Source organism: Pipistrellus hanaki, assembly GCF_964339955.1.
Source record: "Pipistrellus hanaki genome assembly, chromosome: 11".
NCBI classification, from domain to species: Eukaryota; Metazoa; Chordata; class Mammalia; order Chiroptera; family Vespertilionidae; genus Pipistrellus; species Pipistrellus hanaki.
In genome coordinates this window covers 14,311,476-14,455,091 of record NC_140513.1, presented here as the reverse complement: position 1 = coordinate 14,455,091, position 143,616 = coordinate 14,311,476, and the positions used below count along the sequence as shown (strand labels likewise).

General features: G+C 45.5%; 4 protein-coding genes and 1 pseudogene across 9 annotated transcripts in view; 3 read left to right on the top strand and 2 right to left on the bottom strand.

Annotated features, from left to right (window-relative positions):
• Nucleotides 1-6,490: 6,490 nt before the first annotated feature.
• On the top strand, nt 6,491-6,986 carry LOC311629753 (large ribosomal subunit protein uL24-like; annotated as a pseudogene). Its single transcript has one exon. The product of its transcript is annotated as a large ribosomal subunit protein uL24-like (transcript).
• Nucleotides 6,987-18,002: 11,016 nt separating this feature from the next.
• On the bottom strand, nt 18,003-37,311 carry PTGS1 (prostaglandin-endoperoxide synthase 1). 2 transcript variants are annotated; one of them, XM_084899225.1, is made up of 11 exons: nt 37,204-37,271; nt 37,035-37,112; nt 30,741-30,857; nt 30,189-30,329; nt 29,842-29,985; nt 27,750-27,931; nt 27,553-27,636; nt 25,669-25,915; nt 22,997-23,283; nt 20,406-20,553; nt 18,003-19,089 (listed from the first exon to the last, which is right to left on the bottom strand). In XM_084899225.1, exons 1-11 carry the CDS (start codon nt 37,247-37,249, stop codon nt 18,734-18,736), a joined length of 1,830 nt encoding a protein of 609 aa, XP_084755351.1. In that variant the 5' UTR covers nt 37,250-37,271; the 3' UTR covers nt 18,003-18,733. The 2 variants fall into 2 exon arrangements, with proteins under 2 accessions (XP_084755351.1, XP_084755352.1); XM_084899226.1 differs by lacking the exon at nt 30,741-30,857 and having other exon boundaries at nt 37,204-37,311.
• Nucleotides 37,312-70,391: 33,080 nt separating this feature from the next.
• MRRF (mitochondrial ribosome recycling factor) lies at nt 70,392-110,289 on the bottom strand. Of its 2 annotated transcripts, none has more exons than XM_084899265.1 (7): nt 110,169-110,289; nt 105,841-106,049; nt 103,444-103,599; nt 98,952-99,070; nt 92,494-92,585; nt 78,062-78,221; nt 70,392-70,887 (listed from the first exon to the last, which is right to left on the bottom strand). In XM_084899265.1, the coding sequence occupies exons 2-7, from the start codon at nt 106,022-106,024 to the stop codon at nt 70,810-70,812; spliced, it is 789 nt and encodes a 262-aa protein (XP_084755391.1). In that variant the 5' UTR covers nt 106,025-106,049; nt 110,169-110,289; the 3' UTR covers nt 70,392-70,809. The 2 variants fall into 2 exon arrangements, with proteins under 2 accessions (XP_084755391.1, XP_084755392.1); XM_084899266.1 differs by having other exon boundaries at nt 105,841-105,963; nt 110,169-110,238.
• On the top strand, nt 110,271-131,303 carry RBM18 (RNA binding motif protein 18). Of its 2 annotated transcripts, none has more exons than XM_084899270.1 (6): nt 110,271-110,404; nt 112,988-113,116; nt 121,206-121,332; nt 124,295-124,381; nt 126,020-126,105; nt 129,360-131,303. In XM_084899270.1, the coding sequence occupies exons 2-6, from the start codon at nt 113,004-113,006 to the stop codon at nt 129,517-129,519; spliced, it is 573 nt and encodes a 190-aa protein (XP_084755396.1). In that variant the 5' UTR covers nt 110,271-110,404; nt 112,988-113,003; the 3' UTR covers nt 129,520-131,303. The 2 variants fall into 2 exon arrangements, with proteins under 2 accessions (XP_084755396.1, XP_084755397.1); XM_084899271.1 differs by lacking the exon at nt 110,271-110,404 and adding an exon at nt 110,601-110,718.
• Nucleotides 131,304-142,301: 10,998 nt separating this feature from the next.
• LHX6 (LIM homeobox 6) overlaps nt 142,302-143,616 on the top strand; it is a 23,474-nt gene continuing 22,159 nt past the window's right edge. For both annotated transcript variants that reach the window (XM_084899243.1, XM_084899242.1), the window contains exon 1: nt 142,302-142,551. In XM_084899243.1, coding sequence (XP_084755369.1) covers nt 142,468-142,551 — 84 coding nt within the window. In that variant the 5' untranslated portion in view covers nt 142,302-142,467. The remainder of the gene's footprint in view (nt 142,552-143,616) is intronic.

The window sequence follows — 143,616 nt, the reverse complement described above, 5'->3', positions numbered from 1 at the left end:
CTCATGTTGTGGTGACCCCCAGCAATAAAACTATTTTCATTGCTACTTCATAACTGTAATTTTGCTACTGTTATGAATCATATGTAAATATCTGTGTTTTCCAATGGTCTTGGGAAATCCTGCTAGCGGTTCTCAACTTGCGGATCAAGACCCACAAGTTGAGAACCGCTGTACTAAATGAAGAGGGACTTTGTGCTGGCTTACGCAGTGTCTTCCTAAAATTCATACTCACCAGAACCTTAGAATGTCCCCTTACTTGCCAATAGGGTCTGTATACAAATAATCAAGTTAAGCTGAGGCCATACTGGATTTAAATGGGTTCTAATCCAATAACTGTAAATCTTAAAAGAAAAGGGAAATTTGGACACATACTTGGAGAGGAGAATGCCACATGAAGACAGACACAGAAGGAAGACAGAGGAAAGACAGCCATGTGAAGAAAGAGGAAGAGATTGAAGTGATGTATCTATAAGCCAAGATCAGGAACAGAATCATTCATATTTTTACTCTCAGTATTAGGTACCCAGTGAGTATTTAATACAATGGTATTGTATAACCATGAGAGCATAAATCCCCAGTGACTGGGAGTGTTTTAGAAATATGTTCATTTATAATATAGTTTTTTGCTGAGTGTTAATGAAAATTGTGGCTGACAGGGTGATCATAAACACCGTGTGCTAAGTCAACAGGCATCTTATTTACCTGATCCACTTAACTGTTTGTTTCTTTTTGTGTAAGTGTTTGATTACAAGGGTAGTAGAGAGATGCACCTCAACCTGAAATATCTAAATAAGTGTTTATAGAGAACTAGGTGTGGGGGGGGGGGGGGGGAAATGCATCACTGAGGTCCACCTGGTATTCTGTTTTGAAAGGAAATCCACTCTGATGAATTTCCAATCTGATGCAGGTTAAACTTTTTTATTATTCAACCTTTTGGGGATTATGGAAGAGAAGGTAGAATCATGGACCACTTAAAGGAATCCTAGAGCAATAAATTGAAACTTGTGGAATTGAAAATTCTAGGATTTTCTGTATCCATTGGTGTATGCAGGATCATGGAGATAGTCAGCCAAACCATCAGTGTCTCCATGTTCATTCTCCTGGGACTCTCCTCTGACTGGAGGACCAAAAGCTACAATTTGCCCTTTTCTTCATCATGTACACTGTCATCGTGGTAGGGAACTTGCTCATCATCCTGGCCATCAGCTCCAGACACCCTTGTATTTTTCCTTTAGCATCTTATCTTCATTGACGTTTGCTACACAACCATCATTCCCAAGATGCTGATGAACTTTCTGTCAAAGTAAAGGTCCTATGCTGAGTGTATGATTCAGATGTATTTTTCTTGGCTTTTGCACACACAGAATGAACCTCTTGGCAGCCATGGCCTTTTACCACTAGGTAGCCATCTGTGACCCTTCCACTACATGACCACCATGAACCACTGCTGTTGTGTCCTACTGGTGGCCTTTACCTTCATTCCTTCTTACTAGTTCTAATAAATTGTCTTCTCTTTTGGGACTCCAGTGTTACCTACCGATTCCTCTATCATATCATATCAGTTGTCTGCTGAAATTGTCCTTCTCCTCCACATTTGGCAATGTAATTGTAATTAACATAGAAGGATTGATAATCTTGGTGACCCTCTTTCTATGCATTATCATCTCTTACCTAGGATCCTCATTGATGTTCTAAAGATCCCCTCAGCTGCTAAGAATCATAAAGCTTTCTCCAAAATGGAACTCCCACCTCACCATGGTGACTCTTTTATGGAAGCACTATATGCATTTAGTTCCTACCTCTGTTCAGCTTCACTGACAAGGACCAGGTGGCAACAGTTAGCTACACAGTTTTGTCCTCCATGCTAAACCCTTTATCTACAGCCTGAGAAACAAAGGCATGAAGCAGGGTCTGATGAAGCTGATGGGCAAGAGGAAATCCTAGCAGCATCTCATAAAGCATTGGTTGGCAAACTCATTAGTCAACAGAGCCAAATATCAACAGTACAATGATTGAAATTTCTTTTGAGAGCCAAATTTTTTAAACTTAAACTTCTTCTAATGCCACTTCTTCAACATAGACTTGCCCAGGCTGTGGTATTTTGTGGAATAGCTACACTCACACGGCCAAAGAGCTGCATGGGGCTCTCAAGCCGCAGTTTGCCAACCATGGTCCTAGGGAAAGCCTGGGACGACTCCTATAAGCCTTCATTTCTACTGTTTCTTGGTGTGTGTATCTCGAGCTACTGGAGGTTAGCATGCCTAAGCCAAGTCTTCACAGAAAATCATATGATGACAAGACCATACTATTATACCTGATCTTATGTACAGGGTGAAGCAAAAGTAGGTTCATAGTTGTGAGTATGGGAAACACAGATTTATCCTGTATTACTATATATTAACTGTTGTATTATTTTATACAAACAACTGTAAACCTATTTTTGCCCCACCCTGCATTTATAATATATAATAATAACTATATAAATATACAACATAGGGTGTCCCCAAAAACATATATACTAGTAAACTTTAACAACTGATAGTTCAATTTTGAAAAGGAAATGTATTTCAATAAACATACATTTTAAAATGCCTTTAAATTATTAGAAGTATGTATATTCATTTTTGGGACATATATTGTATATTTCTATCGTATACATATACCCACCAGTCAAGGCCACCGTATTAGGGCCCCCTGAGTGGCCCAATGTCTTTGCACCATTCTTCTTTCCCCGCTCCCACTCTCTTTTCCTATTCGTTCCTTCCAAGAAGAGTGAAAACTAATATTTTTCATTAATTTTTCTTGACCAAATTTCTTCTTTTTCAATAAATATGAGTTCCAAATATCCTTACATATTTTAAGAAACAGCAGCAATCAAGTTGTTCAATTTTCAGCAGTTTCAATGTCTCTGAAATGACATGTGTGTCTGTGTGTGAAAGTGCCTATTATAGTCTCTAGCAACCATAATCACAGAGGCATAGCTAAATAGTCACTAGAAGAAATAAAATAGAATACTAAAAAATTATCAACTTATCCAAAAAGAGGCTGGAAAGAACAAGAACAAAAAATCAGATTGGACAAATAGAAAACAAACACCAAAGTGGAATGGTAGCATTAAACTTCAAACTATCAGTAATTATATTAAATGTAATTATTCTAACTGCCTCCTTAGCAGAAATTTAAAAAAGATTGTCAGCCAGATTATTTGTAAAGGATTAAATGCTTTTTACAAAAAAATATGCTTTAAACATAAAGATAGAGGAAGGCACAGGGATGGTAGCCAATGAAATATGCAGTTCTTCTCTGCTTCATCATGGAACACTGCTGGTCTACAGGTGAACATTTGAGAAGCACTGGTGAGGAACATACTGGAACCCGGGAGGTAGTTACAGACTCTGTGATCTGAGGTTAAGATTTTATTATACTTTGGTCCTGAAGCATATTTGGAAGGTGCCATCTCAGCTCATCTTGAAGCGATGTCTAATGACATTCTTTTCTAGGCACAAGTCTCGCTAAGTCCATCTGCTTAAAAAGTATTTACTTATGCTTAATATGTTAAATATTTTGTTTATTATTTCATTTAATTTCTACCAGAACCCTGCAAGATCGATGCTAATATTATTCTCATTTTATATGAGGACTCTGAGACATGGTTAAATTCAATAGCTTGCTACAAACACACAGTTAGTGTAATTATGGAGTTGGGATTTGAAATATCTGTCCGGCCCAAAACTTTGCCCTCGATATGTTGATTGCCAACTCAAAATGAAACTCATCTATGTGTAATTAACAATAAACACCAGGTGTAGTTGAAGCCCCAAACAGAGAATGATATTGATACTTAGTGTTTATAAAGTTTAACTAAAGGAAAACATTATTCAGGGGATATTGCCCAAAGGACATGCAGAGCCCACCCATGCTTTCTCAAACCTGGAAATCCCACCTATATTAGCCCAGGTCACTGGAGACCTGAGCACCTAGGCAGCAGTATTTTTGTCTATAAATTGTTGTTTATGTGAATTTTTATGCACCAAAAATTGCCAAAAGCCTATATTGAAGTTGGTTAAAAGAAATCCCAGGCAATATGTCTGTTCTTAGGACACAGATGTTAATTTTTCACCTAAGTCACCCATTTGTTTTTTCTTTGTTCACTGTGAATTCGGTGACTGACCAACTCAGATTTGGAGCCACAACAAGGGCCAGTATAGTCTGCATTTTCACAGTCATTTCTGGCTCAATGCTCTGTCCCCATTCTGTTTATTCTCTCTTTTATTTTTTGTCCAACATAATTTTCAGTTTATTTTATCTTGTATTTTGTATTTTATTTCAAGCTTTCTTAAACTCTCCAGAAATAAGACTTAGTTAAATATAAGTAATCAGAGAAGGAAATCCATCAAAATTTAGAAACAATGGTTATCCCTGTGGAGTGTAAGAATATGATTTTTAATTTTTGCTTCTTCATAAAGGGTCCCAGCTCTCTGACCATAGACATTGTTTCTTTTATAAAGATATATTTTTATTATAAAATATAAAATTCTATCTAATGTTATTTGTTTGGAATATTGGTAAAAGTGGAAGTTGAAGGTGAAGACAGAGACATTTGCAAGGAGGGGGACTTTGGAAATTAACTTCATGTGTCTGCTTGGCTGGGCCATAGTGCCCAGATATTTGGTTGAAAATTGTTCTGGATGTGTCTGTGAATGTCTTTTTTGGGTGAGATTAACATTTAAATCAGTGAACTTCTTTTTCTTTATTGATTAAGGTATTATGTATGTGTCCTTATCCCTTCTTTGCCCTCCTACCCCCCAATGCCCCACTCATGCCCTCCCCCCCCCCCCCCCCAGTGCCTGTGTCCATTGGCTAGGCTTATATGCATACATACAAGTCCTTTGGTTGATTTCTTCCCCTTACCCCCACCCTCCTCTACCTTACCTCTGAGGTTTGACGGTCTGATCAATGCTTATCTATCTCTGGATCTGTCTTTGTTCATCAGATTATGTTGTTCATTATATTTCACAAATGAGTGAGATCATGTGATATTTATCTTTCTCTGACTGACTTATTTCTCTTAGCATAATGCTCTCCAGGTTCATCCATACTGTGGCAAATGGTAGGAGTTCCTTCCTTTTTATAGCAGCATAGTATTCCATTGTGTAGATGTACCACAGGTTTTTATTCTACTTATCTGCTGTTGGGCACTTAGGCTGTTTCCAAAACTTAGCTATTATAAATTGTGCTGCTATGAACATAGGGTGTTTTTTTTTCAACAATTGGTGCTAGAACAATTGAATATCAATATGATTTTAAAGAAAAGAAAGACCAATCCTTAACTCACTTCATTTTTAAAAAATTAATTCAAAATGGATCATAGACTTACATTTAAGAGCTAAAGCTATGAAACTTCTAGAAGAAAATATAGAGAAGGTGTTTGTAATCTTGGACTAGGCAAATATTTCTTTTTAACAAGAAATAAAAAGCACAAATCATAATAGAAAAAATGATAAATTCAGCTTTATCAATATTTAAAACTTCTGCTATTTGAAAGATACTATTTAGAAAATGCAAAGACAGCTACAGACTGGGAGAATATGGTTGCAAAAATTCATATCTGCTAATGACTAATATCCAAAAAGATAAAGAACTCTCAAAATTAATAATAAGACAAACAGCCCAATTAAATAATGGGCAAAAGATCTGAACAGACAAAAGTCATACAGATGGCAAGTAAGCATATGAAAAGATGTTCAACATCACTAGTCATTAGAGAAATTCAGATTAAAACCACAATGAGGTACCACTCCACACCCACTAAAATACCAAGTGTTAGTGAGGGGAGTGTCTGGAAATCTTACCAATTTCAAAATGGAATAACCACTTTCCATTTTGGCAGTTGTTTAAAATGCTTTGACAGTTTCTTAAAACATTAAACCATACATAGAGCAATCTCACTCCTAGGTATTTATTCAAGAGAAATAAAAATATATGTTTACATGAAGAACTAGGGCCCAATGGTGATAGCTTTATTTATAGTAGCCAAAAAACTGGAGACAGTCTAGCAACTGATGAATGGATGAGCTAATTGTGATATATCCATACATGGAATATTACTCAGTAATTAAAAGGAATGAACTACTGATATGTGCAACAACTTAGATGATTCTCAAAAGCAGTATGCAAAGTGAAAGAAGCCAAACAAAATAACACAAGAAGGCAAAATAATATATGATTCTGTTTATGTGACATTCAGGAATAGGAAACAGGAAATCAGAATTATTTCCTATTTTGGAAAAAGGTAGTGACTACAAAGGGGCAGGAGAGAAATTTTCAGGGTTATAGAATGGTCTATAGCTTGAGTGTGATTGTTGCATAGCAGTATACATTTGTCAAAAGCCATTGAATGGATATTAAACATGGGCCAGTCTTATTGTACATAAATTATACTTTAAGAAATAAAATACTGGTCTCTTCCCTCTTGTGGCCATCATAGGAGCACCAGTGGTCAAAATGAAATTCAATCCCTTTGTGACTTCTGACCGGAGCAAGAACCGTAAAAGGCATTTCAATGCACCTTCCCACATTTGAAGGAAGATTATGTTGTCTCCTCTTTCCAAAGAGCTGAGACAGAAGTACAGTGTTCGGTCCATGCCCATCCGAAAGGATAATGAAGTTCAGGTTGTTCGAGGACATTACAAAGGGCAGAAAACTGGCAAAGAAGTCCAGGTTTACAAGAAGAAATACGTCATCTACATTGAATGAGTGCAACAGGAGAAAGCTATTAGTACAACTGTTCATGTGGGCATTCCCCCAGCAAGGTGGTTATCACTAGACTAAAGCTGAACAAAGACCGCAAAAAGATCCTTGAATGTAAAGCCAAATCTCGCCAAGTAGGAAAGGAGAAGGGAAAATACAAGGAAGAAACAATTGAGAAGATGCAGGAATAAAGTAATCTTATATACAACTTTCATTAAAAACTTAAAATGGAAAGAAAAAAAAAGAAAGAAAATACTTTGTAGAAAACAAAGATAGTTATATTTTAGACTTTGAGATAGGGAAATGGTTTTATAAAATAAGATATAAATGTATTGACAAGAAAATATTAATAAAGGTGGTTCAGCATTAAAGCCATAATCTGCAATGGACTATAGGGTTCCACATGAACTGGCCCTCTGGCCTCATGTCCTGCCTCTTTCTGCTCATTCAGTTTTGTGTTCTTTAAACACCAGACACACTTTGCCTCAGAGCTTTCACCAATCCCATCCTATACTCATCCACTGGCTTCAATAGAAAGGAAGTCACTAGAGATGACCATTCAAGACCCACCCTCCAACTTGGTGCTTCAATTCCAGACCAGACCCATGATGACCCTGAGCCTCTCATTGGGAAGTGTGGGGAGGGGTGTTAGTCTGAGAAAGGATATGTGTTTCTGCAGTACTTGGGGTTTGTGACAGGCAAAGGCTATGGTTCCAATTAAGAGGCTGATCCACAGAGACCATGCTTAATTCCTGATCACCGCTCACTAATTAGGAGAAGGTAAACTTTTAACTAGAGATGTTACTTAATTAAACCACAGAGAACTTTCCTGAGTGGCTCATTAGTGCTAAAGCAGTGTAGCCAGAAAGTTCTCAAATGGTGTTTCCCTGGGGCCTTGTTAACAAGATCAGAGAATAGACCAGGCCCCACTGAGGCAGCTCCACGAACAATGAAACTTTTCTTAAAGTATTACACATTCAAAGCCTTCTGGCTTCCTCGAGGGGTTTAATCACCAACACCATTATCAAAATCATCTTCCCAGTCTGTGTCCTGCCTGACTCCCCAGCCTCATTGCTCATCCTGACATCATTCTTCCATTCCCAGAATAATGAAAAGTTTTCATCTCTTATACTGCCACTATTTAATTGCCTGGAGTGCTAATTTGGGAGTGATTCAAAGACCAATTCTAGTGAGAATTGTTGCTCTGTGATGGATTAGCAATGTTTGCCATGGATTGCGGAATGGGAGAGATTGTAGCATGCCAGCTAAGGGTTCATGCTCTCTCCCAAATCCCAACCCATGTGTGTTCCCCACACATTTAACACTTCTCCACACCCCCGTGTTTTCCTATGTGACTGTAATATCTTTACCTCTTCGCTACTTAATTAATGCCTCGCAGTCATCCTTAAAGCCTGACTTCTCCTCTATAGATTTCTCTTAGCATTTTCCTTATCTTGAGTCCCAGTGAGATTAACAACTCTCTCCATTGGGCTTTACCATCAGCTTGTTGTGGCAAGTATTGCATGAGTCTGGCAATTTGGGTGGCATGTAAGAATAACTTCTTGAGAGAAATTCTTGCCACAAAAGAGACTGGTAGTGATGTTCTGTGGGCAAAGAAAAACAGAATTAATAGAGACATTTTCAGGGGGATAGAAAGACAAAAATAGAATCTATAAGAATGGCCAAAAATTGAGAGGCCCTCCTCCTTAGAGATACCGATGAGGGCTCAGCTGCATAATAGCCCTGGGTGTTGCAAGCAGAGTGAGTAATCAGTGAAGAGAAAAGCATAATCACATATACTGAGCAGTTCTGCACTAACAGGAAACATGAAAGGAAAAGGGAAATTATCCCAGGTGGAAGCACAAAATGCAGGAAGAAATGACATGTACTGATGGGTAAATCAAAATGAATATTGCCCATTTAAATTACTAGCAAGGATGTCTTGTGAGATTTAAAATACATGTTGAATTAAACACATTAAAACTATAGCTCACAAGGCAAAAGGGGGAGGAAATGGAATTGAAGTGTTCTTGGGTTCTTGCATTTTCCAGGTTATGGTTTTTAAAAAATAACCTAATATAATATAAACTGGACATCAATAAGTAAAGCATGTATGTATAATGTGCACTAAAAGAGTAGTTTAAAATCTGTAAATAACAAACTATTGGAAGGTCAAAAATTGAACACTAAAAAATAACTACTCCAAAAGAAGACAAGGAAAGAGAAAACAACAGCAGGACACATAGGAAATATGTAACAAGATAATAGAATTCTGATTCCAGTAGTGGCAAATCAGCTTGTCCCAGACTGACCCTTCTATATTAATAATTGTAAATTATTGGGAAGGAAACATGGAGGGAAAATATTTGTTTGAAGGCTTTGAACAGTAAGCAAAAGCAGGTAGAAAATGGAGATAAATTACCTTACAAGCAGGGACAACACTGAGTGGGATTCCTATTGTATTAGCTTTTCTCCTGGGGATGCACTACAGATTGCATAAAGCAGAGGGGCTAACACTCAAGCAAAAAGCCAGTAAGTCAGTATCAAAAATGATAAAAGAGGAATATCTGTACATGTCCTCCAGACATTAAAAGCATAATGAATGAATAGTATGAACAACTTTATGCTGATAAATTCAACAGTCTATGAACAAATTCCTTGAAAGTCACAAGTGATAAAGACAAACTCAAAATGAAAAGGAAAATCTAAATAATTTAATGTCTCTTTTAAAAATTAAATTCATAATTTAAAACCTTTCCCAAGCAAAACCTCCAAGCCTAGATGGCTTCATTGATAAGTTCTATCAAACATTTAAAGATGATTTAATACCAACCTGACATAAACTCTTCCTGAGAATAAAGTCTATAAAGTTTAGAAAAACATGGGATAATATCTTCTTTCACTTTGCAGTAAGCAAAATATCCTGGATAAGGAAAACTAAACAAACACTAACCATAAAGGGGGAATGATAAATTGGATTTTATCAAGATATTTCAAATTATGTTCTTTAAAATTACATTTTATAAAATGAAAGAGCAAACCACCGATGAGTAGAAAATATTTTCAATATCTATGATTTATAATGATAACAACAAGACAAACAACCTAATTTGTTTGGCAAAAAATTTGGACCCATCATAAAAGGAGATATGCATTAACATATGAGATTAACATCAATCATCGTGAGGAAAATGAAAGTTAAAACTGCAGTGTGATTGTACTTAATTCCCACCAGGAGAATGGCTAAAATTAAAAAAAATAATTTAAAAAAAAACTTATAATAATCAAATGTTGTCGAAGACGAAGGACAACCAAAATTCTCATACCTTGCTGATGGGAGTGCAATATGGTATAACCACTTAGGAGAACTCGTTAGCAGTTTCTTGTAAAGTTAAGTATACACTTACAATATGATCCAGATATTCTACTGCAAATATTTATCTAAGAGAAATGAAGACATATATCCTGAAATGATTTGTAGCAAATGTTCATAATAGTTGTATTCATAATAGCCAAAACTAGAAATAATCCAAATGTCCATCAGCAAATAAAAGGATAAACAAATGTCTGTATATTTACAGAATAAAAAGCTACCCAGATTAAAAAGGAACAAACTATTGATAAACACAAAACCATGGGTAATCTTACAAGACATTACATTGAGCAGAGGAAACCAGAAATAAAATGCACAAATTATATGACGCCATTCACATGCAGTTTGAGGATAAGATTTTGACAATATATACAAATACTGAATCATTATGTTGTACACCTGAAACCAATATAATGTACATCAAATTATATCTCAATTTTTTTAAATGGACATACATAAATAAGTGAAGAGGGTGGAGGAACAAGCTAATCTATGGTGTTAGAAGTCAGAATAGTAATTACAGGTGATTCTCTATTCCTGCTCTTCCTCTAGCAAGGTTATGCCCACAGGTACTCCTATACTTGACGAACTTTCACACTCACTGCTTAACATCACTTCAGTGTAGAGATGCCCTACTTTCTCAGCAATTAGAACTTTCCAGACCAGCTAATGCATATGATACAACTGCCATTCTAAATGACACATACAGTTCAGCTATATTTATAAATCAGGGTATGGAAAAGTATTGCATTGGAGACACTTAATTGGGAAACTTATATCCATAGTTTTCCAAGCCAGCAGAGAACTCATCTCTGATCTCTTGTCTGGCTGCATGAGAAGGATGGTCAGATTTAGACCAAGGAGAAGAAGGTTCCTCAACAATGATGATGCATGGTCACCCAGAAATGCCACAAAGCCAGATTATTCAATAAACCCACAGATACATTGTCTGACAGTCACTGAGCCTTTCAAAGGCTTTTGGAATTATTTGAGACTTGGAAGAAATAATGTATTGTCTGAAATACTAAAATAAAATGATAAAATTGAAATGATAAATGTTTAGTGAAATGTCTACAAAATACAATGTGTTAACTAGTCTACTAATACCCACCTTGACATATATGTAAATTATATGAAGTGGAGCATGAGGGTGCATTTTAATATGTTTGGTATGATGTAGGATGAGCTATCTAAATAACAGATTTTCCTTAACCGGATGTTGGCCAGAAAATCATTTGCCTTGATTACAAGCCATATTGTAACTTTTCTGGTACATCTAATAATGCCTCTTTCTTTTTGTGGACAAGGAGATCGCTTCTTTCATTTCTGAACCACAAAAAAGTCAGTTTATGTGGTCCTTGGAACCAGGAACCTGAGCTGTTAAAGAGAAACCCCTGAGTGACCACTGGACAAGAACTGGGCAGCTGGCACTTGTCAGAGCCTTTCCCTGCATGAGCCCCTGAGCCTGAAGCATAAAAAGGAACAAACTACTGATAAACATGGGTAATCTTACATTTGGAGTCACTCCATTTCTTCTTATTCTGCTGCCCTGCATGCTATCCCAAGATCTGTGGCAGCAACCAACAGTGTCTTGGGTCACTCTACCTTGGATTTTGCCATCAAGCTATTTCCCTCCCCCCAGCATCCCAGATCCAGGAAAATTCCTAGAGCATAAGTCATTTGAATATGTGCCAACTGCAGTTTTTGTGACTGTTGACCTTCAAAATGTAAAGAACATGAGTTTAGGGGGCACCATGACCCAAGCCGTGGTATGGATAGGAAAGATTGCTTAGCACAGGTTGGACACAGCACTTGACTGTGGGTTCTGACATTTACAAGTTTTATGACCTCACAGAAATCTCTTCTTTCTGAGCTTCCAACATCTCATCTACAAAATCCAAGAAGAATTCCAATTTATTTAAAAAGTATGGCAGACCCCTACTCCACCCTATAGGGTAAGTGGGAGGAGGTGGAAACTAGGCTCTGTCCTGAGTCCCTCTCATTAAGAAAAGAACTGAGAACAAAGACAAGAGCAGGCCCTCGGATGTCCCTGTGGTGGCAATGGGGGAGCTTGGGGTTGGAGCTTCACTGATGTGGCTAGAGGGGAGCCAGAGAAGGGAAGTCAGAAGCAGATGGGGAGATAATGGGAACAGCTTTTCAGACTTCAGGGAACCACTTCTCACTGAACATCATCGTGGTCTGCAGATCTGAGGAAAGACAGCAAGCCTGGAAAAAGTGAGTCATGGAAGAGGAAAGAAAGCATCACACACCTAAAGAGGAAAAGAATGACCAAAAGACAGCACATTACAGTGCAGAAGTCTCCACTTGAAGTTCCTTACAGATTCATATGGAAGTTTATTAACATCAGCAATGTCCACCACATCATCATACCCTCCACCCTCCATTCCCCCATCCCTGCTGGGATTCATTCTGCTTCTGGAGGTCTTTGTGTGGGGCACATGGTGGAAGTTGGCCACATGTTGGACTTTCTCTGCTCTCTCTTACCACTTCATGTAGCGGTAAGACTCTGGACAAGTCACCTAATTTTTCAGCACCTCCACTTTCTCCGTGAAAAAAACCTACTCATAGGGCTGTTCATACAAGTTCATGAAATAGGCAGATAAAGTACAGCCCATAGAGTAGGCCCTTAGTAAACATATCTCTCCTTTCCCGTATTTAATGGTGAGGTCACATATGTGAACTCATTTTCTTTCTTTTCTTTTTTTTAATATATATATTTCATTGATTTTTTTTACAGAGAGGAAGGGAGAGAGATAGAGAGTCAGAAACATTGATCAGCCGCCTCCTGCACACCTCCCACTGGAGATGTGCCCTCAACCAAGGTATTATACATACCCTTGACCGGAATCAAACCTGGGATCCTTGAGTCTGCAGACCAACACTCTATACACTGAGCCAAATAGGTTTCGGCTGAACTCATTTTCTTTCCATCAGATCAGAGAGCACGAGAAGACACAGCAGGGAATACTGAATGGAGAACAGGAACCATTTCCCATAATAAACGGGTATATAAGATGACACTTTAAATAGAGCCCTTGTTATAAGGGTTAAAACCTGCCAAATAGGCTGATTTATTCATAACTAGGGGCCCAGTGCAAGAATTTGTGCACCTTGAAAGGAACTGTGGGCCACGAGGCTGTAGTAGGCCCATCCTCCATGCACCCACCTGGCCCCTCCCACTGCAGCCCCAGTCCACTGTCTGCCAGCAGCCTCGCTCCTGGTGCTGCTGCTCCCACGTGCAATAGAGCCGACCCCACTTGCACCTGCTGACAGTGCAGAGTGCTTGAGGTCAGTGCTAGCAGCTAGTGCGAGTAGCAGCTGCTGCCCCAATTGCCCCTTAGGAGCAGAGGGAGGTGGAGATGCCCTCAGGGGCAATCAGGACCAGCAGCAGTTGCTCCTACTTGCTGATGGTGCTGAGTGATTAGGGCCAGCACCAGTGCAAGTGGAAGTTCCAGTGCCAGCAGCAGATGCGAGCACTGGGCAGGACCAGGGTACATGGAAGCAAAGAATTTTTAGTAACTACCAGAGGCTTGCCCCAATAACAGCAACCAGCACCCTGCCTTGGTCTGGTGCCCCCGCTCACCTGCTCCACCATTCTGCCACGGCCAACACCCTCCACGTTCTGCACATGCCCCCTGGTGATCAGCACACGTCATAGCGACCGGTTGTTCAGTTCTGGTTGTTCCACCATTTGGTCTATTTGCATATTAGCCTTTTATTATATAGGATAGTTAAACAATGGGGGGTAAACTGCAGATGCCCATTGACTAGATAAGTCACTTATGGTGTACATAAAATATTTACTCAGCAATGAAGACAAACTACTCATACACACAGCAATATGTTGAGCAAAAGAAGTCAGACACATAATAGGATGTACTGTGTCTCTATTCAAATGAAATTCAAAACCAGGCAAGACTAATCGACCATGATAGCAGTTTGGATAATGATTATATTTTGGAGGTTTTTGACAGGGAAGAGATAGAATAAAAGCCTTCTGGAGTGCTAGAAATGTTCTATGCCTTGATTTTTTTGGTGGTTACTTGAGTTTATACTTATGTAAAAATACATGCACATTGTTGTATTTTATCCTCCAAGGACATTCACAGGTTTATGACCTCATAGAAATATCTTTTTTCTGAGCTTCCCTGCCACAGAAGTCTGTATAGTGTCCTGCCACATAGTCCTGAAACTCAAAGTACCACATCTAAAGTTGTACATATGGTTCAAAAGTTCTTTCAGCAAAAGTATAGAGATTGAGAACAAAAAAATTATTCAGACCTAGGTTAGGAGGAGATCAAACATGATTAAAGGGGTAAGATACTGAGAATGTTTTGCTGTAATTCCCTTAATATTGCCCTATAAAGCCATCTTTGATGTTTTAATATTCCTTACTGTCATTCATATAAATTTTAGTTTACAGTCCATTTTTATAGAAAAGCATGAGTAAGGAGAAAAGTGGGTTGTAAGAATGCCTAACATTTTGACACCGTTTTTCCTCAAACATTGTTAGCAAAGTGGTCTGTGCATCTGCAGAGTGGACTACAGTCCTGGTATCACTGCTATTCTGTACTTCCACAATTTAACTTCTCAAGTTTCTTTGCTTACAATTATTTTGAGCTGTTGCTAGGTTAACTGTGATACCACTGTAGTGGTATTCTTTGTGGTTCTAGGGCACAGGCCCATAGAAGCAAAACAGAACTGAAAACCCAGATCTGCTGAATTAGACCACCCATGTTTTCCAGCCCCCATGAACATCCTTCCCACATGCAGAGAGTTTCCCCAAGGTGCAAGCCAGAAAACTCACTTCCCCACTCTCTTGGAGCTGGACTGTAGGCATGTGAGTTAGGCTCTGCCAATCAAATGCAAAATATAAATGACTTCAATTCCAAGTAGGTAAAAACAGGGAAGCAGGCATCACCCAGAACCATTTTCTAGCCAGGGTGGCTATAGAAGCAGCCAGCTTTCAGGGACAGCAAGAGCAGGGTTTGGGCAACAGAGGTGCCATCTGAGATGCCTGCAAGTGGTGGCAGCAGCAGAGGTGTCTTCCCTGGAGCAGTAGCTGCTGTTCCTAGGCACAAAGTCTCTGAGCCTAATCCTCTGGTCCTGCCAGTGTTTCCAGGAGCTACGCAACATCTACACTAATAAAAGAGTAACATGCTAATTGATCATAACTTCATGACGCCTACCAGCCAATCAGGAGTGATTATGCAAATTAACCCAACAAAGATAGTGGGTTAATTTGCATATGCAGGCACTGAGTGGCCAGGGGCAGGGTGGGGTGGGATGCCTGCGTTGTGCCATGGCAACAATGCAGGCATTCCATGCCACCCCAGCCACTCCAGGCTTCTGGGCAGTGTGAGAAGGCAAAAAGGTGGCTCCAGCCAGAGCGAAGGTGGTGCCAGCAGCCAGGGTAAGGAAGGCCCATTCTTGCATGAATTTTCATGCGTCGGGCCTCTAGTCCTAAAATAATTTCCTTATTGCTTAAATGGGTCAGGGGATATTCTGTTATTTGTGCTACAGGCCTTGAATGAGGCACGACGTACTGTGTCAGCCAACCTTCTCCAGAGAAACAGAACCAATAGGATGTGTGTGTGTGTGTGTGTGTGTGTGTGTGTGTGCATATGCATATATGACTTTATTTTTAGGATTGGCTCACTTGATCGTCAGGGTTGGCAAGTCTGAAATCCATAGGGCATGTCGGCAGGCTGAACGCTCAGGTAGGAGTTGGTGCTGTAGTCTTGAAGCAGAATTTCTTTTCTGAAGCCTTCAGTTTTTTGTTCTTTGGGGTTTTTCAACTTCTTAGATAAGGCTGACCCATGTTATAAATGATAATCTCCTTTTCTTAAAGTCAACTGATTATAGATGTTAACCATGCATGTCTGCAAAAAACATTCATAGCCACAACTAGATTAAGTTTTGATTAAATAACTGTAGCCCAGCCAAGATGAAGCAATGCTAATTAATCATTACACCACCAAATTTATATTCCAGGAATGGGCATTGATGTTACAAACATTAAAATCTTTCACTCTGAAGAAGCCTTCCTGGTGCATTTGACCTAAGTTTCCACTTGCAAAAAATTCATACACAGTTGTCCATATAAAATGAAGTCCATTTAATCTAGGCAGCTGCATTTAGGAAAAGACTGTTGCTGAAATCCATCCCATCCTCCCATTCCCCAGCCTTTCTGCTGCTGCCTTCTCAGCTGGACCTCGGCCACAGCCTCCTCACTGTTCTAATGGCCTCTAGTGCTTCCTGATCTACTGTGTCATCCATTTTTCTAAAACACTGGTCTGATTGTGTCTCCGCTGATGAAAATTCCACCCAGAGCCATCATAGTTCTCTGTCACCTATACCCCGGGTATGGCTATCCAAGTCGGCAGCCATTAAGGTTTGGTTGCAAGCAACAGACTCCAACTCTGATCCACCTCAGTGAAAGAGGGATTCAAAGAGCAGCCTGGAGGATGGAAGAAAAAGCTGAAGTCTTGAGGTCAGGAATCCAGGCTTCTCTGGTGATCTTGGGAACAGGAACAAATAGACAGGCTTTTCTGACAGGGGACGAGTCTGAGTCTGTCATCTTAATCCCCATGCAACTCCCTCCACTGAAGGCCAGTGTAGCAGGAGAGAGTATTCGATTGGCCAGGACTGATTCATAGGCCCACCCTTTGGGAGTCACCAAGACTGAAAGGAACAAGAGGGGTGGGTTCTCAGGCAAAGTGGGGGTATTAGCAGAAGAGGGGAAATAGATACAGGCAAGTAAGATGAGACACAAGCACTTCATGCCCACTTTCCAGCACCTTATGGATCCTTCCAGAGCAAGGAAGGACTGCATTCTCTGCATTAACAGGTCCAGGGGAAGGGAGGTATTTCCAGCCAACAAAAGAGAAACAAAGGCTTTCTGGATCATAGGCAGGAAGCCCAGTCCCAGGGACCCTCAGCTTGGATTCCATTCCTCCTATTATTTCTGGGTCATTGTTCTCCTCCAGGATCTCTAAAGCCCAAAGTACAGAGCATGGAGGACCTTTCTCAACCTTTTACTTTATGTTTCTGACTTCTCCTCTCTGCTGGCTAAGAGGGTCTATGTGGCTTTGAAAATGGTATATGTGCTCAGGGGCCAAGCAGTGGAGGGCAGAGCAGAGTGAGTTCAAAGGGAAATCATATTTATTTCTCATTTGCTCTACCCCCTTGGCATGTGAGCTCCATGCCAGCAGAAGCCTTGTCTGTCATCATCACTCAGTAGCCTGTGACAATAACTGGCATGCAGTAAGCAGTTAAGAAAATAAATATTTGTGGTCAAACAAATAGCACCAAGTAATTGGAAGGCTGCACCCCACCTTCTGCCTTTAACCCTGAGCCAGACAGGTGAGATTAAGCCTGGAACTGAGTCAAACCAGGAAGCAAGGAGAAGCTGGATGGCTGTCTCAACCTGGCTCTGGCCCCTGTGGGGGCATGTCACGTGACCACCCTGAGTCCCAGTTTCCTCAGTTTTGAAATGGATAGGATTTTTATTATATCATCTCCTTCTTGAGGATTAAGTATGTACAATTGTAAGCACTCTCCTCCTCAGCTGTCCTTCATCTCTTTTGTACACTCTGTAAGGGAGGAGACTGTTTTCATCAGATGGTGGGAGCTGGGGAATTGAGTGTTTTAGGAGAACAGCCTGGAGGAGGTGATGCCTAACTCATGGAGTAAATAAAGCATAGGATGGTGAGAGTTCCAGGCAGTGATGTGCCCCAGCAATCCCAGGGGAAAGTCCCATGCTGCAACTTCGAGCACATCTGGCGAGTGGCTAGGAGAAAGGTCATTTCAGTGTTGCCTCTGTTTTGGGGGATGGGATCAAAAGAGATGCATAACAGGCAATTGGAAAAAGAATTTTATTCACTTCATGAGGAACAGCTGCCATGAGTCAAGACCCAGATGAATACAGAGCTCTGGTGGCTTCTGACCAGTGGCCTGGAAAAAGCTCACCTGTTCTTTCTAAATCCTCAGACCAGAGTCTAAATTGGAGTCTCCAAAAAAGAACTTACCTCTTTGCCCCCTCTATACAGGCACAGATTCAGGCAATGCATTCTTGTTAGACATTTTATTCTCCTGCTCTATGGATATCTCCCTGAACAGGAAAATAAACATTCTAGACATGGAGACCAAGATTGATCTGACATACCAACCAGTATTTTGGATCAGCAACCAGATCAACAACATTTTGAATCACCAATCAGAAGTCTAGAATGCAAAATAAGAACCCTCTAACTTTCTGAATTATTTCATCAGGAACTCCAAATTTTAGAATGCCTATATTCCATATCAACCATAAATCTGGCATTCAAGGTTGTCAACCAGGAACACAGTTTTCAGGCATGCCAATGAGAACCACTTCTAACATTCTGGATGGTTAACCAGGAATTCAGTATTCTAGAATGACAAGACCACAACATTCCACATAACAGGTGAAAGACACAGAATTCTACATTTCAACTCAGATTTTCTCGATGCCAATCTAGAAACCCAATGTTTAAGATTATTCACCTTGGCCTCAGCACTCTGGAAGGCAAGCAAAAAGCCCTATCCTCCAGAACACTGCTGCCCTCAGAGCTCTGTGGATGGCCGCTCCACATCAGGCTCATTATCCTGAAGAGGGTCGGGTATGTGGAAAGAAACATAGGGACAAGTCTTGGTGTTAAGGCAAACCAGCTTCTTCAGTGTGGCCGTCTTAACAATGTTGAAGCCCATCTCACCACCAAATGTGCTTGACTTCCAGTACTCAGGAGAACAGATGGCATTCCCCAAGAGGCCCTTGAGGGAAAAGGGAGCCCCAATTTCTATCATACTCTCCCCAAAGATAGAGTTTGGATGGCACTTCTCAAGAAGCAGTCCCGGGTATAACTCCAAGGCATCAATGTCTCCATATAGCTCCTCCAATTCAGCTGCCATCTCCTTTTCTCCTACAAGGGGAAGAAGCTGCATTCAGAATCACTGTACCACCCATTGAGATTAATCTGGGGATGAAACCTTCTAGGTCCACCTTTCTCTGGGGAAAATAAGGGAGTTCAGAAAAACAGCTTGAGCAATTGAGCACATGCCCTAAAATCTGGCATTCTAGGTTGTCGAACAGGAACCCAGTTTTCGGGCATGTCAATGAGAACCAGTTCTAACATTCTGGATGGTTAACCAGAAACTCAGTATTCTAGAATGACAAATGGCTGACTGGCCCTTCTCCAGGACTGCGTCTAGGGAAGGAATTTGCTACTGACAGAGTCATGGTTCTACCACCAAACAGCACGTGACCTTGAGCAACTCATCCCACTTTTCTGTGCCCCAATTACCTGATCATTACAATAGGGAGAAGCTACCCATTTTGTTTCCTTCACAGGCAGGTTATAAGGCCTTATCCAGGTCTAAGAGCCTGAATTCTACTGGAGTTCAGAGACATAATGTAACTAGTCCAACCTCACACAAAGATTGAGCAATAGAGCTATTTCTGCCTCTATGGACTGTCACAGGAGATAGACATTGAACTTTCCTACCTGTTTCCTCAAATCCACCCTCCCATACGGCACTACTACACAGCTACAGGTAGGTCATGTTACACTTTTGTCAAAGCTCTTCAGTGGCTTCCCATTGTCTGTGACAAAGGTTTCTAAACTTGGCTGCTCAACAGCTGGGGATCAGCAATAACAATACACACACACACACACACACACACACACACACACACACAGTCTTGGGCACCATCCAGGCCTCCTGAATCAGAATCTCTGGAATAGACATCTAGAGTTCAGTATTTTTAATCAATTTTATAAGTGATCCTTAGGTAGTTAGTCCATAAATGGGTATTTAAAATCAACTAGACAGAATAAAACCCAAAATCTGTAGCACAAAATTCAAGATTCTGTACAATTTGACACAACCTCCTATCACTACCTCTATCCTACTCCCACATAAGCTCCTTGTCCATCCACAACTACAACTATTATCCATAGTAGACTTGTTTTTTATGACCTCTGTGCTTTTGTACTCTCTGTTCCTTTACCTAGAATGCTGTTCCCTCTATTCTTTACCCAGAATATTCCTTTTATCCTTCAAACCCAGCTCAAAAGCTACCTTCTATCCTCTAGAAGGGTATTTGCCATCCCAAACCCCTGTAATCCCAGTCACAGTCCTGGCCACATGTATTGGCCCACTCTGCTTCTCTATGTCTCCCACATTTCAGGGCAAGTTCACTGAGGGCATGGACTGTTTCCAGGAAGCAGCTTCTCACCTGTGAACTCCTGGAAAGAGGTGTAGGGCTTCATGCCAAACCTCTTGCGGTACTCATTGAAAGGCTGCAGCCTCAGCTCTCGAGATTCCTTGATGACTTCCACGGCCACGTGCAGGATGTGGTGGTCTATGTTCCTACCCCCACCAATCTGCCAAGAGAGAGATATAGCCATGGTCTGAGAGCCTGGCCACATTGCCCTGGAAAAGAACTTCAGGTCGGAGTCCTTCCTGAACTGGGAAAGAGAGTATGGCTCAACCTAGCCCTCACTGTGCCAGCAGCCTGATGCTAGGTCTGCCACTGCCATGCTTTCTCGGGAACCCTCTGGGAGTCTACAATAGGGATTAGCTACCCATCTTCCCCATCTCGAACTGTGGAATGAGCCAGGAGGACCACTGTCACTCACACCATTCCCTAACCACTTCAGTTTAGGTGGGAAATCCCAACATCCTATTAAGGAAGGTTCCGTTTGGATAGAACAAGTATAATTGAATGGGAATGAGGAAGCACATATTTGGGTGAAATCATACAAGTTGGAGCAAAGCTAGCAGAGACTGGTGGCGATCTCAGCTTGACCATTTACAAACTGTGGGGCTGTTGTGGTTGAATTGTGTGGCGCTTCTCCCTCCCCCCCCCCCAAAAAAAAAAAAGATATGTCGACATCCTAAACCCCAGTATTGATGAATGTGACTTTATTTGAAAATATATGTAATTAGAGGTCATACTCTAGTGGGGTGAGCTCTAATCCAACATCTGATGTCCTGATAAAAAGAAAAACCAGAGACACAGGGAGAACACCATGATGAAATGATGCTTCTACAAACCAAAGAATACCAAGAATTGCTGGAAACTGCCAGGAGCAGAGAGAAAGGCATTAAATAGGTTCTCCCTTGGGATGTTCAGAGAGAGCATGGCTCAGCCAACACCTTGATTTTGGACTTCTAGCCTCCTGAACTAGTAAAGAATAAATTTCTGCTGTTTAAAGCCACCTAGTTTGTGGTCCTTTTGCAGCTACAGGAAACTAACACAGGAACCTTGGGCAAGTTACTGAAACCAAGTCTCAGTTTCCTCCTATGCAAAAATGGGGAAGGTAAGAGCATCCACCTGATATGGTTGTGAAATAAGCCAGATAAAGTATGCAAAGCAGTTATCACAGTGTTGGTCACATGCTGACCCCTAGATGGTAGCCATGTGTGGTAATTATCAGGGGAAGCCTGTTTTATCACTTCTCACACTCTCTTTAATATCCTGGGAGTCAACACACTTCCATTGCCCTTCTGCCTTGTTCCAGAAAACAACAGGGCTATCACATGCGTTATCATGGTCATGCCTTAAAGTTTCTTCAGAAACCATGCAGCCACACACAAAAGCTACTGTCTCTGAAGAGAGGCCACAAAGCAGCCAGCAGCTGCCCATTGATGGCAGCATATGCAAATTTCAGTCTAATTGCCAGGAGGAAACCTAAATCCATATGGTGCCACAACTTCATGATAGGGCTTAGGGACAAGGATTAGAGACAAACAGGAGATGAGGGGAGCTATGAAGGACCTTGGAGCTTCCAAGCGTGGGCACAAGGAGATTGAGGAGGAGGTTGGTTAGGTAATCAGGGCAAAGGGCTGTATTCATTTACTAGAGAAGCCACAACAAAGTTCCACCAACTGGGTAGCCTAAACAACAGAAACTTATTCCCTCACAATTCTGGAGGCTACAAATCCAAGATCAAGGTGTCAGCAGGGTTGGTTTCATTCTGAGGCTCATAGATGGCCATCTTCTCTCTATGTCTTCCCTCTGTGCATGTCTATATCCTAATCTCTTCTTATCAGAACACCAGTCAGACCAGGGCCCAGCCAATGACCCCAATTTAACCTTAATTTCCCCTTTAAAGACCCTATCTCCAAATACAGTCACTGGGGATTAGGATAGAGATATTGGGGGGTAGGACTTTTAACATGTAAATTGGTGGTGAGGACATTCAACCCACAACAGGGACCTATAATGTAATAAGGACCTAGTAGGTGCAGGCCATACTCTGAATGTCCTCCTGGTCCTCAAATTGCCATACCCTCTGACCTCGAGGCCTTTCCCATGCTGTCCCCTCCATCTGGAATGCAATCATCCCTGCCCTTCCCTTGGCAATCCCTGTTCAGCCAATCTCTGCTCAGACAAGACTTCCTCGTCCACAGTCCCCAGGGCTGGCTCAGAAGCCCCTCTCTAAGGTCCCAACACACTGTGGGCTTTGAAAGTTTTGTGGACTGTGGTTTCTAACATCTCTTCTTTTAAAATTCATATCAGAGAAGCATTGGTACAGGGTCTAACATGCAATACTGCACAAATGATGTTTTCCGTCATACGACTACTGTTCCTTTCTAAATATGAGCACCAAAAGGACAAGGACCCAAGAACCACACTGGTCTTAGTCACCACTGTGTCCCCAACACTGGGGCAATGCCTGGCATTGCCAAATGGACAAAAGGACAAGAGAATGAATGAAGGCATGCTGTCCCCATTCTGCAGAAAAGAAAACTGGAATTTGGATCCAGGTCTGCTGGATCCCAGAGCCCACCCACCCTCACCAAGGCTCTTCCAAAGCTTACCCGGCCAGCGCTCTGGCGAGAGAAGGAGTCCACCAGGGCCTCCACCCCATAGTTCACCAGCATGGAGGTGTTGAACAGGAACTGCTCGTAGCTGTAGTCCTGGGAGCCCACCACGAAGGAGTCGGGCATGAGCGGGTGCCAGTGGTAGAGATGGTTGAACTCCAAGGCGATGCGATTCTGGTACTGGAACTGGGAGCTGAACAGCAGCTCTGGGTCGAACTTGAGCTTCAGGAAGTAGCCGCTCAGCTGCTGCACGTACTCCTCGATGACGATCTTGATGGTCTCCCCTGGGAGCAGAGTCAGCAGAGCACAGGATGTAGCCCCGCTTGGGAAGCAGCAGGCCAGTTCATAAACAGGGCTAGCTTTGCGCTTCTTTATTGCTGTTGTTGTTTTTGCTTTATTTGGCTACAGACACTTGTCTTTTGGGGAGGGGGGTGTGAAAATGGAACTTTCTGTCTCGGGTAGCTCCTACATTCCAATGGGAGGTTATGACCCAGCTAACCAGGACATGCAAAAAAAGTGTTAGAGCCCGGTTCTGTGAGCCCTGGGTGACCACCCTCCCACAGCCCATTAAAAGAAGTTGAAGCCCAGCTGTGGTGGCTCAGTGGATTGAGCATCGTCCCGGGGACCAAGTGGTCCTGGGTTCGATTCCCAGTCAGGACACATGCCCAGGTTAAAGGCTTGATCCCTAGTAGGGGCCATGCAGGAGGCAGCCAACCAGTGATTCTCTCTCATTATTGATGTTTCTGCCTCTCCCTTTCTCTTTGAAATCAATAAAAATAAAAAAATAAAAAGAAGTTGGAGAGGCCATAAAAGATTGGAAGTGGAGGCTCTTGGAGTGAAAGGAGGGGAGAGGTGGTTTGGAAGAAACCCCCCTAAAAGCAGCTGCTGCAGCAAGAGATGACACTGAAGACAGAAAGTGAATCTAGTCCCAAATATATTTCTTACATGTTCTTATATATCAGAATTCTTATGCATAGATTTTCCTCTGCTCCCTCAGAAACCAGCTACAAAGCAGAGCCAGGGAAGAAACAAATTGAACATCCCATAACAAAATGAAAAGTGGTCACCTAGATATTAAAAGAAACAGGTATTTTGCCCAATCAGCCATTAGACAAATGGGCTTTTAGCAAATTGATCCGGATCCACTGGATTTGCAGTCAGCTGGCCTGGGTCCAAATTCTGGCCTCCTTCTAGCCACTTGTGCTTGGGCCCAGTTACCTAATCTCTCTGAACTTTCCTTGTCTTCACAGACTTTCCTTGTCTGTGAAATGGGTATTATAATAATATCAGTACAATAATGGTCATAGGGTTGTTGGAAGGAGTAGGGAATAAAAGCATCTAAGCTGCTTGGCACAGGGCCTGGCATCACAGAGTGTCATTACACAAAGGCCCACCCAAGTGTAGGTGTGAGGGGAAAATGCCCTCCCCATAATCACATTCACAAAAGACCAGACTAAGTCTTGCATCCCCTCCCCACTCAGGAACGAGCTAACCCTGTGCAGTGGTGGAAATAGCATACACCTTGGTGGCAGCCAGACCTGACTCAAGTCTTCTGCCTAGTGTTGTTGGAGAATCCACTTGACCTCTCTGAATCTTAATTTTCACAAGAAAAGTAATCATATATGGTGCATAGGCAGTTGGTGAGTGTTAAATGAAGCACTGGATATACAGCTTCATCACCTGTGGTCACAGCTTTTTTTTTTTTTTCTTTAACAGAGAGGAAGGGAGAGGGATAGAGAGCTAGAAACGTCGATGAGAGAGAAACATCGACCAGCTGCCTCCTGCATACCCCCCACCGGGGATGTGCCCGCAACCAATGTACATGCCCTTGACCGGAATCGAACCCAGGACCTTTCAGTCCGCAGACCGACACTCTACCACTGAGCCAAACCGGTTTCGGCCTGTGGTCACAGCTTTATCACCAGTGAGATGCTGGGCAGCCTCCAGCCACAGACTTGCCCTCTCTGGTCAAGGTTTCTGCAAAGCTGTAATTCAGAGCCAGCCCTTCTTCTTCTTTCGTCTGTATCTATTCCTGTTGCCCAGCTCTTCCAGGCTCCAGTGAATCAGGAACTCTAATGGGACCAGCCCTCCCCAGGGGTGCCCAGAGGTGGGGAAAGGGGCTTACGGGTAACTCAGAGTAAATAAGAACTGGATGGGGTGTCAGAGGCCAAACTCCCAGGCAGGAAGCCATCTGACATTTTAGGCTGCAGACTCATCCCCTTAGGAGACACAAAAATATCCTGTCCCTGAGTCATCTAGAAGCTACCAAACTCCAGGGAGGCAGACACACGCAGGAAAGGAAACAGGATTTCTGAAGGTCAGAGAGCTGGGGTTTGTCCCACACATGCTAGGGACGTCATTCTGTGTGGTACACTGGGAAACTGAGACTTGGGATGGGTAATGAAATTGGCTGCGAGTCACCCAGTTAATATCAACCATCACAGACATTTTTTTGAAGTCCTACTACATGTTGAGTACTTTCTCATTCATCATCTAAACAAGTCCTTACTTGAATCATCATTATCCCCAATGTCCACATTTGGAAACTGAGGCTCACAAAGGGGAATGGGCCTGCCCCAAGTCTCATAGGTGTCCCCCAGCCCGCCACCCCCTGTTTCTCAGAATGGAGGGCATGACCTTCCAGGACGGGGCTGGTTCGGGGTCCTCACCTATAAGGATGAGGCGGGCCGTCTGGAAGAGCTGCTCATCTCCCCAGGTGGGGTGCTCAGCCTTCAGCAGGTCACACACGCGGTTGTGTTCGCGCAGCCAGATCGTGGCATAAAGCATGAGCCCGGGAAGCAGTCCAAACACCTCCTGGCCCACAGCCATCTGGCTCTTGGGCGGAATGCCCTTTGGGTAGTGCATCAACACAGGCGCCTCTTCCACTGATGGTGGGTACATCTCTCCGTCCAGCATCTGCAGGATGGGGCCACCTGGCAACCTGGGGACGGGGCAGGGCGCCTGCACCTACCACATCTGACTCCCTCCCACTCCTGCTTACAGCTGCGTATCACACAGGGTACCTTCCCGCTCTCCCTAACCAAGACTTGTTGATTCCACTGCCTAAATCTCTCTTAAAACAGATCCCTTTCTCCCTGTCCCCATTACCAACACCAGCTTCTAACCCACCCTGACTCCTCACAATGGCTCCTTACTCTTCCTCCTGCCCCCACGCAGCCCATTCTCAGCATTGTAGCCTGAGCAGTCCTTAAAAACCTACATCTCGTATCACACCTTGGCTTAAACACCTTCCAAGTTCTCTCTGCTCTTGGGAAAACATCAGAAATCCTTAACACAGCCCCGCAGACGTCTCCACCCCCAACCCCATCATTCAGGTGTCCAGGAGCACCTTCCTCATTCCACTCCCTTCAAGTCACTTAGGCTGCTTCCCTCCCACCACCACCCCCTACGCCTTGGCACATGCTACCCAGGAAGGCCCTCTCCCTTCTTAACCTCCCGAACTCCTCTCAAACTTCATGCAACTCTTGGTTTATGTGTCATTCCCTGGGAAGACTTCTCTCTGGTGGCAGTTATCACAGTGTAATGGGTTATATGGCAGTTTCTTCGTTCAGAGGACCTACTATGTGCCGAAGACTGTTTTTAGCCCTAAAGATTCAGCTCTGGACCTTTTATTTGGGTTTTCATTTGTTTAGACATTCATGCATAGCTGTGGAGCACTAGAAGTGTGGCTGATGTGAATGTGAATTGTTTGTTTTACTTAATTTCTATTTAAATTTTGAAACAGATACTATAGCTATTGGGAAATGGTTTAAGTGCACTTAAAACAACTGGAGAAAATGAGCCTACTGTAAATGTCAACACTGAATTTTATGAAATCTAAATACAGATCAGATATCCCCAATGAAAATTTGCCAGCCAAATTAAGATGTGCTGTAAGTATAAAATATAGATCAGATTTCTGAGATCTAGCATTAAAAAAAGAATGTGAGATATTTTGTGAATAACTTTGGTTCTGATTACATGTTGAAATAATAACATTCTGGATATATATGGGTTAGGTGAAATGTATTATCAAGATCAATTTCATGTTTCTCTTTACCTCTTTTAAGGTGGCCACTAGAAAAGTTTTAATGACATCTGTGGTTCACATCATATTTCTATTGGACAGTGCTAAAACTTTCCAGACAAAATGACTTTGTGGAACAAGAATCCTAGTGTTATGTCTGTGGCCTCTGATTGGCTTTGAGCTCCCAGAGGGCAGGGCCCCAAATTATCGTGGTCACTGCTCCCTAACCTGTGCCAGGCACTCATAGTGCCCAATTAATATGGTGGGAAAAGTAAATGAGCAAAGGTAAACTGGAAACGCCCATCTCCTATTGAGCCCTAAAATCTATCTCCCAGGAAACATGAGGGGCCATTTCTGTTCCTTGTCTGCATCTCGGGCCTGGCACCTTCTCTGGGGTCTATTGTCTCTCCTCCTCTCTCACACCTCCAACTCCTGAAGCTGGCCCTCTCAGAACACAACAGCCTCTGCCAGGGAAGACCTTGGTGGAAGGCCCTTCCCAAAGCTCCATGCCCATGTCCATAGCTACCTGGTACTTGAGTTTCCCATCCTTAAAGAGCCGCAGCTGATACTGACGGTCCAAACTGTCCCCATAAATGTGGCCAAGATCTACCTGAGGACAGAGAGAGGGTCCAATCAGATCGTCAGATGGTCCTTTCCCACCAGTGACAACAGCACATGCCAAATTAGGCCCAGAGAAGCCCTGAGCCCCTCCTAGGTACTTACCCCATGGCCCAAGGCCTTGGTGAAGCCAGGACCCATCTTGCCAGCAGTTTTGAAGAACTGGTGGGTGAAGTGTTGTGCGAAGAAGGCAAACATGAGGTTGGCACCTTGGGGGTCAGGTATGAACTTCTTCCTGAGCAGGAAGCGACGGCTCAGGAGCTGGGGATCTGGCAGCTGCTGCTTCCCTGGTTGGGGAGGGAAAAGAGCAGTCACTGCCACCTCCCTGCATCCGCCTCCCTGCATCTCCTCCAGGGCCTCGGACACCAGACCAAGTTGGTCCATGCAGGAAGCCCAGAGCGGCCCAAGGACCACCTCACTCCCACCAGATGGCCCCTTGCACTTTCTCTACCAAAAGACCCTGGAAGTATATCTGGGTGAAGTGGTAGGATATCTGGAATTTGCTTTCAAATACTCCATAAAAAATAAGGCAAAAGAAGATAGATGAAATAAGATTGTGCATAAGCCTTAAAACTGGAAGGTAGATGCCTAGATCATTTTCCTTTCCTCTCAACTTTTGTGTATGTTTGCAACTTTGAAAAACTTAACCAAAAAGAAAGAAGAAACAAAAGAAAAAAGAGAAAGAAAAAAAAAGAAAGAACTTGGACTCCCCAGCCCTGTGTATGAAACTGGCCGAAACCTTCACAAACCGTGTGAACACAGATAAGTCATGTCATCCCCCTGAGCTTCAACTTCCTCATCTCTAAAATAGGACAAATGAAACCTTTCTTATACAGCGGGTTGGAGAAGTGCATGAAGTAATGTAAGCATGACAGAGAACTGGTGAGATGAGATCTTTTAAATAACGGGTCCGTGAACATTTTCTGTAAAAGTCAAGATAGTCAATACGTGAGGCTTTGCCAACATACGGTCTCTGTCTCATCTGCTCAGCTTCACTATTGTGTGACTTCGTAATGAGTGTGACTGTGTTCCAGTAAAGCTTTATTTACAAAACGGAGAGTGGGCCGGGTTTGGCCTGCAGACTGGAGTTTGCCAACCTATTTTAAGCAATGCCAGTCTTTCTATGTCTAGGGTAAAGACAACAGTCACCTTGAAGCAGGTGTCTGTCATTGTGAGAATAAGTGTTAAGAGACCTTCCATAATCATGTCAGTGTCAGATGAGTCAGTACCCATTGCATTTGCAGAAAAGAATAATTAAACATTTGTGTTTTGGTAAAGGCATCCTTTCATGTCACCTCATGTGAAGCCCAGGGTTGACAGTTAAAGATCAGAAGACTAATTCTTCTGAATGGAAATGGCTGACTGGTTTCCTCTGGCAGGAAAGGGTAGATAGTACCCCAAAGGGAAGTCCCCAAAAGGGAACTTGGACAGGTCCCAGCAAAGTATTGGCAGGCTCCAGAAGTTCTGCTAGACCCAGCTATTCTGGCAGAATGGTTGTGCTTTGGGAAGAGTAGCTACATATGAGTGTAAACCATCAGCACAGTGCTCTTGAGGCCCAAGTAAGGACACCTTTATGTTTGCCTGTGTGAACCAGGGAAGCACACAGCCCTGGGCCTGCACTCAACCCAGAATCAAGGCTCCACAGCGACACCATGTGGTGGGAACTGAAGTGATGGCAGTGGCAGACCGATGCCTCTGGTCCTCTCTGCCTTTGAAGCTGAAATGATGGCTCTGAGCTGGGTGAACTCTCAGCTGTTTGGATAGTCAAGAAAGACGCCTGCCTGTGAGATTGAGTGGGGGTTGGGCAACTAAGGAAAGACTATCTGACCTTATATGTAAACTGCACTAATGGAGCATGTAAAGCTATTTACATTGGTGAAGAACCAACTAAAAAGCACATTGCTTCCCTCCTACATTTTAACTTTAAGTCACTCCCATTCCAGCAGGATCCCACCCATTATAGACAAGGTTCAGGTAAAGAGGCAACCTGGAAACATGGAAACACTAGTCTGACTTTGCCACTGACTCTCTGGTGACCTCAGGCAAGACCCTCTACCACCCTTCCCTGTCATGGGCCCTGCTTCTCAATATGTCATATGCCTTGCCTTGGTCCAGCTATCTTTACAATTGCTTTTTCCCAGAGAGGAGAACTGAGCATCTCCTGTGATCCCCAGCCCCCTAGCCCCACCTCCATTACCTTTGGTCCCCATGGGTGTGGGGCAGTCTTGGGGCACGGAGGGCAAAACACGAGTGTAATAGGTCAAGTTGAAGAAGGCCTCCCAGCTGATGTAGTCGTATGCTACGTTGTAGGTGGGGGGGCTGGGAATAAGGTTGGAACGCGCTGTAAAGGGCAAAGATGATGGTGACAAGGGAGTTCCCACCCCCAGGCATACCCCCCCCCCCCCCACCTTCCCAGCTTTCTCTTAGGTTGGACTTGTTTTATCTGGCATCTCAGAGTCTCCCCACCCAGTGCCCTTATCAGATGCCAAGAGTTCTGGCAGGATTTCTTGCTCCTCCAGATTAGGGGACTTGTCCCCCACCCACCTGTGAGTACCACGCGCATGAGCATGTCACGGATGAAGGTGGCATTGACAATCTCCCAGATCCAGCGCCCGTGTGTCAGCAGGAAGTGGATGAAAGAGGGGCTGGGCCGCAGTGAATTCCGGAGCCAGGTCCACAGATCAGCTGCGAGGGCAGTGGGAGCCATTCAGTCCTGCCCTCCAGGTGGGACCAGAAGTAGCCAGTGTGGGAGATGGGGACTGGGAACTGGGAGCCAGGGCCAGGATGGGACAGGGCAGAACATCAGGGGTGGGGGTAAGGATGGGAGTGATGATACATGACAAAGCCATAACCAGGTAGGAGGACTGGACAGGGCCAGGGCCAGGGAGTGAGGGTGGGGCTGGGCAATGAGGACTGGCCACAGAGCCCATGCCAGAGAGTGAAGACTGAGGTCAGGTAGAGACAGAGATCAAAGCCAGGTAAGGAAAGAGACGGGCTATGGCCAGAGGTGAAGGAAGGAAGTGGAGTCTCAGGATGAGCCTAGGGAAGCAGGAGGGGCCCAAGATAGAAGGAGTTGGGGCTGGAGGCCCAGCTCACGGATGGTGCAGTTGGGGCCAGAATAGCCCGTGCGGGTGCAGTCACACTGGTAGCGGTCAAGGCCAAAGCGGACACAGATGCCCTGGTGCTGGCATGGATAGTAGCAACAGGGGTTCACTGTGGGTGAGAAACAGAGATCAGAGACCACCCTTGGGTGACCTCTCATTGGGGACAGAGCATGGACTCAAGTGACAGTTCTGTCCTAATTCACTGGACTTCAATATTCTCCTAAGGACCTTCTTTGTCCCACAGCTATGAGAGAAAAACAAAACAAAAAACAAAAACAAAAAAAAATAGCCCTGCTGCTCTAGGCCCTACTCTGATCTCCAGTGTGTCCCCATCAGGGTCCCCAGCGGAAGTCCCCCCTCCCTTTCTGCTGCCACCAATGGGGGAGGGGGAGCAGTGGAAGAGTACAGGCCCCAGGCTGTAGCATCAAAGGCTAGGAAACAACTGATAAGACCCTGAAGCCACAGGCCTCTAGAACATTCACTTCCTGCCAAGTCAGTGCCCAGCCCTAAGGGCAGGGTTTGCAGCATTGAGGGAAGGGGCAAGGATGGGGGTCTCAAACCAGCCCCCAACCTCTGGGCACCTGGACACTAGGAAGATGAGATCACCCATCAGCCGCCTAATTTGCAGGAGGGAAGGAAGAACAGGGATTCTAATGTCCACTTGCAGATGGGGAAACTGAGGCCAGATAAAGGGAAACCCAGGAGGGTCACCCAGCAAGTCATACCAAGCCAACTGCCCATCCCTTTATTTCCAGCCCACCTCACAGACTCAGTGATAAAGTCCAAGGAGAGAGGTTTCCCAGAACCCTGAAGAGAGTATGGGTTTGAGGGGAGTCTCAGCTGTCTCAGCTCCCATTCCTGACTGGGGGGTGGCCACAGCGCAGAGAGAGGAGGTGGGTCTGCCCTCTAGGATCTTTAGATAGGTCAGGAACCAAGGGAACAGGAGACAGGAGGCTGGAAAAAATCTACTGAGAGTGTAGGTAGCACTCTGGCATCAGCCCCCGCCTCCTGGAGAAATCCCCACCAGGAAGCCCCTCCTTGAGCACAGCCCCCTGGCTCAACCTTCACTACCTCCGTGATTCTACAAGAGCAAAGTCAGAGCTCCTTAGAGCTCGCTCAGCGCTCATTCACTGCAGAGCAAGGGAAACTGAGGCTCAGTGAGAGGTAGAGAGGGCCTCCCACAGACCCAGGGTCCTGCTATAGGGGCTCCTTCCCTGCCTCCCGCAGGAAACGCCAGGCTCCCCTCTGCAAACATGTAGTACTTCCTTCTCTGGGCCCAGAGCCAATGTTATGGGGAACTTCTCTTCTTTATGAAACTGATTATAGAGGGTCAAGAGGGAATGCTGGGAAGTGATCTCAGGGTGCTGTGATCAGAGGGCATAACCCTGGGCAAGCCATGACCCCTTCTCACTTCACAGCATGAGGCCTGGGCAGCAGGGTCTTCCTCGCCCCCACCTCAGAGAGGGGCCCCCAGCACCCCCACCAACCCCTTTCATCACACACACTCAGCAAGAAGCAAATCATAAAAATCATGCAAATAATTTTGCTTAAACCCTGGCAACTCCCCACAACCCCCACAATAGCATCTTTGTGACCCCTGCAGGGGTGAGGAAGGAGGGGCCAATGGAAAGGAAAGGAGCTGAACAAAAGGCCTTATCAGGCTGACACAGGCGGGCTGGCAGCCGGCAGGACCCAGGGCAAGGAGCTGGCAGGACCTAGTCTCCCCCTCCCACAACCACAGGCCCAGAAATGCCAAGGAGGTTTGGGGACCTGGAACTCTCCTCATTGACCCCTTCCACTCAGAGCACTGCTCACCTGCCGAATTCACCTGCCCCGGAGCGCCACTGCCCAGCTCCCAACCTGGACACACAGGCCCTCACACCACCCCACAGCCCAGTCTCCCATCCCTCCCACAGCAGGATCTCAAGAGGTCCTTCCAGCTCATTCTATGGGGTCCTGTCCCTTAGTCCCAAAGTCAAAAGCCCTTCTTCCTTTATTAGCCTGTTGCTGCTCCCGAAAATTCCCTCCAAGTCTACCTGACCCTCCCGACTGAGCCCACACCTTGCCCCCAGCAGTCAGCCTCCCCTCAATATCCACACAGAATTCCTCCCGCTGTCCCTCAGCCCAGGCTCCAAGTCATCCTGCTTTTCTCCACCATAAGCCCACACTCTCCCCCGACTTTCTCCTCCAGGCAACCAAGTCCTGGAGAGATCCAGCCACCCATGGGATCCAGATGTGCTGGCCAGAGCTCAGCCAATGTTTGTGGAATTAATAAAATGAAGCTAAGACACAGGCCACCTCAAGTTCGGCCAAAGAGACCTCTCATCTCCCCAGCCCTGGGCCGCTGGCTCAGAATCTAGCTTGAAAACTTCCTGCATAGCCCGAGTCCTGCCCCGGCAGGAGCAGAAATGCCTCTCCTGCCAGGAGAGGCCGCGTGCGGAACCCGCGCTCCTCCCCCCAAGGCTGGCTGTCCAACTTTCCCTCCCTGCCTCCTCCTCCTCCGCAGACTTTCCACAAACACCAGCTGCCCCAGGGTAGGAAAAGTTCTCCCCAGCAAGGACGGCGGCTGCTGTTGGGGCTCAGGGTGGGCAGACAGGAGAGTGGGAGCTGCTTTCCCAGGGGCGAGCCTGGCCACTACTAGGGAAGCCAGGGCCCCAGCTGACCTCTACCAGCCTTGCGTAGTCACCACTCAGGTTTCTCTGCCCAGCACTCCCTGGGAGGGGTCTGGGAGACCGCTCCATGGCACAGATGAGGAATGCCAGGCTCTGGAGGCAGGAGCTTGCCCAAGCCCCACTGCCTCAAGGTCACAGAGCCAAGACTCGAACCCCTTTCTCTCCCCTCCTTCCTCCTCCTACAGGTTTCCAGGCCTGGATTTGGGGAAGGGAGGGGCAGGGAGGGTCACTTTGATCCCTAGGCTGGGAATGATCTCAGGGGAGGTAAAGGTCACCCTTTCTTTGAGGTGGACCTGAAAATCCTAAATGAATGAAATCAGAACCCCTGCGAGCTCACCATTCCCTGCCGCAACCAGAGCTAAAGGAGGCCTTCCGTCAGTATAACTTAAATCCCACATGCTTTCACGCCAGCTCCGTTCCGGGCTCAGTGGAGCACACCTTGTAAAATAAACCACCAAGAAAGAGAACTGGGGAGATGCAGGCACCGAGTCTTGGGTTTCCACACCCAGCACAGGGCCAGGCACCAAGTAGGCGCTGGGAAAAGATGTGCCAGACTGTAGATGTTCTTTGCTGGCTCTGTGTCCTTAGTGAAGTCCCTTCCATCCTCTGGACCTCTTTTTTCTGTGTATCCCACGGAGGGGATGTAACAGAGCAGCTCTGAAGAGACCTCCCTTTCCATCCCCCCTTCTTCTCTGGTCTGGGTGGAGACAGCCCTCTCCATTGATGTGATTCCCTCCTCTCTCTGGCCCGGTCCCAGCAGCAGACAACCTTGCAACTTGCCCTCGCTGAGTCTTCAAGCCATCCTAGGGGTGGGCTTGGTCAGCAGGCCCATTCAGCACGCATTCCCTCAGACAAGGGCTGTCCAGGAGAGCCTGGATTCAGAACCTTCTGAGGATTCAGGCATGGAAGTGTCCCCTAGCCCAGGAATCAGAGCTCTGAGCTCAGCAGGGAACACCAAGTCCTCCAGGATGCAGAGGCGCCAGGCAGCAAGAGGCTGGAATGAAATCCCCTAAGAATAATATTTAGAGAAACTCCAGGGGCTTGGCAGCCACAAGGGGGAAAAAGTACCTACTAGCCAGACCCGGGCTCCAGCCCCTACAAGGTGGCAGCCAGAGGCAGGCATCACCACACCAGGCCCCACAGCTGCTCCCAGAGCTGGAGGAGGGCAGCTGGAGAGGAAGTCTCATGCCGGCCCACAGACGTGGCTGGTGCTGCAGATAGCAGCGCCTGCGTGAGTAGCAGGGAGGCCTTGGAACAGGCTGGGTTCCCACCCCATCTGTCAGGGTTAGCTGACCTCAGGGCCCTCTGCCTGACACCAAGGCCAAGCCCTATTCCTAGCCCAGGAGAGAGCGCTAAGCCAAGTCCAGGAGCTGGAGGCAATGAACTTGAGCATTAAGGATGCCCTGGCACAGCCTGGCACAACAGCTTGGTGTTCCCCGCTGTGTCCGGTCCTCTGTGCTGGACCCCACCTGCTACCACACAAGGGGCAGAAGCAGCATTCTCCATTACACCTGCCCCCAGGTCCATCTGCAGCCCACGTCTTGTGGGCCTTTTGCTGCCCCTCTGGGGCCAAACACAGGCTTTGGATCTCCGTGCCAGATGGCCAGGCACCTAGGATCTCAATTCACTCATAGACTTGGAAGTACAGCCCAAACCTCTGCTCCTGCACCCAGCACGTCATTCATTCTCTCCTTGACCCTTGCAGCAGCCTCCTTGATGGTTCCCCGCTTCCAGTCTCACCCCCCAACTCATCCATCCGACCTACTCCCCCAGTTAGGATGCCCAAGGCTTGGTGCACAAAGGCCTCTGGCAGCCAGGCTTTCCACTGCCCACTCTGCTGCCATCTGCCTCCCCCCATTCAGACGTGTGGCTCGGCTCCTGCACAGCCACCAGAGAGACTCTCACAGTTTCACAGTAAAATCTCACAGTATTCCCCCCATAGCCCCCTCCTCAAGGCCCAGGTCACCCATTTCGGCCCCCAAGAAGCCTCCCTCAGCTCCTCACACTTGAGAGGTGACTGCTCCCTCCCCGGGCCCCGTGGGTGGGTGCAGTCTGTTGGCATTTCTGCCTCCCCCACCAGGCAGAGAGCTACTCCCTGCTCTGTCTCAGGCTCCAGCCAAAGACCAGCAGAAAGCTAACCTTCAGGAATATTTGTGGAATGAAAACAAAACAAAACAAAAAAATCTGTTTGAACATATAATGATATAAAGATAAGTAGAAAAGGCAAAAATAAAACGGCACCCACCATGGCTCACCGGACCTCAATGAATAGGCAAAGCCAGGCAGACCAGCCTGGTTACCCCGGGGTGCTGCCTGGGGCTGAAGGGGCCCTGGGCTGATCCAGGAGCCGAAAGACTGGGCACCGGGCAGCCTGGTCACCCATCTCTGCTTCCGGGGTCTCAGACAAAGGAGCCACCGCCCTGGGCCTCAGAGCCCCTCCTCAGACTGGGGCTGTCACATCTCCAGGGCCATTGTGAGCACCCACTGCCTGGCTCTGCCAACTATAAAGAGCTGGCCACGTGGCCCTTCCTCCTGTTCTCCCCACAGACTAGCCAAACTCTTTCCTGGACCCCACTCCATCCTCTGCCTGGCTTCCCCAAATGCCTCCCACTCAAACCCTCTCCTCCAGGAAACCTGGTCTGGTTCCCAGTCCACATAAATAATTTTTCTCTCTCCTCTGAGCATCAGAGCAGAAAGCTCAGGCCCAGCTCCCATCCTGTGTTACCCCCATTTTATAAATGGGAAGTGGAGACCCAGAGAGGGACAGATCTCATACTGGGGGAGTGGAGGAAACGATGCCCACACCTTGCACATGTGTGAACACACACACGTGCGCACACACGTGCCCAGAAGCAGTGAGTGGGGGAGGGGAAGGAGAGGGAGGAGCTGCATTCCTTCACCTGGAACCTAGCGCATGGGGTGTAGGGTTTTCGGGGATCTGACTTTCCTCATCCTCTTTGGGTTGATGAAAAGAGGGAAAGGTTGAGGTAAGGACCTGTGGAAAGACCCTCCAAAGAGCCTAGAAGTCAAACCCGGAGCCCAGGAGTGCTGTGAGCTTGAGGGAGTAGCGGCGCCTCTCTGAGGGACCTCATGCGAGAGGATCTAACCCTCCCGGAGGAACCCAGCTCAGTAAATGTATTTCCAACTCCCTCTTCCCAGAAGGAGTGGTGTGTCCAGGTCCTCACGGGGCTCGCAATCCGGATGGGTCCCCAGCAAGTTAGAGGCTGGAGAAAGGGAACTAGCCAGCCGGCTTGCCTCTCCCCAGGCAGTTGCGCTGCTTCCTGCGCGCAGCTCACACACTCCGCAGGAAACAGCCGTTTTGATGGGCAGCTGGGGGCCCAGAACACACAGGTGAGGGGCTGGAGGAGAGCCAGTCCTCCCCAAGCCGGCGCGATTCCTCCCTTCCCCCCACCCCCGAACGAACCCTATAGCGCCCCCACCCCAAACCTGCCCAGACCATACTCCCCGGGGGTCTTCAGAGAGCCCCATCCCATCAACAGACTAAGCCCCCTCCCCTCCCTCCTCCAGGCGCCACGAGCAGAAAGGGGAAGCTGGACCAGCTGGAGCGGAGAGGAGGAAGAGGGAACAGGGACTTGGGGGGCGGGGATGCCTACCAGGCGAGGGCTCCCCCCAGGCGGGGCCCGCGGGCAGCAGCAGCAGGAGCAGTGGGAACCAGAAGGAAAGACTCCATCCTGCAGGGAGAGAGACGGGGAGGGCTGAGCTTGGCATTCAAGGCTCCAGCAGGAGGCACAGAGGGTTCCCGGGCACCGAGGCGGGACTCACGGCTCATGGTGCAGCGGGAGAGATACAGACTGCCGGAACCTCCCATGCCTCAATTCCGCGGGAGCTCTGGCCGCCGGCCCGCCCCTCCCTACCCATTCCCTTGGCTCCACCCCTCCAGACGCCTGTCACCTCGGCCACCACCCACTTACTTCCTCTGCTCCGACCCCAGCCAGGACATTTTATTAATTATCCCGTGATTGCCACCAAGTGGACTTTTCACCTGATGCGCTTGTGCTTTTCAGAGCCCGGGGGTGTCAGAGTTGTGTCCATTTGGTAGCTAGGAAACCGAGGCCCAGCGCCCATGTGCGATGTGGAGGTCACGCAAGGCTGAGGGGCAGAGCTGAATAGCCGAGGCTAGAAGCTGCAGGTCTGACCCAAACACCTGCTGCCCAGAGGAGAAAGGGGGCTGGAAAGGAGGCCTCCTCACACAGATCCCACAAGAAAGTCTGGGCTCTGCCCTCTGAGGCCACATGCTCTGCCAGTGCCTCCGCCACCAGAAATGAAGGGCACAGGCTCCAGGTTTGGGAGACCTGAGTTTGCTGGCTGTTACCCTAGACAGGTACTTACTCTCAATCTCTGGTCCTCAGCATTCTCCTCTTTAAAATGGGGATAATAAGAACCATCCCAGAGGGTTGTTGTAAGATTCAATAGGATGATGCGTGCACACACACACACACACACACACACACTCTTGAGTGTATTATCCAAGCACATAGTATGTGTTCAATTATCAGGAGGCATAGTTTTCAAAGATCTAACTCATATTCTAGGGCTGGCAAGGGCCGATGCTCAGTTTCCCATCTGCCTGCCAACTTTACAGAATCCCAGCACCCAGCTCTCCTGGTCACCGGAAACGTAACAGGGGTCAGGGACCACCGAGGTCACTCTGAGTCTCCTGTCAGGTTTTCTTCCCGTGTCTTCCCAGCACATCCAGCCGTGCTGTGGGCCTTGCAATGGGGAAGGCCTGGTAGGAGGGCTCAGAGGCCCTGTGCTGGCTCCCAGCATCCTTAGCTGTGGGGTGGGAGCCGTAACAGGTGGGGAAGTGAGAGCTGCTGGGAAGCCCTGTCTCCATCCCCACCAGAGCTGCTCCCATGCTCCACTGAGACACAAGCCTGCAGCCCTGGGGAGACAGAGCAAGCCGGGGCAGAGCGGGGAAGGAGCGGGCCAGCTGGAGGGCCCTGGGTACTGGGACAGGCTGCAGGCTTCCCTCCAACGTCAGATCCAGAGTCCCTGATAACAACCCACACGGGAGGGAGGGGGAGGGGAGGAAGGGGGTATAAGGGATGGATTATCCAGCCCTCTCATCTGTGTGTTCTGGGTCCCCACTGCCCAACACCACCGCTATTTCCTGTGGGGGCCTCTTTCGGAGGAAGCAGCGCAACTGCCTGGGGAAAGAGGCAAGTGGGCTGGCTAGTTCCCTCTTCCCTCTTAGGTTGAGGACTCTGAAGCCCAGCTACCCAAAGAGGGAACTTTCTGGAAAGGAGAGAAGAGCATGACTGAGGCCTCCTCTTTCACTCCCAGATCCTTCCTTCCTTCGGGCCCTGGGCCCAGCAATTGCCATGCCTATACCTCCTGCCGACTCCTTAGTGCCAAGTCACCCGCAAACACGTGTGTGGCCCTGGCACTGGGAGAAAGAGACTTAGACTTCGAATCAGGAGAATATCCGTTCTCAAGCCTCAGCTCTTCCATGATTTGACCCTGGACAAGCCTCCAGGCCTCTGGTTCCCCATTTGAACAAAAGAAAGATTAAATCAGATGATGTCTGAGAACAGATCAAGCCCTCACTGTGGCCAGGCTGTGTGACCAGCCCAGGAGGCAGCGAAGGGGAGGCCAGAGAGAGGCGCAAGCAGGAGGCCAGTGCGGCCCTCCAGGGACAGGTCAGACCCAGAGGGTGGAGGGGGAGAGAGGACGTCGAGGGAAATGGTGGCAGAGAATTACTGGGACTGGGTGACCAATGGGCCCTGGGGCTTCAGGGCAGGAGAGGTCTGGAGGTGGACACCTGGGTCTCTGGCCTGGTCCTGGTGATAACCCCAGGAAAGGGCCCAGGGAAGGGCCGGGGGCGGGGGGGGGGGGGGGGGAGAGGAGAGACAGGCTGGGGTTTGTGGGGTTCGCATGTGGACCTGTATTCAGTCCATCTCGGCAGCTGGATCCGGGGAGAGGTCTGGGCCAGCCCTTGTCTCAGCCCTGGGGAAGGGCACAGCACAGGGTCTCCTGTCCTTGCCCCTCCACTCCAAAGGCTATACCCTCAACATCCGGGGAGTTTTCCTAAGCTGCAGGAGGGTGAACTTCCACTCCACTCCCGTGTCCCCAGGAAACCTCCTCTGCCAGGGCCCCCCCTTTTTCTGGGCTGTCCCTGCTCCAAGCAGGTGGCACACTGGATCACATCTCCTCCTCTTTATCTCATGAAGCTACAAGCTTCTCGGTCACTGTTGTATCCCCAGGGCCAAGCACAAGCTGTGGCACATAGAAGACGTGCGGCAAGTGTTGGTTGAGTAGAGGAGTGAGTGGGTGTGTCTATGGGAGATTGAGTATATGGGAAAACATAGACCTCCTCTGAGTGAGTGAGGGTCCAGGGCCAGTCTCATCAAGGTGACCCCCAGCCCAGACATCCGCTGTGACCACCACCAGCAGTATCAGTGTCCTGCCTCAGTTTCCCTGTCTTCCCCAGCTGGGTCCACTGACCAGCACCCCCAGCACTCACAGTTCTCTAGACCTTGAAGCCCTCCCCCAGCAAGGATAACAAGGATACCCCCCTTTCCCTCTTCCCTAGACCCATTGGTGACACGAAGTCAAGTGTCTCCCTCCGCAAACTCCCACCCCAGCTTCACTGTTTCCCATGCCCTCCTGGCAACCCCACCAGAGGCTCTCGGGTGAGCCTGAATCTACTGGCCCTGGAGAGGTCTCCCCCCTCCTGGGTCCCACCCACTGTTTGGAAATCCAGAGCTGACTCTTACCTGAATCACTCAGGGACCGGCCCCACCCGGCCCCACCTCTGGAGGCAGCTTCACAGGCAGGCAAGAAACTGCCTGGAATCAGCCCAACATCTTCAGCTCCCAGCCCTCCCATTCCTGATCAGCTCTCAGTGTGACCCTAGGCAACCAGCTGCCCCTTGGGCGTCTCAGTTTCCCCATCTATAAATGGAGTGAATGCCATTCTTGCAAGAGTTCCTGCGAGGATGAAAAAGGTGGTCTATGGGAGCACACCCGGGCTCCAGGAGGAGCTCAATGCTCATTTTTTCAGCTGCTCTCCCTCCTTCCCTACCTGAGCAGAAAGGTTTTGTGCAACATTCTCTTCCTTCTCCTCGTCACCTGCTCAGTGCCAGCCTAGGGTTGGGCATGGGTGGTAAGAACAGTCATTGCTACTATTTCTTGAGCGCCTACTATGTGCCAGGTAGCATGCTGTGTATTTCATATGCAGTATCACATGAAATTACTCAGCAACCCTGTAGAATATTTTCACCTCCAATTTACAGAGAAAGAACCTGAGGTCCAGAGAGCTGCAGGGACTGGCCCAAGGTGGCACCACTAATCCCTGTGTTCTGAATACTAGGTACCAGGTACCTGAGTCCCAGCACAGCCAGCCAGCTTTTGGAGGAGACAGAAATGCACCTTTCGGGCGGTTGGTCAGCTGGGTGTGAGGAGTGGGGGTCCAAATAAACAACATAGCTCAGCTGAGAAGCTAAGAACTGAGAGTTACAAAATATTTTTACATCCCTCTCTCACTGAAATCCTCGCAGCAGCTCCAAGAGGAAGGTACCGTTATCCCCATTATTTAAAAAAAAAAAAAAAAAAAAAAAGCCGAAACCGGTTTGGCTCAATGGATAGAGCGTCGGCTTGGGGACTGAAAGGTCCTGGGTTCGATTCCGGTCAAGGGCATGTACCTTGGTTGCGGGCACATCCTCAGCAGGGGGTGTGCAAGAGGCAGCTGATCGATGACTCTCTCTCATCGATGTTTCTAGCTCTCTATCTCTCTCCCTTCCTCTCTGTACAAAATCAATAAAATATATTTAAAAAAAAAAAAAAAAAAGGAAAGTGGGGCTCAAAAATTTCCCTAGATGATGCCTGTGATGAGGAAGAAGGGGAGGAGTCATCAGACCCATGGCTGTGTGGTGGGCATTGTGTGAAGAGGTTTGGTGCATCATGGCCTCTGTAACTCCAGGCCTTCCTGTCCTCGTTATTGCAAACAGGAAAGCTGACTTGCTAAAGGCCACAGGCTAATAGGAGAGAGATGGGATCTGAGTCCTGGTGTGTTTGATATCAGCCTCTACAAGCTTAACTCCCTGTTACCCTCCATCCCTGGCTCTGGATCCCAAACCCTGAATGTTTCAAACAAACACCCAAGTCCTGGTGGAGGCTGGCCAAGAGGCAGATAAACAAGCAGGAGAGTGGTGAGTGGAGAGTCCCCAAGCTCATCTGGGGAGTTTCCACTGCAGGGTCCCCTGTCCTACAGACCTCACCGCTAGGCAGCTGGCGCCATCTGATCAACACAGGATGGCCGCATGCTCACGCCATTGGCTTCCTCCCCAGCCCTCCCCCACCCGCAGCCTAATCTGAAGAGCATCAGTCATCAGCTCTGGGAACTGGGAGACCAACCGCCTGTGACGGATTAACCAGAGGAGCCTGGGAAAGAGCCATTGTCTTGCTAAGGGACAGTGGTTGCTGTAGAGGTTGCTGGGGCTGTAACAGGTTAGTCCCCACGTCCCCCTCCTCCTCCACCACAGCTGAAGAAAGAGGAGCTGTTTCCCTCCTACCTCTTCTCAGAAACATCAGGAGCTCCCACTGCCTGGCCTTCAAGACTCATCATTCACCGATCAGCAGGAGGTCACAGAAGGAGCCCTGTATGGAGATCCAGAAGGCCTGGTTTCTAGTAACGTGACTCCCTGAGCTCATTCTGACTTTGGGCAAGTGGCTCACCCTCTTGAACCTCGGTTTCCCTGCTTGTGAATAAGCCTTAGCTGTGTGAGGAGATCGGGAGCAGAGGCTGACTCTGGCAGAACTGGATTTGGAGCCTGGCTTCAGTATTCTAACTGGATGAGTTGGAGCCAGCCATATGTCACCCCTGAGCCTCCATCCCTTGTCCAAAAACAAGGGCAGTAATAGTGTCTATTTCCTGGGAGCAGTGTTAGGATAAAATCACTTAGCTCAATTCCTGGCACGTGGAAGGCACTCAATAAATGAGCAGTATTGGTGGAATTATTGTTATTACATACTAGTTACATAATTAATCGAATTCTGTCAATGTGGTCCGAAATGGGAGAGGGAGGGTGCTTGTACTAGATATGTAAAAAGAATTTAAGAGAGAATGGTTGCAGGCAAGTGCTAGCCTACAGTACCAGGAATGCATCTCGCCACACATAACGAAGTCACAGACATGGAAACAAACTAAAGGGTAGAGCGATTCTTCTTCAATGACAAGTCTGAGGTGAGCAGCCCAGGCCGCTGCAGCTGCCCGGGAATGCATCAGGAGCCCGTGCTCTCTCTATCCCTCTGTTCCATACCCTCAGAGGAGACCCTCTGGCATCCCCTTCACCAGAACTGTGTCATGTGACCTTGTTTGGCTGCAGAGGGGCTTGGGAAATCGAGTTTTTGGATGTGGCAGGAAGGCACAGGCAGTTGGAAATGGAGACTGAGCCAGACTCTGGAGTCTCCTGTGTGGGCTGTGGTTTCTGATGTGTGGTTTCTCTGGAGAATCCAGGAGCAGGTATGCGCTGCAGACTCCAGAGGTGGGCAGACCTTCTTTGTCCCAGGATGGGGCCTGAGAATTGCAGGACCACAGCGGGTCAGAGCCAGGAGCTCCTCAGGAGAAGGTCCAACCCACCTGCCTTGGTGACAGACTGGGAGACTCAGAGCAAGGCAGGGACTTGTCCAAACAGGCCAGGTAGCTTTCCTATGTCGCAAGGCCTCCTGTAAAATGACCAACCTCAGGATAAGTCACATCAGACACAGCCGTGCCCCAGTGCCAGGAGACATCTCATCCTTTGAAAATTCACACCCAGCGAACTGCACATGTAATGGGCAATAATTCGAGCTTCTAGAGAACTCTTCGGTTCTCAAGCATGAGCTTTAAAAGTCCATTTTCTTGAGCCTTTCAAATAGAGCTGGGCTGACTCATCGTTCCCCTGGAATGTGAGCTCCCGCGTTAACGCCTCATTAATATCTTACCATCACTAATATCTTACCGCCAGTACCGTTTACAAAAACATTCTCTTGTGTTATCATCTCTTTTGATTCTCATGACGATCTTTTGACGTGGGTATCTTTAGCCCCTGAATAAGTCAGGATTATTTCTATTACAAGTGACAGATACCTGTTTCGAACTGATTTTGGCAAAAGAAGGGGAAATGTTGGCTCCCAAGCTGAAAATTTAGAAAAAGGAATGGCTGCATCCAGCTCTCTCTCTCTCTCTCTCTCTCTCTCTCTTCCCCTACATATACATATATATATATATTCCTCCTTCACTCCCTCTCTCTTTCATCTTTTTGTTCCCCCTCTAGTTGGCTTCACTCTCTGGGGTGCTCCCCACGGACTCTGCCCTCCTGTCCCAATCCCAAATGAAAGGAAAATGCCCCTTTTTCTGGACACTTCCGATTGCTCTGGCTCAGCTCATGTGCCTCCCTGAGCCAAATGCCTGATTCTGACTGGCCAGTCCTAGATTGTGTGCCCACGTGAACTGAAAGTGGGAGAGGGACGTTCCCCCCAAAGAGAACTGGGTGCTATTATCAAAAGAAGAGGGAAGGGGTGAGGGACAGCCAGAAGCAATTGCCTCTCCCTGTGACGGACAAGGAAGCCAGGCTCAGCAAGGGGAGGTGGCTTTTGCCTGCAGCCTCTAGGCTGGTAGGAAGGGGGCTGTCTAGCCTTTGGCCAGGAGCCTGGATGGAGAGAAGGGCCACGTGGGAGCGTGGGAGCGAGCTCTCCTGCCTATCTGGAGCCCAGCAGGCATCAGAACCTCCCCAGAGGGAGGGAGGAGGGTTTGGAGGGATGCTGGACTCCTAGCTGCTTCTCCTCTGCACTCCTGCCTGGTATTGCCTCGAGCAGGAAACGATGTTCAGACTTGTTGAACAACCAAAGCATGCCAGATACTGCTGGGGACTAGACAGGCATACTGTCTCCAGCCGTGCTTTTCAGAGATGGATGGAAGCTGAGACTCGGAACGGTAAAGCCACTTGCCCAAGCCATGCAGTCTGGACTGGCAGGGCTGGCTCGGCCGGCAGGGAGGACTCCAGCACCGGTGCTGTTTCCCTGAAAGATTTCTCCATGGAGCACTATTGACATTTCGTGTAGGGTTGCCCCACACAGGGCAGGAAGTTTAGCTGGCTACGAGTACACTCAGTTCTGGCAACAGCCAAGAAACTGCCCATGCGTTTCCAAACCCCACCCCTGCAGGAAGCCACCTCTGCCTCTAGACAGGGCCCACCACAGCATGCTGACCAAGTCTGGTCCCTTTCAGCAGACCCAGGACATGACACACAGAAAGCTTACTAAGTGTTTGAGCAATGAATGGAAGGAGGGAAGGAAGGGGGAGGGTGAGAGGGAAGGAAGGTAGGAACTGAAGTCAAACAGGATTAGGTACAAACCTTAGCACTACCATTTACTGGCTTTATGGTATTGAACAAATTGCTTAACACATCTGTGTCTCAATTTCCTTGTCTAGAAAATGGGGACAGTATTAGTAACATCTTTAGAGGGTTGTTAAGAGGATTAAATGGGTTAATTCTTGTGAAATGCTTAGGACACTGACTGATATTTCAAGAGCATTGTTTGTTAAATAAGTGAGCCAATGAATGAATGACTTCACACACACACACACACACACACACACACACACACACAATCAGTTTTCTGTTTACAAAAACTTCCATATTAGTTATCTTCCTTGACTGTCCTCCTTACCCTGTAAGAGTGAGTTATGCACACTTTACACTAGAAGAAATTCACTCAAGAGGTGAGGTCACTTGGCTAAGGTCTTCTGGTTGTTCAACTGCAGCCCCAGAATTCTGTCTTCTCTGTGTTTTCCTTCCTCTACAAATGCAGATTCTTAAGCCAGGAATGAATGAGTGAGAGGAGAAGCTGCAGGGGTTCCTATATCTCAGAGTGCCTGGACAGGGAGGGGCTGTCCAGTCTTCATTCTGCCCAACCTGGGCTCTCATGGGGCTGCCCAGTGCTGTGGTGAGGCCCAGCCATGTGGCCAGGACCACAGGACCACAAGAAAGAACTGGGTGGTGAGTGAAGACTGGTGAGCTGTCTGCCCACAGTCTCCCACTCTTTGTGGAGAGGAACATTATATCTGTGGTCACCCCAGAGCCCCCAAACCTGTACTCCTCCCCGAAGCCACCCTCAGGACAGGAATTGGTGTCTCCTTAGGGCACCTAGCACCCAGCACACAGGAGTGACTGCCCTGCTCTGTGATTCCTTTCAATTCCACTCCATCCATCCTACAAAGATGTGTGATGCATCTTGGCCAACCTCTAGATGGGATGCTTAAGACATGTGCTCTCAGACAAGAGGAACAGAGACAGAGGATGGGGAAGGAAGGAGCACTGGGCGTGCACACGTGAGCATATATACACATGTAATGAGATTCTGGTATTCCCCTCCTCCCATGCCAAAATGCAGATCACAGCTAGAGTGAGCTTCCACACCACAGATGTGTAGTATAAGAAGATAGAGAAACACTGAACTAGATCATTTATATCCCAAACCCAGACTCCTAGTGCTGCCTGGATATCAGGCTTGAACATCTCCCCTCATCAGGTCTCTCCCTATTGGCATCTCACTCCACCTTTTTTTTTCTTTCCTGGAGGCATAATCTAAATTATGCTGGATCTGGACTCCTCCTTACACCTGTCTACTTGGAATCTTTAAACTTTTCTTATACAGGCCAACCCAGCCTAATTCAACTCAACTCAATCCACCCTAATTACCCTAAATTTCACTCACCTCAACCCCGCTCGACTTCTTTCCACTCAATCCACCCAAATAAATCAAACTCCACTCCACTCAACCCAACCTAACCCAACTTGGCTTAACTCTACTAAATTCATGGCAAGCAAGTCCATTCAGCTCCACCCAAATCCAGCTCCATTCTATTCAACCAAACCCACCCCAACATGAAATAACACAGATCTATTCCACTCCACCCAAACCAAATCAACACTTAACCTAACTCAACTAACCCCATGCCTGCCTGGCTCAGCTCTCCTTTTATATCTCCTCCTTCCTTCCAACACTAAATACCTGCCTCTCAACCCTCCCCCCACTACCAGATTCCCTATTATTCCTTAAATAGTGAGACCTGGAGTTAATGCCTGATCTAAAGAAAGATGAGGACTGACATCCCTTGATGTGGAGTTGGGGGGATGAGAAGAGATAAACCAAAGAACTTATATGCATAGTCCATGGACACAGGCAATAAGATAGTGAAGACCTTGGGCAGGGGGGTGGGGGGTGGAGGGTGGTGAATGGGAATATCTGTAATACTATCAACAATATATATATATATTTAAGCAAGGAGGACATTTTTCCTTGGGTTTCCCATATCCTTGCTCTCTTTAATCTCATCCCCCTGCAGGCAATAACCTTCATTCCTCTCTGATGCCCCAGCATTTACCCCTTCGCTTTAATGAAACCCCAAGGCCATGAAGCCTCAGAGATGCCACGCCTACGTGGGTTCTCATATCTGTACACACTACCCCAGGGAGGCGAGGTCTGCAGGACATTTAGGTTAGGGGCAAAGAGGGTACTAGAAGGTATGTAATGGGCAGAAGGATCACTGTGCAGACAAAAGCAAGATCTGGCTTGACCCAGGCCCACCCTTAGGGAACAGAACACTTCCTGGCTATTTTTCTACTCCGTTACGGCTCTGCCCTATTTCTACCTTTATCTCTGTCTGATCTGTGACTCTCTGTCTCTGCCGTTGTCTCTGTCTCAATCTGGGGGGGTGGGGGGGTGCCCTGTCTCTCCATCTCTGGGACTCTCTCTTCCTCTTTCACTGTCTTGGTGTTGCTATCTCCCTCTTGCTGACTGCGTTCCTCTCCATCTTCATCTCTATTTCTGACACAATGTGCTTCATGGTCCACGTTCTGGCTGGGAGTTATCGCTCCTGAACGATAGGCTCCATCCTTCATCCCCTAAACCTCTTCCTGACCAAGAGAGCAATAGCCACCCAGGCCACCTGAGCCCAGGAGCGAAAACTGCTGCCCCCATGGATATCAGAACACACATGGAGCTGGAAGGGAATTCAGGCCAATCTTCTCACTTTACGGATGGGGAAACAGAGTTAGTGGAGAGAGAAGGGGGCCGCCTGAGGTGGAGACCCTTGGCAGGAAGGACTGGCTGGGAGGGATGTGGAAGAACCACCCCCAAAGGTCACCTCCATGATCCAGGGAGGTCTGCCTTGCACACCATCACAGAGCAGTGCCCCCCATTAAAATGAATTTCTGGGGGTCAGGGAAGCAGACAAGAAGCATCCTGGATGTCCCTTTGGTGAGGCTGTTTCACCTCTCACCCTGACCCTCCTCACCTCCTGGAGTCAGGACCCAGTGTGTGGTGAAACATGAATCTGAGAGCCAGGGGGAACCCCACCTGGTCCAGGGAGGGAGGAAGCCAGAGTTGGAATCCTGAAACAGAGCCAGCTGCCAAGGGGTGGAGCTGGCGGTTCAGACAGATGGGCCTCAGGCTCCCTGCCCAGCCAGGCACAGCCCCCAAGTCTCTCCTGGTCTTGGTTAGGCTGAACCCTGATGGCCAGGGTGGGGCGAGGACTACATTCCTCCCTGGATCCACCCACCACCAGCCTGCAGGTTTATCTGGGCTCCAGCAGAAACCAGTGCCCCCAAGGGACTGGGCCAGAGCAAGGCCAGGGGAACAGCCCTTCTCCAGCCAGAAGTGAGGGCCCAGCTCTCTCCGAAGCCCAGGACTCCCTGCCAGTCTAACTGGGCTGAAGATGCCTCTCTCAGCAGCTCAGGTTCCTGGGAAGACACTGGCCTGGGTTTCTCTCAGAACTCCAGGATGTCTGAAAATAGAAAAGGAGAAGAGGCTGAGGTGGGGGGCAGAGGAGAAGCTGGGAGGGGGAGGGGTGAAGAAGGAACTAGATTCTAGACACATGGACAGGGGCCACCAGGGTGTCTTGACCTGACCTCCAGTACCTCACGCCACTTTTCTTAGCCCCCTGCTTCCTGCCTCTCTGCAGAAGAGGCTCACGCCTCCATTGAACAGACCAGTAGACTGCAGCCCAGAGAGAGAAGGAGTTTGCGCAAGGACTCAAGGCAGAGAAACAAGCTGAATTCGGGGTCCCTGGTCTTTGATGGGGTCCTTCCCCAGCAGGCTCTCGGGTAGAGTGCTTTTGAGCCTGCCCCATGTGCCCAAAAGGCCAAATTCTCACCCCACAACACGGGAGTGCCCTGTTCCTCAGAACCAATAGCTCAGCCAGTGTCCCAGCTCCCTCTTACTGCTGCTCCCCATTAACCTCTGCTCCTCCTTCTCCTTTCCTCAGAACCTCTCTCCCCACCCCTACCCTGGGCCTAACAGAGTGGGGGGTAGACAAGGAGGGGGATCTGAGCCCCTGCATTCACCCCTCTCAGCCCCTGACTGGCCTCAGGGCACAGGTGGCTTCCTCTAACGGATGGCGATGGCCCCTCCTAGGTGGGCCGGCTGCAGTCGCCTTCATGACAGTCGCCTTCATGACTGCTTCAAGGGGCTAGGTTCTGCCTCTGCCCTTCCAGCTGTAAGCCCATGTGACTGTGCCCCTGAGAGCTCTTCCTTTGGCCAACGTATATCTATCCTTCCCACTACTAAACCATAAATGTCCGTGTAAGAGCTTTCACTGAGTTCAGAGAGTCTTTCCAGCAAATTACTGAAGCTGGGGGCCATTTTGGGCACCTCCTGAACTTTCCGTTGGTGCCAGGAGTGAGAGCAGTTTCACGGGCAGACTGTGCCCTCTAGCCTTGTCATTGGCCTAACTTACAGCAGCTTCTTCCCTGATCATTCACTTAGTCCTCACAATAGCCCCAGGTTGCCTGGCCTAGGTCACACAGTTGGGCAAGCCACAGAGGTGCAATTTGGAAGCATGTATTCACGCACTGGAGTCTACTGTAACCACTGCGCATACTGTCCACCTGGGGGAGGCAGAGAGGTGGGGCTGGTGGCTTTGCAGGGAGCATTTCCAAGAGGGGTTTCCTTGTAAAGAGGCTGAGCTTTGTCCTGAGGTCAATGAGGATCCATTGATGGTTTCAGCAGAGTAGCATGCACAGCTGAGGGTTTGAGCAAAGTCCCTCTGGACTGCAGACAGGCCCGAGTGGGGAGAAGACCAAATGTGAGGCTACTTCAGCCGAGCAGGTGAGGATGGTGGCAGCTGGACCTGAGCCATGGTCTTGGGGACAGAGAGTTTTGGACATGCTCCAGGTCTGCCTAAAAGGTAGTCTTGACAGGACTTAGGGAAGATTGGATTTAGGGCATAAAGGAGAGCAGTAGGAGATAATGGTAACACCCAGACTTCCAGATTAGACAGAATACTAAGACAGGGAAAACAGAAGGGATAACCGATTTGGGATGGACTCCATCATTAATGACCCTGGAGTTCCACAGGGGTCCATGGCCCAGGACAGGGCCACCGCCGCGCCCCAGGCACAGAACAGTGCTGCTACCCTGTTTCCCCGAAAATAAGACAGTGTCTTATATTAATTTTTGCTCCCAAAGATGCGCTAGGTCTTATTTTCAGGGGATGTCTTATCTTTCCATGCGCTAGGTCTTATTTTCGGGGGAACACGGGTAGTTCCAGAACAGCGGCGGCATCGTCAACTACCTCATAGTGGCCACCAGGTGACAGCACAGGCCGCCTTTTTCAGGAAGGCTGGCTGGAGGGGAAAGAAGGCTCTCAGTTGGTGCTGCAGACCCACTAGGGAAGTCTCAGCCAGGGGCCTGTGACTGAGTTCCTGCAGCTACAGCGTCGAAAGAGCCCTGATCTAGGAGGCAGGCGTCCTGGGCTCTAAGTATTGCCTGTGACCAGGAGCCAGCTCTTGCCCCTCTCTCAGGCTCAGGTTTCTCCCCTGTAAAAAGAAGGAGCCTTGCCTGGGAGCCAGAAGCTGACAGGGGAACTTTAACCCCTTCTCTGGCTTTTCACCCCTATAGCCATGGCTTTCACACATATTTATGGAAGCATCATCTGTTTTTATTATTATTAACTTCAGAGAGAGGCATCGATGTGAGAGAGAAACATCCATTGGTAGCCTGCTGCATACGCACTGGGATGGAACCCAAGCATGGGCATGTGCCCTGACCAGGAATCGAACCCACCACTGTTAGGGATGAGGCTCCAACCAACCAAGCCATACCAGCCAGGGCGAGGTCACATCTTTTTTTACAAACAAAATCCTGTGTCCCCTACCTCCACCTCATACATAAAACAGACAAAATGTATATGAATCTGCTCTAGTCTTGGGGGTTGGGGCCCTTCCGAGACGACACAAAGGATAAAGGCCAGATTCCTCACCCTTTATCCTAGGCCCTTCACTCTCTGCCTCTCCAGTGCCATCGCCACCCTCCAAACTACCCCCCCTTCCCATCCGTACCACACTCCCCTGCTTCTCTGTCTCTGCCTGTGCTGGACTTTCCCTTGGGGAGGCCCTTCCCTCCCACTCCTGATTCAATCCTCCTCATCCCTTAATGTCAGGTCTTTTGTCACCTCCCCCCAAGAAGCCTTCTCCAGAGCCCCGGATGGAGAGAGTCATCCTCCCCGGCATGGCCCCACACCTCAGTCACCAGCCCCTGCTGGGGTCGGGCACTTCCTCTGGCTCTGCACACCTCACGTTCCTCATGTGCCCCCCACTCTCTCCCTCCTGCTCCTGAGCGTCTCCAGTGGGGCCAGGCTGACTGCCCGTAGCTGAGTGTGTCCAGGCCTCACCCAGCCACACTGGCAGATGGTTCACCTTTCCTGGGCCTCGGCTTCCCCGCTGTGGAATGGGGGCTGCTGTTATCTAACCAGCACTGTGTGTAGGGTCGGGACTCGCTACCTACATTGTGGGGCCCAAGGACAACGTGCCATCCCTTGTTGCAAATTATTTTTAAATTACAAAGCAATAACAGAGCACTGAGCCAGGCGTAGGCTGCAGGCCCATGGAGCCACCTGTGTAGTTCGTGCACACACGAGGGGTCTGAAATCCAGCTAGCCTGCACCCATGTGTGGGGCTTTGTCCGGTGTTTGAATAGGTGATGCTCCAAACCTGTGGTCCCACGTGGCTAAGTGGTATAAGCTGCCTGAGGTGCAGCACGTAAACAAAACTTGATCAGGTGCCTGTAACTGAGTTGATTCGAAACCCAGGAGAACGTTGTAAACATCTTGACCACGCCCTTACTTTGCAGCTGGCTATAAAGACTCGGCTTGTAGGCCATAGTGCTGTCTCTCCATCAAAGAGTGCGTCTCACCTCGACTCAGCTTTTATTCTCTTGTCTGTCTTTTCTCAATCCTTCGCCGCCCCCTCTCAGGTTCACCTAGGGCCGTGCTGGCGCGGCACAGTCCACCAAGAAGATAGTCACCTTTCTCTTTTCTCAAGGGCACTTTCTGCCGGTCAGCTGGGCCCAGTGACTGCATTCGTCCAGTAGGGAGCGCTTTTTCCTAAGTCACAAGAAGGTGCTGGAGGGGCCAGCAGCCACCCTGCCCGTGTTCTCTGAGACTCCCTGGCCCTGGCATGGGAACTGTGCTCCCAGACTGCTTGTTGAATGAGGAAAGGGAGCCAGAACCTGGACATAAGAAATTGGAGAGCAGGGAACAGAGCAAAAGCCTAGAGCACACTGGGCCTGTTAATGCTGGTAAATGAGGGACTAAAATGAACGCCGAAGACCAGGCATCTGGGAAATGGCATTGGGGGATTACGGGACTAAAAGAGACTGAGAAATCAAGTCCAGGGTTTTCAAACAATGCTCTTCAAAGCTGTAGGGTCCTGCAGAGATGGGTTGGGACAACACTAGGGGACATGGGAAAAGCCAGGCACTCCGGAATCGGCGTGTCCCCCCTTCACTCTAATCTGTCTCCTATACTGGGCCTCTCACGTAAGCTTATGTTTGAAGAAAGGTTCTGCTGGCTTAGGAAGAGGGGAAATGCCCCCAGCCACACAGTACGAGCTGGGGAGACGAAGAGGGATCGGGGATGTGAGGCCAGAGTCAGCCTGCAGCTCCTAGATGAGAACCTGAGCCAATAAAACGCAGGGCAGATGAGTAAGCCTCAGAAACTGGAGTTTTATTCCAGAAATGTGAAATCAAGGTGGAGGACGCAAGATAAGCCAGAGGGTGGAGGTGGAGGATGGCAAACCTCAGCTCAGAGCAGAGATTCACAGTCAAGTTTCAAGTTCAGAGGCCAAAGGCAGGGACTCAGGCATGGCTTTGTTCGCTCAGTGAACAAGACCAAGTCTCACGGGGCTCAGATTCTTGAGGGGAGAGTGGGACTGTCAAGAAATAAACACTATTATAAGAAAAAAGAACCAACCAGCTGAACCAGCTAGCGATATGTCACGTGCAGAAAGTTAAACAGGGAGAGGAAGAGACTGCCAGTAGGTGGGCTCGCTCTTATAGGGTGGTCAGGGAGGGCCTCCCCGAGGAGGTGACATTTGAGCTGAGCTCTGAATGAGATGGGGCCCGCCGCTGCCCCAGCTGACAGGAGGCCTGCAGACCCACCCGGCACAGTGGGGCGGGCTGGGCAGGAAGTCTGGCCCCCTGTAACCGTATCCCCAGGAAAGAGGAAGCCAGGAAGGCGCTTTCAGCAGTCGTATTCATCAAGGCCGTTGCACTAGCCCCCAGGCAGCACCAGAGGCTCCTCAGAGCCCCCGTCCACCTTCAGCCGCCTGGGAGGAGGCAACAAGGGAGGGCGGGCGGGCGGGCGGGCGGCCGGCCTGGAGTGGGCCCTGGATTCCCTTCCAGACAATAAATGCTTCCAGGTTCCTGGGGAGCATTCCACGGGTCACAGCCGCATCTGATCTCAATTACCCCGGTGTAGGGTTCCCGGGCTGGGCGGGGGCAGGGGTGGAGGGAAGGCCATTCTCTATAATCAGAATATCCTGGCCCGGTGTGGGGAGGCACCCCAAGACAGGTCCCTGACCTTTTAGGACTCAATGGAAGGGCTTCTCCCTAGGAGGAGAGGTCTGACTGTGGGTATAGGGCCACTACTTCATAGCCTGCTGCTGTGTGACTTGGTGCAAGTCACTTAACCTCTCTGGGCCTCTGTGGAAATGGTGAAAAGTCTTCCTTTTCCTTCTCAATGAGGCAAGAGGATCCAAGGCTGGAGAACAGAACTCAGTGCTGTGGGCAGGGCTGGGGTGGGGTTGCTAATCCCTTACTTTTCCTGCCGTGATTAGATCTTAATCCTCGTGTAACACATCCCCACCCAGAGTGAAGGTGCCAGACTTGTCAGGACTGACATCTCCTAAAGCAGACCCAGGAGAAGACCTTTCCACACCCCACCCCCCAACCTGCTTGGGCGAGACACTTTCCGTCTCCAGGCCTCAGTTTACCCACGCCCACCTCCAGAGGTAACCGTGTAAAGCTGGTGTGAAAAGATACATATCAGTAACCATGTTCCTTTGATCTACTTTACAACCAACAACCACAAAAATGGCCGTATTTCTAAGCTCAGGGAGAAAGCCCCCGGATTTGTAAACTGTCTGCATGATACAGTTCTGTGCTTGACTGTGGGGAGCAGCTACAGTGTTTGGACAGGTTCAAGCCTCAGACTAATGAGAGGGCACAGTCTTCCCATGGCCACGTGCAAGTCCCAGCCAGGAGGGCAGAGCCTCCCAGCACAATGATAGCCAACGGCTAGAGTTGTAAGCTTGAACCTATGGTCCGAACACCTGGCCCCACGTGCCTGAGTGATGTGGGCTCGATAGAGTTCAGGTGCATGCAGTTGAGTAGGATGGAAACCAATGAGAATGTTGTAAACGTCTTGATCACGCCCTTACTTTGCCTCGTGGAATCTGCTTGTAGTCCGTGGCGCTAGCTCTCCATCAGAGATGGCAGGGTCCCACCCAGCCCCAGATTTCTTCTCTTGTCTGTCTTTTCTCAATCCTTCACCGCCCCCTCTCAGGGTCACCGAACCTGGCTCAGCTGGCGAGGCACATAAGGCGCCTGAGTGGGGCTGAGTACGCCATGGCCGTGCAGCTCGCCACACTTGACCTTGAGCAAGTGTTTCCCGTCCAGACCTCAGTTTCCCCATCCATAGGGGTGCCTGCAGACAAAGTTCCACCCAAAGGTTGTAGTTTTCACATGCTGGGCAGCCCCCGTTTGCACAAAGGGGTGTGGCTCAAGCTGGGCTGGTGGGTTTCCTTTGGTGGGTAGGAGGGTCCCCCTGCAGCCTGGATTTCATGGTACTTTTCTCCTCTGGACTGAGGGAGGAGGCTCACAGGGAGGTTTTAGGGCACATGTGTCAAACACAAGGCCCGCGGGCCAAATCCAGCCCGCCAGGCCTTGCAATGTGGCCCGCACCGCGCTGTCATCACTGCACTCCGCTGTCAGTTTATGACATTGTCAGTTTATGACTGTTCAGTAAACCATTCGGCCCGCGATTTAGGCTGGATTTTAGATTTTGGCCCCTTCTCTGATTGAGTTCGACACCCCTATTTTAGGGGGACAGCAAACTGGAGTGGGGGCTGGGGGACTCGCTCGGGGGCTCCCACTGGCTTGTTTAATTTTCACGTGAGGACACGCAGCTCGGGCGGCGGCGAGCCAGGACTCGAACCCGAGCCTCGCGGGCCGCAGGGCGGGGCGCGTTCCACCTTCCCGGGCCGGGCGGGCGGAGCGGATGCCAGGGTCAGCGGAGCGCGGGGCCGCGCTTCCTCGGGCGCCCAGGCCGCGGGCGACCGGCCGCTCGGCGGGCGCTGTTTCTCCTTTTATGTCCGCGCGGGGCCGGGAACTCCCTGCCCGGCCGCGGCCGCGAACAATGCGGCTTCCTGCCGCCCGGCCGCCGGCCCCGCTCCAGCTCCCTCCCCGCCCGGCCGCCGGGAAACGGCCGCCCGCGCCGGTACAGCGGGTCGCGCCCCGGGAGGCTGCAGGGCGGGGAGGCCGCGGGCAGGGGCGGAGGTGACCCGGCGCTGGCCCGGCGGCAGCTGGTGCACGTCTGTCACTGACACGTGCACAGAGCGCCCCGCTTAGTGCGTGTGTACGTGCGTCCGGCCCACCGCCCTGGCAGGCGCGCAGACATCCACTTGTCCCCACAAATTGTGCGCGGGCTTCTCTAAGGAACAGGACCTGTGCTGGGCACCGGGGCTTCAGCGGTGAGCAAACCTGAGAGGAGTCCTTGGCTCCCTGAACTTTACATGCTTGAGGAGAAAGCCATGAACATCATGAACAACTGAACCATATAGTGTATTTAAAAGGGATAGTATTTGGGGGAGGGAGGGGCAGAATAAAGAAGGGCCTGGCATGGGAAACTGGGTCTGTTCTCAGCAGGGTGGTTATGGGCATTTTAACTGAGAAGGTGACATTTAAGTAGAGACACAGAACATGAATCACAAATATATACATCTAAGAAAGATAGTATGCCCTCAAGTGGTGCATTACACAAACACAGTGTGTTTGTCAGAGTGCCTCTTTCTACCTGTGCATTAGCACTTAACATACATGTGCACATGCCAGACCACATACAATGCATTGCATAGGGGTGGTATATATCTATGCATATATACTCAGTGCATATCTGTATCTGTGTCACCTCCCTGCACACACAAATGTGCACATTTGTGCCCACGCCTGCACCTCAGATATCTATTATCACCTCATTTGCATATATTCCTCAATGCACAAGTACCGGGCCAATGTATATCACACACCTCAAGTGTGCATTTTTTCTCACTTCATAAGCTACTTGTTAATTTCATACTACACTTATTTACACATCTTTTGTTCATTATGTAAAATATATCACATGAATGTACACAAGTATGTGTATCATAAACCTTGTTTGAATGGATGGCCTAAACTGTACACATCCACAAATACTCCTACATATGTGTCTCTTACTCAAATATATTACGTACACAACTCCCACACATTCTTTGCACCTGTTTCACACATCCCATAGACATGTATTGTGTGAATAATAATAGTAACATTCACAGCGCGCTTACCACATGACAAGAGACAGCACTAAGTGCTTTACTTGTGTGATCGTCCTATTCATCAGCCAGACACCCAGACAGTTGCTGAGGGTTCAGTAGTCAGCAAGGTGGACTTGATCCCTGCTTTCATGGCACTTACAGACCAGGACACACAACTGTGAGCACACTCCACATATAACCTATGTCCATGCGGCCCTGCTCTGTGCACTTGTCCACACACAGGTATCCTATACATATATACAGCCCATGTGCATGAGTCCCACACACACCCCATTGCTGGTTCTGCTGCACATAATCCACGTAGGCACGTGTCTTGTGTCACTGACACATGCCCAGGGTATCCACACCACATGTGGCGTATCCCCCTCCTGTGTACGTGCCGTTCACACATGGCCATAACCTGCGTCCACGGATCACACACACTCTTGTGCCTGTTCTACTTTCTGCCCCACACAGACACCTTGGGAGGCCCAGTTGAGCACCCCCCACCCCTGCCCAGATGGGTTGGGGGGGGGGGTGGAGGTCAGAGAGGCAGGGCCTAGACCCCCATCGCACAGGAGAGAAGGTGGCCCGTGGCTTCACGGCTGGCGGCCAGGAAATTGTAGTCGACACCAAACCAAAGCGGCCCCTCAGTGGACCAGGTAATCAGGCCTGTCCCGGATTCGGCCTGACAGCTTAAATGTTCTAATTCCGCTGCCAGGGGCCCAGCGCCCCCACTCCAGCCCGGCCTGGGCCTCGGCCCTCCATCGTAATTGGACCCATGTTCTCATTACCCTGAGATTAGACAGGCCCCCTCCGGCCGGGAAGATGCCCGCAGCTGCAGGGGAACCATCCCCCACACGAGCGCATTTACCTGATTATGGAGTTTATTTTATAGCAATTGTCCAGGATTCCGAAGGCCCCCTCGCCCCACCCCCTGCGCCCCAGGCCCCAGAGGCCTCCACGAACCCTGAACAAGTGGTTTCTGCCTAATGTACTCAATCTGCCTCCCCCAGGCCCTGCGGTCCTGGAGGCCGCACTGGCCCCCTGCAGGGACTGGGTCCCTGTTTAAAAATCACTTAGGGAATTCAGAGAGGAAAGGAGGGAAGGAGGGAGGGAGGGAGAAAGGGAACATTCCAGGAATCTTCTCCTGGGGAGCATATGGGGGGGAGTGGGATCTTCCTTCTAGACCTGTGCATCATTTATTCATTCAACAAACACACATTCAGTCCCTGAGCTAATGACAATGCCATGGATGGGTGAGGATGCTCATTCATTCAACGCCGACTGTATGTCAGAGAAAGATGTGCATGTGGCTACTGCTTTCCCAGAGCTGCTCACAGTCTGGCAGAGGGGACCAGCAACTTTCCCAGCATGTGATTGTGCTGAGGCGAGGGCTGTGAGACCTACAGGAAGAAACAATTAAGAAAAGGGGGTCAGGTCCCCCCGATGTGGCTCAGTGGTTGAACGTCAACCTATGAACCAGGAGGTCACGGTTCAATTGCTAGTCAGGGCGCATGCCCGGGGTTGTGGGCTCGATCCCCAGTGGAGGGCATGAAGGAGGCAGCTAATCAATGATTCTCTCTCATCATTGATGTTTCTCTCTCACTCCCTCTCCCTTCCTCTCTGAAATTAAAAAATATATATATATTTTAAAGACCAGGGGATCGGGAAGGGGAGCATTCCAGGCAGAAGACACAGAAGTGCACCAGCCTGCAGAGAGGGGAGAGCTTAGTGCAGGGGTCCTCAAACTTTTTAAAGTGGGGGCCAGATCACGGTCCCTCAGAGAGCTGGAGGGCAGGACTATATGAACTACTAATTCCTACTGTAACACCTCGGCTGCGCTCACTGCCCAAAAAACCTGGCGGGCCGGATCAGACTCCTCTGCGGGCCGCATGTGGCCCGCGGGCCGTAGTTTGAAGACCCCTGCCTTAGTGGATCTGAGAAACTGAAAAAATGCAGCAAAGCTCAAGTGTAGGATGTGCAGGGCAGAGGCAGACCTGCTGCAGACAGGGCTCCAGTCGCAAAGGGCCTCGGGTGGAACTGATTGCACGTTACCCTGAGGACCGGGGAGCCACGGGGGGGGAGGGGGGACCTGGAGCATTGGGCACTCGCTCTGTGCCAGGCGTGGCTGAGTGCCCTGTGTGTGCTAACTCGTTTTATCCACACGCCAGCCCCATCAGACAGATACTCCCACAACCCCTGCTCCACACTGTTCAAGTCCTAAAAGCTTAGGTGACCAGAACGTTTTACCCAGGTGTGGTGTCAGATTACGTGGTGCCAAAAATGACCTGAACTAAGGAGCAGCTGTTTTGGGGTCTTCATTTCACTCCCTGGTGTGAGCGTTTGTGTGTTTTGTTGGAAAAAAAAAAAAATTGATGAGTAAATTTGATTATAAGAAATGCCCCAGACCCAGGGGCAGCTGTACAGTAGATGGGATTTGGATGTTCGACTTTACCATCAGAAAAGTTCTGAAACCATCTGCCGTCTCGTCTCAGGTTTTAAATAAGGGACCCTGGCTTACGCTGTCGTCTTTATTGTACGGGTGAGGAAACTGGATAGAACTAGGTTAAATAGCATTCAAGCTCTCACGGCAAGGAGTGAGGCAGTCTGGCTTCAGAGTCTGACCACCGCACACGCTCTGAAGTGGGGTTCAGCGCCTGCTGGAGGGGTAAGGCGCCCTGGAAGGGAGGGCCACGTTGCTCAGAGCTTGCCCTGAACCTGGCCTTGTGCTGGCTCTGCTCGCTCTGACCTTCAGCTGCACCCAGTTTGTGAGCACAGCTCCTTTCACAGGTGGACAAAATCCTGCAGCCAGAGGGCGGCGGGGCTGGGAATGGGGCCCAGGTCCGGATTCCCCGGAGACCTGTCCGTCCTGCTTTTCTGGGAACTGGCCAGAAGGGGGCACAAGCTGGGCCAGGAAAAGGCAGATCCAGGTCAGGAGCCCCAGCCCGGCAGTGGGGCAGCAGAGCCATTGTGCTCCAGTGTCATCCCGGGTGACAGGCCACACCCCACCTCCACCCGTACTCGGGGCCATGCCTCTGCCTCTGTGCCCAGCTCCCTCCAGGAAGCCTTCCCTGATTGATATTTACTTGGACCTTCTGATGATGCTCTTCTTCACTCTCCTTCACTAACTGAAAGTATGTTTAAGCATTCCCCGCCCAGAAATTGGGGAGCAGGGGTCCTCTTTTGGAAGGGGCCTGAGGACAAGCTTTGGAGACCAGTTCAAATCCCGACTGGGGCCCTGGCCAGCATGGCTCGGTTGGTTGGAGTGTCCTCCCCTGCACCAGAAAGTGGAGGGCTCCATTCCCAGTCAGGGCACATAGCCGTGTTGCGAGTTTGATTCCCGGTCGGGGCATGTACAGAGGCAACCGCTGTTTTCTTCTCTATCTTTCCCTTCCTCTCTCTCAACTCAAATCCCCGCTGGGACCATTTTCAGCTGTGCAGCCCAAGAAAAGCACTTGACTTCCCTAAGTCTCCATTTCCTCAGCTGTCAGGGGGAACCGTAACAGCTCCTCCCTCAGAGGCTGTGGTGAAGGTAAACCGAGATCGCGCTCATAAACGCATTATCCTGGGGCCTCTGCTCCTGGAGCTGCTGCTGCGATTACACTTCGCGGCCTCGTGCATTGCGGGCACTCAGAGGTCCTTCTGCTCTGCCCAGTCCTGTCCCCACGCCTCGAGACTCCGGGCATTCGGGCTGAGCACTCCCGGCTCCCTGTTCCCTAAGATTTCCGACCTCCATGGCCTTGCTTGTGCCATTCTTGGCGCCTGGCCTTCCTTCCCTGTGCCCCATCGATGTACATCTAAATTCTACCATTCACTCACCATTCACTCATTCCTGTATCCTTAACAGTGCTTAACGCGTGTCCTCTCTGAGCCCAACTCTCCCAGGTTCTCTCACGTAACTTTCCTCACGCCATCCGCCTGCCAGTCTTGCCAGGAAAGAAGTGTTACTGCCTTTTCACAGGAGGAAACTGGGCTCAGGGAGGTTACGTCTCTTCCTGAGATGATCCAGCAGCCAGGGGCAGGACTGGGATTGGCACGGACCTGCCAGCCTCTAGAGCACATGTGTCAAACACAAGGCCCGCGGGCCAAATCCAGCCCGCCAGGCCTTGCAATGTGGCCCGCACCGCGCTGTCATCACTGCACTCCGCTGTCAGTTTATGACATTGTCAGTTTATGACTGTTCAGTAAACCATTCGGCCCGCGATTTAGGCTGGATTTTAGATTTTGGCCCCTTCTCTGATTGAGTTCGACACCCCTACTCTAGAGCCCCGCTCTTTCCTGTCTACCCTGCCAGTGCCAGGGCCGGGGGCTGGAAAGCAGGGGAATCCTAGGAAAGCCTGGGGAGGGGGGGAAGAGAGGGGTTAAGGAGGGGAGAGCCGACCTGATTTCCACTGGGTTGGGGAACCGGATTCTCCCGCCAGGAGGAGCTGGGGGAAGGGTGGGCAGGAGGGGAGCTCCGTGGGGGGAGCCTGCCACCAACAGCAGCAGGTCTGGACCCAACCTGAAGGTGGGCCCCCAGTCCAGTGGAGGAGTCCTGTGCTTTCCTCAGCCCTGCCCGCCCCTGCCTCCTTCCCCCCCCCCCCCCCCCCTCTTCCAGGCCAGAGTGCGGATAGTCCTGTGATGACAGAAACAGGATTGCTCTCCCGCTGTCCTTGGCCGGGAGGAAATGGATGGTGCAGGGCTGGCCACCACACAGCGGATCAGAGAGCTCAGAAACCAATCCCCACCCCAGCCTCCTCCTTCCAGGGGCCAGAGCTCCCAGGGGGCAGCCCAAGATCTCAGATCTACCAATCCCATCAGAGGCCAGCTCTGGAAGCATAGGCACTAAGAGAAGGAACAGACACACAGAGATGGGAGCGGACCAGGGCCAGAGAGGGGGAAAGGAGAGGAAGGGACACAGAGACCGAGAGGCAGGCAGAGTCAAGGATGGAGACCGGGAGGCAGGGGAGAGATGTATGCAGAGGTGCCCAGGAAGGGGGGGTGTGGGAAGCAGAGAGCAGCAGGGCAGACGCCCAGGCAGTGTGAGTGGGTCTCTTCAGCTGGGAAGAAGGTATGGAGAAACTGTGCACAGAGGCCAGAATGACAAGGGAGTGGCCCGCAGGGGGCAGAGGAGAGGGAAGCAGCCGCAGACTGCAGCAGGAGGCTCTGGCTTCGATGCTGAGGCTCTATGCCCAGCTCTCCTCTCTCCAGCCCTCAGCGGTTCAGATTCTGTCTAGGGCGACAGTGAAAGGCAGGGGCCTGGGTCGGGTCCATGGCTGCGGCTCTGGCTCCACCCACTTCAAGTTCCATCTTCCATGTGTCCTTGATGATGACTGGGGCTGGGTCCCATGTCTCCTGGGCCCCTGACTCCTTGCATATTGCATGTCCCTCTCTGGGTCGGGATCCTACGCTGTGTCACGTCACTGAGTTTATAGAGAACCTGCCTGAGGGAAGTGAGGTTCGGGAGGCAGAACCTCAGGCCCACAGCTTCCAGCTCGGACCTTCCCCTCCCCACACCCAGGTGCACAGCTCCATGCCCTGGTGTCCTGACCACACAGCTCTCTCCGCACGTGAGCTTCCAGCCTCATCCTGGTGTTGAGTCCGGGCCTGGATTTGAACTGTGACAACCACCTGGAGGACAGACCAGGTGGGAGGCTGCAGCCCCAGAAAAGGTGACTCCCCAGGGCACAGTCCCCAGGCTGACCTCAGGAGAAGGGGCTGTGGGCCCAGACGGGGCCCAGGGCACAGGGTCAGGGCCGCGAGAGCTCACAGCAGCGCCCTCTCAGCAAGGCACCGAGTAAGCAGAAGAGGCTGTTGGGGGAGAGAGGTCCCCAGCCGGGGGAGGGCGGGGGGCGGGCAGGCCCCGGCTGCCATAACTGTCCATGGATTCAGTCTCCTGGTAAAGGAGGCCTTCCGAGATTACCCTGCTTCTCGGTCCACAAAAGGAGAGAAAGCAAGAAAGTGGGGTATTTTCCCAGACTCCACTTTCCCGTCTGCCTTGGGCTGGCTTTGACTTTGGCTGGTTGTCCTCATTCACGGCCATGGGAAACGATGATGATGATGATGATGATGATGATGATGATGATGATGATGATGATGATGATAGCGACGGCATTCATTGGCTTAGAGCTGACAACCAGCAGGAGCGCACAGTTAAGGCCCTACCAGGTGTTAAAACGTTGGAACATGCCCATACCAGTGAACTAGCGCGGGCCCAAGCATCCTGAGCACAGCTAAGGCCCGGCTGCCAGGGCTCCATCTCCCATTCCTTCTCTGCCCAGGGAGGGCCGGCCCCCTCGGAGCTTCTCTGCGCCTCCGTTCGCCAGCAGGCACCCAGCCCGGCACAGTGTGCAGGGGCCGCGGCGGCTGCCCCGGAGCTGCGCCCCCTCCGCCGAGGGCCTCGCCCAAAGCGGAGCAATCAAGGCTGCTCCCCCCGGGGCTGGCGCAGAGCCGCCTCCTCCCGCTCCCTCCGCGGCTGCAAACGCAGCTCATTTGCATGTGGATCGCGCCTGCCACCATGGGTGCTGGGGTCAATTGAAACTCAAGAAAAGAGAAGAAATTTATGCAAAACTGTTGATTGCATTTGTATGTAATGAAATCATCCAATATTCATCTGACTATAGAATCTAATCTGAGAAGAGAACTGAAGGACATGAGTGTCACTGCAAAGCCGTAATGAGCCACTGTAGTGATTAAAAAAGCTCTTGAGCCTTCTGAAAATCCAGGCAGAAATAGCGTCTAATCAACTCTGAATATAGGAGACGAGATTGGGCTGCGCTGCGCACGGCCCGCCGGCACCGGGGTGCGCGGTAAACCCGGGCGGCCGCGAGCTGTGGGTGCCAATCGCCGGCCACAATCAGTCCTCCCCAGTCCTCCCCGCACAAAGCAATCGCCGCCCCTCGCCGCGCAGAGAGAGCCCAATCACAGCTGCTTAGAAGAGCAGCTTCGGCTTCCGCGCTCTCTCCATAGCCTCCCTCCCTCCCAAAGGCCCCTTCTGGCTTCCTGGCTCCCACCACGGGAGGCAGGCGGGATGTGGGGATCTGGGGCTGTCACACCTGGACACATCTGGGGCCCAGTCTGCCCAAGAGGGGGAGGGTCCTGTGTCTCTCCGGACCCTGGCCTCCTCACAGAAGTGTCACACACACACACACACACACCACACACACACACACACACACACACACACACACACACACACTCTCTGTTCTTCCCTTACAGCTGCTTTGTTTTCCTCCATAGCACTAAACTGAGTCTGCCATTGTATTATTTCTTTATCTGTTTAATGCCTGCCTCTTCCAAGTAGAATGTGATCCCCAGGAGGGCGGGGACTCAGGTTTGTTCACCGCTGTGGAGTGCAGAGAACCAGACTTGACACTTAGTAGATGCTCAATAAATAGTTGTTGGACGGATAAATCCATTTCAAGGAACAGCCAAATAGTTGTATTTAATCATTCAGCAATACCTGTGGAGTGCACATGGGTGCCAGGCTTCACTCCGAGCTTGTGATGGTGATAAGATAGTCCCTGACCTCCTGCAGCTCAGAGTTGGGGAAGGAGACAGACATGGAAGACATTACCTAGAATCAAATGGGCCAGGGAGGGGTGGGGATAGTCCTAGGCTGTGGAAACAGCTGACAGAGGGTGGGGACCCAACCTGGGGTAGTCAGGGAAGGCTGCCTGGAAGCAGCGACATTGGGTTGAGACCTATAGGAAAGAAAATCAGGTAAGAGGCAGCATCAGCCTGGTGGCAATTCATTCATTCATTCATTCATTCATTCATTCATTCATGTATTAGCATTCAACAGATCTCTGTATGTGGAAGCTGCCCTTCTCCACATTCTTACTGTTTCCAATCTGCTCCAGGGTTGGCTACCAAGGTACCTATTATTAAAATGGGATGTAGCGCCGGACTGAATGGGTTCTGAGAATTAAAGGCACTGTGGATCGTGAGGCTGCTTTTTTTGGCATGGACTTCCCGACATCAAAAGAGCCTTATGAGTCATTCTTGAGGCCTGAAAATCCTTATCAACCAAAATATGGAAACAACCTAAAAGCCCATGACAGATGAGTGGATAAAGAAGATAGAGCCCGGGTGGTGTGCCTCCGTGGTTGAGTGTCAGACACCTATGAACCAAGAGGTCACGGTTTGATTCCCAGTCAGGGCACATGCCTGGGTTTGGGGCTTGATCCCCAATAGAGGGCGTGCAGGAGGCAGCCGACCCATGGTTCTCTCTCATTGGTGTCTCTATTTCTATCTCCCTCTCCCTTTATCTCTCTCTCAAAAGTTATTTTTTTTTAAAAAAGAAAGAAAATGGAGCACTAACTCGGGTCTCAAAGGCCTGGTGGGATTGAAACGGTGAACTGGGTGTAGGGAAGGACGTGCATGAGTAAAGACGCAGAGGCAGGAACAAAAGCGAGGAAAGGAGCTGAGCAGAAGATGGGATTGTATTCCTGGGAGCTCTTCATTCCGGAAGGCACACCCCTCTCCTGCAAAGTGATTGTGTGTGTTGGATCTGGGCTGTGATTAGAGTCTTCGTAGTTGCTCCTAATGAATGGGAGAGGTAAATTCGGTGTCACAGACACCACCTCTGTGCCAGCCTCGTGCTGGAAGTCCCTGTCCTCAGGAGGGTCCTGTCCAGGGGGGTAGGCAGTCTACGAACATCACAAAAGGAAACACAAAGGGGAAAGCACGGTGAGCTCTGAGAATCTGAAACCAGGGAAAAGAAGGACCACCCACATGTGCCTGGTGGGTGATTCCTGGAAGGCTTCCTGCAGGAGGTGGCATTTGAGCTGGGTCTGGAGGATGTTTCTCTTTCTCTGGCACACATTTTAAAGCATAGAAAAAATTAAAAACAGAAGACAAGATAACAATTCCTATCTTCACAACCCAAAATAAATATTGCGTTAACTTTATATATTCATATATAGATATGTGAAATGACTTTGGGTATACTTGAAGCCTCCCGCCTATCCCCGGGGGGAGGGGGGGGAATCACCACTATGAATGTGTAAGTATCCCTTCACACCCACCCTTTTAGAAATAATTTGATAGTGCAAAATAGAATCAGGAATAACTTTTTAAAAGAGTCACACCGTATATATGGCTCCTTGTGTTTGGGGGGCTCTGTTCTATTGACACGTGGCCCTGGCTTACCATTGCATCCTGGGGAGGCACATTTACTTACCCCGGAATGGGAAGGGTTTCCATGGATGGAGATAATCCAGGGATGACATGCCAGGTAGAGGGAGCGGCAGCGTCGAGGGCTGGGGATAGGAAAGCCAGGACACACCGAGGGGCTGGTACAGTCCTGTGTGGAGGGAGCACAGGGCATGTGAGGGAGGGGCTGGGGAGGCCCCGTGCCCCAGGTGAGGAATCTGCAGATGGCATGCTGGACATCTGGATTGTGGGGATAGCCCCCTCCCCCTGAACCACTGCACTCCCCTCCCCCCCCCCCCCCCCCACACACACACCATAATTCCACTTTATCCACTCTCCAAGGCCTCTCAGGGGAGGACTCTGTTACTCTTTCCATTAATTGTCTCATTAATGACCCGCTGAAGTCAAGTACCCATTGTTCTCCGGGGCCTGGGGCAGCCTCCCTGGCTTTCTCCCCCGGGGATCAGTAAACGTCTTTCCTTCCCCTGCTTTCCTTTGGCAGGCGTCCTTATCTGGTCCCCGCAGCCCTGGCAGCCAGCGCTGGCTCTTCCTCCACCCACACCCTGCACGACCCCGGCCTGCACAGCCACAGCCTCCCTCTCTCTCCTCACTGCCGGTCTGCCCTCACTTCTCCCCGTCTAAGTGCGTCTTTCCATTTTTCTTCCTTTTCCTTCTTCCCCACCCCCTTCTGGTCCCTTCCTTTGTGTGTATTTCTCAGTCTCCCTCTGTGTCTCTGTCTCTGTTTCTAGGTGTCTCTTTCCGGATATCTGTTAACTGTTTCACTGTCACCATCGGTTCCTGTCTCTGTGACTGTTGGTCACCATCTCTTTCTGTCTCTACCTGCTGATCTCCAGGCTTCTCCATGTGCCTGGAAGAGTGCATGTAGGTGTGTTTCTGTCTCTCTCCCTCCCTCTAGCCCTGTTTGTGCGTCTGTCTCTGTCCCTGCCTCCCTCTCTTGGCTCTCTGACTTAACCTCTCCTCACCTGCCACTCCTCCCTGTGGGCCGCTGAACCCTCCTGATTGTCTATTGTCCCGTTTCCAAACTCTCAGCCACCGCCTGCTCACCCACGGGGTCCCTGACACCCACACAGCTCAAATTGCCTCTCTGCGCCCCTCTGGTTAGTTCCAGCTTTCCCTGGATGTCAGCCTCAGGGACGTCAGCTCTAGGAGAGCTGCCATACCGGGATTCATGCATCAGTAAAGATAAAAAAAAAAAAAAAAAAAAAAAAAAAAAAAAGAGGGGTCTAACTTCTTTTTCTAAGTTAGAATTTTTTTTTTTTAAATTACCAACTTCTTATCATAAGAATATTTTAACACCAAACACACAAGTAGAAAGAGCAAACTGTAAGAAGATAGAATAGTCCTTTAAGTTAAATTAACTATTGTATGAAAACTTTTGTCACATTGCCTTTATTTTATTTATTTTGCCCCAAATGGGTGAAATTGCTGTCAGTACCAGCCTGGGTTCTCTGATCTTGTCCAGGCCCCTCCCTGGTACCCATGGGGGATGGAGTGGCCTTTACTGAGGAAAGAAAGAGCAATACTGAGACAGGACCCATAAGCTCTCGCTGTCCCCCCTGCACTGCTCTGGCCTTAGTTAACATAACTCACTGAGATGGCCCCGCTGGGGGTCAGACTCCCTGCACTCCATACCATATGTATGGTGGCCTTTGCACAAGTAATTTAACCCTCTGGGCTTCAGTTTCCTCATTGGTACATAGCAAAGGCCCAGGACATGGTGTCCCCCCACACCCCTTGTCAGTATCAGCAAAGGGGGGCCATTTGGGCTGAGGCTTGAGCCTTGAAGGGAGAGAAGATATGTATGCCCTGCCCTCTGGCCAGGCCAGCTCCTGTGTACACCACAAAATTTGTCCCCCAAATAGAGAAAATCCCTTTTTATGCACATCATGACATTGACTATCATTAGGGCAAAGTTTCACTTAATGGTTTCAGTGGATAAAGGATGTAGAAGCACTTTGAAAACTAAAAAGCACCAAGTCAGCATCTGTTACCGATGCTATCAACACTGTTATTGTGATTACCACTATCCACTGCCGGGTGGTCTTTTTGCTCACTCTCTGGTTCTCTGATCCGTGGTAGAGGAGTCTGACACCAGGTGAGGCATCAATATGTAATCTTTACTGTTCCCATAAGAGCTACCATTTCCTTGGTGTTTACTCTGCTACTTTGCATGAAGTCCTTTATTGGAAGTAGCTTTCTAGTTTTAGGAAAGCAAACTTTCTGCTTCTCTATCACCCTTGCGCCCAGAACAATGCTAGGTGCTTTTTGAATAAGTACTCAGTGAAGACCTAGGAGCTGAAGCACACTGACTGAAGGACCCACTGCAAAGTCAGATAGGAATTTCAAACTTCATTTGGCACTTACCGCCTGTGTGACATTGAGCAAGTTAAATACCCTTTCTGAACCTCCGTTTTCTCACAGATAAACACAGAGAGGAGTAACACCTACACCGCCTAGGACTGTTCGGAAGTTTGAATGTAGTAACACAAGTGTCCAGCCATGGTACCTGGTCCACAGTAGGCATTCAATAAATGTTACTCTGAGGTTGAGGAAAAGATTACCAGATACATTTAGAATGGGGCTTCTTCTTTTTATTTTAAAAACACTTTACATAGAAATATTCTCTAAATACTTGACATAAATTTTTTTAAATGTTAGAGGTAATGGGGAAATAAATTATGGTGCATTCACATTGTGGAATACTACACTGCAATGAAAAAGAATGAATTGTGTCCACATGTTCACAGGTGGATGGATGGCCATGCTGTTGGGTAAACAAAGCAAGCTTCAGAATAGGAGCAGAATAACTCTCCTCCTCACTTTAAAAAATTATGTATGTATGTATGTATGTATGCATGGAGAAAAGCCCGGAAGGATACACTTCTAATTTTTAAAGGGGCATAAGGACTCCTGAGGAGTTTCTTCTAATTTTTAACATTCTAGTTTCTTGTCATTACACATACACACACACACACTCACACACACACCCCACGCGCAAGGAAGAAAGAAAATAACCAGAAAAAGTTCTCGAATTCCCTTTGGCCTATATTTTTCATGAGACTTTGAAAGCTGTTGAACTGAAGAGGGGAGATGGTTAATTCCTCTGACAAGTGTGAGAATATCTATACCCAGCTTTTCGTTTTTAAAAGAGAAACCGAAGAAGGAAGAGAGGAAGAATGAATCGTTCCGGCGTTACTCATTACTCAGCACATCCAAACAGGTAGTCTTCTTCTCATTCCTGCCACCACCGAAGCCGACACGCCGAGTAACAGAGAAAGTCTTTGATAAATGTCAACTGAAATAGAGCAATCAGCTGAAAGCCATTTGCTGAGCTGTCTAACGGGCCTGGGCCTGAGGTTTTCCTTTCTTCATTTATCATGATATTCGGCTTTGGCCAACATACACACAGGAGAGAAATTGTTGACATGTGGAACCCAAGTACAGAAAATCTTTCAATTTCCCCCCCCGTCTGTTCACCAAATAAGTTTTTGTTTATTTAAAGACTACAGAGGATTTGGCTGTTAAGAACCAAATGCCTTTGGAGTGGAATTACAACATAATTTATCATTTCCTCTGTTTATTAAAAAATCCTGCATCTTTGAGAAGCACATTTGCAGTGAGTGGGGGATTTCGGCCACTCACGAAAGACTGTTGCAAAGCCCTTGCTATGCGGCTTACCCCAAAAAAGGCTCCCCGATAGCTCTTTCCGACCCTGTTCTTCCTTGAGTGGACTTCTAGTTGTGGGATGGCTACTTGGGGCTGGAGAACAGGGTAAGCAGAAGTCAGGTAAGCAGGGCAGGACATGAGTCAGCTTCTTTCACCTTTGACCTGATGCTGACCTAGTGCTCCACCAGGGCAAGCAGAGGGCAAAGGGACCCCAAGGAGTCAGACAGTGGAGAAGCTGACGCTGCTCGGAGTGTGGCTGGTCCCTGCTGCTGCCAAAGTGGGTGCCCTTCTAAAGACAGACATCTGACAGAACTGGGATGAACTTCCTACCTCCCACCCATGACATTAAAATAGCAGGTCAGTTACTCAAAGATGGGTGCCGCATCGAGCCCATTATTGTATTCCCAGCATATGGCGCTGTACCTGACACACAACTGATGGGCATGTTTCAGTGGCTGAGCATCGACCTATAAACCAGGAGATCACGGTTCGATTCCCAGTTGGAGCACATGCCTGGGTTTCAGGCTTGATCCCCAATGAGGGGCGTGTAGGAGGCAACCAATCAATGGTTCTCTCTAATCATTGATGTTTATCTCTCTCTCTCTCCCTCTCCCTTCCTCTATGAAATCAATAAAAATATATTTTTAAAATATTGCCTAGAACTGTATTTAGCTCATCATGGATATATTATGAATGAATGAATGAATGAATGAATGAACAAACAAGTGAACGATTAAAAGAAAAATTATCGGGGAGGGGAAAACTAACTTAATCCAGTACCCAAAGATGAGCCACAAAAAATCGCTCGTCTGTCACTAACAGGCAGACCCTGGGGGAAAGGTACCTCATAGTAAATAAATACTGAGGACAGAACACGGTGATGGAATGAAAGTGTTAAGAGTGGGAAGGAAGGAAAAGAAGCCAGCATTTGTTGTGCAAGTATTACATGCAATTAATTCACAACACATTTGAGTGCCTATTGGTTCCAGGCATTATGTCAAATCCTGAAGATACACAGACTGATTATCAAAGAGAACAGCTAAGGTTCAGGTGAGAACAATAGTGCTGTGCGAGCCAATATTAGGGGCCCTCAGCTGGGGGAAAGAAGGCTTCCAAGGAAGTGCCAGCCCCGCTGAGAAGGAAGCAGGCATAGGAGCGGCCGGTGAGGAGTGGGGGAAAGGTCGGGGAGAGTAAAGAGCATGTGTGAGGGAGAAGTATTGTCTGGCTGCTTTACACACACCAGCTCCTTAGAAATCATTCTTCCACACGAACTCTATCATTTCCTTTCAGGTTATTATTCTCTCAATTTAATTTGATTTTATTACTTGGTGAAAATAGGCCTCTAGCAAAAGTATCCAGTCACAAGTGAAGGCCCACATCAGACCAAGCAAAGTCGAAATTTGGGGACAGGGCTGGGCTAATTATTTGGGAAGGAGGCTCTGAGATGAGGACTAGTCAGCGGTCAGCCTGCCGGTGGCCCTGGTCTCTGGGCAGCAGCAGACATTCTCCAAAGGGCCACCCCTGCCAGGAGGCCCAGAGCAGAACGGGGCGACGGGGCTGGAGGGAGAGATTGGACAGGTCTGGCTGTCCCTCTGGAAGCTGGGCCTCACAAGGACTGATGAGCACAGGGTGTCGGCCTTCCGTGTGGACGGGTACAGAGATGCCAATCTGCCACCAGGTGGGTCACTGGAAACTGGCCCCGTGGACGTTCATCCGAGGAGTTCTTTGGTCTTCACTGCCAGATGCTTGTCCAGCTCTGCAACGGTGTCGTCGGCCATCTGGCTGATCTGCAAAAACACGAAATGGGACAGCCTGGTCACAGGGGCTGGAAGAGGGCGGGGAGAAACATTCCAGAACTCTGATAAGGTTATCTGGGAAATAATAATGGTGACATAAGCTCATGTCCATTGAGTCCCAGTCAGGCACTCTACTAAAACTTGATGTACACACCCTTTCTGATTCCTAACAGGTACCCCATTATTACCCCCACTTCACAGGTGAGGGAACTGAGGCAGTTAGATAACCTGCTCAGGATACACAACTAGAAAGTAGCAATGACAAAAGTGAATCCTGGGTAGTCTGATTCCAAATTCTTAACTAATTTCATAGGGAACAGAGAAGCCAGTCATACCCGTCCCTTAAGGAACTTCTAGAATTTCCTGCACTCAGACATTCTACTATATAAAGCCCTCACACTAGTTGATAAGAAGAATATTAAGATCCCAATAGTTAAGCAGAAAAACGTCTTGAAAAAAGATGAAGTACATCTGGTTAACAAACATGGAAAATTCAATAGACACTGAAGAAATGGAAATTCAAACAAGACATAATTCAGTCATCAGAGTTAACAAAATTTGATGTTGTGGTTTTTAATTACAATATTCAATGCCAAGAAGCTATGGTGAAATGGATAAGGTCACATATCATCAATAGGGATTCAAATTGATGCAAATGTTCATACCATTTTTAACCCCAAATTCTCTCAATGGGAAAATTACCACATGAGTAGGATCTAAAAAAAAAGTTCTTAAACAAAGATATTTATCTAAGCTTTGTTTTTAATAATGAAAAATCAGAAAATCCAAAGTGAAAGAATGGGTTAGTTGGATACATATAAAAATTCAAAAGGGGTAAGCCTTGGCTGGTTTGCTCAGAGGTTAAGAGCGTAGACCCAGGGACCATAAGGTCTCGGGTTCCATTCTGGTCAAGGGCATGTACCTAGGTTGCAGGTTCCTTACCTGGCCCTGGTCAGGGAATGTGCAGGAGGCAATGAATCAATGTATCTCTCTCACATCGATGCTTCTCTCTCTCCCCTCCATCTCCTACCTTCCTTCCACTCTCTAAAAAAAAAAATCAATGGGAAAAAAATGTCCTCAGGTAAGGAATGAACAACAACAAAAACAGGTTAAGAGGATCCATTTCTTATAAGAGGGTATAAATACGAATAAGATTCCAGTATATATTTCTGAAACGTATGAATTTTAACTATTTTATAACAAGCATGGATTGCTTTTGTAAACATGAAAAAAGAATGCTTAAAGATATTACTTACAATATCATAGAAACATACTTATGTTACCCCTGAATTAAAGAAAAACCAGGATATGAAATTGTGTATATGTATACAAAGCAGAAACAATCTCAAATGTTCAAAATTATGCATATTTTTTTAAAATTGGGAGGAAAGCTGTCAAAATATTAATAGTGATTATCTTCCAGTGATGGGAAGATAGCTGATATATTATTCATGTGGCATCTGTCACATCCCCAGCACTGGCAAGTGCTCAGGAAGTAGTTACTAAATGAATAATTATTGAAGTTCTCTGTGCTTTTCTGTATTTTCTGCAATAAACCCATCCTCCCTCAGAATGAAAAACACAGTACAATTTGGTAGGTGCTGCAGTCTCCCTCCCGGGTCTTAAAGGGACCTAAGGCAGGAAGCCTCGGCAGGAAGCTCTGAGGGGTACACAGTGCTCAGGATCTGTGTTCAGAAGCACAGTGGCTATTTGACATCTTTATTTGCAGACCACAGGCCTTGGCCAGGAATTGCAAAATAAATGCACTGGAAAGGGTAGAACCGAAAAAGGATTTGGAGCAATGGGCCCCAGGCATAGCCAGCCAGGCTCTCACCATAGCAACAACTGCACATTTTTTAGCTGAAAAGCAAAGCTCCTGGGGCTGCTGGGAGAGCTCAGAATGGCTGCTTGGTCCCTCCTCACTCGGGTGCTGCAAACCCTGGAAATGCTTCTTCTGCCCCCACCTGAGCAGCTTGCCTTGCATGGGGCATGGTGTGGTGCCCAGCAGCACGCCAGCACGTGCAGGCTGGCAGCCCCGGGCAGCCAGGAACAGCGCTGCAAGCCTTCTCTGGAAAATGGCGTTTGGGGACAGAGATGGAGACGGGGGAGACACACACACACACACACACACACACACACACACGTAGGGGGACGATGTGATAATGTGGGCTCTGGGTTAAATTCTCAGCATGGTGACCAGGCACACGTCCTTTCCCCGTTTGAGTTTCAGTTTCCTCATCTATTCAATGGGGTGCTGGTCCCTTCCCTAGAGCGTAGTTGGGAGGGTTAAACAAAGTCATGAATATGCAAGCATGTTTTAAATTGGTTATTTGCTATGCAAATGCTGCTTGTGTTACTCTGATTTGTACTGTCACTTCCTGACATCTTTTCAAATTAATTAATTAATGAAAATATTTACTAACTTTCTACCACATTATAGGCACAGAGCGCCCTTAGGGACAGTCTGCCTGCAAGTTCATCTCCTCCATCTCCATCAGACTTCCTAAAATAATGAGGATTAACAACAACGACAGGATACCAACACTTCCCACTCACTACATGCCTGACTATGGACTAAAAAGTTGACACGTTATTTCACATAATCTTCAAAACGTATGAAATACCATACTCATCTCCCTTGAATGCATTATGAATGTTAATTATTTCACCTGACGATTGCATAGTAGTTTAAAGTATACAAAAGTGTTTTGTTCTCTGTTACTTCATTCAAATCCAACAACCTCACATAACCTCTCTGAGGCAGGTGGCACAGGTATTATTTCTATTTACAGAAGACTAAACCAAGGCGTAAAATGTTAACTAACCCGAGCTGAATCACATCAAGTCGGTAATGAGACTGAGCCAAGAACTCAGCCCCCCGCAGAGACCACTGCCCCGGGCCTAGTCCTGCCTCCTTCCAGGCAGAACCACTAGTCTCATAAAACAGTCAATCCCAGTCCCGGGTGAGGAGAGAGACATGGGAGAGCAAATAGGCAGAGAATTACTGAGGACAAGCAACGGTACTCGCCACTTTTAAGCAGCTGTGGGATTTGGTCCTCTTAACCATCCCGTGAGAGGCTTACAATGAGGAACCAGAGGCTCAGAAAGGTGAAGCCATGTGCTGGCCTGGAGCTGACAAGCCCAAGAGCCGTTGTGACTGCACAGCCGGAGCCCTTTCCATTCCGTGTGCTGCCTCACGAAGATTATACCACCATCAGCATCAGCAGCATCACCATCACCATCACCATCACATCTGCTCCCTACAAGTTCAGGAAAATGCAAGGTAGAGAGGAAGAGGGAGGCAGGAGCACACAGTACACCGGGGGCAGGCTCCCTGAGGCCTGGGTGCCACTGGGAGCCGCTCCCACCGCCTCACTCAGTCCCGCCTGCTGCCCGTCTGCTAGGAGCCTTTCCTTCCTTCAGTCCCACTAGCACCCAGCGTCACTTCAGAGCAGTTCCGTTTCTCAGAAAAAGGCAGCAGTGAAAGGATCTTGGCCAGATTTACTGGTGGTTTCTGCCAAGTGCTTTAATGTTCAGCAGGCCCATTTACAGCAAACTGCAGCGAAGGTGAAACAGCAGGCTGACAGATGTCAGAGCCCGGCTGGGAGACCCTGGGCCTTCTTCAGCAGAGCTGGCCTGAGCTGGGGGCAGGGATGGAGGGGCAGCGTTGGGGGGGGGGGGGGCGTGCGGGGTGGAGGGGACATGACTGCAGGGAAAGAACCCACCATAGAATCATTTCCTTCTTAAAGACCGAAGACAAAACATTTTTATGATACAATTTTGAGAAATATGACCTCAGAAGACATTTGGAAATTTTTTTAATAATTAAGAAAATCTCAAAGTATAAAATTAAAATTGTTTATAATCTCATCACCTGAAATAACCACCATTAGCATTTAAGTGAATAAACTGCCAATCTTTTTATGTACTTGAAACTCTTCATTATAAAAACAAAATATTATAATACTGTTATGTAATCTACCTTCAAAAAATAAATTCCAAAAACACATCTGTAAAATATTTTTATAATTGTTGCTATATGTAGATTCCAGTTAAGGATGTAAAACAACTTATTTTCCCACGGTTAGAAATTTAGACAGTTTCCAGTTTACATAATCAACACACACTTTAATAGATAAGATTTTTGGGCATGTGACAGGGGGTAGGGGAGGCTGGCGGAAGGTCAATGGGGAAAAAAAAGAGATATATGTACTACTATATGTAATACTTTAAACAACAACAACAAAAAAGATAAGATTTTTGACAATTTTAGATAAATTCCCAAGTCAGTGAATCAGAAATGTATGGATTTTGGTATAGACTGCCATACAATCCTCTAGAAAAACTGTATGGCTTTACACAAAGAATAACGTAATCTTGCCAATGGAGTGTGGAAGTAAAAGCAACATTCCTAACATAAGCAACATTTTAAGCTCACATTAAAAATTCTAGGTTCAAATATTAGGGATCAGAAAAGGCAAAAAAAAAAAAAAAAAAAATTAAATACACATATTCTAAAAACCCATGGCACTGTGTACCAAGAACCTTAAAACATACATTCCCTTTGCGCTGTAATCCCACACTTGGGACTGTATCCTACAGAAATCATCGCAACAAAGATGTGTGTATAAAAATATGCACTGCAACCTTACTTAAAATAACAAAAACGTTTAAACAAACTAAATGTCCAACAACAGGGCTTATGGAAGTGAATTGTGGTATGACCACAGACTGTTTTGCAACCATTAGAAATGTCTGTTTATAAAAAGATTTTTAAGACACAAGAAAATGCTAATGGTTTTAATGCCAAACAGAAAATAAAAAGCTGTATACAAATTGTACGTACAGTACATGTTCTCAATCATGTTTAAAACTATGTAGTTTAAAAAAGGGGGAGGGGGAGAGAAATTCCAAAATATTAAGAGCAGTTGTTCCTGCAATGTGGGATTTATGGGTGAATTTTTCCCCATGTTTAAAAGCAGTCTTCTGAACACTCTGCATTTTCTACAATACTTTGATAATCAGGAACAAAGTAAACAAATATATTTTTAAAACTACCTGATAAAGCAACTATCAGTCCCCGCCTGTTTAACTTAAATAAAAACACACACGAAAAACTGAAGATTGGTGCCTTCTGTTAGGAAAAAAACAAAATGAAGTGTGTACAAAATTGTCTCCTATTTTCTTATTGACTTTGAATAAGTTTTTATCAATAAGAACTAATATTTAATTGATAGTATATTAGAAATAAAAATTGTTGTGAAATAAATATATAGTAGGATCTTTTTTCGTGTAATATTACATAAATGCTTACAGCGATAATTTTAATGTTAATAATGGTCATCTCTTGGTGATGAAATTTCACTTCTTAATTTTAAAAAAGTTTACACGAAACATGGATTGGTTTAGTATCAGAAAAAATGAATAAAGTTACTTGCACTTTGAAAAATGATGTACAGTAACAAGCACTGAATAAAATATCTAATCTGAAGAGGAAGGTGAGAAGCCACGTGCCAAGGACTGAAGGCTTCCAGCAAGGTCTTTGTCAAACGGGTTTCATCAGGAGAGCTGGTTATCCATCATTCTCTTTTGCAAGGAGCACGGGCTCTGGTCCTGAGTGAAGACTTATCACCAGGAAGCAACCACGGGGCCAAGTGTCAGCTGTAGAGATGAAAGCCCGGGGAGATGGACAAGGAGCTGGCTCTGTGGGGCCAGGCCTGGCTCTCCCAGGACTGATCAGGGCTCAGGGAGACAGCTAGCTCTGAACTGTCAGCTGATGCAGGGAGAGAGGGGAGTCCAGGGATGGCAAGCAGGGAGTTTGAGGGTCTGGGTGTCAGGTAATGGTGCTTCTAGCAGCCCCAGGGCCACCCTCAGGGCAAGAATTACAAATCCCTTGTTACAGAAGAAAACCACGGAGGAGCCTGTTACTTCCCAAGGCCACAGGACACCAACTGCAGAACAAACAATCCCTTTTAAACTCAGGTGCCCTGCCACACCTTGTCTGCTTTTGCAGAATCACCTAGGGAACTTTTTAAAAATACACATTCCTGGGAAGACCTGCTGAATCAAAATTCAGGAGCAGGGCCCAAAAATTCACATAAAATTCTCCCCTGGGTGACCGTCTGGCCTGGCCTGTGACTAGCTGGCCCAGAAGGGGAGCAGGCAGTCCATGTATGGCCTCCTCAGGTGTCCTGCCTTCCACCCCTTCCCTCTTGGTCCGAATCCTGCTCAAAAGCTTACTAACTAATGCTTTTATTGTGGTCCAGGTGGCTTTGGGCGAGCACTTTATAGTACACTCAACATTATAAATTCTATCTCCTAAATACTGGTAAGTTCATCTTCCTAACTTAATTCCACTTATACCACACAGGTCAGGCCACTGTCATGTCCTGGTTAGATTTCTTTCTTTCTTTAATATATTTTTATTGATTTCATAGAGGGAGAGGGAGAGATAGAAACTTCAATGATGAGAATCATTGATTGGCTGCCCCCTGTACGCCTACTAGGTACTGAGCCAGCAACCTAGGCATGTGCCCTTAGACCAGAATGGAACCTGGGCCCCTTTAGTCCGCAGGCTGATGCTCTATCCACTGACCCAAACCAGCCAGGGCAGATTTCTTTCTTTTTTTTTATTTTTACCTTTATGACTGAAAGTATTATATATGTTCTCCTTTTTTTCCAGTGACAGGTGTAAGTGCCACCACTAGGCACACCAAGAACACTGTTAAGTTCTCACTTCTCAGCACCCAGACCACCAAACTGGGACAAGAGAGCAACAATGTATATAGGCTCTGTAGTCAGTCTACCTGTCTTTGGATTCCATTTCTATCTTTTACCAGCAGTATGACTTTGGGCAAGCCATTCATTCAGCTTCCTTGGACCTGTTTCCTTGCTGCCTACCCCTCACAGCTTTGTAGTGACAAGGATAAATGAATTGATGGAAAGAGTTTGGCAGCCTGGCATGCAGTGAAAGGTCAGCAGATCTCCTCCTCCCTATTCCCAGGGCCCAGCACAGGGCGAGGCCTAGGACAGAGACCCAGTCAACGAAAATCACAGCAATGAAGGACCAGGGTGCTGCATTTTATTTTCATTTTCCTCACGTTAGACATGAACAAGTGAATGCCTGGATCACATACAGAGGCGTTACATCTGCTGGGAACAGTACCTGCTTTTCTATGAGTCGAATGGTGTCCTCCGAGGTCTTGTCCTTTGATTTCTTCAGCTTATTCATTGCGTTGGTACGAACCTTCCGTAAAGAGTCTTTGGCCTTGTTGGTGTTCTGTTTGGCAAGTTTTGCCAGCATTTCCCTGTGCTCCCTGGTTACTCTGATAAAAGAGAAAAATGTAACATCACACTGTCTGTTAGCTCAACAGTTTGTAACCTCACTCTCTGCCGGCGGATGAGCTTCACATCCTGGCACGCCCATGGGGATGCTCAGGGTCAGGTAAAGCTCCTGGTGAGTTCGCTGAGAAGAGCCAGTAAGAGTTCTGCTTAAAAGCATGAGCCAAGGAGTCTAGGAATCTGAGGGGCAAATCCTAGCCATGCCACTTACAAGAGGTGTAGGACTTATTCTCCTCAGCGTTCCTGTCTTTATACGGGGACTTGTCAGTGCCTGTTTTAGGCAGTGAGGTGAAGATCACGAGATGATGCCTGTACAGTGTTGGCTCCTGACCTGGGCACATTTTAACTGCTCAATAAAAGGAAGCAACAGTTGGCGATAACTCCATCCCCTTCTCTCCCACTAAAGAAAGCGATGCGCCCTAACTGGTTTGGCTCAGTGGATAGAACATCGGCCTGCGGACTGAGGAGTCCCAGGTTCAATTCCGGTCAGGGGCATGTACCTTGGTTGCGGGCACATCCCCAATGGGAGGTGTGCAGGAGTCAGCTGATCGATGTTTCTCTCTCATTGATGTTTCTAACTCTCTATCCCTCTCCCTTCCTCTCTATAAAAAAAAAAAAAAAAAAAAAAAAAAAAAAAAAAAATCAATAAAACATTTTTTTAAAAGAAAGCGAAGCAAATGAATAACGATACTACAGAAACAGCATCATCTCTAAATCTCTAATTCATCCAGAACAAATAAGTAGCAATCTTTAGAATCTTGACTATTATAGCAAATGACTTGTGAGTCACCTCAAAACTGACCGAGAAACGAGAGTCCCAACGTAACATAAGAGAACCAACGCACCAGTCAGCTTCCATAAGGACCCAGGAGAGCGTCTGGCATATTATAAATGCTAATGAATGTTAGTTACTTTTACTGCCAACATCTCATCATAACAACAACAAGGAGCACATGGAGGGCCTGCTATAAACCACCAGGACAGTCTCTTTATATGGTGATCCTTACAACAACTCTATGAGGCAATTATTATTAATCCTGTTACATTAATCATCTCAACATCCCGGCAGCAGAGTAATCCGTCATGTTTGTCCTGCCTTCATGTCTTTGTCCTGTACAGATCAAGGGCCCAATACCTATCAAAACCAGTGCTGGGCACTGAGGACAAAATGATGAACATTTTGTCTTGCTCCTAAGGAGCTTAGCTGGGGAGAGAGGTCAATAGTGAGAAATTAACAACATGGTGTGGGAAGTACTGTGGACAGGGACATGGGAAAGCATCAGGTGTTAGAGCCCAAAAGAAACTAACTTAAAAGCTTCTGTCCTTGTTAAGGGAAGACCTTCCTAGAGAAATAATTTATTAATGTGGTGGTCGTGACGTCTTTTCACTAGCATTCTAGTTCCTACTCCTTGCGTTTCCCCAGCCACTCAGAGTAGCTGTACAACTTGCTTTGGCCAATGAAATGTGAGAGAGATTATGGGCATCACCACAGGGCAGGAGCTTTAAGAGCCAGGGTGTGTTCCACCACATTAGCTTCTGCTGGCCACAATACACGTGGCACATGACTATCCATCAGCTTAGTTCCCAGAGTGACTGTGATGAAGAGTGCTCATCATACAGCATGAGCATACATTTCTGTTGTGTAAGCCATGGAGATCTAGGGGTTGCTTGTTATTACAGCACAGCCCATCCTATTCTGACTAACATACCACACTAGGATCTGAAGGACGAGAACAAGTTGCCAACACTAGCATGGCAAAGGGAGACTTCCAGGAGGAAGAAAGAGCAGGTAGGAAGGCTCCGAGCTACAGAGACCAAGTTTTATTTGAGGAATTGACTGGAGTGCAGATAACAAAGGAGAGCGACAAGAAGAGAGACCAGAAATTCCTATCAGGAAGGGCCTTGTAAGATCATGAACTCCATTTTACAGATTAAAAAATGAGACCCAAAGGAATGTTAAGTATCTTACACAAAACCAAACCTAGTCTATCCTGTCTCAGAAGTCAATGGTCTTAGTACGACAAAATTCCTCTGCCCTCTGCGTCCCGAAGTGGACATCCGTGGCATATGGTTCCTGACCCTCAAATCAATGCAGTTCTTGCTCAGTAAGGACAATCCCAAGTTCTGGATACATGCTCCGTGGGAAACAGTGGCAAGCATGTGGTAAAGACTTAGTGGTATCCACCTGGTATTTTTTCCCTGATGGAATGAGAAGAAAACTGAAAATTTTTTTTAGAAAGATACACTACAAAGTAGACAGCTGTGTTATAAAGAAATCCTTCTGGATTCAGCTAATTGAAGGTAGTCTCAAAATAAAAATGATTCTGATTACTACATTAAGCCCCTCTATGACAGATGAGTACTTTAAGTATATTACCTTACCAATCCTCACAACAGCTCTTAGAACTAGATTCTCAAACCCCCATGCTGTCCGGAGGAAACTGAGGTGCAGAGGTCGAGTGACTTGCCGGTAGGCTTGAGTGGCAGAACTGGGACTCAAACCCAGGTCTTTCTGGCCCTGATTCTTCCCACTGCTCCATGCTGCCCCCCTTGTACTCTATTTCACATAAATTCGGCACTGCTGCCATGACTCTGCTCCCAGGCAGAAAGCTTTTCAAAGCCAGTAATATGAAGCTTGGGACTGAAAAGGACAAAACCACCATGTCAGGAGTTTAGGGATTTGGATCAGATCTTGTTACTTTTATGGTTTTTAATTCATTGAACGAAAATCATGATGACATGTTTAGGTCTCTTTTTTGTTCTGCCAAAGCATATGTCGGTATAAGGAAGGAACAGGAAAATTAAAACTTGATCCACTGATTCAAAAAACTTAATCCTGCTGAAATACTAGGAGGGCAGAAAATAAATGAATCTAAGTCTGTAAGAAACCTCTCAAACTTCCCTAACAAGAAGTATCTCAATCGTATATTTCATATATAATTTGAAATAGGTATCCTACTGCTTAGAAAATCTTTAATAAAAAAAATTATTTAATCAACTTCCTCTTCACTATATTGTTTTATTTACAATATTTTACATGAAGGGGAAAATACCATACATTAAAAAATATATAAATTGGGGCTCAAAAAATCTTAAGAGCAAAAGGCAATATAAAGAAAACCAAATCACAATATATGTAATTTAGCCTTACTAAGTGCCTTTTTTATTAATATAAATGTGACATTACCACACTGTTAACACCAGTTTCCACACAATAGTATCCAATTATTGACACTGGAAAAAATATTTCAGTTTTAGGATGCAAATAATATAAGGAAATGGAGAAGGGAGCTCAGTGAGGAGGGGAAAAGGGAAGGAAGAAGAGGGGGCACCCCATTGGCAGGGCTGAGCTTGGGGTGTTGAGCTGGAAGGTATCTAAAATACAAGGTCAGAGGCAGTGAGGGTGATGGAAAGGCAGTGGCTCTGAAGTCAGACCGATCTGTTTCATTCCCATCCAGAAGCTGACTTGTGCTTGGGCCAGCGACTCACTTCTCTCTGAGCCTCAGTTTCCTCATTTCTAAGGTGGAAATAGTAAAAACACCTTAATATCTTAAGGTGACTGGGAGAGCAATCACACGTATAAAGCACCACTAAAGAAAGCAGCATATAGTAGCCTTGAGTAAATGATAGCATTATGAATGTTTTAATCAAACACACTTAATTACTTTCTCATGAAACGAGGGCACATCTGTTTTAGAAAAGAAACATACTATATTATGGAAATATGTTAATGCCTTTCCAAACCAGTGATTAATACATCCGATTGTCTGCATCTCACATTCGTGGATTCTGAGTACACCCTGGTTTGTATTCCAGGCTCCTGAACTCAGCCAGTTCATCCGAGCAGCCTCTCTGCGCCTGGCATGCGCTGGTTCAGGCACCGGCAGAGCCCCCTGTGCTCCGTGCCAGACCTGGGCCAGGCCGAGGAGCTCCGGAGCAGAGGCAGGCCCGGGCCACCTCCTCGGAGGCTCAGTGCAGTGGTGGGGACAACTGTCAACCACTACTGAGAAAGAGGATGACTGCTGCTGGGTCAGAGGGACGGACCTTCTGTGGAGGGAGCATGCATACTGTCTGGAGATTTGGAAAATGCCCAGGAGATTCAGAGTAATTTGTCAGCTGCAGAAGAAAGGAGAGGGCATTTCAGGCAGAAGCACAGGGAGAAATATAATGGCAGGAGGGCATGAGACTTCAAATGGTGCAATCGGAGTCCAATTTGTTCTGGAGGCCAAAGCTTTTAAGGTTTTTAGCCATAAAATTCTGGTTTCAAAGAAAATCACGGCATATAGAACTGATAAAAAGAAGGCTATTCCAGTTACTGAGGGAAAAGGCACCAAGGGAGGGTGTGGCCTAGAAGCTTAGCTCCACCCTGACTGCCCTGCACGTCTGGGCCCCCACTTTCTGGCCGACTAACTTTAAGCAAGCTATTTAAACTCTGAGGTGATTAAAATCATTTTGATAGATTTTTTTTCTTTTTCTTTCTTTCTTTTTTCTTTTTTTTTTTAAGAGAGGGAGGAAGGGAGAGGGACAGGGATACATCGATGTGAAAGTGAAACATCAATTGGCTGCCTCCTGCATGCCCCCTACTGGGGATGGAGCCCACAACGTAGGCATGTGCCCTGACAGGGAAACCACGGGCAATCTTTCGGTGCATGGGATGATGCCCCACCAATGAAGCCATACCAGCCAGGGCTAAACTCTCTGAATTCTGATGTCTCATCTGGAAATAGAAATTGAAAACAAATAAACAAAAACAAACCTACCGTTCTGAGTTATTGTGAGAATTCGATGAGATAATACATGGAACATATACACTACAAGGCTTGGTGGAGAATAAACAATCAGAAACTGTTGGCTGCTTTTGTTGCAATTGTTGTTTATGTTTTGGCAACCATTGAGGCATCTTCAAATAATGAAGAGTTTCCTCATGAAAGTTTTTATCAACAGAAAAAGGGTAGGGCAAACAATCTATGCTTCAGTAAGATGACTTTTTGAGATCTGACTAGTAATTTAACATCTCATGCACATTTTAAAATAAAATGTTCCCAGCATATAGCCGTGAAATTTTTTTCTTCAGTATTCATTCATTCAGTTTACAGTATCATTCTACAGCTATTTACTGGGCACCTATCATGTGCTAGCCACTGTGTCAGACACTAAGGATATAGCATCAAACACATTTGTGCTTAGCCTTAGCCGGTTTGGCTCAGTGGATAGGGCTTGGACTGAAGGGTGCCAGGTTCAGTTCCAGTCAAAGGCACAGGCCCAGATTGTGGGCTCGATCCCCAGTAGGGGACATGCAGGAGGTAGCCAATCAATGATACTCTCTCATCATTGATATTTCTATCTCTCTCCCTCTCCTTCCTCTCTGAAATCAATAAAAATATATATCTTTAAAATGACTACAATGGCAAATTTTACTTATATCTTACCACAAAAAATAAAAAGTGGGCAGGAGGAAAGAGTCTTAGCAGACTGTTCCTAAGAACAACACAGAATACCATAGCTGTTGGAGGAAACATAGTGAGGTGTGTATTTTGTGTGGACAGCGATGTACAAACCAGGTCTAAGCATGTGGCTAACGTCTGCAGAGGGAGCCTCCGGGCAGGCAGCGGGGAGCTCAGGGCGCGCCCCGTAGGAGCGGGGCCGGGTTGGGTGATGGAGGCAGAAGGCTTTTCCGCTCGGGTCAGAGAGCCTCCCAGCACAAGGCAGGGGTTTGGCTGAGCTGGCAAGGTCACACTTTGTTTGTACAAACTCCTCCAGCAGGTCTTCCAGTAACATCCTGGATGGGGGCCTTCCTGCAAAATTCCTTGAGCGTGTTCCCACAAACAATGAGCTGAGGGCATGCCCGCTGGTAACTCACACAGCAGAGAGGCACTGACTGAAAGATGCTTCCTCTGGTTTCAAGGAGAATGGGGCACCCGTACAAAGCCATTCGCCAGGTGTGTATCAGAGGAAGCTGTGCTCAGCTCGGGGATTTACAGTAAAAACCTGTGAGAATATGACAGCACTAGACTTCAAAGGACCTTTGGTCAGTTAGAGGAGAGTTTAAAGGGTAGAAAGGACATGCGCGAAAGCCAGGAAGACCTGGAGTCCCAGCTCTGCTTAGCTTCGGAACTGTAGGCATGCTTCAGCTTCTCCGGACTCACTTTCCTCGCATGCAAAATGGGAGTAAGAATGTTTCTGAGGGTAGAAGCAAGATTATGAGAAATGATGGTGCGTATGTGCTATAGAAACTCAATTCATGGTGGCTGCATTCTAATTTTAATGCAGAATCTCTAGGACTTGGGGAGAGGATGTGAGTGGTGAGGGAGAGAATGATGAACAGGTTTAATCACTTGGAGCTTGGGCTATGGAGTGGGTGGTGAGCAGAGAGAAAAAAATAGAAACCAAGAAGGCAGCAGGCAGCAGGCAGCCAGGCAGTGGAGGCTCAAGTTCTGCTCTAGCAGCTGAGGGTGACGGACAGAGGGAGAAGGAAGCATCGAACACAACTCTGACAGCTTGTGGAGAGAAACCCTGTCACCCCCTTCCTGATTTCAGGGAGACCCCACCCCACCCCAGCCAGGAGCATCGGCCTGCAATCAGCAGACACACGCCTTGCTTTACTGCTTGTCGGTGGGCACTGGCCTGAAGGAAATGCTTTTGTTTGAGTAGCCCAGCCAGATTTCCTATGTTTCTAGGCATGCAATCCCCTCTCCTCGCACCCACCCCTCTTTGACTCACAGGCCTGTATTATGTGCCCTAATGTCTCAGAAAGACAGTAAGCATCCTTTTTGCCCAAAGGCAATCATGCATGTACTCTGAAAGGACTCCTCCCACGGCAGAAACCAGTTCTCTGTGGGAACGCACTGGCCACCTGCTTTCAAAGGACTGTCCTGTGACTGAGGCCTGGCTAAGCCAGACATACCACCCGGTATGAAAGAGAAAGGAGGCTGAGCTCCGAACTCTCAGCTGAGTGACCTTGATTAAGTCACTCCTCTTCTTCCTTGTCACTCCAGAATGATGGACATCCAAGTCCAGGAATAAGTGAAAGCAAGTCTTAGCTCCAAAGAGCAGGAAGAAGAACACGGGTTTGGGGACCACGGCAGACTTGATTTCCAATCCCAGCTCTGCCCCTTACAGAGTAAATCAGTAACGAGGGACAATTAGCTTTTCCTCTCGAACCTCAAAGAAGGATGTCCAGAGAAGTGTTCGGGAGAAGTGTCTCTTCAGCCAGACTGCCAGGGCTCGAGGCCCAGACCTATAATTTCTTAGCTGTCTGGGCCTGGGTAGGTAATTTTACCACTTTGCCTTGGTTTCACCATCTGTCAAATGTGTACAATACCATTAACTTAGTGGGATTGTTATAAATATTGTTACTAAATGTGCTAGCATGTGATGATGTGCTCAGTAAACATTACATGTTTTTATTTCCTCCAGTTGTCAAATGGGGGGCTAGTAAATGCTACTTTTCTTCCACAGTTAGTGTGGGAGCAAATGAGAAAGGGGATGGTTGCAGAACTCTGCATCCTACAGCTGTTAATCATATCCGTAATAGAAATACCAGTGATGTGTCCTACTGAGAGAGAGGACAGCATGGTGGCTACGAGCCCGGGCTCTGAGAAAGAATGCCTATTCTTCCACTTATTAACCGTGTGACACTGGGCACAAAGAACTCCATTCCCCTGTGGCTCAGTTTCTTCCCCTGAAATAGGGGTGATCACACACCCTCCTCAATAGCACCTGGAACAGCAGTGGGCATGGAGTGAGTGCTCACATTCATTGACTCCGTCGACATTGGTTGCATACTTTCTATATGCCAGGACCTGCTCCGGGGGTGAGGGCGACAGCTTATATATATGAGCAACAGCTTCTGCTTATATGTACAAGGTGACAAAAGTTCCTCCTATTCACATGTTAGTGAAGGAGGCAGAGAGAGAGAAAATAAATATACAAAGTGACACTTAAGTGCTGTGAAGAAAAGAAAGCAAGACAGGGAGATAAGGAGGAACCTTACCATCAGAGTAAGGACCCACTTATATCTGCCTGGACATCTGACCCCAAAGTCATCTGCTCCCCTTCAATAATTAACACTCCCAGAGCTCTGTCCACGCACCAGGCTCTGAGCTGAAGCGCTCTGCATGCCTTAGCTCAGCGAGTCCTCACAGCACCTCCATGACATCAGTGGTATCCTCACCTGGACTTTACAGGTTAGAAGAGGGAGGCTCAGACAGATCAAGTAACCTGCACAAGGCCACACACATTCCCGGGAGACCTGGAGTTGAGCCCAGTGCAGGCTGACTCTTGAATTCCATTCTTCCTTCGCTGGTGCCAGACCAGTCTAAGCACTGATCTTACTAGTGGTAGCAACAAGAATAGCAGTGCTCTACCCATTAAGTTCTGCATAGATATAGGTTGTTATTACTCTTTCAGCTCCCCTACAAGTCCAAGTGCAGTGAGAGAAGAGAATCTATAGAAATGGCAATGGACTAGTGACCTGACCCATAGCTGCCAATTGCCAGGTTCTGCAAACAGGTGCAGGACACAAAGGGTGGAGAACAGAGGAGGGGTGGATGTGGACAAGACTGTCTTTTGGGGTGTAGCTTCTGCATATGTGTAGGTGGCAACTTTCTCCTCAGTCTATGCTCTACTCTAATTTCTGATAGAATGTTCTTATGTGTTTAAACCAGAACATCTGTGCTGGGAGGGAGCCCCCAATTTATACACTTGGGGCCTGGAATAATAAGAGGTTTTTCTGAAAAAGCCACAGGCCAGGTGGGAAGCAACACTGAAGAGGAGAAGGCAGGCATCCTAAAGCCTGGAAGGCACTGGAACGCACTGAGCAGAATGAATGGCCCAGAGAAAGCAGGGGTGGCAAGCAGGCGGTGGAAATGAATGGGCTGGAGAGGCAGCTGCAGTTGCTCAAATGCAGTTTGTGGCTGCCCAGCCCAAATTAAATTATTAGGCATTCTTTGACTTCTCTTTTCCCGTCAAGATGGCTAAATGTTTGTGTGTCAGGCGGGTGTTGCGAGAAAAGGGAATATTTCCTGGACTGTGCACATTATACACAAGATCCACTAGCGATACGGCAGCTAGACAAGGAGGCCACAGAGCCGGAAGGAGGTAGGTTCCCGGTCAATATCCTAAGGAGCAATGTGATAAGGTGGCAAGAACCGGGGCTTCAGAAACAGACAGATTTGATTTGAATAATCACTCCTCCAATTACTAATCTGTGACCTTGAGCAATTACTTGAACTAATCCCCAGTTTCCTCATCTGTATTATACCCACCTCAAAGGGAATTTCTCTGCAACACAAACAATGTAAGTACCGTGAAAAGGTGTACACTAGACGTGTTATGCAAAAAAGCAAATTGTGGAACTGAGATCTTTAATCCTATTTATGTAAATTATACATTGTATATGTGTTTTTTGTTTTGTTTTAATCTGGAAGGATATATACTAAACTTACCAACAGTTACTTCTGGGAAGAATACTTGGGGAAGAGGGAAAAGTTTTGTTTTTCTGTAGGATTTGAATTTTTGCAGGTCTCTGATCAAATGGCATAAGAAGAGTCTTCTAACATCATAGTGCTGTGAGAATTTGGGGAGAAACTGTAAAGCTCTCAGCACAGCACCTCCAAGCACTACAGCTGTAGTGTAGCTGGCTAATAAATAGCACCCAAATTTGATTACATGGATTTCAGTGAATCTTGGCTAAAGGGGATGTTCAAGTGACCTATCCAGTTGACTGACTTCTCTAAGTGAAAGAACACTGGCCAGGGAAGAAAACAAAAGCTATACACATGGTCAGTGGGTACGGACATGACCTGAGCTTGAGGCTCGCTGGTCTTTGGCCGAGAGCCAGGAGAAAAACCCACGCAGCCGCACAGAGCTGGACCCCCAGGGCTCTGAAGAGGACTGAGTGACAAGGACCATTCTGAGCCAAGTCTGACCTCTTATTGATTTAGGATTATCTTCCACATACTTCCCCAAAGGATCAGAGGCAGATTACAGTGAGAGTCACTTACTCAGTCAACTAATTTTAAATGAGACGATAAGAACTGAAGGAGTGTAATGAGGGTGAAGCACTGAGATGTGCTGCAACTAAAAATAAAACTTAGCGCTGGGCATCCAGAATTAAGGCAAAAAAACAAACTTGCAGGCTGTCATTAGGCAGAGGAAGAATCATGATCAAGCAGGAAAGGCAAATTTTCCTAGAACTAAACTCAACATGTTATAATCAGAAACTGATCCTAGGAAGTTATGCTTCAGATTCCCTTCCACCTCCCCAACCCCTGACATCAGCTTTGGTGTGTTCGTTTCCTCGGTATAGCTTTGCCAGCTTCCAGCTCTGTGACCCAGTCAATGCCTCACCTCTCTGAATCTTAAGTTTCCTCTTCCTTAAAAGGGAATGCTTATATATGAAAGGGAATGAAAGAATATTTGCTACCATTAACTGGGTGCTTGCTATACATTAAAATCATTATCTCAAAAAACAACACATCATCTCACTGAAATCTCCCAATAACCATGTAAGGCAAGACCTATAAGTATTTTGCAGATGAATTCTCTGATACTCAGAGAGGTGGAGATGTTGCCATTATCTCACAGATAAAAAGGCAAGCCAGAACTCAATTTCATGCTTCTGTGATACCAACACAAATTTAACTGTACTCTTCCACTTTCCCTGTACATGGAAGCATGGTTCTTAACACATAGTAGGTACTCAACATATTAGTTCCCTTCCTCACTCCTTCCTTTCCTCCTAAAGTGTGTGTATATACAGGGTAGGGGAAAAGTAGTTTACAGTTTTTCCTATGGAAAATAATACAATAATAAATAAATAATAATATAAAAATAAACTTTGTTCCATGAACTCACAACTGTAAACCTACTTTTGCTCTACCCTGTGTGTGTATAGATCTAAAATTCAAAGTATACTAAAATAATAGAGTTATATTTACGTATATAGCTTCTTTCCTCTAAGGAGATCATACTACTTAATCTATTTTCTCTACTAATCCTACCAAATCTCTACCTATCATTATTACTTTACTTATTTTACAAATAAGGCACTCGAAAGCAGCAAGCTGCTAGGGTGACATGCCCAGAATCAAATGGAAGTCACTGCCAAAACCAAATATAAACCTTGGTCCTTTTTTCATCTAAATCAACCTTTATCCTCTCATATGACGCAGCCTCCATAATAAAGAACAGATCATTCATTTTTTATCTGGAAAACTACCAAGCGTACAATTCAGTAAGGGGCCTCATGACCTTACCACCTTGTCAAAGGGAAGAAAGTATATAAAAAATGAGGTTTGCAGGAGCAGACGGTTTTGGTCCGTCAACTTTCTCTTGGATTACGCCCATTAGTTAACATAAAATAATGTAAAATATAATGTAACAGAGCCCCATGTCTTTGGAAATTCAAGTTAAACTCACTGATCCTTCAAACTAATATACACTGCACCAAGAGTGATCGCTAAGTCCTGTTAAGTCCTGTGGGGCTGCAGAGGTGCGCGTTATGTGAACTAGATCTTTGAAAAGAAAATGTGATACACAATCAGACCACTCGAAGGGGAACTGAAGCCAGCAATGAATATTCGGCAGCATAAGTTCCTAGCCTGGCAGAATTTTGGAGCTCCGAGAGGGGTCTAGTGTAGGAGCAAACTGAGGCTCAGGAAGGTTCAGTGACTCTTCAAAGATTTCTCAGACAGGAGAGCAAGAACTAAAAAATAAACCTGCTGACTACTATCATTCCACTTGCAAATCTCACTTCTAATGTCCATGAGTATACTTAGCTGGCACGCTGGTAACAGAAAAACTTGGGGTTCAAATCTTGACTGCTACTTACTGACCATGTGATCTTGGGCAAGTCCCTTTCCCTTAATTTAAGTGTTTTCATCTAAAAACGGTGGGTAATAGTACACTCCACAAGTAAGCTGCAGGCAAAATAAAGGGCCCAGCATAGTCTGTGAGCTCCATGAAGGCAAACGTTAGGTTCCCAGCATTCAACACCAAGCCTGGCACATGACACATTAGCAGAAAATTGGCTAAGCAAATCAATGAATTAACCAAGCAAAAAGGGTCCTGAACTTGAACCCAGGTCTACCTGATACTTAAATACTAAGCTATATCGCTTCCAATTCATTTGATTTCTAGGCAGAGTGTTAATTCTCACAGAATACCGGGAACACAATGAAATAAGACTGCCATTTTCTGGTCATAATGCAGGAAAAAGTTCCTGGACTCTCAGTTTGGGGATTAATTCTTGTTGCTAACCTGGGTGCATCTGGAGGCTTTGGAACTAACTAAACCCGGTTTAGGTCCAGCTACATCATTAGCAGTGTGAACTTGGAGGGAATGTTACTTTACCTCTCTGAGCTTCTTTCCAAACCTGGGGGGAAAAACCTACCTGGAGGGGATGGTATGACAATGAGGCAACATGTGTAAAAGAATACAGGGTAATATGTGGCAAAGACAGACACTCAACTAGTGTTACATTCCTTTCCCCGTCTAGTTATTTGAAAGCTTCATTCATTCATTTCACTTAGGTCTCCACTCAATTGCCACTTCCTTCCTGCACCTCCCGATCCACAATAAAACCCAAACTCCCTCTAACTCATCCTGCTTGCTTTTCTTCACAGTCCTTACCATCACTTGATATTACCGTATGTATTTCTTTGTTTTCTGTTTACTATGCCTACTCACCTATAAGGACAGGGGCTTTTTGTTGTTTGTTTTCTTTAATGCTTTATCTCGACAGCTAGGAAAGTACCTGGCATGTAGTTAGTGCTTAATAAATATTTGCTGAATAATGAAATGAATTAATTTAATGCACTGTGTAGGAATAGGGACTTAAAGATAATTAAGAAATTATGCCCTGGCCGGTGTGTTCAATGGTTAGAGTGCCAGCCTGTGCACTGGATGGTTGTAGGTTCCATTTCTGATCAAGAGCATGTATCTGAGTTGCAGGTCCAATCCTGCCCCCTCCCCACTCATGTTGGGGTGCTGATGAGAGGCAACCAATAAATGTCTCTGTCACATTGATGTTTCTCTCTCTCTCTCCTGCCCCTTCCATTCTCTCTAGGATTAATAGAAAATGTATCTTCACTCCTCAGGTAAGGACTTAAAAAAAAAAAAAAAAAAAAAAGGCTAATTAAGAAATGAGATTACAGAGGAGAAACTAATTCTGCCTGCTACGGAATCTGAGCAGGTGGAAGATCCATATCTCACCTGGACTACAGCAGCTGCCTCCCCACAGTTCTCCTTGAGAATGTTACAGCTTCTCTTTGGCATGTCCAAATTGCCAGCATCACTACTCTTGTACTTTGGGGCCATTATTAAGTGAAATAAAGATGACTTGAACACAAGACTTTAATACCACAAGTGGTTGATCTGATAACCCAGACAGCCACTTAGTAACTAATGGGGGGTCAGCATACACAAGCGTTGATATGCTGGGCAAAGGAATGATTCATATCCAAGGTGATGGAGCAGGACGGCTTACGATTTCATCACACCACTCAGAATGGCACACAATTTTAAACTTATGAATTCTTTATTTCTGGTATTTTCCATGAAATATTTTTGGGCTACAGCTAAACACAGGTAAAAACTGCTGAAAGCAAAACCACAGATAAGGGGGACTGCTGTACATTTTTTCCATTTAATCTAAGTTCTATATGTTTATATAATTAACAATATCCTGTTCTTATGCCTAAAATTCTTCAACAGGCAAGGACTAAGGTAAAAATAACTCTTCAAGGAACATGGATTCGAGAGTACAAGTATGGAGGTCTTTTCTGACGAGGGCTTTTGTGCAGGCAGTTCCCACTCCCCAGGCCGACTCTTCCTCATCATTCAGCTTTCAGCAAATGGTATTTCCTTAAATAGGCCTCCCAGGCCAAAACTGTCCCTGCCACCATCGCCCTCAGCAAGTCACTCCCTGCTCCGGCCTCACTGCCTTTTCTCTCGTCATAGCATCTCATTGTCTGGAATGCTTTTATCTGCATATGTGTCCCATCTTCCCCACCAGAGTGTAAAGTACATGAGGTCAAGGACTTTATCAGGTTGACTGCTGCATCTCCAGCCCTCGTACACAGTAGGTACTCAATAAATGTTTTTGAATCAGTAAAGCTTAAAAGATGTGGGAATTTGCCAGGAGGAGAAGTTCAGGTAAAGAAGTACTGTTATGCTATCAGCCTAACAGTATCCTGGGTGTTGGCTTCCCCAAGGAAACCAACATCAAAATATGTAAATTTCTGCCAAACTTACTTGGGAATGGGTACCCGAATTAGTGTCCCTTCCACTTCTGGGTTCAGATTCATTCCACTTTCTCTTATAGCCTTGATAGCTGCAGCTGTACACTGAAAACCAGATCAAAAGGTAAACAGAATTAGTAAATAATTATTACCAGATGCAAGCCCTCTGTCGATAACTGGCAACCCATCTTGGCAGAACATGGAAACATTTAGTTCTGTTACCAGTAAGATCAGGAAGTTACATTGGTGTAGAGTGCTTTGATCAAGCAGAATAGCAAACTATGTCCACTCCTGGTACCAGTGTACTGCGGGAGGAAAAAAAGCAAAGAGAAGGAAAAAATAAAAAGAAAACAGCTCTGCTTCTTTGAAAAGATTTCAATGGTTTGAGGCAAGACAGATCAAAACCACAATAAATCCTCAAGGGAGGGGGGCTGGTCTGTACAAAGATTGGTGTAAAGACAGATGAAAGATTTTATACATTAAAAATTCCAGTTGACATTTTACACTCAAAATATACCCGTGCCGACTTGGAATGAGTAAATAAATTTAACTCGTTCGTATCTACACACACAGCGATCTCACTCATGCTTTGGAATGAGCAATGGCTCCCAGTGGGTGTGCTCCAGGAAAGAGAGAATGGTGTGCTGGCTGCACGCATGGGCTTTGGAGTCAGAAAGAGCTCAGTTCAAATCCCAGCTCTGCTTACCATGTGTACCTGGGCAACAAGCCTGACCTCTCTGGGCCTCCATTCTGTAACCTGAGACCACGTGGTATGTACCCCTGAGAGAAAACTGAATGGGGTAGCATGAGCAATGCATCTTGCTCTGTATCTGGCCACAGTAACACCTAGGGAGTTATTATTGTACATACATTTAACATATAAAGGTAGGGATGCACAAAACCCCCAAACAAGGCTGAGTGGATGTCATCACTTAGCCGATGCACTGCTGTCCTTCCTGTCACCCTCCCTGTCACCCTCCAGGGTCTTCTGTCCTGCCTGTCACCCTCCCTGTCACCCTCCAGGGTCTTCTCCGACTTCCTGCTAACGGGCCAGGTTGCGCACTGGTACTGATTTCCCAAAGCGCCTCACCTCACCTCGCCTCAAGCAATAATATAACCACACCTGGCATGCAATCCTAAAAGGTAAAAGACAGCAGTGTGGAAGAGAGATACTTTATAGGCATGACAGTGTGAAATTCATGAAAATGAGGCCTTCGACATTTTCCAAAGAATTTTAGGTTTGACCAGAGCCAATCCACATCACTTGGATTCCCAGGACCAATTCTCAACCTGAAGTTCCTTCCTCGACTTCTGGTTCAAAGAACGGGGTTTGTGTCACACCTATTTGATATTTTCAGGGTTTCTTTGGTTTTTGAGGGAGTGTCTGAAAAACTTACCTATTTCATTTTTAAATGGCTTAAATTCTACAGAGACACGAGGGGTAACCATAAGCTCAAAAGATAAACCAGAACTTTCACATCAGGTGAATCATTTCCTTGGGAGGCTGTACACAGAATCTAATAGTGTGGCTACTGCTTAAAACAGTAAATTCTCTTTTTTAAGAATATATTTTTATTGAAACATCAATAAAGGAAGGGAAAGACAGAAACATCCATGATGAGAGAGAATCACTGATTTGGCTGCCTCCTGCACGCCCCCAATAGGATCGAGTCTGCCACCAGGCATGTGCCCTGACCAGGAATTGAACTGTGGCCTTCTGGTTCATAGGTCAATTCTCATCCACTGAGCCATGCTGACCGGGCTAAAACAGTAAATTCTTAAAATGGTACCTGTGACTATTGGAGCTGGAAGGGATCTGTGACAGCCAAGTAAAGTCCCTTCCTCTTGTATATAGGACCTGTTGGATAAAGTCACATCCCTAAGCACATACAGTCTTCCGGAGAGCCAAGGGCTGTACAGTGAGGACCTTACCCATCACACTTCCACTTACTGGCAGAGGTAAGAGGAGAAAGTAGGTTCCTCAACTTTCAGTCCAGTGATGCCACTCTGTCCATATTTTCTTCCAGATCACCTAGCTCAAGTATTTAGTAGCACAGGGGATTTGATTTTTTTTTTTAAATAGCCCAAAGTAATTTGGAATTAGGTCTGGTGTTTTAAATGAGCTAGATAAAGAAATAAATATCTCTCTGCAAAAGAATAGCCATTTTCTTAATAAAATGAAACAGATTTTCTACAGTTAACAATAAAGGGAGAATCTTCACTTTGAAGAGATAGCCTGATCTCAAGTCTCCCAATCCTCCTTTTCTGATGCTTCTCACTGAATGACTGACAACTCACTGTGGTGATGTCCTACCACCAGCCACTCCCTTTCACAGTAGGATCCCAGTGTTTCCACACAACCTTCCCCTGTGGGCACCAGAACACCTACAGCTGATACCCAGCTGGCCAATCATTATGTCTCAATATCTACATCTTCCCAGTACAAGGCTCAGTGCCAGGCACATGGCAAGTGCTCAATAAAAGTTTGTTGCATGAGTATACTAATAATCGGACTTAAATCTATTAGACAAACTCATCTCCTTACTTTTACTTCTTATATATATCCCCTCCAAATCCTTATTTTGTACTTTACTTGTTCTGTGTTCTTTCATATGCAGAAAAATGCAAATCAGGTTTCATTTTGAAAAGAAACCTACTAGAAGAGGTAGTTCTAAAACATTCTAAATATGTATATTTTGGTTTGATGTGGTAGGATGCAGAAACTCAGGGAATTACAGTCATTTTCCCAGCATGACTTCTGAACTACTCAGGGCTCAGATGAAAAGGCATATATTTCTATCGCATTTCCATCTTGTATCTTAGCTTTTGTCCCCTCCCTAAAGGGATGCTCACCAGTACCCCAAGGCAAATACACAGTTCTCAAATGACAACACTGACCAAATGATTGTGGCTGCTTGGAGAACTCTGTAAAGATTACAGATCCCATCTGGGGCCAGGCAGGAAGGAGTGCTGTCATCAATTAGCAATGACTGCTATTGCCATTCTTAAGTTCATCTATGCTAAAGGACAAGATGATAGAACTTTTTTGGACAGGTCAACAAGTCAACTTTGTTAGTGCCATTTCAGGGACTGGTCTTCCATTTCCTTTATATCCCAAGGAGTACCTAGAATGTAAGGTCTATGAAAGCAGGAACCCTGTCTATTTTTATCATCAGGGGGTTAATTCCAGCACCTCAACTATTATAAAACTTAATAACTTACAGGAACTCAAAAGTATTTGTTGAATTAATAAATGAATAGTTCAAGGAGCACAGGCTTTAGTGAAAAACAGATCTATGTTCAAATCTTGGTTCTGTCACAATGGTGTGAACCTCAGGGAGATATTGTACCTCTCTGAGCCTCAGTTTTCTCATCTATAAAATGGAGCAAATAATGCTTAATTTTAGAGAATACCTAAAAACAAAACATGATCACATAAAAACAAAACATGAGAAAGTAGTGCCCGGCAACACCGTAGACACTCAATATACATTGGCTTTCCTCCTACCACAAGGGAAATGATGGAGCCTACAGATTTTTTTTTTTTTTTTTTTTCATTTGCTTTCTTCAAATCATGCTGAGGTTTTTTTACTCCCTTCTTTTCTTTCCCATCATTAACTCTAGCTGCAGGCAAGTTTATGGAAAGCAGCAACTATGTGTATCATTTATCAAGCGGGACACATGTTAAACAAATGCAACACAGTTTTCTGTCTCCAATGCATTTGAAAGGATTATGCATGTAAATCTGCATCGTGTCACTACAGCACGACACAGAAAAGCGCAGGTTTGGAAAGAAAGCCAACCGCATGTGAAACAGAAAGGAATTACATAAACACAGAGAGGATTAGCTCAGCATTTTGAAGCTATGAACCTGGTACTCAATGGACAGCTTCTAAAGTGAAGGAAGGAAATGTTTAGTTAAGACTATTTGTTTAATATATACACCAGATGAGATAAAGGAATTCAAAAGACAATGTAACTCACACTTCCTCATTCTGTCCTTGTAAAGAACCTCTCGACTGAGATGCTTGTAAAAGTTTTTTTGTGGGTTTTTGTTTTGTTTTGTTTTTCTCCTTTAAAACCCACAGAATTTCAACTTGGAAGGCAGAGATGCTTTGGTTGAAAAATGAAGATATGCTCCAACTTCCTAAGAAAAAAATTAAGCTGTTAATACCTCCTCCTACCTCATAAGATGCGCTGGTGGCCAATCACGCTTCTTCTGTGAATGCCATTTGCCATTTAATAACAGAAGTGGCTGGCTCTGAAAAGCAATCTGCCTGATGAGGTCTTCAAGCTGTGTAATTAGGAGGCTGTTCCCTGAATTGGCCTGCAGTGCCAATGGGAGTAGGTGAACCAGGCGGAGAGGCCTCGCAGTTCAGAGGGGGCCACGTTTACTGTTCCCTTTTAGTCCACTTCTAGCTCCTCAGTAACACAAGGAATGAGAGCCTCCCTTCCTTCAACCTAATAACAAGTATTCATCCATTTGTGGAAAATCTACCGAGTGCTTCCATGTATGCGCCAGGCACCGTTTTAGGAGCTCAACACAATGAGTAAGTTAGATAGATTTTTTTGCATTCCAAGCTTATAATCTAGTGAATATGAGATGGAAAATAAAGATATAAATATATAATTATTAATAATGATAAGTGCAATAAAGAAAAAGAACAGTGCTCTATAAGAGAGCTTAGTGTGGAGGAGGGGTTTAGATTGGGTAGATTAGGGAAGGTTTCCCTGAGAAAGTGACATTTAAGCTGTGACCCAACCAACGTCATCCCAATATATAAAAATAAATGGATATGGAGATATATATATATATATATATATATATATATATATATATATAGCAATATAGATAGACAGATAGATATAGAGATAAAGCAATTAGCCAGGCAATAATGTTCCAAGCAAAGGACAGAGCCCTTGTAAAGCCCTGAGGATGCAAAGGGTGTGTTGTGTCTGAGGAGCTGAAAGACCAATGTAGCTAAAGCAGTGTGGAAGGATGACAGTGGCACAAGACTGGAGACACTGGGAGGCATAGGTAGGAGCACATCATACAAAGCATTCGAAGCCACAGTAATCTTTTTCTTTAATACTACTTGAATGGGGGGGATGAGGACAAATATGTGATACCGTAGTCAATAAAGTAATTTTAAAAAAAATACTACTTGTTCAATTAATACATTTAAAGCATGGGACATTAATACATTTAAAGCATGGGAACAACATAATCCAATGTATATTTTAAAAAGTCCGCTCTGGCTGCAGTATGGAGAAGGGAATGGGGGGGGGGGGTGGAGATATTAAAAAAAAACCATGATCTGAATGTGTTCACAGCAAGGGCTTTTTTCTTACTCTATACCTCTAATCCAGTCTGCCAAATCTAGCATGCTCACCTTTGGTCTATGTCTTTGGGGCAGACACACTAAAACAGACCATTGGAACAGGAAGGGACTTCAGATTCCTTCACCTCACATTAGCAACAAATGAGGAAACGGAAGCCCAGAGAGTGGAGCAAGGTCAAACAACCAGCTAGCAATGGAGATGGGCCTGAGTTCCAGGTCCTCCAGAACTTCAAATCCAGGTCCATTCCCACTGGACCACTAAGAAGCTCCTTCTCTACCTCAACTAGACTTAATATCACAGCCCCAAGGTGCCAACACTAATGCAGCCCACCTTCCAGGCTGGGAAGCACTGTGCTCTGTGCAATATTCTGCAATGGTCAGTCCAGTGTGAAAGGAATGTGACCTCCTAGAGCAGGGGTCCTCAAACTTTTTAAAGTGGGGGCCAGATCACGGTCCCTCAGAGAGCTGGAGGGCCGGACTATATGAACTACTAATTCCTACTGTAACACCTCGGCTGCGCTCACTGCCCAAAAAACCTGGAGGGCAGGATCAGACTCCTCTGCGGGCCGCATGTGGCCCGAGGGCCGTAGTTTGAAGACCCCTGTGAGGATCTGCTCCAAACACTAATGCAGAGGTCTCAAACTAGTGGCTCGTTAAGGTGGTTTTTTCCTCACAACCTTAAAAAAAAAAATGAATCAGTTATCAATATTTAACAAGAATCATATATAAAAATTTGGATTATTGGCTTCTTCTGGAAATAAAAATCATAATACCTGGTAATGCTGATTGCCAGGCTTACATTTCTGCTCACTCCACACAGGGCACAGGCTCCCCAGTTTACCACAGTCCCCTCCACGTTGGCCAAGCGCCAACCCCTACATCGCCACTATTGTTTTTCATAGATGGGGCCTGTTGCAATAGTCAAATTACTTACCTGGCTTCTACAGTGTTTACCAGAAAAGGAATTTAGAAACAGGAAAGAACTTTTCCTTCTCCCTAAGTTTCCTCCATTATGCCTTCTCTCTTGTTTCATCCCAAGCTGGAGGGAATACCTCCTGCTGCCTTGACCCAGCCCCCTCCATTCCAAAAGACAGGATGAATAAGGACCTTGTGAGGAAGGCCACCTTACCTCTGGGAAGCTGGCCATATTCACCAAGATCAGCTGTGGCGACTTCATGGAAATCTGGCCAATCTGGTTTAAAGCAAGCTTCCCATCAGCAGTTACCACAGTGATATGATCAAGGGATCCTAAAAAAAAATAAAAAATAAAAAATTATAGAGTCTTAGAATTCAGAAGGACCTTAGAAGCCCCACACGTCCCTATCTCCTTCAGATTCAACTAATAGTTTGGGTCCCTTATCAATGTGGCAAGACATTCCAGGGGCTGTCACAGGGACAGCAGTGACTCGTGATGGGAAGAGCTTCGACATATTGAGAAAACAAGGCTGGAATTCCTATCAGCAACCCGGGTGGCCAACCATCCTCGTGTGCCTGGGCCTAACAGGTGTCCTGTGACATAGAACTTTCAGAACTAAAACTGGAAAGAGTTGGTCACCTCTCCAGCAACTTTGCCATTTACTAACCATGAAACCTCAGGCAAGTTACTTATCTTCTCTATATCTTGGTGTCCAACTCACTAAAACCATGACCACCTTACAGGATTAAAGTGAGATTTATAGCTAAATATAAACAATCAAGTGTGTAAGCACCAAAAAAAAATGAGCACATAAAAATGATATCTCTTATTAACCCTTAGTTCTTATAACTACTCTGTAGCACTTTATTACAATCCACTTTACAGAAAGAAAATGAAACTGGGGAGCTAACAAAAAACACTCAAGAGCCAAGCTTCTGAAGGCTTGGGGTGGAGTAGGGTGGGGCTAGGTGGAAGGGAAGAGGGGAGAAAATAAGGGATGTCTTTAATAATGTCAACACAACAACAACAACAACAACAACAACGAAACCTTAAAGGAAAAGCCAAGCCTCAAACTCAGGTATGCTAAATTGATTCCAGTCAAGGTTCTTCCCCTTTTACAGAGGAACTCAAATTTGGCTGTGTGTCAGAATCGCCAGGGAGCTTTTTCATTTAGATTCCTCGGCCCCACCCCAGAGATCCCAATTCTATAAGGGGTTGGGAGCCTGTGATTTAGGGGGAGCCTATAATTTTTTTAAGATCACCACATGATTCTGACATGCAGCCATGTTTGAAACTCTTTCCTTATACCACCCACCTTGATTTGGTACTTAGATGCTCTTTAGAAAAAAACCAAACACACACACCAACTATTAACACTTAACTGTTACCCTGGGTCTGATCTTCTTCCACCTCTGAATTCTAGAAAACCCTGGGAAAAATTTTCAGAAACCCAATAAGGCAAGGAAATAAAGCCATAGTTACAGATAGAAAAGGGGCATTATTTAAAAATCCCTAGTTTCCTATTCAAATGAGAACTAGAGGGAGGGGGCGGGGGGGAATCATACTATTAACAGTAAGAAACACTCATGAGAAAGGGGGTGGTAGGGAAGGGGTTTTTTAAACAAATGGAGAATTGTTAAAATAATGTAGTACCACAGTATGGCCCAAAGATCTAAGTAGAAGTACTCAACCAGATTCAATATCATCACAAAGAGAAAGTGGTTGATACCATTGGCTTTAATCCAGAAAAGCTCAAGAGGTATAATAGCAAAAGTTCCCTTCATTCTAAAGACAAATGTCCTGGGTTCAAATACTAACTCTGTCACCTCATGATTGTGTGACCTTGGGAAGCTCTTCAACCTTTTCTGTGTCTGTGTCCTGATCTCTAAATGGGGCATAAAATTGTACTTATCTCAGAGGGTTGCTTGAGGATTAAATGAAAGCGTTTACAGAAAGCATTTATAACTGTGTCCTAGAATATGTAAGTGCCCAATAAATGATAATTATTATTATTACTTCTTGACTTTCCTTTATTTTACCCAAACTAATCTATTTATAATTTCTCTAATAGAGTCTATTCTTTCTTGCCTCAAGACCTTTAGCATAATATATTTTTCCTTGTCTGTTCAGATAACTCCTGATCATTCTTTAACACTCAGTTATAATAGCTTCTTTTAAATATATTTATATTTTCATTTATTACAGAGAGGAAGGGAGAGGGAGAGAAACATAAATGATTAGAAAGAATCATTCATTGTTTGCCTCTTGCATGTCTCCCACTGGGGACTGAGCCTACAACCCAGGCATGTGCCCTGACCAGGAATCGAACTGTGACTTCTAATAGTTTCTAATCTCAGACCTCCTAAACTGTGACCTCTAATAGTTTCTTATCTGACCTCCTAAACTGTATTACAAACCCTTTCATGAGTTCCCATACATCTTATGCAACTATAATAATGTTAGCCAATATTTGCTGAATACTTACTAAACTGTATTACAAACCCCTTCTAAACTGTATTAAAACCTCTTCATGAGTTCCCAAACATCTTATGCATCTATAATAATGATAACCAATATTTGCTGAACACTTACTATGAGCAAGAAATTGTGCTAAAAGTGTCTATAATAGATTTGTTTTTATTATCACAAAAACCCTGAGATAGTTCCACCATTTTACAGAAGAGGAAATGAAGGCACAGAGAGTAACTTGCTCCAGGTAACAAGAGCTCTTAATAATGGAGCTTGAATTCAAACCCAGGACTGACCAACTCCTAGCTAAGGTCTTCACTCTGCTTTACTATAGTTTTACACATTTTGGATTGTCTGTTCCTTCGAATTAGGGCTATGGGAAGGTGGGGAGAATGTCTTTTCTGTATCGACAGCACCTATTAATCAGCACAAAACAAGTGCTCAGTAATGCTTTGATGAATAAATAAATGTATATATGCATGGATGAATGAGAGAGAGCAAGAATGGACAAACGAATAAAAGTGTTTAGGCATAGTTTAGACAACTATTAAAAACAATCAACTACCTTGAAGATAGAAACTGTTGGTAGACAGATGAAGGTGTAAGAAGAAAAGTGCCTGCTGGTTCAGATAGTAATGAAAGATGATATAGAAGAATCTAGCATAAAAAAAAAAAAAAAGAAAAAAAAGATGGGCTTCGTTCAGCCTGTTTCATCCAGTCTCTTCATGGCCCCAAGTTCTATGTAGAACGTTATACAAACATAACCCTAAAAAGGAAGAAGCAAAGAGGAAATACCAATGGGGGGCCTTTTGAAAATGGATCTTAATTCGGCCTTCCTGGTTTGCCTAAGATCCTCTGCCACTGAAGTCCCAACATGGGCTTTCCCAGTATGCGATGTGGTGTTCCCATTCTCTAAATCCATAGCGACTTAATGTATCAAATCCTTTTCCCTCAATCTGTCCCCAGCGAGAATCTCCCTTAGCCTCATTCCTGCCCCTCATTTTCTCAGAGGTTAACTTTTAACAAATTACACTCCCACCCTCTTTCCAGGCCATCATCTTTTTAAGTTCAACAAGAGTGGAGCTTGCTGGCTAATTTTAAGTATCACATTTCTCCCTGAGCTCCTCTCAAACTACTCTCTGGTTTCGGCTGCAGAATGTTAACAGGCCAGAAAGCACAGGGGAAACAAAGCACTTTATCAGTTTCATACCTAAAATAATAAGCAAGTTTAAAATAAACAGTTGGGAGGGATTGAATGGCACGCTCTACTGTCAGCAAAAGCAGAATGCCCCAGTCTAAAGGTTGACAAATGACGGAATGGTCTTCTGGTTTCACACTGGATCTTGTCGCTGAACTCAGGATGTTTCTGCTGGTGTTTATAAATGGAGCTGTGTATTTTTCACTTCGTTTTATTAAGAACAAGCTCATAAAATATTCTCTGGTTTCCTTATGAACTATCCAAACCAAGATGTGAATGGGAACCGCCCAAGCTCCCACAGATATCTTCAGAGGGGGTCCCAGGCTTGACTCTAGGATAATGACAATTTCCAAAAGGCCAATTTAACCGCAATTGGATTTTTCCTGCCTGCCTGCTTGTACCATTAGCTGACAACTCACTTCTTCCATCACATCTGCAAACAGTTCGCCTGGACAGTTCTGACATTTCCCACTTAGAAAAGCCACTTTCAGGAAGTTATTAACCCAAACGTAATCTTCCTGGTCAAACACAGGGGTACAGAAATGACTCAGGCGGGCAGGTTTGCTGCCAGTTGGTTCCCAGTAAGGGATAAGAATGGCCAAATAGGACAAATTGGAAAAAGTCAGACCAAAGACATCAGCTACTATGAGACTAAATGCCTACAAACTTATATAGTTGTTTAACTCCCAATTTTTTAAGAGTACTATGAGAGCAAAGAGCATGCCTGTTTTATTCACCACTGTGTACCAGTTCAATGCCTGGTTCATAGTAGACCAATATTTGCGGAATAGATAAATAAATGTTAACTATGTGCCAGTCACTGTGTCAGAACCATTACATATGTCACCTCACTTATTTTAATATGCACTCCAAAGCTATAAAGTAGGAATTAGACAAGGAAACGGAGGACCAGAAAAGTACAGTAACTGTCCATGGTCGCCAGTTAGTAAGTGTCAAAGCTGGAACGAAAACACAGCTCTGCCAAAGCCAAGATCTTTCCCCCCCACCCTTCTCCAAAATACTGGTTCAGTCACTAACCTGGTGAGGTCCTTATATTGACAGTCTTATTGAAATTATCCTTGAGTGCTTCCATCACAGACTTCATTTCTTCTTCCACCTCTTCCAAGTTGATTATATCCTCCACCAAGGCAGTGTTAAGATTCACTCTGGTTTGGGACTGTCCTTTTCCTTTGGCTAAAAGGTCAACGTTCAATGAATAAAAGAACAGCAGACAGTAAACAGAGACAATAAACAATCAGTGAGGAAGTGCCTACTACAATCAGTGAGGATGTGCCTACTATGTGCAGGGCAAAATTCCAAATGCTAGAAAATTACAGAGTATTATCACTGTCCTATTAAAAAATGTCTACATTTACTGAGTGTCTACTAGAGACCCAGCATGATGCTAAAAGCACTTTTTCAGATACTAGCGAAGGCACAGACTTTATTCAGTGATACCCCAGGTGAAAATCCTGGCTATAATGCAAACTAGCTTATGACCTTGGACATGTTACTCTACTTTTCTGAGCATCAGGTTGCTTATTTGTAAGACAGAGATAATATCTATATTGCTAGGATGCTACATGGATATAAATTAAGTAACTCAATTACATAAAAGAGCACTATCTGCATGGCAGACACTCCATAAGTGAATTAATTCCTTGTTTTTCAGAAAAATAAACAGATGAGAAAGGTAAAATGATTTACCTAATATTATAAGGTCATGAAAGAGTAAAACCAAGATTTGGTTCCAGATCTTCCTAATTTTAAACCCATGAACTTTTCACTAAGCTGCTTCTATAAAGTCTAATCAGAGATACAGAAATATGTTAATTAATTATAAAATAAATACTAAAACAAGGATATGCAAAGTATCTGATGGCTGGTACAAACAGAACAATAGTTCAGAAACATTTACCACCACCAATGGTAGTGACAATGGTTTATATTTTAGAAAACTGACAGCATTGTCTAAGCCCATGGTCAGCAAACTACGGCTCGCGAGCCACATGCGGCTCTTTGGCCCCTTGAGTGTGGCTCTTCCACAAAATACCATGGCTTGGGCGAGTCTATTTTGAAGAGGTGGCATTAGAAGAAGTTTAAAAAATGTGGCTCTCAAAAGAAATTTCAATCGTTATACTGTGGATATTTGACTCTGTTGACTAATGAGTTTGCTGACCACTGGTCTAAACCATCATGGCAATTTTTCATATACATTCTGACCACTATGGTGAGTAATACAAATATTTTTGAAGAGTGAGGGAAGGAGAAAAATAGAAAAATATTTAAATAATATCCTACAGTTATTTATTTCTTAAATAATCAATAAACATTTATTGAAATTCATTTACAACAAAGACTACTGAACATCTACCATGAGCTAGATTCTGTGCTTTTATATAGTGCATATCTCATTTATGTACCTCACATCTCCTCATTTGCAAAATGGTGACACCTGTGCTTCACTGGATAATTATAAGGATTAAATTATTAAATGTAGGTGAATTTTTAAAAAATGTAATACAACATACAAATCAAAAGTTAATACTGTTGTCACTATTAAGAGGACATAAGTCTTCTATGCATTAATAATCTTTCAATGACTTGTTAATTTTCCTATTTACAGAAAAGGAAAGGTCTGCATGAACCCATAAAAGGAAAGTCAGTGGAAAAAATATTTAGCAGCATATTTCTAGCATCATCCTTGGGAGTGTTCTCCCTGACTCACCACTTCAAATAGCAGGTCTGTTTGACAATTTTCTGTCACTCATTTATTCAACAACAATTTTTGAAGCATACTATATGTCAGGCTCTCTTAGATGCTCATTGGGTCCAGCATGGAAGACATATAATAAACAATAACTGAACCTACAATGAATTAACTAATTAATGAGTACTGTGCTAAGTACATCAAAGGTAAAATAACAGTGCGCACGAGTGCATGTAACAAGGGACCTGACCCAGTCTAAGAGGTCAGGGAAGGCTTCCCTGAGGAAGTGACATTTAAGCTGAGATCTGGGGTATATCAAAGTCTCATTCTTGGATGACACAAACCATTAAGATCATCCATCTAAATCCATAGCTCTAATACCCTTTACCCAACAACCTTCTGGTTTTAATTTTACTTCTAACATAGATCTTACTATAAGGAGAAAAATGGGTTGATCCCTGCCTCAAGCATTATGCCTTGAATTCTAAACTTAGAGAGAAATTAGGCATTTCTGAGCTATAGTTACATATGAGCAACATGATAATGAGAAAACAGACCCTAGGTTCTCTATCATTGTGACCTTTTAAGCTAATCAATTGTATTATGTGAGAAACCATTTCCGCATGTGGCAAGTGGAGAAATTCAGTATATCTCTGATGTCCTTCCAGCTATGATAATTCAAGGGCTAACTACAAGAAAGGGGTGAGAAGGTCAGATGTCTCTACCTTTGGCTTTCTTGGTAGCAAAATGACGGGTTGGTACAGCTGCACAGGCCACATATTGCCCGTGGTCAAACTGTCTTCCACTCACTGTCTTCAGCATAACTTCCGAAACAGGTCTGGTCAAGGCTGCAAGAGAATTGCAAAAGGCAGGATGGACCAAGCGGAAGCACCTTAAACCCAAGGCCATGACTGAAGGCAGTCCGTGTGAACATCTAAAAAGAATAAGACAAAAGGAAGATCTAAATAAAACAGGCTCTAGTACAACTTCAGCAAATAATCTGTATCAATTACCAAACAACTATAAACTGAGCTATTTGTTAGGCAACTTAAATACATGATCTCTAATCCTCCTCCGAACAGCCTCCAAGGAATTATGATTAGCCCCATTTTATAGGACAACGAAAGTGAGGCTCACAGAGATTGAAGTAACTGGCCCAGTCTGTAAGACTCCAAATCCCCATGCTCATGCCACTGCACCAAATGCTTCTTAGTACACAAGGAACACAGAGTTCAGCAAATGATGCTAATTAAATCCTTATCGGAGAAAAGGCACTACTATAAAAAGGGAGGGCAGAGCACTGGAAAAAAAAAAAAACTTTAAATAAGAAAACAATTTCAACAGGCATAAAATGACTGGAAAATTCACACGACAGCACTTAATTAAAAATTTCTTTGGTTCCTTATGCACTGATTACCAATTAGAATGCACTTTAATGTGAGTCTGAAGCATGGTTGAGGTTTGAGGTCTGCCATATTATAGAATTAGAGCTCTGGAAAATGCCACCCTTTTCTGTGCTGACACAAGTTACACATTATACTTCTGACTGAGGTCTTTGACTATGGAAATATGCTAGAATCTACAGCTACCTCTGGGATAAAACACGGTCCTAGCAAACTGACAAATGTGCTTCTGCCAATAATCTGGCTATTACTCATCTAGGAATTAAGGACAATTAGCCTCAAATACCTGGAAGCTACTGTCTTTGAAAATCAGTCTCATACTGCATTCAAACAAAACAAAATTTCATCCTAAAATTTCGATGTGTCAATAGTACAACAGCCTGAATAAGAACATGAGTTTTGCAACCAGAATGACTTGGAACCCACTGCCAGCTCCATTACTTACTAAATGTCCCTGAATATCACTGATCCTTGATTTCCTCAACTATCAAATGGGGATATAGCTATTTCTTAGGATTAGGAAAAATAAATGAGGTTATGTGGATAAAACACTTGGCTCAGATCTAGTCGGTTTGGCTCAGGGTAGGGGTGTCGAACTCAGAGAAGGGGCCAAAATCTAAAATCCAGCCTAAATCGCGGGCCGAATGGTTTACTGAACAGTCATAAACTGACAATGTCATAAACTGACAGCGGAGTGCAGTGATGACAGCGCGGTGCGGGCCACATTGCAAGGCCTGGCGGGCTGGATTTGGCCCGAGGGCCTTGTGTTTGACACATGTGGCTCAGAGGATAGAGCATCAGCCTATGAACTGAAAGGTCCCAGGTTCCATTCCGGCCAAGGGAACATGCCCGGGGTTGTGGGCTCCATCCCCAGTAGGGGGCGTGCAGGAGGCAGCCAATCAATGTTTCTCTCTCATCATTGTTGATTCTATTTCAACTTTGGGCAATTCACTCCATTTTCCTGGGTATAACTTCCCTCATCTGCAAAATGAGAAAAATATCCTGATCTTAAAATGAGATGGTGAATACATGTAAAATACCTAACACAGTGCCAGGAACACAGCACCTGCTAAATAAAAGCTATCAATATCATTATTTTTTTTTTTAAGAGCGAATGAATAGCACAAAGGCAAATAACTTCTTCTGATGGAATTTTTAATAGCAAGAGATGCCAGTAATCAGTGTGTGAAGTCAGTAAAAATAGATCTGGACAAAAAAACAACAACAAACGAATAGCATTTCCTCTTCTTTGATTATTATCAATAGTTACTATTAATTGAGGTCTGGCCTGGGTTGCTTGCTTATCACGAGTATTTCACTTAATCCTTTTACTAATACCACAAAGAAAGTATAATAATCTCCATTTTACATATGTAGAAACTGAGGCTCAAAGACATTGTCACTGTTTAAGGGCATGGAGCTAATAGCTCTGTTCTATTTCAGCAAAACTGTGCACAAAAGTTTGGCTCTAACTGAGCTTTCTATATCTAGGTTTTTGCCTAATATAGCCAATTTCTAACCCACACAGCCATCCAAATATGGCTGTATAATAATGTGTGTGTTTTTGCTTTTTTTAATCTACAGGGTCTCAATCTGGCTACTCCATTTAAGACAGGTTTCCTGGTGTTCCTGTTGCAGGTCATAATACCAATCCAGAAAGCAACAGGAAATCAAAATGGGTTAGAAATAAACAACCTTTGCCAGAAAACACAACACCCAAAAGCAGACCCAGTACACGTGAACCGGAAGCCAACTCTATAAATAAACCACATTGCTGAAATGCTTCAAGGCGTAGATTTTAATTTCACAGAAGTCAGGAAATTTCAAAGTAGAAGTTCAATAAAGGCAGTCCCTTGGACCCTTTACCTTAAGGACATGCATATTGACACTCAGTTCAGCACAGATGAAGTCAAAAAAAGCAACTGTTATGGGAGCCCAAGTATTATCCGACAAAATTAACCTATACTCAGAAAAACCGTGGCAGGAAGCATCTGGGCTTAGGACGCTGTGTTGAACTAGAATCTCAGCTCTCCTTGCCCTGCCCCTCCACCAACACTTACCAACTAGCTGTGTAACCTTGGGTAGACCATTTATCCTTTTTGAGCTACAGTATATGGTACACTGCATCTTTCTGCATCTGTCATAGTGACATTAATGAGCCTTTAAAAAGATAATTGTAACACTAATAATGAAACAATAGCTACTACTTATATAGTGATAACTATGTGCCAGAAACGATTTTAAGTGCTGTGCTGCATACATGAACTCATTTGAGCCTTTCTATAGAACCTACTTGAACAATATCAGTTGATATTCGTGTAGTTATTTGATCATTGTATAATTCCCTCCATGAGCCTAAAAGCACTACAAGGATTGGCCTATGGTTGTCTTGCTCACTGCTGTATCCCCAGTGCCTAGCACAGTCCCTGGACACAGAAGACACTGAATAATGAAATGGATACATGAATGAAAGTCTAGAAAAATTAAGTCCTTGCCCAAGGTAACAATGCTGGCACCAGAATGAGAATCTAAGCTTCAGACAGCAGCTCCTGAGAGCTACTTCACAACACCGCTTGAATTACCTTCTGGTTTGCCAATTTTTCACTTTAGATTGCAAGGCATGTCTTTCTCTAAATTCAGGGCCATGTAAAGTTATGTATAGGACCTGACTATCTATATACAGAATCAAGTCCCTGGCACAGCCAAAGGAGGGATAAGACACTTCCATAGGTGGAGAAGGAGCTTTTGCCTAAGAGGTAGGAAGTCTGGGTTACAACATTCCTCTCAGCATTCTCTGCCAACCACCCTCTTTAGATTCATAACCACCGTGTATCCAAAGAGCACTTGTGGCAGCTCTACTACTGACTTGTATCAAGTCACTTCTTATCCCTAGGTTTTGTTTGCCTCAACTACCTTTCCAATTATAAAATTCTCCACGATTCTGAGAAATGCAATAGAATGTGGTGAACGGAAAAAGGCACCAAACTTAAGAGAAGACCTGGAAGTGAGTCTCGGTACCAGAACTTAACTAAGATGTGACTTTGGATAGGTCAAACCCTCTGATGATCTTAGTCTCATCGGTAACGTGTGGATGATACCGTTTGTGGAGCAAATGAGATAAGGGCCGCAGACGCGCTTTGTAAATAGAGAAGGGTTACTGAGATGACAATTGTCTCGCCACGGGACAGCACCGAGTAAGGGTGAAAAGTTGAGGCTTTGGAATTTAAGCTCCATTCATGACGAGCCACGTGACCCTGGTAAGGTTTTCCTTTTTTTTTTTTTTTCCTTCTCTGAACTTCCGTTTCTTCACCGTGGGAATAATGATATCCATACCCGTGGTATTGCTCTGGAAACTACTATTCCTGCTAGGTGATGGGCCACTAAATAGCGGCTACAATTTGGTAAACGATCCCCCACACACATCCGATGCTCGAAGTTCCTCGCCGATGACACGTGTTCCGCCCCTAACCTGCGACACCCGCTCAGATGCTACCGGTCCCGCCCCCCGCGGTAAGGTCAAACAGTCGGACTCGATGGGACTCATCGGGGTACCACGATCAGGCCCCCCAAGGTCCCCAAGAAGTCCTGGAGTAGAGATCTCTGGTACGGGGACCCCGCGCGCGCCTGCAGGCCGTGCCGAGACCACTCACCAGCGATCACCCAGGCTATTGGGAAAACACTCTCGCGACCTCGCGACAGCGGCGGCGCCGGCGTCGTGACGTCACGGGGCGGGGCGGCGGCGCGGCGGGCGGCGCAGGCGTAGTGCGTCACCCGCGGCCTGGCGGCAGGTATCGTTGCGACGGAGGCGTCCGGAGCGTGGCGGCTCGCGGGCTTGGGACCTGCTCTTAGGGGGCATGAGCCGAGGGGAAGACGCCGAGGCCAAGAGGTGAGTCCGGGCCCCTGCACCACGGCCCCGGCCCCGGCCCCGGCCCCGGCGGGCCTCCCCAGGGAGGCTGTCGGAGAGGACGCTCCTCAGGCCCCGCCCCGGATTGTCCCGCCGCCGGCCCGGAAATAACAATCCGAGTGCTGACCCGTCGCCGGTGGGAATTCGTGGCCTGCATCGGGAAGCCGGGGTTCCACCTTGGACTCCGCCGTTAACAGCCCTTGTAGGAACGGGTGCCTTTGCTTCTCGGCACTTCATTTGCCCCAAATGGACCATTGCCTGCTTCCGGAGCTGTTGCGGCTCAGCTGGGAGGATAGGTGAAAAAGCGATCTTGTCAACTCTGTTAGCAATCTATAAGTGTTGTCGCTATTGCAGAGTCAAAGGATTTTGAAAGTCTCGTGCCATCTTGATTTCTCATTACACTTTATCGTTTCTCAAAAAAACGCTGTGCTGAGCTGTCACAGATACTGTCTTATTTTAGCCTCATCTAGGACCCATGAGATAGGGATAATTGTGCCCGTTCTTGGAAGAAAGAAGATTCTGAGGCTGCGAATAGAAAAGTGGCTTGCTTTATTCATTCATTTATTCATTCAGTAAATACTGAGCATTGGCCACGAGCCGCTGGGGACAGAACCATGATCAAAATAGCTAAGGCCCTGTCCTCTAGGAGCTTCCGTTCTAGTGAGGGACACGGGAGATAAAACAGTAAGTCACAGAAAATGAATTAGGATTGTGTGGAAAGAAAAAGGCGGCTGTGATAGAGACTAACAAGGACTCCCTCTACTAGGAAAAGCTTTTCTGAGGAGAGGACACTTAAGGGGGAGAAGGGACCATGACTTACTAAAGTCATACAGTAATTGGGTGCAAAAACCAGGATTGGAAGGCAGGCCCATTGCCTGTGCTCTTCCCACTAAAGATGGTACCCTTCTGTGAGACTAAGTAGCTATTGGCATCACTTCTGTTTTTAGACATGAGAAAATCAGAAGTTCCATCTCAAATATCATCTCCTTTAGAGGCCTTTCCACTAGTTCTAAAGTAGTCCAACCCCAGTATTGTTTTTTCAGTCCTGCTAGGTGTGAAATGAAATGAATGAATGAATGAATGAAATCAACAGGAGCTACCGGTGGTTCATTTCTTTATTATCTGCACATAGCCCGGGGTTGAGCACTTAGTGGTTGCTTGTCGCACATTGCCAAACAGATTGAACATATGAGTGGGAAAGGCAGAAGAATATCCTTTTGTGGGAATAGATAAACACAGTCAACAAACAGTTGTCTAGTGGCTACTGTGTGCTAGATTTTATAGGCCATGCTGAGATGGTAAAGAGGTAATGGCAATATTGTTATTAAACAGTTCCTGCCACATCAACCTATTGAGGCACTTCTGGTTATATAGGACACTGAAGTCAGCACAGCCTGCCATTTTCTCAGCCCTTTTACCTTTTCCTCACTGCATTATATGGTATTTTCATGAATGTTGTATTTTATATCTCATCTTTATCCTCACAACAGCCTTAAGGAATAAGCAGGGCAAGGTTTATTGTGTAGAGATGAGGAATCTGAAACGTAAGGAGAGGTGACTTTCAGACATTTGAAACCTAGTCTTCTGACACCAGATTTTTGCTCTATACCCTACTGTCTCCATCATAATCCTCATTTTCCTTTTTTGTCTATGAGATGAGACATTTCAGGAACTAAAACTAGCAATAACTTAAGCTAACATTAATTGAAAGCTTGTTAGGTGCTTTAAGTATATTAACTCAGTAAGTCTGTACAACTCTTATGGCGTATTATTCCCATTTTACAAATGGGGAAACTGAGGCACATGGTGGTTAAATAATTTGCCTAAGGTTACAAAACTAGTAAATGATAGAAATGGACTACCTAAGGAGGAAGTTACTCTCTTCTTCCCAGCCTCTAAAAATATTAAACATGATAATAGCTAATATTTATTATTTACTGTTGTCAGATGTAGCATTTAATGATTTTATTCATGCACTGCCTTTAATCTTCACAATGGCTCTATAAGATAAGAACTGTTCTTTTCATTTATATAAAGAAATGAAGGCCTATAATGTTTAGGCAGTTTATCAAGTCATATCTATAACCTGCTTGCAAACTCAGTTCTAACTCCAAATTCTATGGCCTTTAATTTCCTGTATTGCCTCTTTCACGGGGAAGAGATATACGTTTGCTCTGCCTTACCCATCTTCTTCATTGTCATTAAAACTTTCTGTCTCGTGGTGTCCAGGGCTTGCTTTGGGTGATAATTGTTAAACTGGAGTGTCATGTAGTAAGAGAGGCTTTGGCCTCCTGCCCAGTCAGCCTCTGGCTTCAGAAGAGGAAAACTTGAGTTTCTACACACAGAACCACACCCCTTTCCCTTTAAATGGAAGCTTTTACTTTCTGGCTGCCAGAGGCGCTGTCCCAAGGGAAGGGTGCTGGGCCCTGGTTGTGGAAGAACGAGGCATTTGAAGGACTGCCCAGGGCATTCCCTCCTTGAATAAATGTTTGTGGAACTGAATTTGAAGTCTCATGTTCACACAGTGTTGCTCTTCTCCTGCCTGAATGTTCACATTTCCTTTAGTATTTAATAGAGATTGATGGAAGCAGAAACCAAAACTCTTCCCCTGGAGAACGCATCCATCCTGTCAGAGGGTTCCCTACAGGAAGGGCACCGGCTATGGATTGGCAACCTGGACCCCAAAATCACAGAGTAAGTCAGCGTCATTTTGATTCGTTGCCTAGAAACTGGGATGTCTGTAGTGGTGTTCAGAAGAATTTTTAAGGGATATAGGATATATTTTGGCCCTTTTGCTTATGTTTCAGTTGTTTTTAAAGGAAATGTGATGTTATTATTAACCTGTTATTTTGGTATTTTTCTTACGTTTGGACTCTTCTACTGCAAAGACATAGACTTGAATAGCCATTAAACTATATTCTTTTTTCTACTTGCCAGAGATCAATTATTTGAATCCTTGTACCCAGTGATCAGGAAATTATTTTCTAGAATCAGTTTTGGGCATGATTCCCTCAAAATGAAGGAACAAGAAGTCTCAGTATATTCATAGGCAGGTAGAGGGGCAGCACTTGACTCTAATTCATGTTAAGCAGCCATGGGAGGTCAGAGCTGGAAGGGATCTTAGAGACCACCTCACTCCCTTTGGTTTTCACTCATTCATTAAAGGATTTGAGCGCCTTCTATGTGCCAAGTGCCCTATGCTAAGCAATTTTCAAACTCTTAAAATCTGAGGAACCTTGTCTTAAAGTAATGAGAACGTATCTATAAAGTAAAAGCTCAGAGTTGCTCTGATTAAGGGGGGGGAGGGGGGGGAATTAAAGCAATCACTTACAGGACTCCATGAAGACCATTTGAAAATCTCTGATACGTCCAGCTCTCTCAACCTACAGTAGAGGCCCCAAGAGATGGAAGTGTCCTGCCCACCACAGTCACAAAAGTAATTGAATTGTCCTGACTCCCACTCTTCCCATTGAGGACATTGCAGTGGAAAGGAATTTCTTAGCAAAGAGAATGGAGATGTGTTTCTTTCTCCCAGTTGTTCAGGATGGTGGTTGGTAGCAGGAGAGTAAAGGGTGAGTGATTTGAGCCAGATGGGGTCAGTGCTTAATTAAAGTAAGCTGGAAGATATCGTCAGTCCTAGTAGTTACTCCCTTTGTAATAGTGTTAAAGGGAAGGGGAGAAGAGACAGCGGAACCTTCAAAGTCTGAGATGAGAGGAGGTACATTTAAAGGTTGATTAAGAGACAGGAAAAGAGCCCTAGCCGGTTTGGCTCAGTGGATAGAGCGTCGGCCTGCGGACTGAAGGTTCCCTGTTCGATTCCGGTCAAGGGCATGTACCTTGGTTGTGGGTACATCCCAGTAGAGGGTGAGCAGGAGGCAACTGATTGATGTTTCTCTCTCATCGATGTTTCTAACTCTTTAGCTTTCTCCCTCTCTGTAAGAAAATCAATAAAATATATATTTTTTAAAAAGAGAGACAGGAAAAGGGATGTAAACTAACATATCATGACAGAAAGTTTAGTTCCTTAAACCTGCTCAAGCTCAAATCAGCTAAATATAGATACTATGCAGTCTCTCTGGAAATTATTATGGTATTTAAGGTTGTGTTGCCCCCATATTATGTGACCTTGGTCATGGGGACCCTGAAATATAGACTGTGCATTGATTTTGTTCTCTTTATGGCTCACGGCTTTGAGGATGAATGTGTGAATCTGCCCAACCTCTCAGTTCATGTGTGCTGATCTGAAAAACTGTTTCCATCATCTAAAACCCAAGCTTGTGAGGGGTTACTCCCAAGAATGGTTTCTGTTCCTGCTTGTCTGAATGGAAATCTGGAGGGTGGAAAACTTCATTGTTTTGGCTGCAAATTCCCTGTAATGAGACCCTTGTTCTAAGTGTGTCCTGCTGCTTGTCAGGAAGGAATTAACAGCACTGAATCAGAACTTTACCTCTGGTGTGTCTGTTCTTTTTACATCAGGCCCAAGGTGGGTGGCAAGTCCTAACCTGCAGGTTGGGACCTTGCAAGTTCTACTTGTGGCTTCCCACTTCTGTATCACCAGAGATATTTTCACTCTTCTTCCTCAATGGACTCCTCATTGTAAAGCATTTTCTCTACTAAGCCCATTTATTAAATAATAATAAAAAATTTTTAAAGACATAGCTACCAATCATAGCCTATGATTAACATGAAATACTTAATATTACCTCATTTGATTTACTTAATTATAACAAAGAAAACTAACATTTTAGTATGTAGGTCTTATCTTGTAGAAATATGTGATTTCCTTCAAAGTGTTTGAAACAAAGAAACTTCTGGATCCTATTCCTCTCAATGTAGGTAATAGCCTAGACTAGTTATTAAATATAGTCATTCCCAAACATTGAAAGAATTACATGTAAAACTTGTGTAACCTGTGGTGCCTGGCTTATACTTCAATCTCAGAGGGTATTGCTTGAATTCAAATCTCTAAACTTCTAATGATTTTCCAGAAGTTTGCAGAGCACCTTCCAGTTTTCATAATGAAACTGACACCCCACCAACGGATTGGTACTAGTTCTTGCCTGTTTTCTATTCAACAAAACCATTCTTATCTCTCTTTCCTCTGCATACTCATTCTCTTTACCATCCCTCCTCCTGATCTCTTTTATAAACTGATCTGAATACCCTTCCTATAGAAATGCTTTTTTACCTCTTTTTTTTTAAATATATATTTTATTGATTTTTTACAGAGAGGAAGGGAGAGAGATAGAGAGCTAGAAACGTCAATGAGAGAGAAACATCGACCAGCTGCCTCTTGCACACCCCCTACCGGGGATGTGCCCGCAACCAATGTACATGCCCTTGACCGGAATCGAACCTGGGACCTTTCAGTCCGCAGACCGACGCTCTACCACTGACCAAACCGGCTTTGGCAGAAATGCTTTTTTACCTCCTATTGGAAGACAAATTATAGTATTTTACTGTCATGAATAGTTACAGAAGTATGTAAACCAGCTACAGTTAAAAACTTTACTGCATGCCCTGACCGGTTTGGCTCAGTGGATAGAGCATCGGCCTGCGGATTGAATGGTCCCAGGTTCAATTCCAATCAAGGGCATGTACCTTGGTTACATGCACATCCCCAGTGTGGGTGTGCAAGAGGCAGCTGACCAATGTTTCTTACTCTATCCCTCTCCCTTCCTCTCTGTAAAAAATCAATATTTTATATATATATATATATATATATATATATATATATTTTTTTTTTTTTTTTTTTTTTAAGAAACTTTACCACACAATTTTTCATAGTAATCCTATGTGCATGTGCTTGTTAGTTATTAATTGGAGTTGTGCTCAAGTTATACTAGGTTATCCATCGGTCTACTCTCAACATTGTTAACGAACTGTCCAGCACTCTAATATTCTGCTTCTTGTTATTTGTGTTCATTTTGTGGTTGCAAAACTGCCCATTTTAGGGCCATGCTAGAGGTCAGGAATATCCAAATGACAAAACAGATCTTAGGGATTTGGATTTAGAGGAATAAAGACATCTCTTATTTATGGAGGTAGCAAATTCTAAACTCATGTTCTTTCTACTATATTCTGATTCCTTTCAATTACATTATACTTAATATTTCTTACCTATAAAGAGAATATTCAACAAAATGATCTGAATGTTTCTTCTAGTTCTAATATTGCATTAGTTCCTCTTATTTAAGGATGTGACAACCTTGTGAAGCCAATGAACAGATAATATTTTTCCTCTTTTATAGGAAGAGTTAAGTGAGTTGACTCAGTTTCCCACAGCCTGATTTAGTGCTCTTTGCACAAGTAGATAATAGTCCACATAATTGAATAGTTATAACCTAAAGTATCCTAGTCTAAATTTTAAAATGTAAGGACTTCTTTTAAATTATGAGACCCAATCTAACTATAAAATTAAAACAATGCCTCTAAATATCATTAAAAGGGTAGGAGGGGAGGAAGGACATATGTAATACTTTCAACAACAAAGATTTTAAAAATATATTTTCAACCTTCAACAGAAAAACTGAAAAGTTCATGTCCTTATATATTGTCTATTTTCCACACTGTGGTTTCCTCTGATGAGTTAATACTGCTTTTTTAAATATTAAACAAGCTGCATAGAAGGCAAAATTAATAGCCACAGCATTATGCATAAGAAATATGAACAGGAATTAAGACAGGAGAATTTCTCTATGAAGGAGCATTCTGAATGAATGGTGAATCATAAATAAAGGTAGGAATAAGAAAGATGGCTGTGTGAGCAGAGTATCAGGAAGACCTTTTTTTTTCCTTATTAAAAAAAAAAAAATGTTTTTATTAATTCCAGAGAGAGGAATGGAGAGGGGGAGAGAGATGGGAATACAAATGATGAGAGAGAATCAGTTGACTGCCTCCTATATGCCCCCTACTGGGGATAGAGCCAGCAACCCAGGCATCAAACAGGACCTGGTTCATAGGTCAATGCTTAACCACTGAGCCATTCTGGCTGGACTCAGGAAGACCTTTTTGACTAAATGAGAGGTTGAATGCTAAATGATAGTATTTGGAGAAATACTATCAAATTAAGATAGTCTTAAAAGTTATTCAAACCTGATTGGATTTCATGTAGAAGAGATGCATTGTGGGTATTTAGCAAGAGACTGATATCATGAAAATGATCTATAGTAAAATCATAATATGTTAATTAGACTGGACGTCCTTCCGGGTGGCCTTCCATCCTTCCAGATGAAGCCAGGGCTGTGAGGGAAGCCCACATCCTGCGTGCCATTCAGCAGCCGGAGGGAAGTCTGAGTCCTGGGTGCCAGGGAAGCCGGTGCCAGCAGCCAGGGGAAGGAAGGCCTACTCTTGCACAGATTTTGTGTATTGGACCTCTAGTGTTTTAATGGGAAAACTAGACAGTAGGAAGGATGAATTGGAGGAGCAAGACTAACGAAGTTTAGCTACAGATCTGCCATTAATATCCCCTAGATTAGGGGTGTCAAACTCAATCAGAGAAGGGGCCAAAATCTAAAATCCAGCCTAAATCGCGGGCCGAATGGTTTACTGAACAGTCATAAACTGACAATGTCATAAACTGACAGCGGAGTGCAGTGATGACAGCGCAGTGCGGGCCACATTGCAAGGCCTGGCGGGCTGGATTTGGCCCGCGGGCCTTGTGTTTGACACATGTGCCCTAGATAGAGACAGTGAACTTGGAGGCCAGTGGTGTATCCGATGAAGAAGAAGTAATTGAAGAGGAGTGGAGAGTTAAAGATGGTCCTAATGTTTCTTGCCTGAGAAATGTAAAAGAATCTTGTCCACACTGACCACTGAGATAGCTGGAAAGGGACAAAAGTTTTGGAGGGGAAGAGGTCAGTTTGGGGTAAATTAAGTAAACTTGAAAGCAGTAGAGAGTCATCCAGGTGGAAATGTCCTCATACGGACTTTCACAGATAAACTAGAATGCAAGGAAAAATAAATGCATTATGAAACAGTCTTTTCTGTTTGCTTAAATTTAGAACACAGCAGTCTATTATATACAGAGCATAGAACATGAAGACTTACCACATAACAATTTCTATAAGTTTAGAAAGAAATTTTTCTTTGAAACAATTGTGTGCTAAATATAATTTTAAATGTCATTTTGTTGCTTCCCGTTGCCTTCAGCATCAAATTAAAATTCTCTCACTAAGCACACAACATGCTTCATAACCTATCCCTTCCTGCCTTCCAGCATCTCATCTCCTAGTGCCTCCCCAACTCTTTGAATCGATCAGACTTTTTGTCACCTATGTATCTGTGAACTTAGCATTCACTGACCACTACTTTCCCTGCACAATTGGTCCTCTTCATCTTTATGCTTACCCGTATGTGCAAGCATGACATGTAATTGATTACATATCTCCCTCTTCTAACCAGAATGTGAAGTCCTTGCAGGCAGAGACCTAGTTGTATTCATCTGGATAGTCCAAGTGCCTAGTACAGTTTCTGACACATAGTTGTTGCCTGCTTTAACATTTGTATAGATTAATCACTTATTTGCCATTTAAAGACCCATTACAAAAAACAACCACACACTGATTTAAGCTGCTGGTGTAGTAATTCTCCGGCTCCAGAAATCTGCAGGGCCCACATTTCCTGCCCCAGCGAGCCAGGCTCCGGTGAGCAGTGCGGTCTCCCATTCTTCAGCAGCAGATGAAAGTGCTTGCAGATGTGAAAGCAAGAGTCTTCAGGCTTTTTTCACTATCAGAGCTTGCAGTCCCCATCTCCAGGAAGCAAAATAGTAAACATTTCATTCCTTTTGTTTCGTTGTTCCGATAATTTCAAGAAATTATCAAACAAGAAAAGAAATCCTGGAGAAGTTGAAAGACACAGACCTAAGCAGATGTTCCTGGAATCTTAAGGTCGGGCTTCTCGGGCAAAACGTATTTGTTAGCTTTTCAAAGAATAATCTGCCGGCTCTTTTTTTTTTTGTCCTGAGTAAATTAAAATTCATTTCCTAGGAAATGCCGATCATCTTACCTTCCTGCTATTAAGCAGAATAGAGCTAATGAAAAGATGACCAGCCCACAGAATCCTTTAGATTTTTTTTTTTTTTTTTTTTTTAAACACAAACGGGTTTGACCCACCATTCATAGCAACTGGTGCAGTGTTATGGTTTGAATGGGTATAGTAAGTGGAAAATGCAGCTGTGAATTAAAGACATTGAGAGAGATTCTTCTAGCCTATCTGTCTGCATTTCAGAGACTCACTCTTGCTGTTCAAAAAATCAAGTAAACCAGAAATCTGCACTTGAGGTGTCTCCCTTCCCCCTGATGAATCACCTACATTCTTACTCACAGTTGAGGTCTCCTGGTGGGACTTGAGAGTTTAGAAATGACAGGGTTGTTTTTTCTTTCAAAAAAGGTCTAAAGACCAGATGAATATCCACAGAATACCTTGGGATCCTTGCATCCTGTCCCAGTAAAAGACCTGTATTGTGTCTTCCTTTCTCCCCTTTGTCAGGCACCTGATCCAGGATAATGGGCTTGCTTGTCAATGTGTGTTAGTGTCAAATTTAGTAGAGCTTATGATCCAGTTCCTATCTTTCTGCTTCCCAGAGGAGATTCTTAGTCAAGAATAAAATCTTGATGAGTTTCTCCTAGAAAACAATGTGAATATAAATGTGGCTGTAAGGACAGCTTTACTGACTCCCTGTGGGGTAGAATTCCCAGTATTAACAGATTTAGCATGTGGGCTGATACCTTTTTAGTATCACAGGGACAGCATTGTTTAGAGAAAGCCTTGACTCCATTTGAGTAGTGTGGAGGATGCCAGGAGGAAGGCCAAAGGAAAAGGAAACGGGAGAGCTGTTGGTTTGTCTCACCCTTGCATCAGATGACAGGAAGTCGGAATTGAGATTGGCCACAGCAACCTGTTAAGGCCACATCTGCTTGAATAACTTAAAAAGCTCTATAGAAACGGAGTAAGTTTTAGAGAAAGGAATCCAAGAAGAGGGTGAAGGGCAGAGTGGCAAGCAAAAGCTTGGAACAAATTTCTTCCCTGGCTAGCTATATGCTTTATTCAACCATGTTCCAGAGTCTAAACTGTGTTAAGAAACAGGCTTGTTAGTTACCCACAGCTGGATGGAACTGGCCAGGTTCCCCTGTCCTATGTGAGATCAGCCTGTCACATTGTGGTTCCACATTGTCCTGGCGTCCAGTCACATCAGAGATTGAAACTCAAGCACTTAATAATGGAAGTGCCACTAGCTGTGGCTTGGTTTGGGGCAGTTTCTCACAAGCGCAGTGTGGGGTTAATGACTGCAATCTAATAGGGAAGTCTTTCTGGATTTTGTGTGTGATTGTGTATGTGTTTGTTACTTTATTTTTTTACTTTTGGGGTGTGAGTGTGTGTTTTGGGGTGTGAGTGTGTGTTTCTGATGGAGTTGTAGTTATTCACAAGTATTATTTCATTGCCAAGAAGTTAAAGATAAATAAATCGACACTATTTTTGAGCTTTTCTCCCAAAGAAAACAAATGGTGCTTGTGGGCCAGACAGCTGTTTGTTAGGTGTGGTTTTTTGTTTGGTAGTTTTGTGCTGGACAGACGCATAGCCATGACAATTCTCGTTCCCATTCCAAATAGAGGCAAACAATTCTGTTTGCCAAATAGACTAACAGAGCAGTTTGGAGGAAGGCAGGGGGCGGGGGCGTGAGATGTTATCCCTGGAGTAAATTATCTCCTGCTTTTATCTCATATTCAGACTCATTGGCCAACAGATTCCCTGAGCGTAATCATGGACTGTGCTTTCTCCACAGATACCACCTCCTGAAGCTCCTCCAGAAGTTTGGCACAGTAAAGCAGTTTGACTTCCTTTTCCATAAGTCAGGTGCTTTGGAGGGACAGCCCAGAGGGTACTGTTTCGTTAACTTTGAAACTAAGCAGGTAATTGGACTGCTTCCCCTTTCACGGTACTTAGACTCTCCCATAAGTATCTGTGCATGTCTCCTGACTACTAGAATAGCAGTTCCTTGCGGGCAGGAGCCAAGTCTGATTCATGCCTGTGTGCCTTGCCCCGAGTCTTAAAGGAGGTCCTTGGTAAACAAAAGAATTAGTGAATAGCTTCCAAAATTTACCCTCCCTAGGCTTTTGGACAAAGGTGGCTGACCTACTTTTCTGACCAAATGCTTTGGGATGCCCTCACGAAGCAAATGGACATCCTCTTCCCTCCTCTGCTTTGTTTTTGCCTTTAGTGGCTGACCAACAAAGCCTCTTTCTCTTTCAGTAGTTTTTGCTCTGTGGTACAAAAGCCCTCCCTGTCTGTGGTGAGCTACCCACAAACTCTTTTTTCTTTTAATTTCTCAAAAATTTACCCTTCTTCTCAATGTCTCCAAATAAATGCATACAAATTTAAGTATATATAAAGGAAGAAAACATCCAGCCTCAATCATGATATATACATGTATCTTGTATTAAGATTTTGTCCTTGGGATGGATATGCATTGATAAAGAACTTGAATTTGAATGTTATTAAATATAGAGACATTGCTCAGTACTCTCTGTAACTCTATTAGTTTTATGTGAGAACATTGTCTAGTTATTGTTTCATTAATAATTGTATTTGCATGTTTTTTCTCATTTATTAAAAGTAAAGCATGTTTATTATAGATGAAAATATAGGTAAGTGGCTTAATTTATCAGCCAGATAGCCAGAAATAATCAGTTAATTTTTACTTATGTGTCTTTTAGTTTTTTCTTCTTTCTTCACATTCCCACAAACAAAACAACAACCCTGGAAGACTTTATACATACTCATATGTATGGTTTATAATACATGAATAGGATCATATGATCCTGTTTGTCACTCAAAGCATACTAAATTTTTTTTCTGTCACCTAATACAAATCAAGAAAACATTCTGTATCATAATATTGTGGTTTCATTGGTATAGATATAAATATGTAAAAATTCATTGATCTGTATCTTTAATATTTATACATCTTATTACATGTAGCAGACCTCAGTTTAAAAGCTAATCAACAGGATGTTTGATGACCGCATAATATTTCATTATAAGAACATATGGTATTTGATTAACTGTTAGCTATTTAGGTTCTCCCTAGTGATTCACAAGTGTAAACAGTGCAGTTGTGAATATATTTGCAACTCTAACCATGCATATTTACTACACTCAGGAAAATGGAGTGGCATCAACAAAGGCCATGCATATTTTTCATAATACAACTGCCAGATTGCTGTCAAGAAGCAATGTGCCAGTATGTGCTGAGATGTCATTGCCCCGCCCCGTACTGGGGATTTTTTTTTTACAGCTGTGATAGGCAATTAGTGATACATTGCTGCTCTAATTGTTCAAGTTTTGGAGAAACTGAAAGAATGCCTGATATGGTTAGCATTTTTAACAACTTTATTTTTCCTCAATGATAGAGCGTAATGATGATTCTTACAGACCACTAAAATCTGTGATCTTGCTGGACTAGAAAGCCTAACTTCTATTCTGGCTCTTTCATTTATTAACTTGGAACAAATTTCTTAACCTCTTTGGCCTCAGTTTTCATCTAAAAATGGGTATTAAAAACCTACACCCTTCTTACCTCTAGTTGAGAGACTAGATGAAGGTGCATAAGAAAACATAGTTGACATTTAACAATAATGTTGGCTGCAAGAACTTTGAAACAAGATATAGAGATGGGGAGTTATTTCTTGAAGCATTTGTCACTGCTGGCATTTATTAGTGTTGATGCAACAATTAATAAGAGAATGCCATGTAAATTCTAATTGAATAAATGAAACTTAAAAGAAGAATAAAATGTCTCTCTTATCCATCCCTTTAACTTTACATGCCATAGTGAGGCAAGGAAGCCAGTAACTATCTAATATCTGACACATAGTGAGTACTCAATAAGTATTTGTTGACTGTCATGCTGGTAAGCTCCAGAGGAATAAAGCAACCACCAGTAAAACCAGACTAGAGTCCCTGCTGGTCTCACACTGAGGTCGCAAATAGACTGTCCCTGTTTCTTTCCTTGTTTCTTACGGGCTTCTTCACCCCCAGTGAACATGGTTCCTCTTGGCCAAATGCCTTTGGTTACACACACAGCAGAGAAGGCTCAGCAGGATGGAAAAGTACAGCCAGGCTTCCTGGGAATGTCCTAGAGTGCCTGTTATCCAGCTTCAGGAATTCCTTTCAGCCTGGTTGCTCCTGTATCCGATAGGGAAAAGGTCAGGGGACTTCTGGCTTGGAAAGCCAGGTGCATAGATTGGCTCACAGATACCTTGCTCACAGTCTCTTTGACTTACTCCTGCTTTTTCCAGCTTAGTTTTCTTCACTCCCATGTCCTTTGAGGCCATTACTATTTCTCACTTTGGATCAGGGAGTATGAGCCCTAATCCAGAATACAGTTCCTGGGTTCCTGGGGGGAGTACTAGTTCTTGACACAGTAAGTGCCACCCTGACTAACAGAAGTAGGTAGGAAGGTATCACCCAATAAGAACAGTACTATTAGCTTATGTTGGTTGAGTGCTTCCCACACACTCCATGCTTTCCATGTACACTTTTACTCCTCACAGCAACCATCGAGGAGCAAATATTCTCCATATTTTACAGGTGAAAAAGCTAATATTCAGAGAGATGACTTATAAGTGACCTGCCAAACACTGAACTGCCAGTAAGTGACAGAGGCAGGATTTAAATTTTTGTTTGACTAAAAAACTCATATCCTTATTATTATTTTTGCTTTTTTTTTTTCTTTGTAAAATTTTTGCCAATTGTTTACCAAAAGTGATATGGTTAAAAATTCAGCCATCAAAGCTAATAAGGCCCTTGTGAATACATATAGCTAGTTGGGCATTTGATTTGTTGACTGACTGTAGGCCCTTTCCTGGACAGGAAGCAGAACAAGCCATCCAGTGTCTCAATGGCAAGCTGGCTCTGTCTAAGAAGCTGGTGGTGCGATGGGCCCATGCTCAAGTCAAGGTAAGTCTGAGACGCTAGAAAGGCAGCTTCAGCTCATCCTAATGAGTCTTCCGAAAGACAGTTGTCCACTTACCCATTTGCATCCCAGTCTCTTCACATCTGGAACAGCCAAACTTTGGTCTCCTACTTGTATTTACCATGTGTGTTGCCAGATTTTTCTTTTGAGAAGCATCTCAAGAGGGATTAAGTTCCTTCATTGTTTCTCTCCACATACCCACAGATTCTGTTTTTGATTGATTTTCCCATGTGGCTGATGTGTATACTCAGACCTCTATCATTTTTTTTGGTGGGGTGGTTCTTTGAAAGAAAAAAATGTATTTATTTTTTAAATTAGTTGCTTTAGGCATTATTAGACTCTCCCCAGCCTCTCAAGTCTGTGAAGAGTTTGAATATGTTTATTCTAAATGCTAGAGAAGTGGGTAGTTTGCATGAGTGCTTGAAACACTGGCATCTCATTGCACCAGATAGTTCTAGAGTTATTTTTGGTAGTTTGCAGTGTCTGTATTGTCTTCAAGGCCTGAGAAGTGGCACACTGCCTTATTCGTCTTGTAGGAGGTCTCTTGGGAGAGCACACTGGAAAAGCTATGACCATTTTAAAAAATGAATGGCTTTCTGTCCTGGCCAGCAGAGAGGTGGTGAAGTACAGGAACTGGAGTAACCCCAGGAATTGATTCCCTTTCTTCTGCAATGGGGATGGCAGACCTACAAAAAGATTTGTGGCCGTTAAAACTGGAGCTTCAGTCTTTAGCTATATGAACATGGGTTTTTGATCAGAGACTCCACCCAACAGGCTTCCTGGAAGAGTCAGAAATTAAACATTTGAGCTCAGTGTCCAAGCTGGAAAACAGTTTCAGGTGGTTAGCCACAGAGTCTTCTCAGCTTCCAGGGCTCACTACCTGCAAGATAGAAATGAGGAAAATTACCAAAAGCCTTTTTACTCAAAAGAAAATGAAATCTCATTTGCCAGACTGGCTGTCATTTTCTCATTCTGCGTCTTACTGAAAAGACATGCAAGAGAAATCATTCTTCATTCCTTCTTTCATTTGAGACTCTGCCTCGTACTTCCCTTTTCCTACAGGTCTTTTGACGAGAGGATTCCGATTGCTCTGTCATATTATTTTTACTTTTTACAAGAAGTATATATAATTATATCAAATTAGACTGCTCTTTTCCTGGAGAATGTTTTCTGTATCAGTGGCTGAAAGCTATTACTATTTTTCTCCTCCACTCAGGCCTGTTAAGAGTTGAATGTTATGCTTGGTACTTGGCAGGAATCTAGCAAAAGTTTAAAGTGTTTTGGATGAAGTAAAATAAATATGGTAAGAGGTGATATGTGACCATTAAAATAAGAATGTAAGGACAATCCTGCCATATACCTGTGCCACCGGTGAATTTGAAACTAGGAATTCTTTCCCTACCAGATAAGGAGAACTAATGACTGATGGGAGGCTTCTTCTAAACTTCTTTTTCTAAATATATAGCTTTAAGCCAAAATTGTGTGGAGTTTGGCATTCTAAATGTAAAGCTGTCCTAAAATCGTCTAGAAATGTGATGATGATATTCTGGTGGGGTTGAAGTATATGGACCCATGCTCTGCAGTTAAAGGGCTGACATGATTTCTGTTTTTCTTACTTCCAGAGATATGATCATAACAAGAATGATAAGATCCTTCCAATCAGCCTTGAGCCATCCTCTAGCACTGAGCCCACTCAGTCTAACCTAAGGTAAGATGGTGTACTGTAGAAAAACAGTTATTCAAGCGCTTGAGCCATTTCTTCATCCCAAACTTTCATCCGTGCTCTAGTAACTCTTCAGACTCTAAATTTAGAATAGAATCTACTAACATTTGACATATTCAGAGAATGTGTTCGGTTAAACTCCAGAATGTATACATTTCCTCTCTCCCATCCCCCTAAATATAGAATTCATTAAAAAAAAAGGGGGGGGGGTGAGGGGGGCAGGGGTGCGGGGACCGGATATACCTACCACATACCAGCCATTGTGCTTGGAACTGGTAATACAGAGGTAAATCAGACACAATCTTTACTTTTTTTTTTTTTTTTAATATATTTTATTGATTTTTTTACAGAGAGGAAGGGAGAGAGATAGAGAGCTAGAAACGTCGATGAGAGAGAAACATCGACCAGCTACCTCTTGCACACCCCCCACTGGGGATGTGCCCACAACTCAGGTACATGCCCTTGACCGGAATCGAACCTGGGACCTTTCAGTCCGCAGACCAACGCTCTACCACTGAGCCAAACCGGTTTCGGCACAATCTTTACCTTAAAAATAAGCATTTTAATAAGGCCTGTGTCTCTTTGGCATTTGTCATTACACACTAATTCCTCCCTAACTCTGAGTTCCTTATACAATATTTTACTTTGCAGCACTTTAATTCTGTGTATCATGTCAGCCACTATAACAGTTTTGGTACTAGTATGTATAAATTGTCAGTTACGTCTTTGGAATTAATTCAAAATGGAAGGAACTAAGGATTGGGTTGAAGTTAAATGGATAGCTGAGCAGAAGGAGAGTTTTGGGAATTCTTTTTGGGGGGAAGCTTGTTTTTTTGTTTTGTAGCCTAGGGAAATATATTATTAATAATAGCAATAGCCAAGATTAATTGAGTTTACTATGAAGCAGGCACTATGTTAAACACTTTACATGCCATGTATCATGTAATTATTTTTGTAAAAGTACTCTTATGCACATTTTACATAAGAGGAAGGTAGAATACCTTGGCCAAGGTCATGCAGGTAGCAAATAGCAGGGTCACATTTAATGCTAGTTTTACTGGACTTCAAAATTCAGTATTTTAGTTACTTCAGAGAAATTCCAGGCTGTAACTGCAGAAATACGCTTCTCAAGCCTGTTTCAGGGGGAGAAAAGATATGTGAAGGAATGTCAGCATTTTATAAGCATTAGAAATCAGTATTCAGCCATAAAGTCAGGAGAGCAATGCCCATTTGGATAGAGAGCCAGAGAGAAAACAGACAAAAAGCCTGTCTTTTGTGTCATCTACACCAAACAAAGCAGATTTGCAAACATCTCATTAAAGTGAAGGTGATCCTGAAATATTTTCAGGAGAAATAAAATTGGTAAATTATTTTTCTGTGTTACTAATACAAGTTTAATATTATTGGTATTTCTTAATTTTGTGCTACTTTATTGTTTTGTACTTCCAGAAATTTAAAAAAGTATGATGACGTCAGGAGGTTCACTAGGAACTTATATCCACAATGCTCTATTCCCACTAAGATTGAGCCTCTTTGATTACAGATGGGTGTCTGTGGAGGTTTTCATAAATGTAACCCTATAGGAAAAGGATTACTCCTTTTTTGCTGGGTGATCTTCATATTAACAGTGAACATGTCTTTAGTTCCTTATTTTCATTGTTTTCACTAGAACCTCAGCTTACATCTTTCTATTAACATCTTTACCTAATTAGAGAAGGTTGTTTCTTTGCGATTCACACAGCATCAATGTCCCCCCACTAATAACAGCGGTGCCAGAATGCATCTTGGTAATATAACATTTTTAATTCACATGGCTCATGTGAAGTGTGAGCATGTGCAGCAGTGCATACCTTTAAGGACATCTAAAAGGCATGTGTACATTTCCTTCTACGCTTCTCTCCCTGACTGTGGCCATGAACAGCAGCACGGATGGAAAATAAAGGGAGCCAGAGTTAAAACACATCCACTGCCTGAGTGCATTCTGGTCGAAGGATCGCCATGACCTTGATCAGAATGGACTTCCTTATAACTTCTGCAATGCCCCCTCCCCTCTTCTCTCTAATATGGGGCTGCTCAGCTCCCAGCCTGATGGAGGGGAAAGCAAGGACTTTGATAAACAAATTGGGCTTGAATCTCGACTCTGCATTTTGTTAGCTTGTGAATCTGGGCAAACACTATCTTTCTGCATTTGATTCTTTATCTATAAAATGTGGGCACAATGCCTGGCTCATTTTAAGCACTCTGTAAATGATAGCCTTTATAAGTAGACATTTGTCAGTAAAAAGAAATTTCATAGAATTTCCAGGATTGTTTTTTTGCCATTATTCAGTGATTCCAAAGGTGATTCAAAATGTGATACAATGTAATAGTTACTAGAATGGGCTTTTGAGTCAAATCTCAACCAATACTACTTACTGGCTATGTCTAACATTGAGTAAGTTAACCTTTCTATGCAAAAATAAGAGTATAACTTACCTTACAGTGTTGCTTTCAATTATATATGAATTATTTTTTCAAATTTTAAGTGTACAGTTTAGTAGTGTTTAAATACATTTATATTATTATGCAACCATCACTACCATCCACCTCCATAATTCTTTTCATCTTGTAAAATGGAAACTCTATACCCATTAAACAACCCCTGGCAACCACCATTCTACTTTCTTCTCTATAATTTTTATTCAAATACTTATATAGTATTTGTCTTGTTGTGTCGGCTTATTTCATTTAGCATAAGTCCTCAAGATTCATCCATGCTGTAGCATATGTCAGAATTTCCTTCCTTTTTAAGGCTGAATAATATTTTAAAATGTGTTATGTATCATATTTTGTTTATCCGTTCATCCATCCATGTACACTTGGGTTACTTTCGCATCCTAACTATTTTGAATAATGCTGTTATAAACATGGGTATTCAAGTATCTCTTCCAGACCCTGCTTTCAATTACAACATGAATTATTTCCTACCAGCTGCCAAGACACAGTGTTTGTACCTTTGGATTAAATGTGGCAATATGCAAAGTACTCCTAACAGTGTTTGGGTTTATAGTAAAAACTTAACAAGTGGTTCAGATCTCTTTCCTGAAATGAGAGCATCGATTATTCTTTGTGTTTGAACGTTCCTATTTGAGTATCTTGTTGCTTCTATGACATGAATGAGAAGTACAAGGAATATGAAATACACAGTATTTTCTGAATATATCCAAACCTATTCTGACCCTCTGCTGTCCTTTTTCCAGCGTCACTGCAAAGATAAAAGCCATTGAAGCAAAGCTGAAAATGATGGCAGAAAATCCCGATGCCGAGTACCCAGCAGCGCCTGTTTATTCCTACTTTAAGCCACCAGATAAAAAAAGGACTACTCCTTATTCTAGAACAGCATGGAAATCTCGAAGATGATGCTTATGAATCACTGTAGCAGCAAAAGCAAATTGGTCTCCACACCTGAAACCCTCTGCCTTTGTACTTTGTAGATGTGACTGGTACTCGCCAGCAGAGCATAATCCCGTGTTAGAGTTTGGTAAAATGACATTTTTGGCCGTTCCTATGGATGTTTCTACCCTGAAGTATGTGTGGAATTGAGCATCATCCAGAATAAATAGGATTCTTTCCAAAATTGTGATTTGAACACTGGGATGCTCTAGTTGGCTGGTTTGTTTGGATTTGTAACTCCAGAAACACTATATAGTGTGCCAGAGAGAAAGGCAAACAAAAAGTGTTATTATTTAAATCAGGAAACTAAATTTATTATTGTCTGTCTTAAAAAAAAAACAACATTTTTTTCTGGGCTCAAGTGTCTTTACAACATAAAAGAGATAGGGAGGGAAGTGGGAGATTTTGTATCATGTTCAGAATTATTGTTCTAGAATTTACTATGGAAATTCCTCCAAGTGGACTAAAAAGGAAAAGTTCTTGGCAAAAGGGAGCTGGTTCTTTGAGCAAATGTTGTGGTAATCTGTTTAAGAATTATGCTTATTGTCTCAAAATCCCAATTAGCAAAATACGCCATATATCTTAAAATTATTTGCATCAACAAAACTATAGAATTATATTTAACATTTTGTACCACAATAGAAGTTCTCTTTGGAAACACAACTTTTATTCTATAGTGATCATTGTTTTTTTTTTAATCTAAATAAACCTGCCTTCTATAATACCAAATCTGGTTATTAACATGGGGCTTTTAAAATGCACTTATTGCATGAGATTGTTTTTATGGCATGAGAATGTTCTATTTGGAATTGTATCATGATCAATCTAAATAGAAAAAATTTTTTCTTTGAAAACCTAAATGTTTCTATATTGATCTCTATCAAACATTATTTATTAATAGTTGTCTAGGGTTCTAGTAGAAGAAATTGGATTGCCTGTGTGGGGTGAGATGGGGTCATGCAGTGGACACAGTGGAGCAGGCACCACCAAGATGGTAATGACCTCATGTTTTATGTGGTTTTTAAAGGCTTGAAAGACTGCATGACTTATAACAATAGGGAGAGAAAAACCATGTGTATTTGGTAGTGTGATTAGGAGTGTGTGTTTCTCAGTGGTTTGGTCATCCTGGTGCCAGGTAGACAGTGTCATTGGGCAGCACCGTTGTCTCTTCACCAGGTAAATCATTATTTCACCTTAGGGTGCCATTCTTAGTGACTACAGACTTTTACCATTGTCATTCCTAGCGAGAGGAAACTCACTATAGGAACTTAGGTCTTTCTATGAGCATAAGTGAATTTAAGACACTTGAACCAAAACGTCAGCATTGTGGGGTTTCAGAATTCACAGAGCTGGTTCAAAGAAACTAATCACCTTTCCCAAGGTAAATCTTTCTAGATATCTTTAGGTATTAAATACTTTCTGCATTCATTAGCTCTGTCTAGGATGCACGAAACTCTCCTTCCATTTGGGGGATAGTGTTCGGAGATGGGAGAATCCTCTCCCAGTTTTCTGGTGACTTCTTAGAGTATAGAATTCGCTATTTTATCCTTAAGTCCTCAAAGGGTTGTGGTGGTGTAGAACTCACTTAATGCAAATAGTCTTCTATTTTTAATAGGAACTTAGAAAATACCTAACTTTGAATTATCTAGAGCTGTTTCCTTTAGAAACCAGAATTATTTATTTGTATTTAAAGCAATGTTTATTATTTGTACCAATTCTTATTCCTCTGTGTGAATAAATGGAAGACAGTGTCTCTGCGGTTGTGTCATCTCTCATCTGTTTTCTGGAATAAAGACTTCAGCTCTCTGTTAGGCTTGTTTTCCCTCAGGACTCGGGACTAGTGTGCCAGGGAGAGGTAGGGATTGGGTGGGGGGTTGTGTATTTTAAGAGCCTTCTCTGCAGAAGACTGGCTAGAAGCGCCCTCAGAGACAGTTCTCTCCACCTTTACACCTGCCTACTTCTGCTGTTAGACATGAGAAAAAAGACTAACTGATCTCCCTGCAAATGTATTTAAAAAGAAATTGTTATTGGAAAGTCCCTGAAAGCATCACACTGTGACTAATCCCTTTTTCAAAGCAGAGGTTTCAAAAGAAGAAATGTGTGTGTCATAAATGTGCTGGAAGCAGTCTAGTGAAAGATTTGTAAAATACAAGTGCTATCCGTACTTTAAAATTATTTGTTGGTTTACTGTTTTGCTAAAATTGCACCACTTACTATTTTGATTCATATAAGAGTGGAGAATTGAGGGAAATATTCAAATGAAATGTGAACTATCTTAATCTCAGCTCCTATTTTATCAAATGTAAAATGTAACCCTAACCAGTTGATTTTCTGTAATTGGCTTGTCAGTTTTGGGGAAGAGAATCACATAACGAAAGATTTTTCAAGTCATGTCAAAAATCAACAGCAAAAGTTTTTTAAAACCAAATATCTTAGAGCCATGTTGCTTATTAAGGTAGGTACAGTTAATTTTTGAGTCAGCAAATATATCTGATTTGTAATATTACTGTGTAAAAGAACAGGATTAAATCTTGCTCATAACTTAAATGTCAACTACCGGTATGTAATCATGTTCCTAAAATAGGACTTCTCCCATCATTTTTATTCTTGATTTTTCTTTTTCTCTCCTGCTTCTATCTAATCCTGTAAACTCTCTCTTCAGAATAAGTCTTGAATCCAACCACTTGTCCCCATCTTCAACACTACCATTCCATCATTTTTATTCTTGATTTTTCTTTTTCTCTCCTGCTTCTATCTAATCCTGTAAACTCTCTCTTTAGAATAAGTCTTGAATCCAACCACTTGTCCCCATCTTCACTACCATTCTCCTTCAAGCCATTGTCATCTCTCACCTGGATCATGGCAGTACCTTCCTATCATCCCGCCTCCATCAGTGCCACCTCAGTCAATTTTCTACACATTAGCCAAAGCAATCCTTTAAAATCTGAGCATGTCATTCCCTTCTCAACGGCTTTCCATCACACCTGGAATAAACTCCAAAGACCTACATGGCCTAAATGGCCTCTGCTATTTCCCTGTGTGTACTGTGCTCCAGTCCCATTGGCCTTGTTAGAGTTCCTGTCACAAGGCCTTCACATTAGCTGTTCCTCAGAGCCCACTGCTCATTTGTTCATGTGTCTGTGCAAACGTCAATAATCAAGAGGCCGCCTGATTGGCTCAGTGGATAGAGTGTTGGCCTGTGGACTGAAAGGTCCCGGGTTCGATTCCAGTCAAGGGCACATGCCTGAGTTATGAGTTCGATCCCCAGTAGGGGACCTGTAGGAGGCAGACAATCAATGATTCTCTTTCATCATTGATGTTTCTATCCCTCTCCCTCTCTGAAATCAATAAAAATATATTTTTTAAAAACAATAAAAAAAGAGGCCACCTGACCTCCCTTACTTAAATCACAGCCATGTCACTTCCCAATCCTTTCTCCCTTCATTTTCTGAATAATACTTATCATTACCCAATTTTTTTTTCAAACGCAGTTGACATTTAATATTTTTATTAGTTTCAGGTGTATAGCAGAGTAGTTAGACATTTATATAATTTAAGAAGTGATTCCCCCTAAAGTAAGTACCCACATGGCACCAGACATAGTTATTACATTATTATTGACTATATTTCTTAGGCTGTGCTTTACATCCTCGTGATTACTTTGTAATTACCAATTGTGCTTCTTGCTCCCTTCACCTTTTTCACCCAGGCTCACACCCTAAATTTTTTTCCATTAAAATGTAAATCCCATGTTAGCGGGAACTTTTTTTCACTGTTACTAGTATATCCCCAACATTTTAAAAAATATTTTTATATGTTTTTATTTCAGAGAGAGGGAGATAGAAACATCAATGATGAAAATCTTCAATTGGCAGCCTCCTCCACGCCCCACATTGGGGATGGAGCCTGCAACCTGGGCCTGTGCCCTGACAGAAATTTGAACCATGACCTCCTAGTTCATGGGTCAGTGCTCGACCACTGAGCCACACCAGCCAGGCATATATCCCAAACATTTAAAACAATGCCTGGTATGTAATAGCTGCTCAAATATTTGTTGATGAAAAGTCAGAATCATGCTACTTGAGAGCTGAAGGGCCTTGAAAGCCTATCTCATGTAATCTCATTGTCCAGATGGAAAAAAAAGAAACCCAGAGAGACAAAGCGAGTTGGCCAGGGTCACATAGCTCATGGGCAAGCATTAGTTAGAACCCAGGCCTGCAAACACCCACCTAGTCTTGGGGTCATTGGGTCAGCAAACACCTGTGCCCTCTTTGTATAACCCACAAGGTTATGGTTTTTACACGAAATGATTGAGGAAAGAGTCAAGAATACTATTTTATGACACATGAGAATTACATGAACTTCAAATTTCAGTATCCATAAAAAAATTGTTTTGGAGCACAGCCATGTCCATCATTTGTGTATTTTCTATAGCAATTTTCCCACTGCAGTAACAGTTGAATAGTGCAACAAAGACTATGGCTCACAAAAACTATGTGCCATCTGGCCCTTTACAGAACAAGTTTGCCGAGCCCTTCTCTGAACTATATTCTGTTACTGGAAATGTCTTTCTTAGTCTGTGTGTGTATTGAAGGTTCTGGTGTTAATGGCACAGAATCAAATCAACACCAGGTGAAGGAATGGTGTGCAGTGAGCACTGTCAGTTCCTCATCAGCTCTCTGATCCCTTATACATCTTTTGAGATAGAGAGCTGGCTATCCATGCCTAGAAGCATCACTATACTGGAAAACACTATGCAAGTGCAGACTAAATCCCATCAGCTATGTGAAGAACTAAGACCCAAAGATCTTTGGTGTCAGAAGTGCCTGAGTTTGACTTCTAGCGCCAGCTGTGTGAACAGATTCGTCAAGACTTAGTTCAAGTGACAAAAACCCTACTCCAACTTTCTTCTGGTAAAACTTATTGGCTCATGTAACTGAAAAGTCCAGGTGTTCAAATGATAGGGTCAGGAATCTGTCTATCTCCTGATTGTCTTTTCCTCTGGGTCGGTTTCATTCTCAGACAGGCTCTCCCTCGTGGTCTCTGGAGAAAGACTTGAATCCTAGGTTTAAAAACACGACAGGTCTGTCAGAATTTATCCCAGAACATGCTGCTGTACCTTCCTTCCCTGTGCATTCAGTCTTACTTGGCTAGGATTACTGATTATATAGAATGCCATTTTATTTTTGCTATGTCCTATGACCTTTCTAAGCTAGAAATAGAATTTAAAATTCAGCCTTAAAAATAAAACAAAGTTTTCCTCTCCTGGCCTCTCCCCATGGACAAGCTTTCTGATAGGTACCTCCTCCAAAGGAAAGTGACTGATTCCTCCAACACATTCTGAGCATCTGCCATGTGCCAGAGGCGGGGGATGCAGGGAGGAGGATGCCAAGGTGTGGTCCCTGTGCATTGTCATGAGCCAGGATAAAGGGAGATTCAGGAGCTGCAAGAGCACAGAAGATGAGCACTGAACCAAGCCGGAAACGGAGGTGAGGCCATATCTACACGATTTCCCAGAGGCAACAACACTTGAGCTGAGCGCCGAAGGATGTTGAAGCCCAAGCCAGACAAAAGGGGTAAGAAAAGTGCTGGAGGAAGAACAAGCCCAGGGAAGTAAGTGAACTAATCAGGAGAGGAGCTAAGACACTTCTGAATACTTAGACACAGGATAAGCCAGGGGGCTGAGGACTTCTATAATCTGCCCAAATGTGTTCTCCCCTAACCACAGGACAGTGCTTGTCTACCCAAACACGATGCAATCTCCCAGCTCTCTATGTCCCTGTGCAAGGCTTTCCTTCTACTTGGAAAGTCCCTTCTGCACACCTCCGTGTATCTAACAGACATCTTCCCATCCTCCTCAGACCCCTCCCCCCACTCTCCGCCCCCACGGCAGTTAATATAACCTTTCTGCGTCTTAAATACCTGGTTCTGGTTTAGTGCTTATCACTACATATACTATGCTTTTTCATTTAAAAGTGATTTCTACTGAAAGTAAGATAAGCCTCAGGGACAAGTTGCTTTCCCCTGAAATTAGAAAGCAAACGAGTCAACCCTCTTCTGTACGCGGGGTTGGTCCTGCATGCTGTCAAATCCCAGCTCCCATGGCTTCACCACCCATCCCTTCACTGAGGTCTCTGCAGTTCCTGTCTCAGCTCCAGCCTCTCTTCTTTAAAAAAAAAATTTATATATATATATATATATATATATATATATATATATATATATATATATATATATATATATATATATTTCAGAGGGGAAAGGACAGGGAGAGAGAGAGAAACATCAATGATGAGAGAGAATCATTGATCAGCTGCCTCATGCACGCCCCCTTTTGGGGATCAAGCCCACAACCCAGGCATGTGCCCTTGACCAGAGTAGAACCTGTGACTCTTCAGTCCACAGGCCAATGCTCTATTCACTGAGCCAAATCAGCTAGGGCTCCAGCCCTCTTCTGAGCTACAGACCTGTGTATCCAGTTCACCCCTGGCCACCTCCACCTGAATATTACCCTGGTACCTTGAACCCAAACTGAGCTGATTATCCCCCTCTTGAACCTTTCCCCAACTGCTGCTGTGTTCCATATCTTTGGGAACAACATATGGAGAGAAAAAAGTTAGAAACCTGAAGTTATCTTTGACATTTTCTGCTCCCTGACTCCCACACCCAGTCTCCTAAATAATGAACTTTATATTTTAACATTATAGGTGATATTATATAGAGTCACATATTACATATATTGTATATAATATATTAGTATTATATATCACATATGATTCCATATTAAATAGAACTTTATTTAATATGCAAAGATTATTTAGGAGGCTGTTTTATTATAGGTTTTATAACATGTATATAATATGTGACCATATATAACAATAAAGTAAAATAGAGTAATTATGTGACCATATATAACAATACAGTAACATACAGTTTTCATTATATTCCTCTTTCCATTCTTCTTGTCCCTGCAGCTGCCTCATCCCCTCTCCCCAAGGTTATTGCAATATCTTTAGGGCTCAATGAAGGACTGGTTGACTGCTTAGGTCATCTTTCCAAACCCCCAATTTGATCATATCATCTTCATGCTTAAGAGCCTTGGATGGCCCCTCACTATTTATATTTTGAAGTTGAAATTCCTTATCATGCTATACAAGGTTGTTCCAATCTAGCCTATTTTTAAGCCTTTTCTACACTCTGCTGGGAAAAGATTAGTATAAGGGACTTACTTCAAATAGCGAGGTCAGGGCAGAATTCTCTGAGAAGGAATATTTACCCTGTAAAGGACTTCCCCCTTAGCTACTGTCTCCTGTGCCTTCTTTGTACTCTCTTCTTACAGATTACAATGGCACTAAGTGACTGGGTGCTTATTGGATGCCAGGCCAGTGCCAAGGTTTAAGCTTAGAGATGTGTCTTGGTCTCTTGGAATCACCACAGCGTTTGTGAATGGGTTCTCTGTTGATGTCTGTTTGTGGTTGAGGAAACCAGGGCTCATAGAGTTTGTCACTCACCTTAGGTCCCACAAGCAGTGTGTAATAGAGTCAGGTATCAACTCAGGCAAGCACCTGCCTCCAGACCAGGATCCCTAAGCACCACCATGCCGTGTGCCTCTGCAGAGTCAGAAGGCTGCTTCCTGGAACTGTTGGCTCGTACACCCAGAGCTTTGAAGATGGCTCCAGACTCTTCAACTCAGCCTTCCGTCTTCCACGGTCTGGCTCCTACCTACTTATGAGTCTCCTCTCCCAACATTGCCCCAGACAGAACACCACTAGCTGTGCACCCACTCACCATTCTGAGCCAACTCTCTCCAGGCATGGCCTGCCTCACCCTTACTCATCCCTGACGACTTCACTGAAAGGTCACCTCTTCTAGGTTGCCTTTCCTGATACCTACCTGAAAGCCAGGTTAAATGCCCCTCCTCCTCCTTCCCCAGCACCTGTGTCACTGCGCTGCAAAAGCTGGCTCTTGTCCCTCCCAGTAGACCACGCTCCTCATGGACATGGACGAGGATGATACACTCTGCGTTTCCTCTGCCCAGCCTGGAGCCTGGTTCGGAGCAAGTGCTTCATAAATGCCTACTGGCATGAAGTTCCACAGTGAATGTCAGAATGGGAAGGGGACTTGGTGACCGTAGCTGCTCCTATGCAATGGACTTTGAAGTCCAAAAAGCCCTTCCACACGGATTATCTCACTTACTCCTCCATGGTTGATAGTATCCCCAAAGTTTAAGAAACTCAGGTTCAGATAAGTGACTTTTCCAAGTTCACCCAGCCAGGACATGGAGCTAGGGTTTGACCTCAGGTCTCTCTGACTCCAAGGCTAGAGCTCCCTCCATCACTTCCCCACTCATCTGATTCAAGCAACACACACATTTTAGCGAAGAGGACACAGAGGCCAGGAGAGGTAAATTTCTTGCCCAGGGTCATGCCGTGCTAAGCCCATTCCATGCTCTTTCCTCTAGTCAAACAGGAAGTGCCCAGGAGGGTGAGGATGGGGTCCTGCGTAGGGAGGGGTGTGCCGCCTGTGTCCCATGCCCCCTTCCCATTTGTCACAACCTGAATGTTTAAATTTTGTATTTAGTATTTACTCTGAAAATGGCTTTCATCTGATTTCCCCCCTTGCTCACCAATTTAGCTGTCAGAGTAAATAAATGTGAAGCCGGGTCTCCAGCCTCCCCCAGCTCACATTACCTTCCTAGAATTACTCCCCGGCAGGGCGGAACCGCTGCTGGGGGCGATCCCACAGAATTACCCAGTTACTAATGAAGCCCCTTTTCAAACCCAAACCGAGGACCTAGACTCAGGTGGAGGAGGGTAGCAAAATCCACCTCATCCTGTTTGGGGACGAGGAGAAGGGTTGAGGTGAGAATTGGGTGACATGGCACACAGGATGCTGATGACATTGCCTATGTAGACTCCTTATAACAGTGTATTGTACAATAGTAGGTGCTTACACAGGAATAGAGGCAACACTTCAAATATATTAGTATCTAATAGATGGTTCATTGTCACCACACTCCAGAGAGGTACATCCCCATTTTGCAAGTTGTTACCCCCATTTTGCAAGTAAGGGAACTGAAGCTCCGAGAAGCAAAAGGACTTGTCTAGTCTCCTGTAGGGAGAAATCAAATATCCTGATGGGATGTCTTACATGTGCTAATCCTGATTTTGCCAAGGTCACTCCCGTCTGGACTCTCCTTCCTGCTGGAGCCAGGCGTTGCTGGAAGAGAGTTTTCTCTTCCAAAGTAATTTCATTTTTATCTTTGAAGTCAGGCAAGCCCTGGGTTGCAATAACGGTTCTGCAGCTTCCTCAGGCAAGTTATTCGGAATAATATTTGATTATTTGTTTGATTTATGTCTTGCCTTCCTCCATAAAATATGTGAAGTGGCATCTAGGAGCGTAGCAACCGGACAACGCAGCTAGTCCATACTGTGATGATAGCTAGTATTTATTTGTTGCTTTTAGCATGCCAGGGATGATTCTGAGCCTTTTTTTTTTTTTTTTTTTTACATGTAGCATTTGCTTCATTTTCACAGACATAAGAAGTGAACTCGGTTATCATTCCCCACTTTACAGATGAGAAAACTGAGACTGAAGAATGGCTGAATCACTTGTCCAGCGTTACCCCGGTACTAAGGAGCTGTGCCAAGACGGGCACCATGGCAGTCTGGCTTCAATGCCTCTTGTTCCAGTTTTGGTTTTCTGCGCATCTAATCAGAATTCAGGAGCAAAATTGAATAGTAAGTAAGCATTTGGGTTCTGGAGTCTGAGTACTAGAGCTTGAAATGAAGCTCCTATAAGCTTGTTTTCTCAACTATAAAATAGGTATAATAATTCCGGTATGACATTCTTCGGGGTTCCCAAAAGAGAAATGCAGGTAAAACGGTACTTGGCACAACAGTCCAACCAGCGTGGCTCAGAGGTTAAGCACAGACCTATGAACCAGGAGATCACCATTTGATTCCGGGCCGGGGCACAGGCCTGGGTTTCGGGCTCTATCTCCAGTGTGGAGCATGCAGGAGGCAGCCAGTCAATGATTCTCTCTCATCGTTGATGTTTCTATCTCTTTCTCCCTCTCCCTTCCTCTCTGAAATCAATTAAAATATATTTTAAAATAAATAAACAAATGATCGACAAATGGTGGTTATTACCATTACCATTCAGAGGGTGCGTGCTTCACATTCCTTCTCATAGTGCCACAGCTTGTTGTCCATCCCCGGGATCTTCGCAGTCATCTCTCCTTTCATACTTCCTTTTCTCCCCCGAATCCACCCATAGCTCATCTGCCTCTAGTTTTAGCTCAAGCCTCTTCCACACCTGTTGCCTGAGGAGTTTTGCAAAGCCAGTACCATCCTCCTGGTCTTCTCCTTTTCTGGAGTCTTTCCGCACTCACACATCTGGCAGATGTGCATAATGTTAATGACCTCCCGCTTTTCCCAGCCACCCAGAAAGGGAGGAAGAGAAGGAGATAAAGGTCATCCTATCATTACTCTCATTTTGCAGATGAGAAAAGAAGCTTAGCCCATGAGTGGTGAGGCCAGGAGTCATATCCCGGTCTTCTGACAAATGTGTGCGTGTGTGTTTTTTAATGTGATTGTGCACACCTGAGTGTGTGTATGCAGAGAGTGGACACAGTCATGTACACAGCCTGGATTTCTAGTATAAGCTCTGATGTCAGACGAATCTGCTGTTGAGTTCTTAGCTCTGGCCATTAGCCATGTGACACCATTTTGGACCTATCAGGTGATCTCTCTGAGCCTCAGTTTTGTCATCAGTAAAATCAGTGCAATAGCATACACTACCTCATAACTTTATGGTTAAAAGAAATTGAAGCTATGATTATAAAATGCCAAGCCTGTCACAGATTAAAGTGTCCAGGAGCAGTAACTGGGCTTATTATGTACAAAAGAGATTATTTGAGGGGGCTAGGCTGTGTGATCTTTTGAATGTTTGAAGGTGCATGCATATGTGTATGCACACGTGTGTAAATGCACATGCCTCACCAGCTTTCACATTGCAATTGTGCTCTTCTTGTAAAAGATTGAGGTTTAGAGAGAAACTTTTCCCTCTGACTTCCTGTCTGAGAGCAATCCTGGTAAATGACTGGAATGCAGGGGCACAGAGGGTGGGAGATGCCATGGGCTGGGGTTGGGGCTGTTTCTGTGCACCTTAGTGCCAGGAAAGGAACAGATATGTGTACTTTTCGAAGATGTTTCTGTGCAAACACCCTTGTCTGCCCTTGCCCATTAGGAAGTGCCTGTGTGTGCGCATCTGTGGGTGTCTGAGGAGAGGACAGGAGGTTTGCCATGTGTTTGAAGCACTGTGGGAGTCTGTGCTCTCTTGAGTATGAATGTGTGTACACGTGTAAGAACACTTGTGTGGGGTGTTTACATTTGTAACTAAGGGTAACTAAGGAGGCAATGGCATGAGTGAGGACACCTCACCTCGATAGGGCGGGGTCTAAGTCTGAGTGCTCACATTTGTTTTCAGAAGAGTCTGTATATTTACATGTGTCTCTCTAGGGTCAGTTTGTGTGTGGAGAAGGGGGCTGAGGCTGTGAGTTCACGTGTGTGTGTGTGTGTGTGTGTGTGTGTGTGTGTTGTAGGGTGTTAGTTGTCCAAGGTTCTGTCTTTGAGAGATTGTGTCTGTGTGTCCTATCCAAATGCCAGGGGCCTCCCTGCCTTTCCCTCCTCTATCAGCAGAACCATAGAGAAGGCGAGTGGGGAAATTGGGCTGGATGGCTCAGCATATCCCAAAGGGAAGGGAAGGGAAGGGAAGGGAAGGGAAGGGAAGGGAAGGGAAGGGAAGGGAAGGGAAGGGAAGGGAAGGGAAGGGAAGGGAAGGGAAGGGAAGGGAAGGGAAGGGAAGGGAAGGGAAGGGAAGGGAAGGGAAGGGAAGGGAAGGGAAGGGAAGGGAAGGGAAGGGAAGGGAAGGGAAGGGAAGGGAAGGGAAGGGAAGGGAAGGGAAGGGAAGGGAAGGGAAGGGAAGGGAAGGGAAGGGAAGGGAGATGTCCCAAGCAATCACTCCCAGGAGAATTCAGGGGAACACCTCCCCTCCAAGAAGCTTTTCCCCAGCCAAATCCCATTCAGTAGTTCAGAGCTAGAGCACTCTCTGGTTGTTACGGAGCAGAGTTATCCATGCAGGTGTGTGAGGGCAGCGGATGCCTGAACTCCTGTAAATAAGGTGAAGGGCAATCTTTTGCCTCAGCATGGACGCAGAGGGACCAGGCGTGGGTCTGCACCAACAGGGCATCGCGTGTGAGTTCATACGGTGTGTACCTGGGAGTGCGGCTGTGCCTAGGGCTGGGGTGCCCCGGGAGGAAGGGGACGTGTGGGAGCTGGGTGGCTGTGGGCCTGCCAGTACCTTTGTATGTCCGCATGTTTCAGACTCTGTGTGTCTATATGACTGTATGTGTGTGTCTCTGGGTCGCTGCCTCGCTGTGTGTGTCTCGCTCTCCCTTGGCGGGGAGGGGATTGGTCACGCATGACTCATCTTGAACCGAGCGGGGCTCCAGCGGCAGGGCGGCCGACGCCACAGCTGGAGGGGGTGGAGGAGGGAGTGGAGGAGGAGGAGGAGGAGGAGGAGGAGGAGGAGGAGGAGGAGGACTACCGGGAGGGGGAGAAAGAAAAGGAGGAGGAGGAGGAGGAGGAGGAGGAGGAGGAGGAGGAGGAGGAGGAGGAGGAGGAGGAGGAGGAGGAGGGGGCGGGGGCCTCTCTAAGTTTGTCGGGACCTTCTTCCGAGGCAGCGGCGGCAGCCGAGGAGGCCGGGGCTGCGCGCGGGCCGGGGCGGGGGCCGGGGCTGGGCCGGGCGCGGCGGAGCGGGCGCCTCCGCTCTCCTCCTGCTGCTGCCGCAGCCGCTGCTCCCGCCGCGGCCGTGGCCGTGGCCGTGGCCCCTCTCGGCGCGGCTGCCCGGCCCATGTACTGGAAGCATGAGAGCGCCGCCCCGGCGCTGCCCGAGGGCTGCCGGCTGCCGGCCGAGGGCGGCCCGGCCGCCGACCAGGTGAGCCCGCCGGCGGGGGCTGAGCGCGGGCCGGGGCGGGCGGGGGCCGGGCCCAGGGGGGCGCCGCGGCGGGCGGCCGGCGCGGAGGGGCGCGGGGAGTGTGTGTCCGTGAGTGCGGGAGCGCACGCGAGCGCGGGGTGGTGGGTGGGTGTCGCGGAAAGCGGGAACACGTTCTTCAAATGTTGGAGGAATTTCTCAAAAAGCGATTTAGCAAAGACACGGGAGAATCAGAGGAGGCGAGGAGGGCATTGTCCCTCTGGATGGGCGCCGGGGCTGGTGCGGGTGACGCCGCGGATCCCGCCGCCGGGCCGTCCCGGGCGCGTAGCGCGGCTGGAGGGAGTCTTCTCCTCCTCTCAGACGCCTCTGCGCCCTCCTTTTGGGTCCGTTTCGCCCCCGATCTCGCCCCCATTTTGCTCCGGGTTTCCTTCCGAGGGGCCCTCGAAAGGCACCTGAATCCGCGTCCATGTCGCCCTGTCGGTTTGGCCGCGCGCGCGGGGCGGGTGGGCTGACGCTCCCGCTTTTTATTTCCCTCAAACACTCCCCCTCCAATCTCCTTTTTTATTTTCTTTCTCTCTTTTCTCCTTTTTGCATTTGGTGTCGAGAGGAAGGAGAAGGGAGCAAGGAAGGAGGGTAGGGGGAGGTAGAGGGAGAAAAAATTCGATTTTTTAATTACTACCATTAAAAAATCAAATTTGCAATTCTTTGGGCGGCCTGATGGATCTCCCTGATTGACAGCTGGAATTGACACTCTGGCTACCTCTTATCTCGGGCATTCACGACAATTTCTAATTGCAGGTAGTTTGTGTATGTGCGCGTGGGTTTTTTTTTTTTTTCCTTTCCCCCCTCGGAGGCTTGGATTGCAAGGGAACGAAGCGATTACTTCAAGAGCCACGGGTTAAGTGCAGGGAGAGGGGGAGAGAGAGGGGAGAAAAAAATCCAATCCAAATTCAAATTGCTTCATTAGAGAGACACCGCTTTTGTGGGGAAGGGCTTTAAATGCCCACTACAAAGTTAGGACGCATTGTTCCGCGCCGGTTTATATAACGGGCGCGGGGAGGCGCTGGG

Coding starts and splice junctions, on each gene's coding strand:
- PTGS1 (XM_084899225.1), bottom strand. CDS start 37,249: ATGGGAGGTTCCGGCAGTCTGTATCTCTCCCGCTGCACCATGAGCC. Junction 30,858..37,034: donor CTGGGGGGAGCCCTCGCCTG/GTAGGCATCCCC, acceptor TCTCACCCACAG/TGAACCCCTGTTGCTACTAT. Junction 27,932..29,841: donor CACACCCATGGGGACCAAAG/GTAATGGAGGTG, acceptor CTCCCCAACCAG/GGAAGCAGCAGCTGCCAGAT.
- MRRF (XM_084899265.1), bottom strand. CDS start 106,024: ATGGCCTTGGGTTTAAGGTGCTTCCGCTTGGTCCATCCTGCCTTTTGC. Junction 103,600..105,840: donor TGCTACCAAGAAAGCCAAAG/GTAGAGACATCT, acceptor TTGACCTTTTAG/CCAAAGGAAAAGGACAGTCC. Junction 70,888..78,061: donor TTCGACTCATAGAAAAGCAG/GTACTGTTCCCA, acceptor GTGTTTTTGCAG/ATCAGCCAGATGGCCGACGA.
- RBM18 (XM_084899270.1), top strand. CDS start 113,004: ATGGAAGCAGAAACCAAAACTCTTCCCCTGGAGAACGCATCCATCCTG. Junction 113,117..121,205: donor CTGGACCCCAAAATCACAGA/GTAAGTCAGCGT, acceptor CTTTCTCCACAG/ATACCACCTCCTGAAGCTCC. Junction 126,106..129,359: donor CCCACTCAGTCTAACCTAAG/GTAAGATGGTGT, acceptor TCCTTTTTCCAG/CGTCACTGCAAAGATAAAAG.